Below are 144,179 nucleotides of genomic sequence, written 5' to 3'. Positions count from 1 at the left end.
GTTAAAAGGGAACTAGAAAATACATAATGATTATGATCTGACGACAGCACATGAAAATGCCACCTTTTTTTTCCCCCACTGTGGCCCCAGATTAGTTAAAAAAAAAAAAAGTATGACAAAAAGTCATTTATACATATGGCACTTAAAAAGTGTAAAAACTGCCCACTTCTCAATTTGTAATCCTTAAATACTGTATCATTTATTTCTACATTTTTAAGTCTGAAGATCAAACGGATTCCAAAGAAACTAAATGAGATGGAGCTTTGTGTACATCTGCCTGATCACACACCTCAGCATCCACCCTATCAGATGGGATCTATGAAAAACATGTATACAGTGACTCAGTATTGAAGATAAAAGATATGTCATGCACGTTTTGCAGTACAGAGCGAAATTCATAATCAAAAAGGAGAACAACAGGGGACTTTTTTTGGGCACTTGTAGTGGGGGCCGTCTTCTACTTGCCCTGCGTGACCTGGTTTTACTACTGCACATTAACACTACTGGGCCTATAATACAATGTATAACCCAACACATTAATACCATCATTAGATTTTCTGAGTTAATTCATCTTAAATCAATGCCTTAGCTTAATGAATGTAAGATACAAAGGCTTTGTACATGTTTATACGCATCTTGAGGAAGAAAATAAGAAAAGTCTGGAGCTTCTGGAAAGGGACAGTAAGCAGATGCATCTAATCACGCGTCCATGACTTCTGCCCTGAACTTTGACCCTTCCAGTTCATTGCTATTTCAGTCACTTCCCCGTTTGCGGAAAGCAGGAAAACTCGTGATTTTAATTAAATGTAAGCCTATTATTATTCTATTCAATGACTTGTTGTATCATTAAGTTTAAAAAAAAAAAGAAAAAAAAAGAAACTGCTTACCTGTACCAGTCCAGTCCCTTCTCGTAGAAGCGGTCAAAAAAGTGCGGCTCGGAGCCGACGGCTCTCACGTCCGGATGGATGCGCAGGAACTCCAGCAGAGCCCGGGTGCCACCTTTCTTCACCCCGATGATGATGGCCTGAGGGAACTTTTTGCTGCCGAAATTATTCGCTATAGAGATGTTGTTAGATGGAGCGTCGCTGTTCGACAGGTCCGACAGTTGTTCCCGGACAACCTGAGACGCGTTATACGCGCCGAGCTGCTGCTGCTGCGGCGGCGACGACGCTTCGTGTCCATCGTTTAAGAGGATTTTGTTTTGAAAATGACTTTGTTGGTCATATACTGGCCTGGGCAATGAGTCACAGTATCCGTTGAGGCAGTAAAAGAGGTAAGTGAAGAGAAGGATCATGGTAAAGAAGACGGACAGCTTGGACTGCACCCTCAGGTGTCCAAAGTTGAACGCAGCTCTCCATTTACTACATCCCATGAGTCGCAATCCTGAGCACGGGGACACAACGCAGGAAACATGCCACATCAAAGGACTGCATACTTTAAAAGTCACTCAAAACTGAGAAGGCTTTTTAAATAATCACCGCGCTCGTGCCACAACAGCAAGTGGCGCAAAACTTGGCCCCCGCGCGTCAAAAAGCTCCACATGTTCCTCGGCTTATCGCACTCGCCCTTTGGCTCTCTCTCTCTCTCTCTCTCTCTCTCTCTCTCTCTCTCTCTCTCTCTCTCTCTCGTCAACTCCTCATCAACACACAACTTGTAGATGTTTAAATAACTTGAGCCAAGTCCCAGCGATGTTTTAGTTGAAAGGTGTCTGTGAATAACTACAGTAACGTCCCGCAGCGCTCCGTGCCTTCTGTGCGCTCCCGTGCGGCTCCCTGGCAGCAGCAGCAGCAGCAGCAGCAGCAGCAGCGGCTCTATAGGAAACCCTCAACAACCCTTTCCCGTCTCACTGCCAAATCCACGCCCTGTTTATCAAACACACGCCCCTTTCATCCTCAGCCCGGGCCACACTAAAATAACACCGACGAATAATTGACAATGCACCCTCTCCAAGCTGTCAGAGAGGGAGAAACCCTCATGTCAAATTGTTGTTATTTTAGAGAAATACAGTCATTAGTTTAATTGTATTCAATGCATTGGAAGAGGAGGGGAACGTGATGAAGAGGGGATATTAGTTTCTGATTGCAGACCGAGGATGCAATTTCCCCTCATTTCCCCCTTTAAATCACCACTTCTGCTGCCTTACTAGTCTGCATGAGCTCCAGGTTGTGACTGTCTTTGCCCAAATTGTTTGGCTGTAGATGGGGCTGGTAGTGGCCACCTGCTGTCTGCTAGCCCTCCTGACCACACACCCCAATGGAGCCAGCTATAACACACACACATTTAACCTTTACACTCCTGCTCAACATGGACAGACAGGTGTCATTAGCTTTCTCTAATTCCTTTCTCCCTCTCTGTGTGTGTGTGTGTGTGTGTGTGTGTGTGTGTGTGTGTGTGTGTGTGTGTGTGTGTGTGTGTGTGTGTGAGACCACAGTTCTAACAACCCCGGCTCCATGGTTATAAACATGCAGTAATCCAGACCACCCTCATTTTCTCTCATCACTTTTTTTGTTATATATATATATATTGTTCAATCATTAAGACAAAAAAAGAAATAAATAATAATAAATTTTTTTAAAACAAACATTCATAACCGATTAAAACCGTTTTAGCTGTCATTTGAGGCTTTTGCTGATATGCAGATTTTGGAACAAAATCTTTGTATATGGCATTGAAATCTATCCATTTGTTCCTGAATCTTGCCAAGAAAGCCTAAAGGACACAGATAATATTTTCAGCAATGACACAGACTGATAAAAATGTCCCAATCGCTCCCTGGAGGTGTAGCCTACTGCTGCACTGATCATCCTCACAGTTTACAGCTGTTTTATTTGATTGTGAACCCATATGATCGTAATAGTCCCCCCTAAAATCCCCCCTTCGAGTGGCTTAAAAGCTGTAGTAACACAAGTAGGCCTACAAGATACCATGCTGTATGGCTGCACTGTTACATCCATTAGAAACACTTCTTTGGAATCATTTTGTGCACATATTTTTGTCTTTGTTCTGTTGGTTTATTGAAAGTTACCAATTCAAATCACTTTAAATGTTGCCATATCATCTGTTGCTCCCCCCAATTGGGAGATACAATATGAAGTCATAATTGAGATTTGTGTTCCCAAGGGATTCTTGGCACTTACAGACATATGTATCCGGAGTAGTGGTCACATTACGCACTCCCTGCTGCAGCAAAACAACCAATAGACAGCTAAAGCAACAGAGTTGACTGTATGTCAAGTGTTGAGACTGCCCTCACCCAAAAAACTCCAACATAAGTCTTTTGTTTAAGCAGCAATTACAAATCATATTTAAGTTTGTAGTGGCTATAGTAATTATGACGGGAGAAAGCAATAAGTATGGTGACAAGGTATAAGAGCACCTAGTCTCGCTTTGACCAGACCCTCCTCCAAAACTGCAACTGGAATCTGGTTTGTTGTTAGTGGAGTGCAAATCTCTGTTGTCACATAGATTTTCAGTGTCGTTCTCTCTACCGCACATAGAGAACCATCTTTGGGTCCCTTGTACTGTCTAGGGAGATGACATTATGTCTGATGTACTGTGGAATTCCAGGTAAGTTTCATTGTACCATAGTGGAGTAATCCTAAACTGACCAAACCCATAATGAGCCTTCAGTGTCGGTGTCAGACTGTTCTGAAATGGATGCTTCTGGATACTAAACCCATTTTCCCAATATAAATGTGTTACAGTATAAATCACAATTTATTGGCACTTTCATCCTATACGTATGTTGAAATATGTATAGGATGTTGAAAGAGGTGCTACATGGCAACACATCTATATGGATAAATCTGAAGGGGATGACAATATCTATCGACCCAGGCCTCCTCCAACCTGGCAGTACGTCAATTTCCCCCAAGTCTCTAAACAGAGAAGGCATCATTTACCCTTCTGTACTCTCCGAGCACTCCTCCATATTGATCCGCTGGGATGTTGAAAAACAAATCGGAGACGTGCCACTCTGTAGTCAACGTGATCAATAATGTGGGCTTGCGTTGTTTTGTTTAATGTGTGCCATTACATTGCTGTGCTCTCTTTACTATAGGTGGTGGTTCAAAGGATTTAGGTGTTTGAAGGCAGTTTTACACTCATATGTGTTTGTTTGTCTGCAAGATCATTTTAATAAGGGCACCCTGTAATCTATATGGGATGCAAGCCGAAAATGAAAATCAAAAGTGTTTTATCACGTTTGTTCTCCATTTTCTTTATTTTGATTGTATTTTGATTTTGTATCACACTGGTCATATTTGATTTTTCATCCTGAGTTGAAAATGTTTGTCTATTTGCTTGATTTTTGTTTGATTAATTAATACTGAGTCATTTTAGTCAAACTAAATTTGTATATCAACATGTGCAAAGGGAAAACAAACACACTTGCTGGTTTATTGTTATACTATATTGTAGCTGCTGCGGACAAAACGAAGCCGTCATATCTGCAATGTGTGTTGTATATTTAGGCCAAATCAGCCATCATGTACAATATTTGTCTAATTCTGAATGGCAGTCTAATCTCTAATGTATGGGAACTTTGCTCTTTGTGGCAGTTTACACACACGCACACACACACACACACACACACACACACACACACACACACACAGGTCTGAGTGACATCCTCGGTGCGGAATACCTGTGTTAGGTCTGTGGCTGTGGGAAGGCAGACAGCTGTACAAAGCTCAGCAGTGACAACAACAAGCAGGTGTTACAAATATACTCAACTCAAAATTCCAACTATAACTGACTTTTTTTTAAAACAAAAACAATTTAAACCGAGAGCTGCAGATGTTGTACTGTCCAACAAAACCCTGTAGGCCAGGCAAGGCAGCTTTATTTGTACAGCACATGTCAGCAAGGCAATTCATAGTGCTTTACATAAAACGTTGTTTTATGTAAAGCACTATGAGTTCCTAAATTTCAAACAAAACAGAGCAAGCTCGCCCCTCCCCCTCCATGTTTCCGTAACTGTCATGACTAACCCCCACCCCCCTCCCCCAACCATGTTGTCGATGATTGGCTGGAGTGGTTTGTTGTGTTTTGGTGCCTATCCTGTGCCCCCAGTGCTTGTTTGATGTTTACGACCCCTGTGTTGTCTCCCGAGACCGGGCTTTTTCACAGTGTGTTCAGGGGGCAGGCAGCTAGCGGATCAAGGAGAGATGCCTACGATTTGAGACAAAAATGAAATCGTGCTGAAACCATGTAGGAACTCATAGTGCACCTTTAAAGAGCAGTTAAGAGCAGTTACAGATATAAAAACAGCTTGACTTTACCCCCAGACAAACTAGTGTGGCTGCAACAAATATTATATTTCTACCTCTGAAACTATTATTATATCATTTATCAATGCTACTTTTTTTTAAAGTTACGGTCTCACTTTAAATTTCCGTCGCATAACAGTTAGCGTTGGGATAGCAGAGATTTTCCTCAGAGGTTGAGAAATGTAATGCATTTTAAACCAATGCATGCATTTCCACTGGTATTTTGCTCTGTCTCTTTTAAAGTTTATTTTTTTTGACAGGACAGCTGAAGACATGAAAGGGGAAGAGAGGGGGGGGGGGAATGACATGCAGCAAAGGGCCGAAGGTCGGAGTCGAACCCGGGCCCGCTGTGTCGAGGAGTAAACCTCTATATATGGGCGCCCACTCTACCAACTGAGCTACCCGGGCTCCCCTTTGTGTCTCTTTTAAAAGGCTTTCCGTTTTGTGTTCCCTACAATAGCTAATCCCCTCACCGTTTCAGGTCAAAGTGAGTACACCAGGCTTCTCAAGTTGTCCACAAGGGCGTTGCAGTCATTGTCCCGCAGGAGAATACAGAGCATTGTCCCAGCAATGCACTGGATCTCTGAGGATACAATACATGTGACTATCTACTGAAGAGCTGCTCTTCAAATGGCCTGCACGCACGCACGCACGCACGCACGCACGCACGCACGCACGCACGCGCGCACGCACGCACGCCTCTCTGGTCGTCTGGGACACGTCTGCTTTCTGTCCCCAGAGTCGGAACTAAACACGGGGAAGCAGCGTTTAGTTTTTATGCTCCACATATCTGGAACAAACTCCCAGAAAACTGCAGGTCCGCCGCAACTCTCAGTTCTTTTCAATCACGGCTGAAGACTTTTCTTTTTGATGCTGCCTTTCTTGAAATACTTGTTTATGTCTTATACTGCACTGTAACTGTTATTCTCATATTGTATCTGTTTTTATCTGCTGTTTATTGTTTTATGTTAAGCACTTAAGACAGGTTCCATGGAAGCTGCTGCTGTCACCTTTTCCCTCTGTAATGACTCAGCTTTAAACTAATAAACAGGTTTTATTTTTTTATTCACTGAATTGATTGTATTAGTGATAATTATGGGTTTCATATGGTGTTGGCTTTTCAACAATTTTAACACCAGTTTGTTGACACTACTTCTTTTCACCAAGAGGGAGACAAGCTGTCAAAAATTCCTGATATCGCTGACGTAAATGATTATTCCCTCTTTGGAAGAAGAAACTTTACTATTTGTACAATCGTACAGTACAATGAAGTGAAATTCAATATCTGCATCTAACCCATCCTGAGGATTAGGTGTGGCAGTGGACAGCTATACATACAGGTCCGGGGGCACAACTTGGGGATGAGTGTCTTGCTCCAAGACACTTTGACCGGAGGAGTCTGGGATCGAACCGCCAATCTTGTGTAAGTGCCATAAATAGGCTAAAGCCATGCTAGCGGCTCAGACTGACATTGCTGTTCCCAGAGCCATGCTGGTAGTATGGATAAAAATAACACAAATTAACAATATAAATACAAAATAACAATATAAAAGACTAATTATTGACGTTGTTTGCTTTTCGAGGTCCACCCTGTCTTTAGAATTCTGATCTTTTTTGTCTAAACATTTTTTTAAAAGTTTTTTTCTTTTAAAAAAAAGTGTTTTTTTTAAGTCCAATTTTTTATTTTTTATTCTCAGAATTCAGACTTTTAACTCAGAACTCCATACATTTTTTCACATGTGGCCCTAATCCTCATCCGTATGAACGTGACTCGCGAGCACGGCTTAACTTTCTCACTAAGGTATGCTGTGTTCAAGTCGAGTTAAGCTAAATTACAAAAATTGTCAGACTGATGGATTTCTAGGAACACCCCCTTCCACGCATCATAGCTACGTCAGCTTGCTTAAACCCCCCCCAAAACTCTTTGATTGATAGCTACTCTAGTTCAGCAGAAAACACGCAGGGATTTGTGCTTGGCACCAAAGATGTCAACATGAAAACAAAGCTCCGGCAGACTGCCATTTTAAAACTCTACACACAAACACAGCGCAGGCACCAGCCAATGAGAGAGCCCATACAGTCCTATAGCATCTGTGCACTGTTAGCCTGTGTGTTGTGTGAAAGCCAGTGGCAGGGCCATATACTCAGCCTTAACTGCAGGGCAGAGCTCTGCGGCGAGCTGGGTAAGTATAGGGCACGGCAGCACTGTGCATTATCACATGGGTGTGGCTACGAGCTCGCTGCTCGAAAAATGTTTTCAATTGAGGAGTAAAGAAAGAAAGAAGGCATGTAAAGTGCCAGGCATGCCTGCACAGGATTCATCGCCTCACTGTGTGTGACATGGGGAAATTTGAGGTTAATTATAAAAACTGTTTATCAGTTTAAAGCTGAGTCATTACAGAGGGAAAAGGTGAGAGCAGCTGCTTCCATGGAACCTGTCTTATCATATTTCCACATTTACTGCAGGTCGTTGTGGTTAACCAGTGGCCATTGTCTCTAAATTTTCTGCGCTGGTTGTTTACAGGGAGCAATAGCAGCTTGTTGTTTATGTCTTGTCTGATTGTGTAATCTGTGAAGGAAAAAAAGCACCTTGGATGAGAGAAAAACTGGAGGGGAACAAATGAGCTTCAGATGGTTCCTCCTTAGTGGAAACATTCTGGTTTTCCACTAAAACAAATATTTTGACTCTCATTTAGAGCTGCAAAGATGACTCGATTAGTCTACTATTAAATGAATCGCCAACTATTTTGATAATCGATTAATCGGTTAAGTCATTCAAGAAAAAGTAACAATTCTTATTCCAGCTTCTTAAATGTGAACATGTTCTAGTTTCTTCACTCCTATATGACAATATAGGAATTAATATATCTGAAATATCTTTGAGTTGTGGACAAAACAAGACATTTGAGGATGTCATGTTGGGCTTTGGAAAACACGGATCGTCATTTGTCACCATTGTCTGACATTTTAGAGACCAAACAACTAATTGATTCATTGAAAAAATAATCGTTAGTTGCTGCCCTACTGTCATTCAGTCATTTTAAATGAAATCCATAATGACCAGGGGTTTAATTTATAAAACGTAGGATTTAGCGTAGGATCCTTACTAAAAGTGTACATATACGCCCAAAAGCCAAAAATGGCGTACGCCTAAAAACTAAATTCTGATTTGTAAAACCGTGCGTACGCACATCTGTAAGCAATGTTCCCTTTATAAATCACAGATTACCCACAAGTGTGCGTACGTGAATCAGCCTCTTATCCTGCCCTGTACACGCCCATTTTTAACCATAAATAGTAGGGGTGTGCAAAAAAATCGATTCATATTCCAATCATGATTCAAGCTCTACCGATTCAAAATCGACTCATAGAATTAAAAAAAATCGATTCATATTTAAAAAAAAAAGTAACTACATTTACATACTGTGAATCGTTTTTGAATAGAAAAAAAATCGATTTTGAATCTAATGGTGACATTTTCTGAATTGTGCACCCCTAGTAAATAGTCAACGCAAAGCACCTGATGAATGCTGATCAGTGCGTTAATGACCCTGGCAGTTGTTATTTCGTTACGCCGAATCATGGAAAAGCAAGTTTTTTTTTGTTTTTTTTTATAAATAACAACCTTTGCGTGGGAAGTGGCGTAAGCACATTTTCAGCCCCGCTTTGTGCGTACGCCACCGTATAAATCAGACCCCTGTTGATCTGTGTTGACAGCATGCTGACCAATCAAATGCTTCCAGCTTTTTGGGCCCAAGTCCCAACCTTGTGGAGAAACAACGCAGGACGAAATAGGGCTTCAGGCGTGTCATGCAGTGTTGCGAGGCAGACAAAACAACATGGAGAGAAATCAGCTCATCTCCTGACATCTGACATCTCTGTTGCTACAAGATCGAGAGAACGGGTGAAACTAAATGTTACATTCAGTGAGATGACGGGTCGTTTGGGAAAGGGTATACATGTGTTTCGCTAACATGACAAGGTTCAAAAGTTATATTTTCTTCTCTTTTCTTTTCAAATAAAGATTCAAAAGACGTCTGTTTACATGTGGTCAAAGGCTTTCAAAATGTCCACTTTTCAGGAACTGTGTGCATGTTTGAGGCTGTTGAGTTTGAAAAGGTTGCGTGCGCCCAAAGCTTTTAAAAGTCCTTCAATTAATAAAAACATAACTATTTCTAAAATGGGAATGGCAAAGGCCTTTATCTGACTGCATTACCAGGAACTGATCCCTATCTGCAGGAGCAGGTGTTACATTTTTCAAGTAGTTCAGTGTTTCAAATCTCATTCTCTATTCTTGAAACGAATCCAGGGAAGACGGGTAAAAAAAAAAAAAAAAAAGATTGTTTTGCTACGTGTGGACGTGGCCTCAATCAAACAGGTAGTTGCCTCTGTCTGGAGGCAACCCATAACCACTGAACAGTGTTTTTATCTGAACAGATTGAGCAGACAAGATACAGGGTGCAAGGGTGTCAAACTGCCCCTTTAAATATGCTTAGTTACTTTCCAGCTGAGTGAACTGTGTCCTGGCTTTAGCTTAATATTTAACCGACAAAAATGAGACCGTATCGATCTTCTCATCCGAGTCTCAGCAAGAAAGCTAATAAATGTATTTCGTAAACTAGTCCTTGACCTGAAAACCCTTCTCTTAAAGTTGGACAAAAACAAGTTAGGTCATCAAACAGCCAAGATCTAAACACAGGAGTGGAGTTACAGCACAAGTGACTTCAGGCTCTTTTAATGACAGCAGAGCTATCAGCTGATCTGTGCTGCACTTCACAGCAGTAAGCAATCAGCTGCCTTGATAGCTTATCTGACAGCTGTAACTCACGGTAATAAGGCCACCATGTAAAATGTGCTGATCAGCACCCCACTATACTCCCAGGTTATGTGAGTACAGTACACGTGTGTGTGTGTGTGTGTGTGTGTGTGTGTGTTCTTGCATGCAGGCATCCCCTCATTGACCTTCCATTTTCCTCTGCATCAAATTCAAACATTTAGCCAAGAATCTTGGATTGCACGCTACAGCTCCTGTGCGATTTACTGCACTGTGTATAGAGGATTTCCAAAACCATACGATTCCATGATCTACAGTCATGATGTCATTCATGCAACAAAAACTGGCCTATAATCATTCTGGTCCCTTCTTCTCTCTGCTATGAAACTCCACAGAGGAGGATGATATATCAGATACTGGACGCGGCTGTAAATATAGACGCACACACAGACACACAGCGCCGGTAGGCCGTCTGACAGGTACTTGCAGAACCCAAGGACAGAATAACAAATGACTAATGCCAGCGTCGGCCTCTGATACGGCGAGCGGTGTGGATGCCGAGCTTTTGAGAGTTATAACTTCGTCAACATGTCGTAGAATCCTCCATTTGATTTTATTTATTTTTTGACAATTTAAGCTATGGACTGTGGAGCACGAGGGGCTTCGGGAAAACTTTGAAGACTAGTAAGATCTTCAGCAGTCTCACCACAGGATTATACCTCTATGAGCCGGAGCCTGACCCACTGAAAGACACACACACACACACACACACACACACACACACACACACACACACACACACACACACACACACACACACACACACACACACACACACACACACACACACACACACACACACACGCTTTCAGAGCGTATCACAGTTCCTAGGTCTGCAGCAGAGGCCAAGAGAAAAGCTCCTGATTAAATAGTTTGGGAGCGTGCGTCGCTCAGCAGCTTTGAAGCCAGTCTCTGTGTTCGGCTGTTATCTGCTCTCGGGACTGAAGATAACGCAGTTAGACAGAGCTCAGAGACGGTGTTTACAAACAGTCCGCAAGGCTGTCAGGAGGTATCCACGGTGATGCAGAAATGTGGCTGAGCAGAAGGAAAACCAGACGGTGATGGCTGGGCAGATGTAGCTTTAAACCTGGATGTGCTTCTACCTGCTGCCAGACACGCCATAAAGCACTTTGTGTAAACTTTGAATCGGCTCGTAGCTGTCCCTGTTTTGCATTTGATGTCTGTTAACGCAAGTTACGTACAGACCTATTTTCTCACTATATTTCACAGATTTTACGACGTCTCTGAAATTTCTTCTTTACCCCAATGGAGGTGAATAGAACTTCATTTTTGTGGATCAAAGTATTAAAAAATGACATTTACAAACTCAAACAGTGGGTGGCCTCGGCGTTAGGCTGCATGCACACCAAATCTGGCGATTAATGCAGGGTTGTGCGGTGGTGTGGGAGTGTCACTTGGCCTTTTAGTGTCACCATTTTGTTCCCCACTTCATTGCGTTTTGCCTGATCATAGGCTACGTCATTGGCCACCGCAGCCTGACGTCGGGTTTTGTTTCTCCAAAAGTGGATTCTGTTTCTACTTTCAGAATCCCCTGCGATCCCCACCACCATGGCCTAAACGCATACCCACATTCAAATGAATAGGAAGACTGGGATTTGTGCAGCAACGCCTGATTTGGTGTGAATGAAGCCTTACAGCTGGAACACACCGCACGCGGAAGTGTCGCGTAGCGTAGATACGTGCCTTCTATTTCTCTCTCTCTCTCTCTCTCTCTCTCTCTGAGACAAAAAAACTGAAACTGTGGTAATTGTAGCCTATATGCGTTTGTGTGTGTGTGTGTGTGTGTGTGTGTGTGTGTGTGTGTCTCTCTCTCTCTCTGTCCATCCGTTGGTCTCTCTCCCCTTCTGTGCTTGATTGTGTGTTTCGCTGCCAAAATTACCATAAACCTGGCTGTTTTATTTTGAAATGTGTTTATTTTGGTAAAATATCCGGCTGCACTGAGTTCTTCATGTATCTGATTACCAGCCTGGCTTGACACATATGGTCGTGTATCGCGCAAGAAAGAGAGTAGACGCCGAAACTATCACTGAAGCGCGCGGGCCTACGTGGACGCTATGCGCTGGGACAGATTGAATAACCTGGGCGCGAAATAAAAATAGCTGCACTGTGCTACGCTGCTATACGCGACGCTACGCTGCTATACGCGACGCTGCTATACGCGACGCTGCTATACGCGACGCTGCTATACGCGACGCTGCTATACGCGACGCTGCTATACGCGACGCTGCTATACGCGACGCTGCGCTGCTATACGCGACGCTGCTATACGCGACGCTTAAACGTGGGGTGTACTTACCGCAGCCAGGCTGTCGAGCGCCAGTGTGACGTCATGGGAGCGCCGTAACTATTTATACTGTGCTGGTGGTCGTGACACTAGTTGCAGTCTTCTCCTGAACAGAGGTGGCGCTAATGAGGAAAGGCTACTGACTTTGCTCTTTCTACGGACTAGAAGAAGAAGAAAAAGGTAAAACAATGGCAGAACTGGCAGCAGCATTGACGTCAATGCTTCGATTTGATTTAATGACCTACTTCGTCGGATCAAGCCTTTCATTCACCATAAAAGAACTCATCTTAACCCAGTAAGTTTACAAGAGAGACTTGCAGTCACTCTGAGAGTCCTGGCATCCGGTTACCCTCAAGCTCGTTCATGCTTTCTGTTTCCGCGCGCCGCTGAAAAAAATAAGAGTGGCGCCAATGTGACGTCAAAATAACGTAGATCTTGCTGGCGCGCCAGGATTTTGAGTGCGCGACCAGAGGGCGCACACCACTCTATTTTTTTCAGCGGCGTGCAAGCTCGGCTACGCCGACTGTAAAACGGCCTTTACACGTGCGGTGTGTTCCAGCTGTTAAGGTGTCAACCATAAACCCCACTCTGGTAACTACACTATTGTTTTTGTAACTCTTGAGTACGGTCATTTGGTTTTATGCTAATAGACATGGCTGGATGACACTTCGTACTAACTACTTTGTGTCAAGCACACCTGGATATACAGTAGTGTGTTGGCATAGAGCATTGTAGCCTATAAAGACACATGTATAACATTTAAGACCAACACTGTTTACACAAGCAGAGTCATTGTGAGAAATAAAGGCAATAAGTCAGTAAGTCCCTTGTTGCTTTCTAACTCAAATCCCATCTATAGCTAAAAGGTGTCGATACCTCGGTGTCCGTGACGCCCGTTAACTGGCTTATTGAGCGGCAGCTCAATGCTCTGGATCTCCGAGTATGATGCATGGCGATGCGTGCGTGGGGCCCGCAGGGACCCGAGAGATGCCGCTGACACTGGGGACACACAGCAGACCTGGCAAGCTAGGTGCTGCAGTCTACAGGCGCCACATGTCAGGACAACAAGATGGATGGTCGATATTTGCGTCGATATTTGCGTCAGTGTCCAGAGGACAGAGCATAATTTAGCCCAGATGTTAAATGACTCTTGTCCCACTGATGGACTGGTTACTTGTCTGCGGGATGATGGTGGTTGCAGACCACACAATCCTCACACACCAGAAAAGGATGACGAATTAACAATTAAATTAGTTTTTGTTTAAAAAAAAAAATAAAAAATATATTGTACTAAAGTCAAGGCTAGCACTGCCTGAACACTATAAAGAAACAGCTACTGGTGAGTGATCTTGCAAGTAGGGGCTATTTTTTCTCTTAAATTGCCAATAACATCAACAGTTCAAGTGTCTGAATCTTTGGAGATTTTACACATGTAGGTCAGTTTACTCATCATTTGGAATACTACTACTAACCCTAACCCCAAACACATGGAGAGAAAAAGAACATACAACAAAGGCCCCAGGCTGGAATCAAACCAAGGACGTTGTGGCTGTGCGAAGTGGAAGGAGCTATTTTGGGTGCCCCTGGTTCCCGGAAGTAAAAGTCCAATTCTTTTTTTTTTTTCCATAGACAGTTTTATGGGACTCACATGTGGAGCTCTTCTACAGCATGAAAGTCTCCCAGTATATATATATATATATATATATATATATATATATATATATATATATATATATATATATGTCAAATATATATGCAATATTAACAACTGGTTATCTGGTTCTATGATTAAAAAGTCAAAGGTACAAGCTTGAGCAAAGTTGGGAAGTTAATTCTGACTCCCAAAGTGCAAGAAACATCCAATCACAGAGCTTAAATTTCTGTCACATGCAGGGACGTGCACAGTGGAAAAGTGCTATATAAATCTGTGAAAAGTGCTATATAAATAAACTTTACTTACTTACTTAAGTATTTTATTCAATCCCCAGTTTCTCAAATGCTCTGTGAACTGGAACTTTTGGGGTTCACCCCATACATAAAATAACTAATTCACAATGCTATGGACAGCCCAGACACAATATACTGTGCATTTATTATTGAATGAAACATTTGTTTTTAATGAGTTATTAGTCTACTCTAACTTAAAGAAAATGCTTCTGATAAAATAGGCCTACTTCACATTAAATGTATAATGTAGGATGGTTGCTTCACCTGCTGGCCTGCTGACAGTTTTAATCCAGCTCTGCAAAGCTGCTACCTTAAGCTTTCTCTCACTTCTTCAGTCGCCTTTGTTGTGAAGGCATACTTAAGCACACACAACTAACATTAGGCTATACATTTATTTAAAAAAATGCAAAGCTTATTACAGTAACCAATTGGAACATTAATGTATCATCTCATAACAAAATAAGCGACATCTATCTGCTTTCACTAACGTTACAGCTGCTTGTTGGTTGAAAATTCTCGTAAAATATTGACTGTAAACAATGTTTAATCTAGCATGATTCAATAAGCCCAATCCATCCCTGAGCCTCTCTTCCCTACGAGCGCACACTAATGTAAATTAATGGACGTAACGTGGCTACGCTAGCCTGCTGCTGCTATTGTCATTAGCTTTAGTTGATAACGTAGCATTATACGTTAATATGGCAATGCTACACGACGTGATGCAAACGTTACAAGCTGAAGCTGCACATTATTCGATGTTCAAATGGATTTATTTTTTTTACTTAGGACATTAGTCATTATCTCCAGAACTTCCAAAACTTACGTGAAGGCTGAAGAGGTATGTTGCGTGGGTTCCATAATAACGCCTCTCTTTCACATGCGGTGCTCCCATGGATATATCATCAAGAGAACGGGTGCTCCGTGTTTGAGAATATAAACAAAGTCACGTGACTGGGGGCAGAGGGCATCGCTGAGGGCAAAATAAATTAACACAAGAATGATATATGGCAATTTAATTTGATTTAACTTTACTAATGATGGGGTTATCGTATTGATGCAGCCACAACAGGAGAAAGAAAGAAAGAAAGAAACGTTTATTTAGGCTCTTTCTCCAGCTGAGCCAATCAGGGCATAGGGCTGTTGCCCGGGCAACAAGCCCGTACCTGTGGTAGATCCGAAATCGGATCTGTTAGAATGGTCGACGTAGTGCACGGAAGGTGGAAGCTAATATAAAGACTATGCTGTTTAGTAAACTGATTTTACAATCTGCAGCTTAAATAAATTAAAAAGTTTTTACTTTTGGGGTCAACTTTGGTTAAATTCAGCTTTCAGCAACTATCTGGACAAAAAGTCAGTAAATCTCAGCTGCATTCATTATGGCTAATCCTTTTTAAATGAATTCCTCTAACTTTATGTAAGTGCAATACTTAAACCGCTTTTAACTTCAAACTTCAAACACCCATTGCAAAGTAAGGACTGCTAAACAAATGAACAAACAAATAAAAAAGACCACATGGAAACATCTCTTCACTGCCCTGCACCAGTGCTTTCATACTGTCCCATATTGCACTTTTAAGGTGAACTTGCATCCATGAAATATAAAATATAATTTTGCACCAATGTAACCCTATGTTACCCTAACAAGCATACATGGGGAAATTCATCAAAGTATAAGAGCTACATTGCTGACTGCAAAATCCCTCCGGTCGGAAAGCGGATTAGCTGCTTTCCGACTGGAGGTATTTTTGCAGTTCCTAGAACATAAAATTCCTAGAACCCTTTTTTTCTTGTGTTCCGACTGGACCAATTTGGGGATTTCTAAGTCCCTCTGGCCACAGTTCCTGTAACTCTTTCAGCTCCTACTTCAGGGCAGGGTCTTTTCTCTTTTCCCTTTTCAGCATATGAACCTAGGTCAACGAGGGTCGGGTTTCCGGTACAGACAGACCAACAACAGGACAATTTTATATTTGATATTTGATATTTAAACAAACGAACCATCAACGGCGAAATAAAAACCTCTTATTTACGAGAGCGGTCTGAGAGACCTCCAGCTTACAGCGAGGTGTCTGAGCATGACTGGCCGAGCGACGAGCTAGAAGCCGGGGCAGGCGCCTGCTGTCTGTCGCCTGCTGTCTGTCGCCTCACTTGATGGAGCTTCTCAACTCCGAAAACTTTGAAGCAAATTGTCAATTCGGCATCAATTTTCGCAAGTGCCTAGATTCGAAATCTAAACAGTTAATTTCTCGCCTAAAACGTTGTCAGAAGTGAAATTAGTGATGAATAAGATGATGAAAATTGTTAAAATTGTCCCGTTGTTGGTCTGTCTGTACCGGAAACCCGACCCTCGTTGACCTAGGTTCATATGCTGAAAAGGGAAAAGAGAAAAGACCCTGCCCTGAAGTAGGAGCTGAAAGAGTTACAGGAACTGTGGCCAGAGGGTCTTAAAAATCCCCAAATTGGTCCAGTCGGAACACAAGAAAAAAAGGGTTCTAGGAATTTTATGTTGTAGGAACTGCAAAAATCCCTCCGGTCGGAAAGCGGCTGACATATCTACCGAAATAAGACTGTCTTCCTGTTATGACATTCAAAGGCCCATTAACCGTTGCTGAGGGTTAGTGAGGGAGTGGTGGCCATTTCATAATAACACTAATAACCTGCTTAACCAGGTTAGATTCTGTATCACACTTCTGAAAAAGGAGATTAGACTAGTCTTCCTGTCGGACAGGATAGCACTAACATGCCCTGATGCTGGTGTGGTAAAGCTTTCAGTGTGTAGCAGTTGCCCCTATGAGTAGGCATATACATTAATGTTTAATGGTTTAATCTTAATCTAGATCTAGAGAATAGTGCTCCACTGTCCCATAACAAAACCATTGTCTGTGTGTGTGTGTTTGTGTGTGTTTTGGCACGACATCCTGCTCTAATATGCCTTAATAACCATGATGTCACCCACCTGTTTTTTGGCTCCGGGGCCGTGAATGACTGATGGGACAATTTTGAATAATCATCTTATCTGATCAGGAGCTCATGAGCTGAAACCCAAATAAATTACAAACCATAAATGTGAAAAGTCGTCTGTATTCCGAAATAGCCCGGGGGTTTATCCACTTTGGGGATAATGGTACACCAGAGGGTTTTTCACTCAGTTTCTCTAAAATAATGTTTATCAAGTCTGAAAAAGTGTTTGTTTTGTAGACCAAAGCATTTACTTTCGTAGAGTACACTAATTTGGTTTCATTTACCCTTTCAATCATTTTGTGTAAAGGGGGATTTCCACCTGAACTGTTCACTTTTAATGGAAGATTCACCTGTACAACTGAGGAAAGGAAAGGTGTGGGTCCTTGAATGCAACAGTGCAATGAAAATGACCTTTAAGAAGATGCAGCTGTCCTCTGATTACCCTTTCTTTTTATAACATTGTGTATATAGCTCTTTCCTGCCTATACGCAAACATTTCCCCCCATTGAATCAAACATTAACCCCGCGTTTAAAACGTCTCAGGGCAGCTGGGTTAATGCAGTGCCCATGTGACCCGGCAGCGTACTGTCTGCCCTCTGCGGAGATTTCCCATTAACCTCAATTTCAGTGGTACAAAAAAAAGGTGTCTTGAATTTACACTGCATTGACAAAAAAGACCTCTCTTCTGTAGATTTTTTTCATTCCATCAAGGGAAAACACATTGTGAAACCCAAAATGCTGCTGAAGATAAATATGAGTCATGCAGTAGGTAACGTCAGTGACGAGAAAATAAATTGTCGCTGATGTATTTGTTTCGTAGTTCAGCATAAAATGCACGGAGGAAGCATTTTATGAACCGCACCTCCGTGCAAATCAGTTGGTAGTCAACATATTTGTGGTCCTGACACATGCCACTTTCTTATTGCCAAAACAGTGGTTTTCTGGGAAATAGAATGATAAAGCACTGACAGTAAGGTGACTATAATTTACCTACATCAACCTGAAAGGAAAAACAATTAAGCACAGTCTCAAGGTGTGTTTTCTTTACCCCGAGGATAACATTATTTCATAAAAAATATAGCCAGGTGTCAAGTCAGGCAAAGAAAGAAAGAAAAGGAAAACCATTAGAAGGAAGGTTCAGTCTCAGAGTACAGCAACAGGTTTTAACCATAGTGGCATGAATGAATCTTCACAAAAGTACAGAGCTGAGAGGAAATAACTGAAAGAACAATAACATGCACAAGAACACACACACACACGCACACGCGCACACACACACACACACACACACACACACACACACACACACACACACACACAGTCATGTTGCTAGCTAGCTTACAGCTAACATCGGTACAGTTGGAAAGCTGATGTGGGAAGCACGGTTGAAGTAACCTAGCATAAATGACGAGTGCTATTCCCTAGCTCAGTATCGTTTTAAAATGATACATTAAGGAGACCTTTTAAAGGGTTTTATGTTCTCAGTAATGTTTTTTTTTCTCAAATTTGCGGCGCAAGACATTTTTCTTGACTTAAGATATCAATATTTCCACAGTGGCTGAATGTATTGTAAAGAACTGTGTTTAACTCTTCCCTGCTTATTGTTTAACTGTTCCCTGCTTATTGAGGGACGTTACCGTATTTTCACCATTCAAACTACATTTAAAAAGACCATCTCCCTTTGTTCTTTTGCAATTTAAATTGTAAAGATAGCCCTTACCAATCTCACAATGTTAGGTTATATCAAGTACAGGCCCTAGGAAAATAGGACCCTAGGAACATAGGACCCTAGGAACATGGGGACGACCCCATAAAGGACATGTTAAAATCAAAAACATCAAAATGACCACCGGAATGCAGCAAACCTCACACAGACCGATGTAATAACAGTGCAAGATGATCCAAGGGTTGTTTCTTTTATTTAATTGGCGTTCACCTCACTTATCAGACGTAGCAATCACATTCTCATCTCCCTGTATTTGTTTTATGCTTATCAGACATAGACACTCTTACACAGTTTTTGACGGGCAGAGGACAACACAACCACTGCCAAGGCTGTGGGTTAGATTACTAGCGGGACCACCTAGCTCAAACTGCACTCCCAGTAGCCTACAGTAAGGCAGCTTGGGTAAAAACATCCACCAAATGTTAAAAGAATAAACTGCTGAGCGTTTGCCTGCCAAGACAACATAAGAGGAAATTTACTCAGCCATAACAAGCTCAATGCAAGGTCAGGCTTCTCCACCACACTGAGGGCTGAAATTCATTTTGAGTACCTTTGGCAGCGCGTGCAGAAGCGCAGTTGGATGGATGTGGAGTGGTGCTCCAGAATATTGAAATTGTTGATGATGAGAGTTCAACGACATCTACGACTGTTATGATAACCTCTCGTAATTGCACACTACAAGAAGTGATGTTTTGAAAGAAAATAAGCTTCAAACTTTACTTGTCTGTGGTGAGACCATGAGACCAATAAAATAGAGGACAGTGTGTGTCTTTTTGTTTGTGTTTCGGCGTGTGTGAATGCTGTATGCAAAGGTAGTGTGTAAGACATCAACGCATGTCATAAGATAAGGTGAAAACAGACTTGTGATATGTGTGTGACATTCAAGAGCAATGTGTTGATTGCCACACACGTCTGTATGTGTGTGTGTGTTGTGCGTGTGTGTGCTTCCTTTGTAATGACAGCCCTCATTCTCTCACCAGGCAGCCAGCCTACTTTTCTGAACCTCATGGTCTTTGCCAACCCCTGAGGCCAGGGAATATGGCCTGCAGCTGGGCCACAGAGAGAGCCTAAGCCCCTGTTATAGGCCTGCACAATTCGGGGAAAAATATGAATCACGATTTTTTAGCTTAGAATTGATATCACAATTAATGTAATGTTTATTGCACACATGAACCATGACAAAACAAAACAAATTAGCAGTACCAAACATAGATTTCTTTTGGCACCTATAGCACATTGCACATCACCACAAGCCTGTAAACATAGAGGCTTCAATAAATAAAGAAAATAAAGAAAATACTGGCCATTAGTAGAGTAGGCTACCAAAAATAGTGACATATAACACATTGAACTAAATATGGTTCTGATACAGGCTGTATCTGAACTCCTTGAACATGTCTTTATATAATTAAAACATGTTAATATCAATGTCAAAGGCTTTCAATAAATTAATTGAAGAAGAAAAATAAAATAAAATAAATAAAAAAATAAATAAAAAAATAAATAAATCGAAGTCATTTAAAAATTAAATCGTGAACAGGGGTGAATCGAGATTGCAATTTTATAACAATTTATCATGCAGGCCTACCCTGTTAGCTACTGAAACAACCAACATTCATAATTAATGCAAGACAACAAACATATAAATACATACAGCTTGTGTTCATATCAAGCAAGCTTTTACACGTGCAGGTAGTAGGCTACACCACAGATAGTATCACTAACTGTATATGGTTAACATCAGACTAACTGGAGAGGAGTGAATGGGATCCAGCAGGATGACAGCTCCATCTACAGGTCCGTCTGGGGAACAAGAAAAATGGCCCCTTATATTTTGGTATTAGGTTATTATTACTGTTAGAGTAGCATTTTACTGTTATAGTAGGCCCTGACATTAATAATTAATCATACTGTTGGTAACAAAGACTTGTTTAATCTACAACAACGCATCATGCTTTAAATGTTCATATATGTTTGGAATGTAAAACATATCATATTTCCCTCTGAATTGGATTGAATTAGAAGTTTAAAACAGCATAAAATAGAAGTACTCAAGTATTTTACAAGGTTAAGTAGACTTGAGGTTACCCCGCCGCAAATAAAAAACAAAAGACAAGAGAAAATCTATCAAACTATAATTTATTGTTTGTTCTTTCATGTGAGCATCAATATCCTGTATGGAGCATACATGTGCAAAATGTGCGTTTGTCCACGAAACTCTTGACTCTAATGTGAGCTTTTCAAAATAAAATGCAAATGTACAAAAGTTCTGAGACATTGACTACTTTTGCATTTTCGTATCTGTTCATGTACACTGGCTTAGAGTAAACAAAAAAGGAGGGAAAATGCTGATTAAAACAGTTAGCTATTAGTTTCTTTGCTGTTGCATCATCTTAAAATAAACATACAAAACAGATCATCAGAAGAGCAGACTGACTAAAAAATTTGAAATTCTTCAGTGCATAGATAATATGGTTACATTTGCCCTTGGGAAGTAAATGGGAGTAAAGGATAACAGCAATATAATGTAAAAATCAAACAGAAACAAAAACCTAATTCCTTGCTAAAATTATGTGAATCTACTGATATAAGATATAAGATCAAGAAAATCATAATCACAGAGTTAAGATGTTTTAAAATATGAGGTATTCCAGGAATGTAACATTTGTTTTTACGTAAAGGAATATTTGCAGAGGTGTGGTCCTGTTACAGTGTCACAGGCTGGTCAAAGATTCCTCAGTGGACAGGATGTCCCTGTCAGGCCTTTGCCCCGTCCACGTCACGCACTGACCCGACCTGTTCACTGGTCCTGGACTGAGCAGCAGATACTGCAGCTGGAGTCAAAACTCATATACCTCGCTCTTTACTGCGTGTCCTTGCCTGGGAGAGAGACAAATGAGAAGCACACTTATGTGAAGCCAGAAAAATGTTGATTCCCAATTACACAAAAACTTGCTATCAGTCAAGTTGTACAAAAATAGATGAATGTGTAGTGTTAGCAGAACGTTGCATTCATGGTGAGTGGACAAATTGGAAAAGAGAGACACAGTTAAAGGAGAATTCCGGCCAATTTTTACGTTAATCTTGATCGCCCTAAATATGCGAGTACTTTCGATTGAAAAACCCCCAACCTGAATCGGTCCTAGCAAACTGGAGTTGCTGCAGCTCCCTCTATGAGCTTCCACTTAGCTAAAACGGCAGTTGTCGGGGCAGGTTTTAGAGTGCCTTTGTGCCTCTTAACATACACAAAATGCAATTAAAATGTCTGTGCAACATGAATAGGGCCCTTACGTGACAACAAGATGTGTTTTCAACTCAGACATTGTTTAAATTCACCTACCCTGTCTCTATCCTGCCAGTAGCTAGTTCGCCATGCTAGCTGCTAGCTGTTAGCTGTTAGCTGCTAGCTGCCGTCCGTGATAAGTGTTGTGTCTGTTAAGAGGCACAAAGGTACGGTGGCCCTGAAGTGCACTCGCAACAGCAAATAGAAAAACGCAACAGCAAATCATAAAACACAACGGCAAATAGGAAAACAGAACGGCAAATATGAAAACACGACTGCAAATAGGAAAACACTTCAACAAATCATAAAACACAACAGCAAATAGGAAAACACGACAGCAAATAGGAAAACACTTCAACAAATCATAAAACACAACAGCAAATAGGAAAACACGACAGCAAATAGGAAAACACTTCAACAAATCATAAAACACAACGGCAAATAGGAAAACACGACAGCAAATAGGAAAACACGACAGCAAATATGAAAACACGACAGCAAAATTGAAAACACGACAGCAAAATTGAAAACACGACAGCAAATAGGAAAACACGACAGCAAATAGGAAAACACGACAGCAAATAGGAAAACAAAACGGCATTAACTCCTACCGGAAAAGGTAGGGCCTATCTAGCAGAGGACGGAGCCTCCTGAAAGGACAGACGGACTGTCTCTCTGTTAAAAGTAGGCGCTTTTCCGTGTTTTTCACCTCTCCTTCCTGTTAAAAGACTTTTCCTATTTGCCATCGTGTTTTCCTATTTGCCGTTGTGTTTTATGATTTGTTGAAGTGTTTTCATATTTGCTGTCGTGTTTTCCTATTTGCTGTCGTGTTTTCCTATTTGGCGTTGTGTTTTCCTATTTGCCGTTGTGTTTTATGATTTGTTGAAGTGTTTTCATATTTGCTGTCGTGTTTTCCTATTTGCTGTCGTGTTTTCCTATTTGGCGTTGTGTTTTCCTATTTGCCGTTGTGTTTTATGATTTGTTGAAGTGTTTTCATATTTGCTGTCGTGTTTTCCTGTTTTGCTGTCCCGTTGTGTTTTCCTATTTGCTGTTGTGTTTTATGATTTGCTGTTGCGTTTTTCTATTTGCTGGTGTGGTTTGCACTTCAGGGCCACCGTACATTGGCACTCTAACACGTGCCCCGACAACTGCCGTTTTAGCTAAGTGTCAGCTCGTAGACGTAGCTGCAGCTACTCGGTGTTGACCGCACCAATTCGGCTCGTTTTTTTTTCCTCTATCGTCTGTACTCGCATATTTATAGCGATCAAGATTAACGTAAAATTGGCCGGAATTCTCCTTAATAATAAATAATGGTAAGTTTCTGAACATGTTTACTTAAGCTTACTTTAAATATTCTGCTGATTATTATTATTATTATTATTATTATTATTATTATTATTATTAATAGGATTTCATAGAAAAACATTTGATCTGCTTCTAAAATATCATGTAGTAGTCAGTGACAAAAAACATCTCCCTCTATTCAAGTCATTTTACTCTGGAAGAAGTGTACTTTCTTATAAAAAGGTAAACACATCTGCCAATATAGGAGAAATAGTTGTACAACCTGTTTTCAATGCAAATACACTTTTATCAAGAATCAAAATAACCTTTTTTTTTTTCTTCCTTTTATTCTTCTGGTGCAATTATCCACCTTGTAATAATACTGATAATCATCCTATAATATACTACAGTATATACCACTATGAAAGTGGCCATTCCGCATAATCAGTACTTTTACCTTTGTTACTTTAAGTACATTATGCTGTTAATACTGTATTTTTACTTCAGTACGCTGTTGAATGAAGGACTTTTTTTTACTTGTAATGGAATATTTTTACACAGATGTATTCATACTTTTACTGAATACTCCATCCACACCTGCTAAAATGTCAGTGAACTTATATCTTTATAATCTATCTTTTTAATAAACTATCTGTACACTTACAAAGTTCTGAATGCTTCAGTTTACATGTAGGGACCCTCATTATGCTACCGTGGAAGTGTGGTGATATTTTGAGCCTTGTTAGTGGTATAGAAATAGCGATTTCTTTTTACTTTACCCTCTGCCCGAAGGCTAGCGTTATAAGCTAATCACCGGTTTACGCTAGCTTGTTTCAAACTAGAGACACGTTCGATTAGCATTAAAACATATCCCAGAGAACGGTCGACTCGGTACACACGTTATTAACCTCTAGGTTTATTTTGCGCCGGAATTGTCCATTAAATCACACAAAAACACTTTTTCACTTGCTCCGTCATATTTAGCCATGTATTTTGATATTTGGTTTTAAGGCCTCTGCCCCAGAGAAATGGAGGTGAATGGAATTCCATTTATGCTTTCTGCACACAAAAAAACACACCCTCAAAATAGAATAGAATCCCTTTATTGTCATTGCACAAGAAAATTATGTAGCAATGCTGACGGTGCATTTACACATTTCGAAAAAATAATTAAAAACAGAGAAAAATCAAAATATATATAAAAAAAAAAAAAATATTTATTTGCTGTGATCTATAAAAACAGTATAATAGCTGGGAAATTGCACTTCTGTATATTGCACATTTGCTGAATTGTAGTGTAATGGTACCCTGGAAATCCAGAGTTCTCGCAAGAGCACAATTTGAATTTGCTCAGCGAGTCACTCTGGCATTGAGCTCATTAACTATGCCCTTGTAGCCGAGCTGCACCAATCACATCGGTGTATCTGATATAGGCGGGCCAGAGGCGAGCTAAACAGATGACGACAGTTTAATCTACCAGTTAGCTCCGCTGGTAGCTAAGCGTATGGGGCTCTGGATACGTCACCCCGTGTATTGTTGTGATTGGTCGTAGTGTTATCCAATTGCGTGCAGTGAGATTTTCAAATGCATGCTTGGTGCCGCCCCTCGAGTTGGGCCATTTTCATTACTCAATGCCAGACCCTTAATCTTTCGGATTTGGGTCTGGATTTCCAGGCTAGTGTAATGTATCAATCACTCATGTCTGTGTTCATCTTACCTTTGTTGGGGACAAACTTGAGCGAGTGACTGAATATTCAAAAGCGTGAGACTCCTTCCTCTGGGCCGTCATTTACAAACTCATGGCCTAGCCCGCTCCCACACTTCCCACAAAGAACCTGCGTACGTGAAACACAACCACATCAACCTCCTGGGTCACGTGATGATGGAACATAAAAAGCAATAGAGTGAAATGTTTGATCCGTGTGCATGATGCAGCAGCAGCAGCAGCAAATCAAAGAGGGCCCAGAAGACTCTGACCTTGTAGGCAGTGAGAGACTCCATCATCCTGGTGACGCTGTCGTCTGTGATGGTGTCAGTGAAAGCCGGCCAGGGAGACGAGTGGGCGAACTTGGACCGACTGGAGAACAGTGGATGGTTACACTTGGAGCACACGTACATACCTGCAGGGGACAGTGACTTATGATGAAGTCATCGCATTGTTTCATTTCCAAGCTGAGAAACAAACTTAAAAAAATAAAAATAAAAAATGTAATAGTGCAATGAAACCAAAAGGTAAAACTGAGGAGGCCAGCCACAGCCATTATTAAAGGGATAACACAAAAACAACCTAATGAATTCATTGTTTTCTTATTTTTCTGTCATTTTGCTTCCCTTTCTTTGAAATGTTCAATACATGTATATCAACTGAATAATCTGAGACTGAAAAATCACACTTTGGTTCAACAGCTGAAAACGTGTGTCAACACAAAGGCTATAATATGTGATGAGGGGGTCCTGAATTGCTTTATTTTAAGCAGTCACAAGCCAAAAAAAAAAGGTTGGAAGCACTGTAATAAGGTCATTTTACTTAATTATAGTACAAGTTGATTTCAGTATGAAACAAAAACACTGCTGTGTTTTACCACAGTCATTAACAGCAGCTTTATTATGATTATGATTACTACTATTTCGATTATAAACTCCCCTTAAATCTTACAAATCTGAAATATCATGGGATAATAAAAAGTATGGCCAATAATGCCAAACCACGTGCCCTTCCTCTCTACCCATCACTGTGATATTACACAATAGTTGAATAATAATAATTGTCCATTGAAAGTGGTTCATCTGAAGGCAAACCTAGGCCGAACATAAAAAGGGAATGTTAATTGTGTCCTGTGTAATCCAGACTAAAAGGGAGGCAGGTTACATCACAGCACTGCTCTGAACAGTTACCGCGTGCTTACCTGGTTTGAAATGATCCTTGTAGACCTCCCCGCCGGAGAAGTGACAGAAAGACATGCTGTTGTGTTTGAACAGATCAGCTGAAAGCCAAAATGACTCTCAATCGGATACCGTGTTTGTGCAGTGCAGTGCCAGATGATGTGACGCTCTTCTGTTTTTCTTCCTCTCGTGTGAAGAGATTTAACGGGAGCACCGCCCACTGCAGTTACCTGCATCCACACTAGATGGCAGTGTCGGAACACAGGAGTGCTCTATGGAGGCATTTTACTGACCACAGCAGTAGTTCAGTCAAACACTGAATGGAAAGTTGACCCTAAAACAGATTTACTACATGGCATCATCACCACAGTCTGTCACATTTGACATATCATGGGCGATTTTAGACCCTTTTTTTTTAAAAAAGGATTATTTTTTTTCTAGAAATTTTTGTGCTTCAAGTTAGAGCTTGCGAACTTGTCTGTTAGTGACAGAGGACAAACAATTACAGGTTCAAAGGGCTTGAAACAGGTTTAAAGCCCATGTTGCAGCGTTTATTTTCTAATGAATTTGCTTGTTGGTAACAACATCAAATACAATGGATATCACAAAACGGAATAAAATACGAAAAAGTAGCGGTTTGCAATGATTCTCTTTTCCCCCACAATGCATTGCATTACGTCACGTTGGGGAGACGACAGACGAAAGCCCCGTCTCTGTTCACTGTTTATAGTCTCGGTCTGTGCCACTGGTGTTGCAAAATATAGCTTTTGGTCTCGACCGAGTCCATGTGTCTTTATTATGTGTATAATAATATTGGAGGGAAAGTGAAACACAGCTTGGACGGGGATGCTGTTCGGCTTTTCACAAGTTTAGACAGCTAGCTACGCTGACGTTTGCTAACGTTAGCGCAACAGCGTTAGCCTAGACTGCTAGTTAGGTAAATATTACGACTGCCTTCGGAGTTTTCTATATCTGCATCCACGTTGTCAACATAAGACATGTTGCACGCTAACGTTAGCAAAACATCGGCGTAGCGTTAGCTAGCTGTCTAAACTTGTGAAAAGCCGAACAGCACCCCCCATCTAAGTAATAAATAAACACTAGGCAAATAGGTTGTTACTGGAGCTAGTAGGCTACCATCAAAATGTGAGATATCTAATCGAAAATGTGTTTACAACGTCGGGGGATTTCACAGGTGGGACTGACTGGCAAGTTAGCCCATAGCTAGCATGATGCCTTCAATTTCTAGATCTAGCTAGATTACCAGTACTTATCTGAACTAACGACATGATCACTGTCACTAGATATAAAGAAAACCTTGACTTTCACTCGGTGCTATTCACTGACAGTAAAAACACCTCTTCCTCATCCCAGTCAGTCACCATAGTTCTAGTACAAAAACTGGCCTTTAACACTATTTGGAGACATTTTTAACAATGATATACATATGTTGAGTGCTTTATGTACCCATTAATCAACAGTGGTGGTTAACCTGCAACATGAGCTTTAATATCCTGTGTGTCTGTAGCCGATGCCATGCACCTGTAACCTAGTCAAGGAAAGGGTTAACGGAAATGTAGTTTGGGCCTATGGGAGGTGGTTGTGCCAGACTTTCACCTTTGGCTGAGTCTCTATGTAATCTGTCAGAGGGAGAGCAGGAGATGGTTGTGAAGTTTAACGTTGGTAGTTCCCGGAGAAGAAGTTGGTCATTTCACGGCGCAGATTAGAACCCAAATTGAAACGTAAGCAACTAAAGGCCAGCCACTGTATCTGTGTCACATTCTCATTAGGGGCTGAGCCCCCCTAAAGGTCTGATCCTAGAATCGTCCCTGGATATAGTCTCTAGCCTATACATTATACTTTGCACATTCGTGCATACAACTGTACAGCTCTTTATTTTTAAAACAGACATATAGTACATATTTTTTTTGTACAATGTTTTTCATTTTTTTTTATTGTTAAAAGGTACACTGTGTAGTGTTTTAAGTATTTTATTAGCTAAAATCAATGTCTTCATTCATAAATATGTCCTCATTGGTGTAAAATTACCTCTGCCAATGATCTGACTTATCCTCGTAAGCGAAGAGTTTCTTATCTGTATTTACATTGGACGGGCATGTCCAAGGAGGCTTCCATGTCGTTCCACCATTTTGAAAAACTATAATCGCTGAGAGGGACATAAAGCACTAGCCTACCTGTCTAGCTAATCCACAACGCGTTTTCGTTCAGAGCCAGCGTCACGTGACTGAAACCAGCTGAAACGGAGAAGGAGATCAGTGAGAGGCGCTTGTCACTGCCCCGGCAAATTTGAAAGCCTGCACTGCACTTCAGTTCATAATGGAGGATCATACTTATGCCGAGCCACAGGAGAAGAGAATCCTCGTCGCCCAAAAAGCGAAAAAGGGAATTAAAAAGGCAACGTGACATATAACGGCTACCGTAGTTGCAATACGCATTTGAAAGTATTTGCTTTTCTCTTTAGTTTTCCCTTACTGTGTTTACTGAAACACCAATACATATTCCTTGTATGTGAAAACCTACTTGGTGAAAAAACCTGATTCTGAGTTAGGCGGAAGAGAATACATGTTCAAATGGAAATATGAAAAGTATCAAAAGATCTCAAAGAAATAAGATACTGACAGTCAAGCCAGTCTGTTTTTCCTCTTAAGTCACCGTTTCATCTCACATTCTAACAACCAGGACTTTGCTTCGTTCACACACTATTTTGTAAAAACCCAAACTCAGGAGACATCCCAAAAAAAATGTAAATTTGGATTCTGTCGTGTTGAGGTTTTCTGATTTTTCAACTCCTGAGAAAATGTGATCCCGGTAGACACATAAGACTACAGTTATGCGTGATCTGAGGTGAAGCCATGCCTATTGCTACAACTTGGATGATTTACTTGTTAAATTATACAGATCGTTTAAAATACACAATACACACAGTAGACATGGCTCACTTTTTTTGTAAAATAAAGTAAATATATCTTTTCATTATCATCATCTAACTTACAAGTAACTTGAACACAACGGAGAGACAACCTATGAAATAGTGTGAATTTATTTTAGTTAGCAGTTGCCATTTCAGAGAAACGATTCCAGCGTTGTCAAGTATCTGGCAGGTATCAAGAGCATAACTGTCAAAACACTTTTAGCTTTGTTTTATAAATGAAACACAGACTTCCATCATACAAATAAATGTCCTTTTCATAGTAGAAACTGGGAGAATTTTCTTTATTATTATTATTATTATTATTTTACCTTCACTAACTTCACTTTCAGGTTCATTGAGAGAAAGTCTCTCTTTTGCAGGATCGCCCTGATCACATTCACAAAGTTACACATTCATACCTGGAAGCTTCCCAGTACAACCACAGTCTGAGCAGCTCCACTGGAGCGGTTGGGGTTAGGGGCCTTGCTCGGACACAAGCTCGCTTCTCTAACCTTTAGGCCACCACTGAAGTTTCTGTCCACTGCAGGTCTGTATCCTTTATTCATACTTGCAGTAGTGCTTCAATGCCTCTGGCAGCTCCAGCCAGTCAATGGCCATCCTGTGGACAATGTGCTTCTGGATGGCCTTCCTACACAACGTCTGCAAGGATGAGACTGAAGCAACAGAGAAAGGAGACAAAAAAAACAAAAAAAACACAAAAGACTGGATTAGCAGAATAAAAGTACTGAAGAGAAATTAAGAAGAAATTATGAAGAAATATGCATAAAAAAAAAGCATGGATGGATGGACAGGTCCATTGGCCAGAATAAATTAAAGATAAAAAAGTTAATATTTCTTGTTGGAAAGTCAATCAAACGGCCACAAAACAATGCAAAATGACCACAAAGTGAGGTACAGCGACCACAAAGAGTCTCAAAACTATTACAAAGAGACACAAAGTGACTACAAAAGACTCAAAACAAATACAAAGAGATGCAAAACGAATACAAAGAGATGCAAAACAACTTTAAAGCTATAGTGCGTAGTTTCTGTCTCCCCCATGAAAAATTCTAAGTAATGACGACAAAACTGTCGCCGCATCCACATGATACAAAAAACATGATGGACTCTGGCGTGGGAAAGTCACTGGACGACACTATCTTCTGAACATAGCCATACTGAGAGATACAGAGAGAGTTGTGTGGAGCTGATAGTCTTAATTAGCTTTGTATCAACTCATTTGGCAACGGCTTCAATGTAACGGACGTTCATTAATATCAAAAAGTTACACACTAAAGCTTTAAAGAGACTCAAGCTGATTACAAAGAGGCCCAAAATGACTACAGGCACTCTAAGTCGTTTTTTTGCCACGAGTGGATCACCTGCAAAATGTTACACAGTTACATGCCTGTGCCTGGACGCCCTTTGTTTTACAATCCACCCATGGTTAAAAGTATCACTGTGACACTTACATCCATACTCCACCTGGACGATTCGGACACACTTAGTAGCAGCAAAGACGTCGACCACAGCATGGAGAGGCTGGGTGGAGGGGATCCCCTTTGCAGAAGCTCCCATGTCCTCACCGTTGATGACCATGTGCATATCAGCCAGGTCTTGCCCTTTAGGCACATACAGTACTCCTATCCGGCTGCGTCTGGCGGTGGGAGGCAGGCAGTTGGTCTTATACAAGTCATCCAAAATGTGGCTGTAGCGTCCGGGCCTGCTCCTACCCACCAGCTTGTCTCTGGGGATCCGAATATTTTCAATGTGCAAGTGAGAGTCAGTGAAGAAAGTCTTTGGTTTGTTGTTGTTGCCGCCGCCTCCTCTATCTCCCTCGGCTACAGCTCCATCTTCAACCTCCCCTCGCCCGAGCCTCCGGCCCCCAGCCAGTCCTCCGTCTCCAGCCTCTTGACCCCCTGCTCCAGAATCCTCTATGATCTTGTTGTGGTTGCGAGTGATGGCAAAAATCCAGCTGTCCCCTGAGTCTGTCAGGTCTGGTATGGAGTATTCAGGTACCTCCTCTAAGCTCCTGGGGTCCTTGGCAGTCAGGCCGACTCGGAGGTGGCCGCACCAGCCCAGCTCCTTATCCTCGATCTCTATGAGAAAAATCTCCCCGGGCTTCAGAGGCCGTTTGCTGAAACACACACCATTTGCGAAGCTCTCCACCCGGGTGGCCTGGGTTCCTGAGTGGTCCAGTCTGACATTTGTACCATGGATCGGGTGGAATTCCATGAACTGATCAGGAAAGGGCTCCATTTTCAGTTGGATAGCTGTCAAAAAAAAACAAAAAAACAGAACAAACACAGAGACAGGCTTACTGAAACTTACTGAAGCCAATCAAATAGTCTTGCAGTAGTGTTGAAGTATTGCCGGCCAACACGTGGTCATCGTAGAGACACATCAACTTGCAATGCCACATGGAAATAATCCTGCTCTGCTTATCTGTGGGCTACTCAGGGAAGCTTCTGGTAGAAGGCTATTTTTAAAAGTTGCACATGTCAACAGATGGCAAGGTATGTGTTTGTGAGTGTCTGTGTGAGTGTGTGTGTTGGGGGGGGTGCACATGCACATGCCCACAGTCACTCACTCACACCAGACATGCACAGAGATTGAAGTGGGGTTAAAGGGAGCGACAAAACCCCCCGGGCCCCGGCGCCCATTCAATTTCACAAACCCATGTGCTGAAGTAATAGCTGCGTAATTATCATAATACCATATGCCAGGGAGATATATTAAACAGCAGGCTTTTCATAGCTGCACTCTAAATATAGTCACGCAACGCAATATACAGTCTGGATTTCATTCTTATGTAAAGCAGCAATCAAAGTCATATACCAGGATAGAGAGGGCTGTGGAGATTTATTATGATAATGTCATTATAGCATAAGAATATGAAGAGGACTTATATTTAAACCCTCAGCAGATTCTTTTTTATATTCATTATGTATGAGTGACAATAAAGGTTCCTGCACCCCGTGTCACTTTGTGCTGATTCACATTAGTTCATATCATTTCAGTCCAAAAGGTATCAGTCATTTTAATCGGCTCATATTAATTATCCAGTATGTTAATTAGGAGCTATGGTATGGACCTCATTAGTTACATAACACGTCTAATTAGAAATAATTCTATGCAGGATGTGGGACAGAGATCACTGATGAAGATTGGGGCTTTAAAATGAGACTACACACCGGTAATAAAAAAAAAAAAAAAAATAGGCTCAGCCTCGTCAGAGTCCGTTATCACTATGCAGGTGTCAGGATTGGAGATCTGAGGGAGGCTGCGAGTAAAAAAATGGATGCTGCAAAACCTCCAAGGGTTTGATGCGCTGGTCTGCATTCAGTTGCAGCATCTTCTCGACCAGATCTAGGAATATAGATGCTGGGCCACAGTCCATCTTCATCACCTGCACAAGTTCACCAAGACGCTTGAGCTGGAGGCATTTTGTCTCTTGAGCTCATAATGAAACTGCTCTCATTTTTTTTTAAACTGCTGTCTGTTCCTTTTCCATGGTCCAGCACATAGTCTGCTGGCTGGCCCTGAGTCTCTACGGTAAAGCTCAGCACGTCATAATCCATCTCCCCGGGATAGAGCGGGCAGCCAGTAGCCAGCTCTGCAGCTACTATGCCCAGAGACCACATGTTGATGGCCTCATTAAATGGAATATGCAGTGTGAGCTATGGTGCTCTGTGCCAGGTGGTCTGCGCACAGACACCAGACTGAACAGCAGACACAGGACGCACCAGGGCAAAGTCAATACGTTTGACTTTCAGTGGCTGCTATTGTCCGGTCTGAGGTCAGCATGTACAGGGTCGCAGCTGTGCCGTGGGAAAACCCTGGTTGTTTCTGTGATCCATACAGGCTTTGATCCATGGACCTTGAAGTTGAGGCAGATATGATCTTTGTTGAAGAAAAAGCCATTCCTCCTCACGATGCTGCAAGTGCCGACAGTCAGTGTGAAATCTCTGCATATTTCAGTCCTCTTTTCTTAACATACTGGAGTGACTGAAAGATTGTGTGACGCTCCCACTGTGAGGATGTCAAAGATTTCAAAACATAAACACTAGCACATGTCAAATTTCCAGTAATTCCAATAATTTCCACTCCAGGCTTTTTGAGGGTCTTCTCCATGTTGGGGCCCTGGGTACTTGGTTTCCCTATCCCCTTGCTTAGACACAAATAAATGAATCTATTGATGATGGATATATCTATTCAATGCCCGACGATCCAATATGATCGATACATACATACAAATTTAAGATGCGCCTTTATTTTGAAATTCACACTTTGTCACACTTTACTGCTTCTTCTATTATCTTTATATTCTACCTTTTACAAAAAAACAGTAATACTTTGTTTTTTTTATTTAAATGTCTGGAAGAGCTCAGTAATACAATTGTTAACTCATATTTCTGTTGCTTTTTGGGAGGTGATATAAATGGAACTGATTGTAGGGTAAATGGGCTTACACGGTATGATATCATCTAGTATCAATTGCAAGCCACTGCATTGAATCAAATAGAAATCGTATAGTGGTCCAAAGAATCAATATAATATTGTGCCGTATAATTTGCAATTTACACCCCTAGGCAGCAGATAATAAAATAGGTATAATAGAGGGTGTTCTGTAAATATACAGTAGGCCTACTTTACATTCCAATATCTGGTCCTGGGCAATATTGTCAGTCATGCAGCCACGGTGTTCAGGAACTCCTCCTCCAGTCAGTGATGGATGGGGGTTATTGTCTCTCACCCCAGCTGCAGCCTGCACACCACAACCCTGTTCTTTATTTTGTCATTTCTAGGGCTTCCAGTATGTTTTATGTAGGCCAAGATGGAGGGAGGGAGGGAAGAAGAGAGAGAGATGTGGGGTCAATTATTATATCCTCTTCTTTATCTTTTTATTGTCACCAGAATATTTCAATTTATTTACCATGGGGCACAGTAATGAAGACCATAATTAAACAGTAATAATTTGGATACTGCTGAACTTGATTATAAATTGAGCATAGTTTTTGTGTGCTCACCAGAAGAGAAAATAACACTAACACTATTCGCTGTCGCCATGTTGTGTGTTTGTACAATTAGACAACACTCTGGATGCACAGTTGTGTGGATGAGTTCCATGCTTCTGTTGGGGCTGCAGGACTCTTAATCTGGATTATCATGCTTTTCATAATCAGTTTGGCGAGCTGTGATTCTCGGCAGCGCATGACACATCTGGATGTAACAGGCAGTCGGTGAAGGGGAGCTGTGTGCGTGTGGGACTGCGAGAGAGAGAGAGAGAGAGAGAGAGAGAGAGAGAGAGAGAGAGAGAGAGAGAGAGAGAGAGAGAGAGAGAGAGAGAAATAGAGCGTGTTGAGACTCCTCACTCCGCGGTCCTTGCGCACACAAATGGAGAGGGAACCAGCAGAAGACATCCCTGACCGGCGGGTTTAGTCACATTTCCATGCACAGCATTATTTTTCATGTAAGTAATATATTCCTCATCTCCATTCATGTTGCCAGTCTTTTTTTTCTTCTCTTTTTTTGTTGATGCAAAACATCATCAGTGCTGCACACATTTGCTGTTCCATTCATTTCTATTGGCCCGTAGCGTTTTGCAACACTTTCTTACTCACTTTAACTTCTGCTGTCATGTCTGCATGTCACACTTGTCTTGTGCATGTCCAGAATATAGAAAGAGTGCAGCTCTGGAGGTAAAGGTGGAGGTGTTACACTACATTCTGTGACCTGCATTTTGCTGTAAATAGTCACTGCACAAGTTGAGGGGCCACTCTATTTGATTTTGGATCGGGTCACATATTTTGGCAGTTGTAACGGCATACATTTTGTTTTGAGTAGCTTAGAGATCTGTCTGTCTGCCCATACTTTAACCCTTCTGGTGTAACTAGCCACAAATTGTAATTATTTTCATTATGTATTTATCTGTTGATTATTGTATCTAATTATGTTGTCTATAAATAATATAGAGAAAAAAAGATCATTATATCTTAGCAGAGCCCATGTGTCACATTTAGTTGCATGTTTTATTTGACTTTATTGGTCCAAAACTCAGTTGACTCAGTTTTCTCTCATATATGACAAAAAAAAGCAGTACATTTAACATTTAAAAAAAGGAACCAGCAAAGATTTGCTTGAAAAATGACTGATTGAACTAATGTTTCACAGTAGTTGCAGATTAATTTTTCTCTTTCTCTCTCTGTTCACCTGATCTGAGCTCAGCTTTTACATACAATGATATGCAGTGCTTAAGAAATTGTTCAAGATGGAATATATAAATAGTATAGGCAATTCTGATTTAACAGTTAATGTGCTGATGGGGAACTTTCTATACAATATGATATAATGACTTTCACTGTATACACACTCAAAATAATAATAACTTTTATTTTTAAAGCGCCTTTCATGAAACCTAAGGACACTTTACCGAATTACTGGGGCTAAGAAAAGTTAAGGGAGGCTGTAGGCTGTGGTGAACAGGTAGTGTATGAAGAGTTTTTTAAAACATGTCCGGGGGATGTATGTATGCATTGTGGATATGTACAGGGAGGGTGTTCCAGAGGGACGGGGCTGCAACACTACAGGCTCTGTCTCCGAAGGTACAGAGTCTGGGAAGGGGAATACTTCTCATGGTCCTTCAATAATAATAATGTATTATCTGTTTGATAGTAATATGTTCCCAAAACACTATTGAAATATATTTTCAAACTCATCAAACCATTCACTGACAACTCCCCCCCCTCCCCCCGCATCCTGTACAGAAGCATCTGCATCAGACCTTAAGCATAAAGGAATAGCACTGATAGCAAGGGACTCTGGATTGTGATGTTACTAATAACTACGATCAACACTGGGTCACAGAGATGAGCTAGCTTGGAAACACACCCCACCAAATGTTGGCTTAGCCCATAATCCGGCTGTGTGTGATTTGTCAGATTTCACAGTAAAACCCAGCATTAAATTAATCTGAGATTGTTAGTCTTCGTGTCTGATCAGAAGGTGGCAAACACACACACACACACACACACACACACACACACACACACACTCTTTCACTGATTGAGAATGTAAGATCAAATACGTTGCAGTGCACTTAGAGCAGATGTGTGCTGTGTTTCGTGCTACAGTCCTCACACATCACTATGTACTTCACATGCAGCCATATGGCACAGTTAACAGCTCTCTTATAGGCTATTACAGTTTATCATTAAGCATCACATGCTGCTTGACCCGAAATGACTCCCCACAAATAGAAGCTCAACCAGGCGACAGAGCTCCAAAATTCGAGCAGATATTACTAAAATAAACTGATAAAAAAATGCAGATTTGGCTGAATGCTTTCAACAACACAGTTAAACCAAAAACCCAAAGGACAGTTGGGGGAGTCAGCCCCGATAACACACACACTTTGCAACATATTAGGAGTTTTTGGGTGGATATCTTTAAGAAAGAATTCTGCTAATAAAAGATTTTAAAAAATGACTGGTATTCTATGCATAATATACATTGACTGGCAGCCAATCAAGTGACTCATTCACTTACCGTAACAACCTTATTTGGATTATATTTTTAGCTATGCTAGCAGCTATGCTAGCAGTAGCCTATGGCTCTATGGATCAATACATTTTGTACACATATTCGCGGTCTCCAGAGGGTTATTCCTACTGACTTGAGGTTTGTGGTTCTGAGTGAAATGTCTCAACAACTATTGGATGGATTTCCATGAAATTTGGCACACACATTCATGTCTCCACAGGATGAATTATAATATTAGTGATCCCGCAGTTTTTTCTAATCAAGCTGCACCATCTTGTCGAAACTTTGTCCTCTACTATTGCTTATTATCAAAAACTAATACCATTCCCTCAGTTTTACCATGTGTTAGTTAAAACAGTTAGCTAAAATTAGCTAAAATACTTAGCTAAAATACTAAAGTTATTTTAGCATGCTAGCACGCTAAACTAAAATGGTGGTCATGGTAAATGTTGCTAAACATTAGCATGTTTACATTGTCCTTTTGAGTAGTATGTTAGCAAACTGATTTTAGCATTTAGCTCAAAGCACTGCTGTACATAAGTCTCACAGAGCTGCTAGCATGGCTGTAGACCCTTAAGGGCCTTGCAGACCAAAGGCTGGAACCCATTGTTTCAGTGGCTTGCATCGGGCCACGACGGTGTTTCGCTGCCTCGAGCAAAGCGTCGGCGCAGGTTCGCTACAGGTCTGTTGAGCTCTGTACCCAGCGCGCTGTAGATGTGTGGTGAACCCAGTGGCATACACAGCGCAAACCGCGTTTGGCCTAAAAGGCCTATTTAATGGGTAGCTAAACCAACATGTTAAGTTTAAAATTCTCCACAGTGGATATTATTCCACTCAATGCCAAAAGATGCAAATCCAGTTGCAATGAGGTTATGCAAAAAAAAGCAGCAGTTATTTGATATATGACCATTTGGATTAGTGAAAAGAATACAGCAGCATCTGGAGTCCAAACAAAGTCCTTCACAGCAGCTTCCAAACTGGCTTGATAATATGACAACATGTCCTCTTGTGTTCTAAAATTAGCTTGGACAAAACATTGTTAGCTTAACAGTGGTTTAGCCTGATGGCGTGTGAGTGCATTTGTATGTTTTCGGACACTTGTTTTCTTCTCACCCTGTGAAAAGCTGTAAGGAAGGTCTAATGTCACCTGGCTGCATGTGTGTCTGTGAGGTTTATCTCCCCACCATCCATTTTGGGCGAGAGCAGATTAGTCAGAACCCACCAGCTGCTGTGGAATTGCTTGAAATTGTGCCACACAGCACTGTAATACAGTTACATAAATGGGACCAGTCAGAGGTGGGCTTTAACTTGCATAAAGAGCAGGGCACTTGACCCAGAGAGACAGCAAATAAAAGAGTCCCTACTGGGCCTTTGTGCTGTTTCCCAGCTTGTGTCCAGTGAAGCAGAGCTGCTCTTTTCTCCCACAAAACGAGAGTGGATAACACACCTCACCTCTCTGTTCTATGTTGGCATCATTTTGACAAGCCAGTAGGTGGTGGCTGTATAATGTGTTAATGCTACTGACACTCAAAAGCCACATGGGGGGAGAGGGCATCTTTGAACTCTCCTCACTATTTCTTTCAGGATTGAATAAGTAACTCTTTAAACAGCTCGAGAAGACACCAGAGGGAGTGTTGTGGCTCGTCTGACAGTTACCTCTGTAGAGGCTGAGACTGGAAGACACTGTAGTTGTTTCCTTGGGGAGATGGCGTGCTGAATGCCACTTCAGGGAGTGAGTGTGGTAATGCCTTTTTCCTTTGTTCGGAGATAACAATTTTGACAAAGACAAAAATAAACTCTTTGTTTAATACTGAAAGGCATCTTTACTCAAACTTTGCCTTTTTCATTTCGTATTCATGTTCACAGAGGGCACAGCAAATTGAATGAATTCTATATACAATAGACATCCAATCAGCCCCAAAAGACATTAGATCCAAGCTGCCCTAGTTTGTGCAACATTTGGGGGAGACTATCTTGTCTATTTTTGCATGCCTCTAAAGCCCATTCACTATGTGGAGCGGCAGCTATGGGAGAGGTGCTTATTTGGATTGGAGTCATTCACTAGGCTTCGGATTAATGTAGATTTCAACAACTCTTCAGAGCCAAACTACGTGACATTCACACAATAATACTGAGTTGGCACTGGTAAGCAGTTTCTGTAATAAATGAGGCACAATTGTAGAAAAGATGCCCGTCCTCTCTTTCTCTCTCTATGGCTCATTCCCTCAAAGCTTTTATTTGTTCCGCCTTAATAATGTAGCTGACCGTGTTCTTTATTTATTCTCTTTCACTGACTCTTAGGTGCCTTGGCGCACAGCCGATGTAAAGTCAAGAAATGGCAGAGCTTGGAACAAATGGGGAAAGAAGAAGTGAGGATAAAGGAAGAGGAGGTGGCGTACCTCTCCAGGAGCCCCACGGCCCGGAGGTTGGCCTCTCCCCAGTGGGTGGGACCAAGAGGCATCGAGGGATTGTGATCCAGCTGACCAGGACAGAGGGAGAGTGGAACAGTCTGGATGACAGTGAGCTCATCTTCTCCATCGACCACGATGACGACTACCCCTCCATATCTCTCTCCAAGGAGAGGCAGCTTTCTGTTGAAGATGACAGAAAGTTGCAGTCCCAAGCTTTCCACGTCCCGCTTTCCCCCTCATCCCCTGGCTCGTTGGGCAACTGCTCCGCCAGTGGCCCCAGCTTCCTCTCCCCGGGCACTTCTTCACCCACCCACCGACCCCTCGCTAGCCTGGTCAAGTCTCTCTCCACAGAGCTGGAGCTTAAAGAAGGCTCCACCCTCAGACCTAGGCCCCTTCTCAACCTCGTAAAGTCCATCTCCACGGAGATCTCCCGCTCAGAACCCGAGGTGTCGCAGTCTAAATCAGACTCCCGCCTCAACCTCCACCTGTGGAAGCAGCTCACGCAAACAAAAAATCGCAGCACTGGGGACTCCCGCACCGCGCCCCCTTCTCCGAGCTCACACTCCCCTAGTGGAGAGAGTCTGAAAGGGAGCTTCTTCAAAATGGAGTTAGAGGACACCAAGAGGAAGCTCTCGGAGGCCGTGCACGAGCCTCTGAGCAGCATGTTCAGTAAGATCATGAGAGAGGAGAACGCAGGCAGCCCCAAACACCAGTGTAAGAGCCATGGGGCTCATCATGTCAGCTCCAGAGCTTTGGGGCGTGAATGTAGCACCGACACGGTTCTCTCTGAGTCTCCTGTGAGGAACACGAGAAAAGCAGACGCGGATGTTTTGCCTGTGTTTGACTGGCCTTCTGTCAGACATCCAGGGAGCAGCCACTGCGGTCCGTGCCCTGTGCATCACAACAGGCAACATCACAGGGATGAAGAACTGGAAATATGTACAGACGGTGACGTGATGCAAGTGTTAGCCATGGAGAGATCACCTACCCTTGCAGCGCCCCTGGTTAGGACTTCCCCCCTTTCTCAACCTCCTCATCCTCTGCCACGCATGACTTTATTCTGCGTGGCAGTGCTGTCCTATGGCTATTTCATCCTACCTCTCAGTCCATATTTCTCTGGCCTGGCTCTGGGATTAGCACTGGGCTTCTTGTTAGGACTGTTGCTCATTAGGATGGGTTCCCACAGGACTCGCCGCTCAGCTCCTCCATACAGATCAGCACAGACTCTGTTGGGTGAAGGCATTCTGACAGGTGGCACTGTCAGCACTGAGCCTGACACCCTCAAGGTAAATCTGAAGAAAAACACACTAACACATTTCTCAACATGTCTTCCAGAAATAACACCTGAGAAAGAACGCTTATGCAGAATCATCAGACTTTGAATTTAATGTTTTTGTTGCACCCAACCCTTATCTGTTAAAGCAATAGTTGGCATTTTAGTAGCAATAGTTGCCGAGAATTAGACGAGAAAAATGTATACCACTCTCATGTCTGTCCGTTACAGACAGTTAGCTAGTTTAGCAGCACAACGTCTGAGAACAGGGGAGAAACAGCTAGAAACTTGGTAAAGGTAACTCACTTCTAAATGAACTTAAGCATGTTTACTCCAAATACAGTAACAAGGCCGTGCTAATTTGTTGTTCTAAAAGAACAGTGTCAAGTTAACGAGTGACTTAAGCACCTCTGCTGACTGTTTCCCTCGCAGAGTAAACCTTCTCAAAGTGGCACGCAACTACATAAGATGCCCAGAATGCAATTAAAATCTTCAATAATAAGCTGCCTGAGCTGCAGTGGTAATTACTGTTCTCCTACTGGCTACAGAGCTCGACAAGGGGCAACCGGAGAGGATGGCTACCACCCAGACACTGTCAGTTCCAGAGGCAATTAGTGGGGAGACAGGCAGGAGGAAGCTGTAATTTGTCAGGGCGTGAGGCAGGGTAGGGGGAGTGAAGAGTGGTGATGATGGTTGGAAATGGGGGTTGTACTGTCTCAATGTTTTGTCATTAGCAGGTTTGGTTTCAGTCTCATGGCTGTTGACATGTGAAAGTCAGAGCCGCAAGGTTTGTGAGAGAACAGTCATGGTGTTTTTAATTGCGGCCACAATTCTGAAGGGTGTTAGCAGAGGCTGACACCGCTGTATGAATAAAGTACAAATACAATTTCAGTTTAAATAATAGATTGTTTATTAGTTAATTGGAGCATTAGGAGGGACCATCAAGCTCTCAAAGGGGACCATGCAGTAGGACACCATTCAGCACACATGCAACAGTCCTAAGAGGGCCGGAGTGGGACTCACTTTCAACCCTGGAGTTTCATGCCTTAGACCGGCCCACTTTACGTCACGACTGACTATATTAAAATAATGTAATTAAAACTTTAGTATATAAGCAATGTTCTCTTCAGCCTTGTAATTCAGTGTATTTTTTGTAAAATATAATTTCCAATTCAGTGCAAATACAGTAAGTGTTGCTTCACAATGTAGATTTATTAGAAAAGTTAACGGTATTATTCTTTACAACACAATGTAATGTTTAACAATATCAGAATCTATTTTCTAATAATAATAATTTCAAATAAGAGTTCACAAATATCCAAACCTTAAAATAAAATAATGAAGTAAAATATAAAATAAAAAGAAATAAAGAATTTAAATTATATTAATGAATATATTTAATATTTCATTTAACATTCTACTGTATTCCCTTGTAGTCGTGGGCTTTGTATATTTGCTATCCTTATTCCAATGATAAAAGGCATAATGGATCAATACACACACACACACACACACACACACACACACACACACACACACACTCTTTCACTGAATGAGAATGTAAAAGATTGATCGAACACGTTGTAATGCCGAATAATCTGGCATCATTGATTATCTCAGGGCATGTTATGGTATAGAGCAAGTCTACACCATACTCTTCATTAATATTAATTGTAGTTATTATAATATTCACTCAATAAGCACTGCTACCTGCCTACTCTGGACTTCTGGGCTCATGGCCGGTGCTTAGTAATGACTCTTCATTGTCATCACAGCAAACTGGACTAGTGGCTGCAGCTGCGGAGCTACAACAAAAAGTTTGATTCATAAACACAAACATGTTGTATTATGTTTTGTACAAATGCTAGCATCTTGCACTGCTCCTGACTAGCTTAGCTTACCAGTCTCATCGTCTTCATTTGGCATTTCACTCTCGCTGGTTTTAATGAAAAAGTTGCTCAGTTTAGCACATCTGGCCACGTTATTTTCTAGAGCTTTCCCTTTTTGCGCTATTATCCGTTTTTATAGTTTCTTTTAGCTCGCGGTCGCATCCTCTGACGAGCACCGCTGACTGAAGGTGACAATTTGTTTTTGTTATTTAGCTGGCAAGGTGCCGTAAATACCAGGCTGCACTCTGCGAGTGGGCGAAACGTGATGTACTCAAATCTAGGTAAAATTAAGGGCCTATTTTATAAAAATAATGCGCACCAGGAATGTTTTTAGGGGTAATTTAAGGTAAATTTGAGTACATCACATTTCGTAGTGTTTATTACAATACTCTGAAGTTTAGCCATTCAACAGTTTGCTAATCTCCATCAACACTAGCAGAGCTCTACTTGAACTTTTTTTTAGTAACTTAGCTAGTGCTATGGAGGTCGATAATTTTGTAGCACAATCCACAAAATATCTAGCCTTAGTATGTAGTTACAAACCCCACATCTGTAGGCTACACCCTAGAAAACATTTTAATTACGGTGTTAAGCTGCTAAATTATCCATAACACCGACTAATTTTTTGAAGCACATGCTACGTAGCACTGTACAGCCCTCACTTAGCTAGCTAACATTAACTTAGCTAGCTAGCTAGTCCGTGAACATGGTTAAAATGAAATTAGCTATTAAGTTAAAAGCACCAAACTTACTTACTTTAAATATAGACACTAGGCGATCTTGATTCAACTCTGTGCTGGATATTGACAAGCGTTTCACCTCTCGGTGAATGCTGAATGTTTTTGGATATTCGACTTCCAACACGTCGTCCGTTCTCATATGGTCGTCTTTAGGTCTGGGTGGCTGCTCGCTGCTGTGCTCGAGTGGGGGGCGGGGCAGGGCGTAGCTAGGAGGAACGAGGGAGAGAATATCATTGCAGTATTGAATAATTGGAGCCCAGACGCAATTTTGTAATTTTCTAAATTTCTGATCCTCTGAATAAAAACAGAAAACTGGAAAAACAGTCTAAAGATCCAATTTTTTAATTTGTCAAAGCGGAAAAAAATGAAAAATTGGATATTTGAACCCATTTTTCTGTTTTTTCCAAATATCCGTTTGTGCTTAGAAAATTGAACTGATAAGCGTTACACGGACCTGCAAGGAACAATACATAAATAAAAAGAGTGGGCTGTGAGTTCAGGCAGCCTAGGGACATCATCCATGATTTTCAACTTTGATTTCAAACCAGTGCCTGCCATGACTGAACACCGGTCCTCGCCCAAAAAAACAGACCGGCCTGAGTCCTAATGAACACTTCAGCATATACTGAAAAGGCATAAAGTTTTATGTTTTAATGCTTCCTCATTTTTTAATTTCACAGGATTTTAAAGCCAGCAAATTTACACTAATTATGCTTTTATGTTTATCTGATTATAGAGTTGTGTTTAGGGCTGCAGCTATCGATTATTTTAGTAATCGAGTATTCTACCGATTATTCCATCGATTAATCGAGTAATCGGATAAGAAATACTTAGTAAGAAATACTTAGTAAACAGCTATAGTAAATATTTATTATTGCTGTTTACTAAAAAAAAAGGAAACCTGTCTTTTGTATATATACTTTTGTATATCCTTTTTTAGAAAAAGCAACATTTTTTATTGCCAAATTCCAAGACCCTTAAAAAAATGTTAATATTTTTCACCCCCTTCCCCTTCTTGCCTCTGGCTTTTTGCACTGGATATGCAAAAGAGCTGTTCACTAACCAGAGGGTAAATGTGACGGTACAAAGCTTACAGCAGGGCTATTCAACTACACTGTTCTGGGGGACACATTTTAAGAAGGCTAATACTGAGTGAGGAGAAAGAATAAAGAATGCAGACATCACCGGCATGATGACGTCATTCACGTGCATATTAAGTAGCCATGCTGGGGGGAGGAGCCGGTTTGTCTCCAGCAGCTAAGTTAGCAGCTAAGCTAAGTTAGACTACAAACCAATGCTTTCGTTTTAGCTTGTTGGTAAAACATCGCTATTTGCAGAGTAGCATCCTGTAGGCTAGTTGTGTAAAACAGCGCGGTGGACGAGAGCAGCAGTTAGCTACCTTGTGTCGGGTTCGCTCCGTGGAATGGATGAGTAGACTGGATGTTTTCTACAAAGATGATGTAGTAGCATGTTTGCAGCTTAAAATGATCCCAAACTTTCTGTCGTTTTCTCTCGCCTGTCTCTTGTCTTAGACCCTATTTTCGTCTTCCTTCATTTATAATCTGGGCCGTCAGTCTTGTGTCCACAGAAGCGTCAACGTGTTGTGCGCTAGTAATAATCCTCCGTGCGGAAACACAGTGAGCCGTACAACCTTAATTACGTTGATTTAATGAAGCTTAGAGGCAAAGAATTTTGCTTCGAGGATTTTTTGTAATCGAATTATTCGAGTTATTCAAGGAATCGTTTCAGCCCTAGTTGTGTTCAAGCATACGTTGACCCGATGTAACTCCAGATATTAAGTAATAGTTTTGGAAAATGTACTTTCTTGCTAAGATTTAGATAAGAAGACTGATATCTCTCACAGTTTTGCACACTTAATTATTAATGGTAGAGCCAGGAAAGGCCTAGCATAGCATAGCGAAATGATTAGCTTGGCTCGGTTCGAACTTCCAGCACATCTAAATGCTCACTAATCAACACATTAAATATTGTTTGTTTAATTCATACATACACAAAAATGTTAAAAACACTGATTTGTGGTTTTCCAGGTTACTGTGCCATTCCTCAATACATATAAGCTGTAGTTTGCTCAATACTTTACAGACAACTTAGTCGATTAAGCTAGCTTTGTCAAGCAAGAACTAGAATCTCTTAATCATTGCAGTGACATTGAATGTATGACGCTGAGGGGTGGATTTGCTCTGATTTAATTTTATTAGGATCAGTTTACCGACTAACCGAAGACCTGCATCTAATTCAACCTTTACCATCTGTAACCTGAAGTCTGTGATTAGTGGAGGTTGTTGACAGCAGCATGAAGCCAGAAAAGGCGCGTTACTTTGAAGGCCAAATCCAGGAAACAATGTCCTTTTAAACTAAAAGCTATTTCTTTGTTATATTCCAGAATGTTCTCGATTACTAACATTATTATGGATGACTAATCCTCTTACCCCTCAGCTTGCAGACTCGCCTGCTGTACTGCTTTGGTTTCATAACTAATTCAGCCATATCAAAACATAATTTATGTTGAAATCCACGAGAGGGGAATTTACTTAATTTATTTTATTTAAGTATGATAGTTTGGACAAAAAGACACACTTACAATCACATTTACTTTTAGCTGTTTACTGCATTGTTAGGCTGATTACAATCATCATAGCATTATTTTCAAGACTGGAACAATTCCAGATCTCGTGTTTATAACTCACTTGAAACTGTGCATGGTGTTGATTGAAATTAACACTCACTTTCTGCCTTTCCAGGGCTGGATGAATGAGATACATGATTACGACCCAGAAACCTACCATCCAGCTCTGACTCACTCTGTGTTTGCTGCCCTGGAGGGCTCTTGTCTCCGTCTGGACTCCCCGCGTAACAACATCAGCCGCAGGGCCACGTATGATGAGAGAGTTCAGGAGACCACCTTCGTCAAGTCACGCTCCTTTCAGCTCGCAAAGAGCAAAGTATGATGACTAAGTAACTGTGTTATGGGAACATTTGTTCTGTATTTGAGGCTGTTTTAAAAAAAATTGGGATCTACAAAAGAAAGTGAAGGTCTGATATATTTTGATGTTCTGGGGAAGTTCTGATGGTGTACGTAGGGCAGCGCTGCAGTAAACTTAGTCTAACTTTATGTATCATTCACTGTCTTACTAATGAATGAATAGGATTTACTACAGGGCCTGAAATTGCTAGTAGTACCTGAGAGACAATAAACAAATATAGCGAAAAGCATATTTGAAATCAAGTTTAATGGCAAGAAACAGTTAAATCAATTTCTAATGTTGGTTCAGCTCTTTAGAATTCATTTCATGAATCTGACTGCATTGCTCATTTAACGGTTGCCTTTCGCTTTGACACAAAACAAAAACTCCGCCACTGTTCCCCAAAGGTATTCCTGCTGCCATCTGTGTTGGCTCGGAAGCGGATGTGGAACCCAAAGTATCCCATCTGCATCCAACTGGCTGGGACAGAGAACTGTCAGGAGGATGAGGGAGGAAGGTCGGAGGAGAGTCGGGGCAAGGAGCCGGGCGCTGAACTGGCAAGTCCACAACAAAGTTCCTCCAAACACGTCCATGACCTTCCCACCACTCTTTACCTCTTCGGCCGCACAGGAAGAGAGAAAGAAGAGTGGTTTCGTCACTTCCTGTTTGCATCTGTGGAGACAGAGAGGGAAAAGGAGAGGGACAGACAGAAGCCTGGCAGATGTGTGTCCAGATTGGGTACGAGAAATGTTAATAATACATTAGAGAAGAGAGGGCTTCCAGATAAGGCATCTATACAAATGCTATATATGTGTGGATTATGGATTACATGCTCCAATTCTTTGCATTTCAAAGCCAATCCCTTTCAAAAGAACATGCAGATCTCATAGTTGTTTCATGACATGACAGGGCTAAGGCATCAGAAAAAAACAGCTTTGTTTTTACTGTATTTTGTAGAAAATTACTAACATATATATATATATATATATATAACCCCCTTGTGATTTTTAATTTCTAATGCAAATCTGACATTTGATCTGGCATCTGTCACACCTCCTTATGACGTCGCCACACTCTTGTTTATGGCATTGGTTAGAAGTAGTACTATATTAAAAAAAAAATAAAGTTGCTGCGTCACATTCTTGGGAATTGCTGGTGATTGATAAAAGTGGTTTAGTGATTTTAAGGATTTTAGTTTGACATATTACCTATATTTGTTTCCTTTTTTTTGCAGAGTTAGAGGAGAGGATTGATACCATAATGTCATGTGGATTAAGTATTAAGTAGGAAGAGCGGGTTAGCTTAGCTTAGCATAAAGACTGTAAATAGGGGGAATCAGATGGCCAGAAGTAACAAGCTCACATAGTACATTTTGTATAATTTCCACAGCATTAATTCACCATACCAACATCAGAGACATTTTATACTTACCACTCTGCTGCGCTTAGCTTCTCTTTTTTAACAGAAATATTTTCATTTGAAACTTAACACGTTCCTCACATTAAAAGTGTACCTATGAAAAGAATGCTGCAAGACTTTTAATGTGAAAATTAAAGCTTCATTCATAGTAGCCTAACATTGTTCAGGTGAAACCAAAGTGGAACGCCATGACTCTTGCTGTGCTGATGGAATGAACTTATTTTCTGTGAATGGTCATTATAACCATAACCAACAATGCTGCCTGTGTTCTCCCAGGTGACCCAGCATTGGCACAGAGCGTTAATGCCCAAGGTAATGTCCCAAGCAGCAGAGGCTCCAGCGGAGTGGACAGCTGTGAGGACGACGCACCCTTCACACCTCCAGTCCCCTGCATCCATGCAGCTCCTGTCAGTCAGACTTCCAGTAGCACCGGAGGCCTTTCCCTGCTAGACTACCCCGGATACATGGCTCGCCTCCTGGCCACAGAGGAGTTCACCCCCCTCTCCAGATCTGGAGCCAGCAGCACAGCAACAAGCCCCACCTTTAAGGGAAATGTATGTCATGCTTGCAGATACAATTAAGTGAATCAAATGTGAGACTGTAGGGACATTCCAGAGCTGTACAGTTTACATGTTATCTTAACAGAGTAAAGTGACACAGCACAGTGGTATAAAATGGCATACTTATTCCACTGTTCTTCCTCTGTTTTTAGCTCTAAATTGGACTAAACCAGCACTTTTCTTGTCCTTGCTCAGCTTTCACTCAGGTGTCCTTTTTTTCTCCTTTTTCTCCAGTGTACCTGTGATCTAGCAGAGCACCCTGGAATGAGCCAGACTGCGTGGGCTAACGCTCTAATTGGTCGAATCTTCTGGGACTTCCTGCGAGAGAAGCACTGGGCCGATGTGGTTTCCCACAAGATCCAGAAGAAGCTGAGCAAAATCAGAGTGCGAGGAGCTTTATTTAAAGTTACAGTCAATTTGACCATAAGTGTGATGCATTTTATATCATTTAAAAACTATGCTATATTCTTTACAGCTGCCTTACTTTATGAATGAGCTGACTCTGACTGAGTTGGACATGGGCTGCTCTATGCCACAAATCACCACTACCTCCAGACCAGAGGTCAACCACAGAGGTTTGTACAAAATGGAAATGAAACACGGAGAGATAAAGAAAACCATACACATACCCAATATGCAAACGCACACATATGCAAGAGATGAGTAAGGAGATGGCCTGCTCATGTGATTACAGCTGAGTACTGCAGCGCATCAGATCAGAAGTTGTTATCCTGTTGTAATCTCACAAAGCAGGAGAGCCATTACGCCACGGCCTTTGGAATTTGGAGCATATTGGCTTGTGTGTGTGTGTGTGTGTGTGTGTGTGTGTGCGTGTGTGTGTGAGTGTGTTTGTGTGAGTGTGTTTGTGTGCGTTTAAAAATCAGAGAATCTGGCAGACAACACTCCTAATGACGAGCGAAATGAAAGTGTGTCAGCATGCGTCTGCGTGTGCGACCTCATGGTTTTTTCTGTTTCTCCGCCCAATTCGCTGTTACACAACCGCCCGTCAACAAATTATCCTGTTTTCAGCTCCTAAAGGGGATTTATAATCCCTCGTAATTTGTTAGAAATTTAATTTCAAGGCTTGATAATCACTGTAAAAGCTGTTTAATCTGCCCACTAAGCAGTGGGTGTCCAGATTGAGCTGTGTGTTAGTGAGTTTTGTCTTGATTTCGCTGGTCTGATGTTGAACTTTTCCCACCACCCCCCTGCAGGCCTGTGGGTGCAGATGCAGCTGGTCTACACTGGCGCCCTGCAGATGACCCTGCAGACAAAGTTCAACCTGTCCAAGCTGGGTAAGGAGGGCGGTCAGGATGCAGACTGTACGGCTGAAACCGGTAGCCCACGGTCAGTAACACACACACACACACACACACACACACACACACACACACACACACACACACACACACACACACACACACACACACACACACACACACACACACAATGCAAACATGAACAAAATAACCGTTTGGGAATGTCTGTTTTCAACTAATCCAGTGAATGAAATACCTGCAAATAAAGATTCCCTGAGAGATATTACAGGGGTTTTTCCAGTGATTTAGTATTGCAAAAATAATCTTTAAAAAAAAACCCACCGAAGCCTCCAATCCCCATCATGCAACTCAATAACGCCTATTGTTGGACCTTCTCCGCCTGATGTCATCATCTGGGGTATTTTCTCAGACTTTTGAGAGCTCCCTCCAAAAAACTAAGGAACACATCATACAGCTGTTTTTACAGGCTGAGTAGTACTCTTCATGATGAGTGAGCTGCCCTTTATGTGTAAAATCTGTGGAGTGCCCCTTTAAAAAGAAATCATTTGAAGGTGTATTTCATCATATTGCCCAGGCCAAGTAGCAGGAGTGATAGCCCACATAACACAAAAACCTGTATTTTCATTCTCATCATAGCATGAATATAACCACCTACACAGCCCTCTTTCTATCCCTTTATCCCTCTGGTCTCTCGGCTCCACATTACACTGATAAGCGTAGACCTGCCTGTCATAGACCTGCAGCGGTGGGGATTACAGTCCAGGCAAAGCTTTACATTAGCTGTCTGTCGTGCATCTGAAGCTTTACACAGGGAGAGAAAACTTGTGTTTGTTCATCTTTTCACTTTTACAGAAATTGCAATATTTGTTCTTAAACAGAAGTCAATCTGATGGTTAAATGTCACTTTTTTTTAATGCAAACATTATTTTTTTTTTTATGCTTCCATGCATATTATACATTTTGTCATCCACTCGCCTGTTCCTAACTTGTCTGCCCGCGCATCCTGCCAGCTGCAAGCCCATCTTCAGCGTGTTGGCGGACAGTGATGAGGAGTCCTCCAGCGCTGGTTCATCTGATGAGGAAGAGCTGCTTCTTTCTGAGCCTCAGGGTCCAGTGGGGGAGAAGGGATCCACGCCAGCTACTGATGGGTAAAGTAGTTTAGTAAAAAACTAAATTGTGGCCATGTGTTTCCTTAGTACAAAAAAGGCTGTTTATTACAATGCTAAGTACTTATTTGACTCTTTTCAAAAGATGTTCAGAGTAGGTTTTGTTAATTAAAGATTACAAATGTACCACCAACTGCTTTTGTATGATATGCAATTAAAAATACTTTTACACAAACAGCTACTGAAAAAGGCAGAACGTGTAACCTTTAGTAAGCAACACCTTCAAGTGTTACTTCTACCCTTCTGTGTTGTGAATGCTCATTTTTCCAAAGCAGAAAAGACCTGCGCTGACATCACACTTCAGATGGCTGCCGCTTTCCTTTTAATTTCCATTTCAGACTCTCAGCTCCCCTCAAATTTAGACTTAGCATCTAAATACTAAATCTCCTCTCCTCTCCTCTTCTCTTCTCTTCTCTCCTCTCCTACAGCACAGGGGGCGGAAAGACGGGACGGAAGATTTTGAGATTTGTGGACAAAATCGCTAAATCCAAGTATTTCCAGAGGGCGACAGAGAATGAGTTCATTAAGAAGAAGTTTGAGGAGATGTCCAACACGCCTCTGCTGCTCACTGTGGAGGTTCAAGAGCTGTCAGGGGCTCTGGTGGTCAACATCCCACCGCCCCCTACAGACAGGATATGGTAAATACCGAGGCATTAGAGCAGTTTCTGTCCAGACAATGTAATGGTGACACTGTAAACTACCTCAAACCCAGTGTGGCATTTCTGTTATGCAATTTCTTGCTGCCATAAGCTCGAAGCAAAGCTTGATCTAGCTCTCTGGATATAGACACTGATATCACCTTCCACATTTCAGACTAAATTGTGAACATTCATTTCACTCGGTACCAATTAATGCACGTCATAAACGCACCGCAACTTCAGAAACAGAGATTTTCTAAATCAAATCAAATCACAATGTTCAGCAACATGTTGTGTTTGTCACCGTTTGCGTGTGGCTCATTTTTCACACCTCATCTCCTGCCAGTTTAATTATTCTACCAATCCATTTTGAGTTGAAGCCCATTTCAAGCACTGAGGCAACAAACAAGACTAAAACGTGACTGAAAACAGCAATTCAATAAAGATGTGATAGATTTGATTCTGTTATGATGTCCTCTGTAGGTACAGCTTCTGCGTGCCCCCCAAGCTGGATCTGCACGTCCGTCCCAAACTAGGGGAGCGGGAGGTGACTTTTTGTCATGTAACCGAGTGGATTGAAAAGAAACTACAGGATGAGTTCCAGGTAAAAACAAAAAAAAAAGGGATAACAACATCTACTATCTACAATGCTGTCATTCTCTTAGCTCTCCTTACAATCATGTTACTTCTTCTCCAGAAAGTGTTTGTACTGCCGAACATGGACGACATCTACATACCCCTGATGCATTCCGGGGTGGACAACCCTCAAGCCTCCCAGCCCCTGTCCTCTCAGTCCCAACGGTCCCAAAACTCCTCCACGGAGTCCATAGAGAGGACCCCACCTGAGGTCCCTGGGGCAGAGCCGCAGTGTTGATGATCAATGGAGCGCTGACCCTGCAAAATGGATTCAGTACGTCATATATTCACAGTGAGAAAAGGGGCACAAGCAGACGAAAGAGAACATAGTTACATTAGCCCCTATAGACTTCAGTAGCAGACTCACTAACCCTTGTGTTTATGTCTGAACCAGGAGTTCCTGAAGCTCTGACGTTTAGCGCTGCAGGCCGTGTTGCAGTCGAGTCCCCAACTGTCGAGTCCGAGTCAAGTCGCAAGTCCCCAGCGTTCAAGTCCGAGTCCAACTCACCAAAGAAGATTCTGAGTCGAGTCTGAGTCGAGTCTCGAAACCAGAGAACAGTGACTGGAGTACAAGTCCAGGACTCGAGTACTCCATCACTGCCTATTACACGTAAAAGTAGTCAGAAACTTCATCCAACTTCCTAGTCCTATTTCATGAATGCTCAAGTCCGATTTCATAAATCCTCAAGTCCGAGTCCAAGTCATGGTGCGTGAGTCTAAGTTAAGACACTAGTTCTGAGAATAGTGACTCGAGTCGCAGTCCAGGACTCTAGTACTCCATCACTGGCTGCAGGTGTTCGGGTGACTGATGCAGAGAGATGGAGGTTTCTTTACTGTACAACCAACTACAACGAATACCTTTTTGCAAATGTTTACATGTGAATGATCCCTATGAGAGCAAATATATATATATATTCATATTCATTCGCTGCTTTGATGTTTACAGCTCAATGTCACTTTGGATATAAGATGATAGACATTAAATAGAAAAACACTTGCCAGTTTTATTCTCCTTGCGCACAGAGTTATTGTGAACTTTCATGAGACAGTGTTCTCTATAAATCTTTTATTTCCCTATGAACTCTTTTATAAAAAAAACAGCAAAAATGAATCTTTGAAAGAGACCTTGTTTCAGTTCCTTCACGTACTTGAATTAATACATGTGCAGAACGTTCATAGATCGCTCTGTCTAAAAATCAATTAAACATAACATTGCTATATTCAAAGGCCCCATTGGTGTAGGCCTTATTCATTTGTTGCTTATGATTTGCCATCCTACACTGTCCTCATACAAACATACTGTTCACAATGTTCATTTTACAATGAATGCCAAAGGCCAAAAACCTGTGTGACAACTTCTGGACTGATGCCGGCTCCTTTGTTTGTTAATATCTAGAGTATGCATCTGCAAAACACCTAACAATTTAACCCTATTAAATAACCAAGGCATTACAATAATCAAAAGAGAGGGGGGATACAGCATGTAATCAGACTCTTGAAAATACAGCAGAAAGTAATTAATTTTATTATACATTTTCCAAATGCGATATTAAGGCTGCATTAAGTTTATTTTTTTTGCAGGGTTATTAAGTAAAGAAAAGCAAAAGGAGGTACGATGTTAGCACTCATTGGAAGGGAAAAGCTTTCATCTTCCATGCAAAAAAATTTTAAGTTAATTTTGCGCAATATAATCTACTGTATGATCGTTGTGGATTTATTGTACAAATGCTCCGAAAAGACACTGACGTTCCAGTTGGATTTAGAAGCTTCTGGAAGGCCTACAATTGCAAGAGACACCTCGTTGAAATGCCGCAGATCTCAGCGCCCGGATTGTCTTAATTTAGGATTTTCCCATATAAACTGGAGAAAAAGACATGTAAATATACTAAATATGATGAACATGAAGTTGTTTTTCTGTGTTGTTTAGGATGAGTAAAAGAAGATCATGGCTCTGGATCACCTGATCTAAATAATATTAATATTGTTAGTATGAATTGACGAAGTTTGGGGTAGAGATCAAATGACAGTCCTCCATCATCCCATAGGCCCAGCCTCATTTAACAGGAGAGAATATATAAAGAGGTCTGGCTGGCTGGGATTGGTTCTAGCATCGGATATTGCAAATACATTATAGTACTGTTAATAATGGTAACCAATGCTCATCGATTAAAGAACAAAAAAAGTAAATCAATGACACAGATGTCAAGATGGAAAGCAAAGATTCAGATTAACACTTCGACAAAACGACAGCAGAACATGAAGGGAAAACAGCCTGTACAAAATGCATGGGAAGGAAGTGCGATAGCGTGTGGGAGTGTGTGTGTGTGTGTGTGTGTGTGTGTGTGTGTGTGTGTGTGTGTGTGTGTGTGTGTGTGTGTGTCGCACGTCGCTCTGTGGGACACTGTCGAGTTATTTGCGGTATGCATCATTAGACAGGCCCTAGGTTTGTGTCTGACGCTCTTATGAGATGCTAATTCGTTGCTGCAGTGCCTGTTATTATTCCACAGTGGAAATATAAAGTCATTTATTGTAACGAGTTAATAACCGTATTTGCTGGTATAGTATGGCCCTCTGAACATGATACAAAACGAACTGCACCATAACCATGCTATTATTTATTTGTATGTCTGATTACATCCAAGATTGTATTTGATGAACACTGAGACATGAACATATAGTTAAAGCAGCATAATGCTGTTTGGATAAAGAAGAAGTTTATGAAACAGGCAAATCTGTGCAGGCCTTCTCCTTCAGGCTGTATGGTGTGTGTTGTCAAAATACATTACAGTAAACTGTTGAACATGTGTACTGATCATACATCATGTAGATTCTCCAGGGAAACATTAGAGGGCAGCACCTGTTCATCATTAACCAGGGACTTCTACGGCTCTGCTGTACCTGCCAACAGCATACAGTATGACTACCATCTCACTCTCATCCTTAAAGCATTTCCAAGGTAAGTCATGGGGGAGCAAAAGTGCCAATTTCAAACTTAAAAAGACGGTAACTTTGGAAGATATGAAGTAGATGTTGTCTAACTAAGACTTCTGAAGTGTCAAATTATCTTTACAATACGACACGCGGTACGACTCTATTATCAGTTTACACTGAAATTCATCTTGCGTTCCCGAGCAGCTCCACTCAAATGAAAAAAGGTACACACAGAGTTAGACAACAATTACACATATAGTACAAAAGATGAAAGCGCATCACCAGCCATGACAAAGTGACAAAAACATGTTTCATGATATCCAGATCTTAGTAATTGGCAGAAGACTGATTTTGGTTTAGCATCAGGATAGACTGATGTATTAAACAGTTATTGGGCCTGTTGTGTCAAAACGAAGGGACTCCAAATCGCTTGTTAGAAGGCACAAGTTGGTATTTATAGTTTTAAAACATGCATGGAGTCAGAAGAGATGCTGTTAGCAAGCCTGAGCATGCTTTTCTTGTGGGTTGTTGTAGAATGTGTTGTTTGAAAGGAGTGTGCAACAAGTTGACCAATGATCCAAGCACAAACTTTGAGTTCATTATATAATGAATTGTGCAGATAGGCTGCTGAGCCAGGCTGCGCTGCAGTACAACGTGACACTCTGAATCACTGAATAAAATAAATAAATGCATTTTTCACAGAACAAGGACTGTAGATTTTGGCATTGTGTAATAACAGATGTACAAACCAACTGAGAAAAACTGTGATGCATGCCTTGTTAAGGAAAACAACATGTAGTTCAAGTGAAGAAACCAAATCACAAACATAATTATGTTTGTAATTAAGCTGCAGAAAGATCATTATTTTTGCAAGGATATTAGAACTAATAATCATGCTAATCTTTGAAAAGGCTGCCATTAAGATCTATGAGTGTATGCTAAGTACCTCTTAGAGAGCAGATCACATAAAAATTGCCGTAGAGTTAGTTGAATCTGCTTGGTTTCTCAAATGCAAAAATGATTCTTAAGACAACAGAGATGAAGATAAGTTCTGCAATAAATCTTCCCGATCTAAGGGACTATGAAAATTATGAGTGGGGGTTTAGAACATTCAGAGGGTTATGTCCTTTTCTTTTTGCTGATCGGAGTGGCGGTAGTAATTATGACGGAAGCAAAGCAAAGTACAAAGAAAATAGTGATGACACTGGTAAGGGCCTTGCTTTAAAAAAGATCTAAACATAAGGTTTAACACCCGTCCCTACTCTAATCATTTTTGTACAGCCCCCTAAATAACCCATTTGTAGGATTTAAAAAAAATTAGGGAATGAGCAGACTGTACTGCTGTACACACTTGATGCTTGACTAAACTGGGGAAATTCCATCAGAGAGAGCTCCGAGGTCATTAGTCAGCCCACTCATTTCACTCCCTCTTCCTACCCTGAAAAAACTTGCTAATGAGACGTGCTGCATAACCAGTGAACTTAAAAGAACATTGCATATATTCACGGTGTAATCATCAGGAGATGAAGCACATTACTGTAAGTACTTTTTTTTTTACATACCTTCTTGACTCTGTAGCTTTGACGCTGTCGTTTTTTGCTGGATCCTGTGCTTTTATTTCACTAAACATTCAGACTAATCAGTGCTGACAGGCGTGTATGGGGTGTGTCGTGCGTTTCATAATGTTGTTCCATCATTGTGAATTACCATCAGAAATATTTTTGGAGCTTATCCTTGTGGCAAATAAAGAGGCAGTGAGTGAGACTTGATGTAACTGAGATAATAGTAACGTTTGACTGCAGGGGTTGATTGTGTTGCTGAGAGAGAGAGAGAGAGAGAGAGAGAGAGAGAGAGATAGAGAGAGAGGGAGAGCGTATTTCCATATCTGCTTCCCATCAAATATAGTATATAGTATATACTTTATGTGAGTTTTGTTTTATGAGTGAAGTTTTTGCTCTTGTTTAGTTTTTTTCCCACCTTTTGTCCTGATTTCTTCCCATGCTATAGCACTGTGACTCAGGGCCAGAGTGGGACTCGTTTCCCAGCCCTGGAGTTTCATGCCTTAGACTACTTCACGACTGACTATTAAAATAATGTAATTAAAAACTTTGTATAGTAAGTCTGCAATAGCGCACTGTTCTCTACAGCCTTGTAATTCATATAACATTCTATTACCTTAGTCGTGGGCTTTGTGCTGGTTAGCAGGCAACGTTGTAGCCTATTATGTTTTGTACAAAAGCTAGCATCTTGCACTGCCCCTGACTAGCTTAGCTTACCACTATCGTCTTCATTTGGCATTTCACTCTTGCTGGTTTTAATGAAAAAGTTGCTCAGTTTAGCACATCTGGCCACGTTACTTTCTAGAGCTTTCCTTATTTTAATTGTCGCCATTTCCCCGCAGTTTTTTGCGCTTTGTATTATCCAGTTTTATAGCTTCTTTTTGCTCGCGTTCACATCCTCCAACAAGCACAGCTGACTGAAGTGTACAGGTTGTAAATACGTCATCATTAACCAGGGACTTCTCTCTGAAGTCTCTGCTGTACCTGCCAACAGCATACAGTATGACTACCATCTCACTCTCATCCTTAAAGCATAACCAGGCTGCACTCTGCGAGTGGGCTGCATGAATGTAGAGAACGGTGGGCCACCATGAAGTTGACATTCGGCAGGGAGGTAGCCTGGTTGACACCAGACCCTTCTCAGTTGTAACTGAGAGTGGGTCTGGGCAAGCTTCATTTGCAGCGCGTTTCCAAAGGGGCGTCACCAACGGATATCGCTCAAATGCCTCTGGGCGTAATTGGATAGTCCTTCAACCAATCAGACTAACGATCTGGGTGACGTAGAAGCGACAGCGGCATCAACAAGCGGTGGCCGTCATGTTGAAAAAAGCTGCTTGCCATCGCTGCGCTATTGTCATTGTGTAAAACCCTCCTCAACGGTTGTGATTGGTGCCTCGATTTGGAAAAATTGGAAATGGGCTTGAATGGGCTCTTGGCCAGACTGACTTGCAGAGCAAATCTCAAATTTGCCGGAAGTTCGTCAGGGTTTTCCCAGGCAAGCAGGGAGGAGATTTTCGGCACGAACACCGGTAATGCTAACGGAGGTGTAACGTTACGAATGGCCGCTGTTCTGACTCAGGTGCCTGGGTCTGTTCCCCGACGGTTCAGTAAACTGCCGTTAGGGACCGTTTGGTATTTATGGTATGGACCACCGGAGGAAAATAGGGGAGGTTCATGTCTTTTTATTCTTTGTTGAGGGGAGGGTCACCCAATGATTTTTAGTCCAGGGGGAGGGTCACCCAACTTTTTTATTCATGAAAACAGCAACATTTCAAAGTGGCTTGTTTGGTGCATATTTTTCCATGTAGCTCTCAGTCTCGGCCCCCCAGCCAACACCGGGCTCTTATGCAGGATTATCAAGGCGGGCCCCCCTACTACAGCATGTGATGACAGCGCAATGTCCACGAGTAGGCTACCATGAATAGGACAGGATAGGATCATAGAGACACAGCATATAAGAGATGAGTTGACTGACAAAATCAGCCTATGCGCACCACAACAACAAAAAAACACTGGTGAATGCGCACCATAACACATGAAAAATTGCCCCGGCTGTCAATCAATATCTTCCAGTCACGCGGGCCCCTAAGCAACCGCGTACCCTGCTTACCAATAGTTATGCGTCTTCGGCCCTCCATCGCTAGCAGATGGGTCTGACCTTGTTTCACTCCAGACCGTCGGGTGAGGAAACGTAAACTTCCAGCCTGAGCCTTTTTTGAAAAGATAAGGAGAACATATGAGTTTGTGACTGAAGGAGGCTCCACTGTGTGCTTGCTGACGCATGGCACAGGTGCGTACCCGCCAAGCAAAACACGTTTGTCTTTTTGAGACTCTGCAGTCCTCCTGAGTGAAGCCGTGATGGCTTCACTTGAAAAACTTGCAATGCTTGCTGATGAGACCAACCGTGTGAGCTGAGACCTCTCCCCTGGTCTGAGCAGCGACAGCCCAGCAGGCAGCCCGTTATCCTGCCGTCGCGTGGACACCCCGTCTCTGCATGCCGCACAACTTCAAGGAATAATACACAAACCGGGTGTCCTAAATCTCCCGCATCCAGGGCTCGCTTCAATTCCCGGCATGTATCATGCCCCTATGTACCCATTATCCACGTTGGGTGGACATACACCGGTTTCACACAACTAACACAGACCTACCCAGAGCACCTAAAGGCATCTGCCTTGGCGGGATCCACGCCGGTATCAACATGATGCCACGACTTCCAGATTACAGCAGTATGCCTATATGATGAAATAAAATGATTTTATAGGCTGAAAATATCCAGACTTTAAAACACAAGAGAATTAGTACATACATATTGTTTATCCTGACCAGATTTAATTTTCCAAACACAGGAAACCGATTTCCGTTTTCAGTTTTTACAGTTTTGTAAACTCATTGAACACACTGACTGTCAGAGTTGTTAAAGAGGATCTATGCAGTTTTTTTTAGCTTAATTTACCTTAACTGAACAGCTTCGGAGTCATTGGAATGGTTATATAAGTATCGCGTGATATCAGGTCTCGCGATGCAACGAATTGCTTCACGGCACTGCACACATACGCCCATTCAGGAACCGGCTAACAAGGTAGCGATGGAGTTTTTCACGCTATCGTCATGGCTCAGCCCCCCCAACAAAAAATAAATAAATAAAAAGATAAAATAAAAAGAATTGAGGTTTGCATCGAATCGTGGGTTTGGTGTTACAGCCCTACTATAAATAGATTATTGGAACGTGCGAGACATGCTTCCTTCAGGGAATCACATTCTTGTTTGAACAGGAAAAAAGGCTCCTTTTTGTATCAATAGTCTAATTATAGCTGTAATGACAATACTGTGACAAAGCTGCGGTCTGGGAATGTAATTGTGATGGGAAATAAGGTGTTGTTCGATTGGAAAAAAATCCATTTTCACGTGAAGGTTTAAAATTCAGATGGGTGTTGTGATGCAAAAGACAATTTAAAAGTTTGAGCTTTTGTTCAGTAAATGCCTGAAATTAATGTAAATGGATCCAACACTTTATGACCAAATACCAGCAAAGCTAAGAACAGTCCCATCAGCCTAACTAATTAGCAAATGTTAGCATGCTGAACTCAGAATGATTAAACATTATATCTGCTTAACATCAGCATGTTAGCATTGTCAAAGCTTAAAGCACCACTGTGCAGCCTCAGGTATCTGCAAGCATGGCTGTAGACTCTCATTCTAGAGTCTTGTTTTGTATAAAGTGGAGAAATATATAAATATATATATGATATATACTGTACACATGAACATTTAAGAGTTTCTTCAACCTTCCAGCCTTTCAGGATTTAGTCTTTTAGTCATGCAGGTTTGCAAAACCATTCCTCAAATGCAGAACTCACCAAAATAGTTGGGTGGAAACACGATGACGTCAGAGGAATTGGGTTTCAAAGTCAAACAAAGAATCTCAGCTGACTGGTGAGCCGTATCCAATCCTTTTACTGTAAACCTGTGCAATGATTGAAAGATTGAGCCACAATGAGCCATGTAAGCATTACCTAATGCCCCTTTAAAACCCAGTCACGGTCAAAAAGCAAACACAGTAAATGGTGTTAGATAACATTTGACAAAGGGATGATATTGAAACGTGTGATTCAGCTTTAGTTTGTTTAGTTTGTTTCAATCAATCAATCACATAAATACACAACATCACTTACATAACATAAATGGTAAAAAAAAAAAAAAAACACCAACCAAAAACAAAGTGTCACCTTAGTTCGTTTATAATCAATACTGATCGAAAAGGTGTAGGTTGAAGCATTTGCTTATTACACCTACCCTTTTTACATTCTATTTTATTCTTCTTTTGTTCTTAGGTACCTCAGGATATTATCAATTTATATAAAATGTATTATCATTCATTTCTGTATGTTTTATACATATTATCACACATATGTGCAGAAGTAAAAAAAATAAACAAAACAAAATGCATTCCCATTCATATACACATTCCCATTCATGCCTCGCTTTTATATTTGTTAATCATCCTACTTTTTAGTATTTTTTTTTTATCTTTGTAGCGTGTAACAAATTTTTATTTCCTCATCTAAAAGATTCCACGTTTACTCCCTTTGCTGATATACATCTTTGTTTTATATTTGTTCTAATCTTTATCTTATCTTAAATGCACATTCCCCTCAGTTCATATTCTCTCTCTCTCCAATCTGAAACTGCTTCTGGATAGACTCTGGAACCATCCTATTTTTTCATTATTTGCATTGTTTTGGCTTCCACCAAGTCTCTAAATTGAAATGTGTGAGTAAATAATCTGTTGGTTCATGCTTCAGGTCAGACACAGTGTTTTGGGTTTCCCCCACTTTCTTCAGTGATCTGTAGTGAGCTAATCCACCGGCCCCCAAATAAAAGGGATTGTTTTAGTGCTTATCTGCTAAAGGCAAGAACGTCCAGGTCAAAAACGTCTCTGAGGAACAGATGTAGTGTATGTAGTGCCTGTTGTTCCTGTATCGCACACAGTATTACTGTAAATCAGTTTTACATTTATACATGCATAAAGATTTAGTCAGACTAGCGTATGCATACATCATTATATCATGTTCTGTTGGTTCAATAAAATGTGGCAGCATTTAAATATTTTTTTTTGCATAAACAGTGTAAAGATATTTCCAACATACATCTCATTATTCATATTTCAGATCCTTCACACTAGGACACAACAGACAAGAAATGCCATAAACATAAACAAACATACAACAATAAAACAAACTAAATAAAGACACAAAACTACAAAATCTACAAATCAAACAACATAATAAATGCACTCAGATAACACTTTTGTCGTAATCCCTGACATTAATGTAAAAATGTATAAAATCTAATTCTTTATGAGACTGCCATATCTTCAAAAAGTCAGAGGTTCTGTCTTTACTCTTATAATAAATTCTGTCCAAAAAAAAGTAGCTTGAGAGTTCATTCCACCAGTGGACTATTGCTGGGGGGGGGTTTGGAAGCATTCCATTTTAAAGCTATGCATTTCCTAGCTGCCATCAAAGCAACATCTATGTACATACTTTCATATTTATTTCACTTGTCAGACATATTAATTCCCAAAAGACATAAACGTGGTGAAAGGGGAACAGATACATTTAAACACTGAGATATCAGCTTGGTAACAAATTTCCAAAATAACGAAATGACCAAAGCATATGAAAAAAAAAAAACTTTATATTTCTTACAACGCCAGAAGAAGAATGATAGCTCACTGTTCATTGTATTTAATTCCTCTGGACTATAATAAACCCTGTGCATTATCTTAAATAGTGCTAATTTATGCCTTAAATTATAAGAGCATTTATGTACTTCCCTGCAAATAAAAGACCAATCTTTTTACTGTATTTCCATATGAAGATCTTGTTCCCACTTTTGTCTTAAATAGTCTGTATTTACCCTTGAGCTTGTAATAAGAACACTATAAATCTTTGAGATAAGTTTATCTTTATTTTTCTCCGTATTGTTGATTATAAAATCTATTTTTGATGGTAGGTGCTCTAAGTTGACTACATGCCTTATTTGCAAATATCTACACAAATGGAAAGAAGGAACTCCATATTTCTGCTGAATAAATGACAGAAAAACCCCCTTTCAAACAAATGTTTCTCTTATACCTTTATCATACCAAAGTTTAAAAGTATCATCCCCACAACAAGAAATACCTGGATTTCTCCAAATTGGGTAATGTGGCAGCATTTTTTTAAATATGACACTAGATATGACTTTTATTACAGTAATATTAATTTGTCACGCAGTAAAAGGAAATACATCTGGGGTTTTTCTTTTTAACAAGAATCTCAGGAAGAAAGAAAGGGTTTGTTGTGTTTACAGAGAAAGACAAGGAAGCCTGAGGTGAATAAAAGTCAGATACGAGCTGCTGATGGGAAAAGATAAAATCCCCAAAGAAGTTGTATGGATTAATGACTGTGTGTGTGTGTGTGTGTGTGTGTGTGTGTGTGTGTGTGTGTGTGTGTGTGTGTATGTGTGTGTGTGTGTGTGTGTGTGTGTGTGTGTGTGTGTGTGTGCGTCTGGCGTGCGTGTGTGTGTGTGTGTGTGGCTCAGACCAGAAACCATGAGGAAGTGCTACAAGATACTGATATACAGTGTATTAGACTCTCTACACACAGATCACACTGCCATCACTATTATGTAAAATTCACTTTAATAACATTGACAATGTCTGAGAGAAGGTCCAGCACATGACGTCCATAACTAGAAATGGTCCGATACCATTTTTTGCTTCCCGATACCGATTCTGATACCTGAACTTGCGTATCTGCCGATACTGAGTACCAATCCGATACCAGTGTGTCATATATTTTATTATGTTTTAACAGCTGTATACTACTATCCCTGTATGGATGTGATATAATTTCTGTTTTTGTTGTCGGTCTGGCTCAGGTTAAACTCTTTGTTAAACATGAACAAACACAAACAATGAATGCCACAGATAATTCTTTTATTATCCAGTTAAACAGTAACATAAACTTACTACAAACTATAAATAAACTACTTTAACGCAGATTTTTTTTAGGGCTTTATTATGTGGTATCGGATCGGTGCATAAACTCCAGTACTTCCCGATACCGATACCAGCGGTTTAGGCAGTATCGGAGGTGATACCAATACTGCTATTGGTATCGGTATCGGAACATCTCTAATTCCTTCATTCTGTACAGAATAGGTATTCAAGAGCTGACCTGTAAGATGTCTGCAGGTGCAGTCAATCATGTAGTCCATGATCTTATTAATAGATTATTGTTCAAACGTGGACATAACATTAACACAAACTTGGTGGGGAGCTATCACAACAAATCTGAAACGCCTCCCTCCTCTTCTCTGACTAAAGGCTGTTCTATGGTTCGCCGTAGCCTACGTAAGTGGCCTGATGTTTATACTTGTGCGCTGGTGTGTGCGTCAAGCTGGCATGTGTGTGTGTGTGTGTGTGTGTGTGAGGGGAGTGTGTGGTAGAGTGAGGGAGAAGTGGGAGAGTGACAGCAATTAGCTTCTGAGCGAGTACCGACTCTAGAGTCATAGTGAGAGAAACAAAGTGTCTCCCCTGTGCTTTCTGGCCAAGTTGGGAAATCTTTAGCAGGAAAAGTGAACCCTCTCCATGATTTCATGTTGTTTATGGAGAAGGAGAACCAGGAAATGAGTAGGAGGAAATGCAACGCTACCAAGCCATGGCCGAGCGATGTGCATCGCCGCGACGTGTAGTTACATTTTTCGAGAGGTGCACGTCAGGCTACGGCATAGGGTCCGGCGTAGGTTTGTGTCTTCACGTACCTACGTACGTAGCAATGGCGTAGATTTTACGCAGAAGTATAAATCAGTCTTTAGTCTGCCAGTCAGTCACTCTCTCTGAACTCCACAGCAACCCCTCGAGCCATACAGAGCAAATAGATCCACTGATGATCTCCACAGCCCTCCACACTGCTCTCAGCCACCTGGAACATCCATCGTAAGAATGCTCTACGTCGACTACAGTTCGGCCTTTAATACCATCATACCGACATCCTAGTGGACAAGCTGGCTACCCTGGATTTCCCCCCTGCCACCCGTGCCTGGATTAAAGACTTTCTTACAAACTGCCCGCAGACCGTCAAACTCGGAGCCCACAGCTTCTCCACACTCACACTCAGATCCGGCTCCCCACAGGGTTGTGTGCTGGGCCCACTCCTGTATGCCATCTAAACCCATGACTGCACACCCACCCACCCCACCAACACAATAATCAAATTTGCAGACGACATGACCTTGGTGGGGCTCATAACTGGAGGAGACGAGGGACGAGGTGCAGCGACTGGCAGAGTGGTCTACTAGAAACCACCTGACTCTCAACAAAAAACAAACAAGGAGGTGGTCATAGATTTCAGGAGGGACAAGGATGACCCTGTCCCTCCCCGTATCAAATGCAAAAACCTGCGTGTCACCTTCACTGGGCCCTTTGTTAGTTTATATTTATTCATTTGGCATATCCCAAATATTCTTCATCCTAACCCTTAAATTAAACCCCCATAAGCACCAACTGAACACCTTTCCTATAAGCTAGGCAGCATCTGCTAGTCTTTGTTGTCAGGGTTTTCTTGTGATCAGTGTTTTTTGAGCTTTTTAATAAACCCCTACGTGGTAAGATTCTGCTGCTCCAGGTGAGGCTTGAACTCACAACCTCAGCATTACTCTGCCAGGTTACTGTCTTATAAGTACCATGCACAGACCAATTGCACCACTGGAGCCTATGATTCACGAAGTTCAGTTGCTGGAAAATGACTGAATGGGTGGAGCTATGCCGGGAGTTTGCTGAGGTCACCTAAAGCAACAAAGATAAAGATGGAATAATATTTCACTACCGAAATAAGGAGAGGCCATTTAGGCTGTATACCAGGAATGCATGCACATACTCCACTATTACCACACACACACACACACACACACACACACACACACACACACACACACACACACACACACACACACATACACACACATACACACACACACACACGAAAGTTGTTCGCCAACCGACTGACATTGCTGTCCCTACAGTCATGATGCTATAGCATAGGGAAAAAATCTGAACAAAAGTTGGAAAAAAACTAACAAAGAGAAAACTTAACTCATAAAACATATAAACACAAAATTCACATCAAGCTAAAATATTTGGTGGGGAGCAGAAATGAAAATATTCTCTGTATTATTTAAATGTTACGACCCTATACATCAGAGATTAACCATTGATGTAAAAAATAACTGAAGGAATTATACAATTATACGCTTATTAACAAAATGATCAGTACAATTTATTAACAAAACAAGCAGAAATGTGCAACGCTGCTCCACGGCAGCTGAGGTCAACAACAAACAAAGGCGAGCTTGCCACGGTCAGGCAAAGGCCGATCTACAATGAAACAGAGCAACAGCGTTAATAAATGACAAAACCAAAACCTAAACTACTAACAAAGGAAAACGGAGTAAAAGCTACTCACACATGCTCTGGACAGCACTAAGAACCGCACAGAGCCACAGTGCCGCTGCAAAATAGCCTCAGGAAGGAACTTGTTTTGGTGGAACATGTGTATGTTCAAAAGTTGTTTTAGTCATGCATCAGAAAATTCAGTTTGGACAGATAGTCTAGCTGTCTGGATTTACCCTGCAGAGATCTGAGGAGCAGTTAACCATAGTCCTCAGAAATCCACCAGAGTTTAGAATGCCAACACAAAGAAAGCGGAAGGTAATGGGTAATGGGTTTCCGGAAACACCGGAGCAATCGATGATGATAGACTATAAATACACTGACTGGTTGGGATCAGCAACGCAGTCAACCCCTGCAGATATACTCAACTATCATCTCAGTTACACCAAGTCTCACTCACTGCCTCTTTATTTGCCACAAGGATGCGTTGCCCAAAACCCTCCAAAAATGTTTCTGATGGTAATTCACAATGATGGAACAACATTATGAACGCACAAAACACCCCATACACGCCTGTCAGCACTGATTAGTCTGAATGTTTAGTGAAATAAAAACACAGCACGACACAAACATAAAACTACAGCCTCCCAGCTACAGAGTCAAGAAGGGATTCAAATTGGTTTCATTTCCTGATAATTACACCGCGAATGCAGCGTTGTTTTAAGGTCAAGTCAAAGTTATTCATGTAGTCATCAGTCTATGAGCTGAGCGGACTACAAATACCTCTAGTCTATAGTCTATAGTCTAGTATTAGTCAAACCCGCAGCTGTTACCAGGGAAACAGAGTTTTGGCTTGACAGTTTTTAAAAGTTTTTAGATTTTGATGGCAAAACGCATGAAACTTATTTTTATTTTTATTTTTTATTTTTAGGGACAGATCATGGTTTAGGTCCAAATATGCGCTCGGTTAATATAAGGGGACCATCGTCGTCATGGTTACAATGATGAACACGTTACTAAGGTAAGCGATCGTGTTCATGCTTAAAAATCCCTAAGTTGCCTGTTGGTTGGAAAGGAAAAATGAACAGCTGTTTCGTGTTTCCGGCCTCCAACCTATGCAGACTTTTGTCGCTCTATGATGATGTCACCTGATTTCATCCTTTGCTCCCGTCATAATTACTATGGCCATTCTGATCAGCAGAAAGAAAAGAACATAACCCTTTAAAATGTTCTGAACCCCTTCCCCCACTACTAATTGTCATACAGTCCCTTAGATGGTGAAGATTTAACGCAGAAATGATCTCCATCTCTTTTGTTTTAAGAATATTTTCTTTTGTACATGAAAAACCAAGTACATTGAACCAACTACTGCACTTGGTCCAGTCTTATTTGATCTGCTCTTTAAGTGTATTGGACTTGACCCTTTAAAGGTTTGTAATCGCCTGTCACAAACTTGATCTGTTAACAATCAGATGGCTGAGGACTACTACAACTCAGTACAATGATTCAACCAGACTGTATGAGCAGAAAGAGACAAAGAAACCGCTGTGACAAGAATAGAATAAACCAGCAGTCGTTGGTAAAAAAAAACTACTAGTGTTAACTACCCCACAGTAGCTAACGGTCTGGCGGTGTGTGGCTGAATGACCGGGATAGATAGACTGAACTTAGTCTATATCCACGACGTTCCACTTCCGGGATTGGAATTCTGCCGGAAATTCAAGCGGATGTTTCTCTTTTCGGATGTCCGTTTTCGGATGTCCGTTACCTTCTGCTTTCTTTGTGTTGTAATTTTAATCTCCAGTGGATTTCTGAGGACTATGGTTAACTGCTCCTCAGATCTCTGCAGGGTAAATCCAGACAGCTAGCTAGACTATCTGTCCAATCTGAGTTTTCTGTTGCACGACTAAAACAACATTTTAAGGTACACACATACCACCAAAACCAGTTCATTTCCGAGGCTATTTGGCAGCGGCACCGTGGCTCCACTCTGCGCTTAGCACCGCCGCTTAGCTTTTAAAGAAATGCCAATAAACCAGAGGACATTTTTCTGGTATGCTGTGTGGACTAGCCAGACCCTCCTCCGCAGCGCAGTGGAGGAATGTCTGGCAATGCGAGACTAGACTGAACTTGATACCAGGAATGCAGAGGAGCACCACATGTACCACACGTACAGACACACACAGAGACAGACATAAATCACAAGGGAGGGGGAAAACCTAGAGAAACAAAGAAGAACTCCAGGGTCATGGACGTGACTGTGACATAACAAGCGTGTTGCTTTAGCAAAGCCATTACGGGCGGCTGGATAGCTCAGTTGGTAGAGCGGGCGCCCACACGTAGAGGTTTACTCCTCGACACAGCAGGCAGGGGTTTGACTCTGACCTATGACCCTCTGCTGCATGTCATTCCCCCTCTCTCTCCCCTTTCATGTATTCTGCTGTCCTGTCAAAATAAAGGCTGAAAATGCCCAAAAACATAATCTTAAAAAAAAAGCAAAGCCATTACAGTTTCTTTTAATCGTTGGTACCATTATTGCAACTATGTGGTACAATTTAAAACTCTTGGCACAAAACTCCAAACTCATCGTCTTTCATTCAAAACTTGCCATTGTGCATTTATTTGGATTGTAAACATTTCTCACCACACAACCATTGATTCAAAGTATTTTACACACATGTTTTTTTGTGAAATGTCATGAGAACATGTGGTTTAATCACCAAAACGCTACATAATGATATCTTTTCAGTTTAGTCGTTTTAACTACCAGTGAATCCAGTAACAAAACAATGCAAGATACACATTTCAAATCGCCGTGAGAAGTGCTGGAAGTATTATGCTATGGTAGTGGAAAAGACAGATTACAGTTTTCACATTACGGATTAAATCTTTGCAATAGAAATAGAAGGTTAGTCTAGGGTTAGCTCTGTTGGTATCTGATTAGGGAATATCAGATGAACATATGAACTGACAATTCCCAGTTTAAAAACTATTTCATCTAACCACAGAGCAGACTGCAGTGGCCCCAAATCGAAAAGTTTTTTGGGGAAAAAACTGTGACAACAGTATTCTGCCCTGTAATGCAACACTGTGAGGCCATTTACTAAATGGAAGTTATACCCATTTCATTCTTCTACGTTTGGGGCCCAAACTATTTAGTGTCAGAAATTATACAGATTTATCTCTGTTAAAAGCATTGCCATTATTGAAGGAAAGGAGAAAAAACATCAATATAGGTGATTCCAAACTTTTCAACGGTAATAGTGGATCTTACATAATGACAGCCTTCAAATATGTGCATGATTATGAACTATAACTCCCTGCGGCAGTTTCTTCAGCTGAAGTACGTGTTGTTTTCCTTGACAACGGGACGTGCGTCAGACTTTTTGTATATACTATGTTATTAAAACACAATGCCAGCTCGGTAATTATCACTTGTTTCCATATATGCTTCTCTCTGTACTTTATCTCCTTCATTACAGTTATTGCAGCTGCTTACTTGCATGATAAATTCACACAGGCAGAATATTTGTGTGTGTGTGTGTGTGTGTGTGTGTGTGTGTGTGTGTGTGTGTGTGTGTGTGTGTGGGTGTGTGTGTGTGTGGGGGGGGTCATACAGTGTTATTCCTTATAATGTACTGATACAATAATAAAATATATTAAAAAATATATATATATATATAATAAAACTGCTGACTATACTGTAGGTCATATGGGAAAAATGTCAGATATTTTCAACTGATCTCATGCAATTATTAACAAACACAACACATGCATTGCAAAAAGTGGATTAAAGTGTGAGTTGTGTGAATAATTGCCTGTTGTCATACAACTGAATCCAACAATTAATTGCTTGCATAAGATGATTTTTGTCCTTTTTTTAAGGGAACCGTGCCAGTCACTTGCCAGGTTTTACATAAGATCCAGTTACACCTGTCTTACATGCATGTTTGGCATGCATGCTTCCTTTTTGTAGCCCTCAGGTGTTTTTTTACTCTGACTCCGTATGAGAAGCCTATATCTACAGCAGCAGACTCTGTGATCTGGCAGAGCAGCAGTAGCAGTTCAGCAGGAGACCGAAGGTCAATAAAGCAGCTATTCATCCTGAGAGCTGAGACACAAACAAGAGCACAATGGCCGGTGAACTACGCTTTGTAATCAGTGCCCGCATTATAGGAGCCGTCCACAGGGACACACCAAAACTCAGGGTGAGTTAAAACCTTAAGATGTTATGAGTTATGTTAATTTGTTAATCTCTTTGATGTATTTGTGTTTGTGTGAAAGCTTCTGGTCTCTCATCCTTCTATTTTGTTCTGTTCCTCCACAGATGTTCATGATTTCTGTGTTATGGTCTGATGAGACTGAAGTGATTACCTACAGGTCCTTCCAGGATTTTAAGGATTTTCATGTAAGTTAAAATAAAAATAAAAATCCCACTCAGTATACTCAGTGTGCTGTTTAATAAATACTAAAGGTTATTTTGTTGTTTTTTTCCAAACAGCGGCAGCTGAAAAAGAGGTTCCCTCTCATGAACCCTTTCAGGAGAAACGACAGAGTGATCCCCAAATTTAGAAGTAAGATTATCTTTGTTGAAAGAAATAAGCACGTGAGCATTTAGAAAAGCCCATAGAAACGACATTTAGCTACTTATAAGAAAAATGCTTAATAAATAAAGCTGTTATGCTCATCTTCTTCTCAGCTAATGTATTAATCCTGAAAGCTTTTTCCTCTCCTCTCTCCAGGGGGGTCCAGGAGAAGCAGCCTCCAGCAGAAAGGATCCAAGCGATCCGTCCAACGAATGAAGTTCCTGGAGAGCTACTGTAGCAAACTGCTGAAGTGCGAGCCAACTGTGACTCAGAGCTCAGAGGTGGCACAGTTCTTCATGCCCAAAGTCCATGACCTGCAGCCAGACTTCACCAAGAACAGGTTGGTTGTCATGTCAGTTCAAATTATGAGGAGTTCTTGATTATTAAATGTCTGACTTCTCTCTCACACAGCATCATGATCCTGCTGTGTGAGGATCTGCCCGATGGTGAAGGAGGCGGTGATGTGACTCGCCAGCAGGCAGGAAACATCACTCACCCGTTTGTCACCCAGACTTACCGCTGCGTGGCTGCGTACGAGACAAAGGACACCAAGAACCGTCCGTTTAAAGTCGCTGTGGATGAAAAGCTGGATGTGCTGATCAAAGACCCTGCAGGTCAGTGCTTTAGCTTTCATGCAGCTGCTTACTGAAAATCAGCAAAAAATAAAAAAAAAACACAAGCTTCCCCCACACCCATTTCTCTTATGCTGAAAGTATGTCTGATTTCCTCTCCAGGTTGGTGGCTGGTGGAGAACGAGGATAAGCTTTTGGCTTGGTTCCCTGCTCCCTACCTGGAGTTATGGGATGGAGAGGACGATAATAATGCTGGATTCCAGCTTGCAGGTGTGTGTCACTTGTCACAGTTGAATGTTAAGATAAAAAAACAAACTCAAATTCATTTATTAATCCCACGATGGTAAAATTCACAAGTTATTGTGCAAGAATGCATGTGTGTATAGAGAATGCACTTGTCACACAGAAATAACTCATCTCAAGCTCGATTACACAACTGTACTTTTGTAAGTCTGACATTGGCGTGAGCTGTAAAATCCATTGTGCCATACTTCATCATATAATGAAGCCTATTGTTACAGTACAAACAACCAACACCAGGGCATGGTCCTAACTGTTTTTATAAAGACAATCTGTGTATTTGTCCTTATTTTACCACAAGAAGAATTTAGCTGTACAGCAGTTCTTAAACTAGTTTTCTTCTTTGCGACCCTTAGGTGCCCTGTACTATGCCGTGAGGAGTTACTCGACTAAGAAGGATGACGAGGTGTCTGTGCCCATTGGCTCTGTGGTGGAGGTGCTGAGGAAGTCTGACAACGGCTGGTGGCTCATCAGGTACCCCAATCCTATCTGTCTGCACTGCAAACAACAGAGAATAGGATTAAAGAGCACATTAAAAGAGGCCGTGGTGAAGCATTCATGAATGTCTCTTCATTGTCTTTTTCATGCAAACACATCACAAACGTACTCATTGTCTATGTAGAGAGTTAGAAAGGTGCTTTTAAATGTCAAATATTTCTGCCACATGGCTAAATGTCATGAAGTCTAAACTTAATTTAGAGTGTTACCATAGTTTGCAATTGTTGAACAAAGTTGAAATAAATTCCATTTTCTTTCAGATTCAATGGCAAGGCAGGTTACATCCCCTCCATGAACCTGCAGCCTTACAACAACCCACGGGCAGGCCTCTACAGCCTGCAGAGAAAGCTGCACAGCTCCACTCTGAACCTGGCAACCAGCAGGGAGCCTCAGGCTTCTCGTGCACCCAGCGTCAGCGAGGAAATCAGCCCACGGCGGGGTTCTGCAGGTCAGTCCAGAGGAGAGCCCAGTGTGCTCTGGCGTCTCCACAAGGCCCGGTCCCTGGACGTCCTCTCTGAGACCCGCTCGCAAACACAGATGGAGAGGGACGTCTCGACCTCAGACCGCCATGCACGCAGCACGAGCAACACAAGCAACACAAGCACCGAGTCCAGCTTCTCCAGCTTCTCCTCCAGCAGCGACTCATCCTCAAGTTTAAAAAAGGAAGCGCAGCATGAGAGCTGCACAGGCAGTCCTGCAGCCTTACCCCACCCCAGTGTCAGCGACAGTGGGAGCAGCTTCCCTGATCTCAGCCTCTCGGACCGCCGCAGCTCCAACACTAGCTCTGAGAGCTCTGGATCTGTCAGCCCCAAAGGCAGTGAGACGGCCTCAAACGCTCCCAGGGTGCCACCCAGACCCAAAACTGAGGAGATCCTGACCCGCTGCACCACCATGACCCGCAAGGCAGCCCTAGCCACCAAGACCCGGCTTCAGATTCAGCCAGAGTCCATCCACAGCCGCTAGGGAATCACAAGCCTCTAATTTATAATGTATTCATGTAACATACTTAATCTGTTTGACCCCACGGGGTCTGTCAGTCAAATGAGTTTTGTGCAGCATTGTTCATATCTCTATATCAAATTCTTGTCATACCAAAGATGGGAGAGAAAGCAACCTTGGCAAGATAAATGTATGCTGAATACTGTAAGATGACGTTTAAATATGTCCCATTTGATCAAATAGAACATGGTATATTGGGTTTGAATATTTCACTCAGTGCAAGAATAATAATAATATTAATAATAATAATGTAGCTTCAGTGAAGCGTTAGTAGAAGCAGGTACAAGAAAATGTATGTGAAATTGCCATACAGTAGTAAACAGATATTTTATATTATATATTTTATTTTGTATTTGATGTATCTCTCTTTACTGTTTGATAATAGAAAACTCACTAAAATATTATGCACCTTTTATTTGTTTTATCTTTCCCAGCAGTGATGTTTACTTTTTACTATGTTATATTTGACAGTTTCTCCTAATATAAATAAATGTATAGCCTCTAGCAGGCCACCCTTTTGTAAACAGCAGCATAGAACCCGTCAAAGGATAGACTGAATGTGAATGAGTGAAGGCTGAAAGATGAAATATGATGGCCGTGGTTAACAAGCTGTCAGCTGACAGAAAGGAATTCCAGTTTACAGTCAGAACATGTTCTCATTTCATTATTGCCTTCTATTGTCTGTTGCTTATTTAAATTGTCTATTGTTCTCCCCTTCATGTTCAGTATATGTACAATATGTATTATAATGTGGATAACATTATTAGTAAAATCTAACTTTCACCACCAAAGTCACCAGATGTCATTTGCATGTTTGTTTAATGAATGATTCATCGTTTAATGAATAGTGGCAGAAATGACACTTAGAAATGTCATTGGTAAAAGAAGCTGGACATTCAAGCTGGACGTTAATAATCTACTTCTCTTACTTTTGGGGCCAAAACTTGGTGTCTGAATCATAGACTTTTGTCTCTGGTAAAATAATGGGGGTGGCTGTAGCTCGATCCGTAGGGACTTGGGAACCAGAGGGTCAAGTTTAAAGCGTAACTCTCGCCAAAATGCAACCTAGGGTCTTTTTGTGAATGTACCCGAGTCAAACTTTCGTTTAAAAGCATATTTAGGACGGAAGCGCCACTTTTAAGATGTACCGTATTTTCGTTTTTCGGTCAAATGGCCTTTTGAATGGGAGTAATAGGGGCACTTTTATGCTAGCCTCAAAATAGCTATTTTTAAAACACTAAGAAGGCTCGACACAACATGAAACTTTGCTCGAAGTATCACCAGGGGATCTACACATGAACTACACCGGTGCACACGGGATATACTAAATCTGTGGCTACTTGTTTTGATATCGACTCGTTTTGACTGCCGAGGTGGTAGCGGCCGGAAACAACAAGAGCTACGGGGAGTTGTTCAAAACCTTTCTTTTTTGTAAACTCTGGGTACACAAACAATGTTGTCAATGCTTTCGTTAAGGTGTAGAGACCCTGGTGATACTTCGAGCAAAGTTTCATGTTGTGTCGAGTGTGCCTTCTTAAAAGGCTAAAAATAGCTATTTTGAGGCTAGCATAAAAGTGCCCCTATTACTCCCATTCAAAAGGCCATTTGGACAAAAAACGAAAATACGGTACATCTTAAAAGTGGCGCTTCTGTCCTAAATATGCTTTAAAACGAAAGTTTGACTAGGGTACATTCACAAAAAGACCCTAGGTTGCATTTTGGCGAGAGTTACGCTTTAAGGTTCAAGTCCCAAGTACGTAGTGTGGACTGGTAGCTGGAGAGGTGTCAGTTCACCTCCTGGGCACTGCCAAGGTTCCCTCGAGCAAGGCACCAAAGTACTCTGGGCGCCCCCTCACTCTGACATCTCTCTCCATTAGTGCATATAGGTCCTGGGCATGCATGTGTATTCTGGGCCTGTGTGTTAACTAACAACAGAATGAAAAAGAATAATTTCTGTTTCTGTTATGTTATTATGCTTCTCTCTGTACTTTTTCTCTACTTCATTGCATTGGTGCAGATGCTAGATTCCATGACACATTCACATGCATCATATTTTCTCTGTGTGTGTGTGCGTGTGCGTGTGCGTGTGCGTGTGCGTGTGTGTGTGGCATATGTATCTTACATTTACTGGAATGACAAGTCAAGAATTTTGGCAGGTCAGTAATGTTGAAGAATGTACTAGAGTGTAATAGACAGTGGGTGTGGGCATCTGTTTGGCATGAGTGAGCATGTGGGTGAGTGCATAACATGTAACAAGAATATGTGTGTATATATATATATATATATGTATATATATATATATATATATATATATATATATATATATATATATATATATATATATATAGTCTTGTTCCTGCTTGTCACTCTTCTTGGTTCAGAAGGACACCAAATTGTTCTTTTCACACACAATTACACACATATTTCCAAAAATGCTTCCCACACAGAAATTGCTTTTAAAACAACATTCTGCCATAACAATACATGCACACCTCCTGACATAAACAATCAGTGTTTCCTCTTTAAGACAATAAACCTCATGTATACAGAAGAAAACATATAGTTATATTTATATTTACATTATTGTGAGTTACACTAATACAGTAAATTCAGCTTTAGCTCCCCCACCCCATTCACCTCCGGTCTCCATCACAACCAGTCTTTCCAGTTTTATTGTCCAGTTTTAGCTTATCAGAACTCCTGCTCCACATCTCATCAAGCAGCTCTTCATCCCTTCATCCCCTCCTTCATCCCAGCTCATGGCATCATTAACCCTCAAAATATGATGTCACAATGGGGTGTCGTTGCCAAAAAAAAATGTCTTCAACGTTACTATTTTGCTATGTCGATACATTTTATAATTTAATCATCACACGCACGCACGCACGCACGCACGCACACACACACACACACACACACACACACACACACACACTCAAAAACACACACATTCTCTCCTGATTGAACTATACATGTGGATGTGCTTTTTGACTCAGATATGACTTTTAGCAGACAAGTAAAAGGGATTGTAAAATCCAGCTTTGTCCAGTTTAGTAATATTTCAAAAATAAAATAATTTCCTTTTCAAGGATGCCTTGACCCTATTACCGTAAATGACATAATTTTGTCTCCTTTGAATTATTGCAACACATTATACTTGTGTCTTCCAAAAAATAGCAGGCAAAATATAAAACTCGGGCAAAATGAATCTCCAGAGCTTTAAACCAGATCTAAGAAAAATATGGATTTAAAGCTGTAGTGCATAGTTTCTGTTGCCCACATGAGGAATTCTAAAGGCCGTTACAGACCAACCAGACGGCCGACCATTGGCAGAAAAGGCAGTTGGACTGATCAGTCTCCCCGAGTTGGTCAAAAAATTGCCTCGGAACACACCAAAGCGACGAGACCGGCAGCTGATTGGACGTTTTAAGCGAGAAATAGGCCATGCAGTTGCTGAATCTGTCTTCATTTCAGATCGACAAAGGTCAGTTTAAAAGATTTTCGTCAGATTTTGAGAGGCTTAGTAACGCTCATCCCGCTTGCCATTTCCGGGTGAGTCCCGACTGCCCTGTCTCCGACTGAGCATGTCAGGTCGGCTAAAATGAAGGCAGACAGCTCCTCTAACGGACGACGGTACCGAACACACCGAACAGACTCGAGTCACTGACCTCGCCAGACTGTCCAACGGCCGATTATCGGCCCGGTGTGTAGCTGCCTTTAGTAATGACAACAAAACTGTTGGCGCGTCCACATGATACAAGCCTTAAGTGATCGCAAATTTACAAATTCATTCATGGTCCTGCTCCTGCTTACATTAGTGACCGCTTACATAACCCAGAGCTCATCGGGGCCACCAGGCTTTGGAATAGCTCACCAAGTTAGCTAGCTCTGTATTTGCTTTGACCTACTTTTTTTTAAAACTTTTACAGGGTGATTATTTATTTTATTTTATGTGTTTAGTGTATTTTTCACTCAACTTATGTATTCTTATGGTGTGATTTATTATTGTTGTTATCTGAAGTTTGACTCAGACCTCATGATGCTAGTACTTTTGTTTTAACTGTTTGTTGCTTTCATTTATGTAACACCTTAAAACCTTGTTAAAGACACACAATATAAATAAAGTTTATTATTAATTACTTTTGGGCAGTCATACCCATAGGAATAAAGTCATCACCAAATAGCAAACTGTGGCTAGAGATGTATAAAGCATCACCTGTAGCTGTGGTGCAGCACAGTGCATTCAGATATTTGTTATACATATTTTTAAGTTAGAAATACCAGAAAAGTTATGGTTACCAAAATACATACCCACTGTTATATGCTCTCTGTCTATATTCAGGGACAACTTGTTACTTTGGTCGTGTAAATAAGATTTTATTGACATGTTTATGTTAAAGTTACATAATGAAGCTGCATTGTGAACAGGTTATAATGCAGCACATACCGCGGACAATATACGCAATATACATATTCATACAATAAGCAACAAAAAAGAAATGTAATCATTGATTAAGAACATGTTCTGACAGGATAATTTCTTCCCTACACAGATTTCAATGTCCTAACTTGGAAGTCGATCAAAAAGCTTCACACTGGCATTCAGTCTATTCATCGAGGTGTTCTTAGCTGCTGTTTAGCCTACTTCAACTTCAACAATGCACGTAAATTTACCATTAAGTGGCTTCAAAGTAAGAGAAAAAAAAATTTCATGACAATGTCACATACATTTTCTTGTACCTGCTCCTTCTAACGCTTCACTGAAGCTACATTATTATTAATATTATTATTTTTCTTACACAGTGAAATATTCAACCCTAAGGTGCCATGCTCCATTTGATCAAATAGGACATATTTAAACATCATCTTACAGTATTCAGCATACATTTATCTTGTCACCCATTTGACTGACAGACCCCGTGGGGTCAAACAGATTAAGTATGTTACATGAATACATTATAAATTAGAGGCTTGTGATTCCCTAGCGGCTGTGGATGGACTCTGGCTGAATCTGAAGCCGGGTCTTGGTGGCTAGGGCTGCCTTGCGGGTCATGGTGGTGCAGCGGGTCAGGATCTCCTCAGTTTTGGGTCTGGGTGGCACCCTGGGAGCGTTTGAGGCCGTCTCACTGCCTTTGGGGCTGACAGATCCAGAGCTCTCAGAGCTAGTGTTGGAGCTGCGGCGGTCCGAGAGGCTGAGATCAGGGAAGCTGCTCCCACTGTCGCTGACACTGGGGTGGGGTGAGGCTGCAGGACTGCCTGTGCAGTCCTGCAGCCTCACCCCACCTGCAGCCTCACCTCATGCTGCGCTTCCTTTTTTAAACTTGAGGATGAGTCGCTGCTGGAGAAGCTGGACTCGGTGCTTGTGTTGCTTGTGTTGCTCGTGCTGCGTGCACGGCGGTCTGAGGTCGAGACGTCCCTCTCCATCTGTGTTTGCGAGCGGGTCTCAGAGAGGACGTCCAGGGACCGGGCCTTGTGGAGACGCCAGAGCACACTGGGCTCTCCTCTGGACTGACCTGCAGAACCCCGCCGTGGGCTGATTTCCTCGCTGACGCTGGGTGCACGAGAAGCCTGAGGCTCCCTGCTGGTTGCCAGGTTCAGAGTGGAGCTGTGCAGCTTTCTCTGCAGGCTGTAGAGGCCTGCCCGTGGGTTGTTGTAAGGCTGCAGGTTCATGGAGGGGATGTAACCTGCCTTGCCATTGAATCTGAAAGAAAATGGAATTTATTTCAACTTTGTTCAACAATTGCAAACTATGGTAACACTCTAAATTAAGTTTAGACTTCATGACATTTAGCCATGTTGCAGAAATATTTGACATTTAAAAGCACCTTTCTAACTCTCTACATAGACAATGGTACGTTTGTGATGTGTTTGCATGAAAAGACAATGAAGAGACATTCATGAATGCTTCACCACGGCCTCTTTTAATGTGCTCTTTAATCCTATTCTCTGTTGTTTGCAGTGCAGACAGATAGGATTGGGGTACCTGATGAGCCACCAGCCGTTGTCAGACTTCCTCAGCACCTCCACCACAGAGCCAATGGGCACAGACACCTCGTCATCCTTCTTAGTCGAGTAACTCCTCACGGCACAGTACAGGGCACCTAAGGGTCGCAAAGAAGAAAACTAGTTTAAGAACTGCTGTACAGCTAAATTCTTCTTGTGGTAAAATAAGGACAAATACACAGATTGTCTTTATAAAAACAGTTAGGACCATGCCCTGGTGTTGGTTGTTTGTACTGTAACAATAGGCTTCATTATATGATGAAGTATGGCACAATGGATTTTACAGCTCACGCCAATGTCAGTCTTACAAAAGTACAGTTGTGTAATCGAGCTTGAGATGAGTTAATTCTGTGTGACAAGTGCATTCTCTATACACACATGCATTCTTGCACAATAACTTGTGAATTTTACCATCGTGGGATTAATAAATTAATTTGAGTTTGTTTTTTTATCTTAACATTCAACTGTGACAAGTGACACACACCTGCAAGCTGGAATCCAGCATTATTATCGTCCTCTCCATCCCATAACTCCAGGTAGGGAGCAGGGAACCAAGCCAAAAGCTTATCCTCGTTCTCCACCAGCCACCAACCTGGAGAGGAAATCAGACATACTTTCAGCATAAGAGAAATGGGTGTGGGGGAAGCTTGTGTTTTGTTTTTTTTTTTGCTGATTTTCAGTAAGCAGCTGCATGAAAGCTAAAGCACTGACCTGCAGGGTCTTTGATCAGCACATCCAGCTTTTCATCCACAGCGACTTTAAACGGACGGTTCTTGGTGTCCTTTGTCTCGTACGCAGCCACGCAGCGGTAAGTCTGGGTGACAAACGGGTGAGTGATGTTTCCTGCCTGCTGGCGAGTCACATCACCGCCTCCTTCACCATCGGGCAGATCCTCACACAGCAGGATCATGATGCTGTGTGAGAGAGAAGTCAGACATTTAATAATCAAGAACTCCTATTTTCCTCATAATTTGAACTGACACACTGACATGACAACCAACCTGTTCTTGGTGAAGTCTGGCTGCAGGTCATGGTCTTTGGACATGAAGAACTGTGCCACCTCTGAGCTCTGAGTCACAGTTGGCTCGCACTTCAGCAGTTTGCTACAGTAGCTCTCCAGGAACTTCATTCGTTGGACAGATCGCTTGGATCCTTTCTGCTGGAGGCTGCTTCTCCTGGACCCCCCTGGAGAGAGGAGAGGAAAAAGCTTTCAGGATTAATACATTAGCTGAGAAGAAGACGAGCATAAGAAATTTATTTATTTTGTATTTATTACTATTTTTTTCTGATAAAAAGTTAAATGTCATTTCCATTGGCTTTTCTAAATGCTCACACGTTTAAAACAAAGAAACATATACTGTAAGACATCCACAACACTAATGCAGAGTGAAAGGATGCTCTAAGGATTCAACATTGTACCTCAGAGGACAAGCAAGCTAAATAATCCATGTTTGTAAAAATATTAAACTGTTTCACTTGGTTATTCCTCTAATTACTGGTTGAAAATACACAGTTTCTTAAATGGGACCATTTAAATACACCTTGTCACACAGTTGAAATAATCTTACCTCTAAATTTGGGGATCACTCTGTCGTTTCTCCTGAAAGGGTTTATGAGAGGGAACCTCTTTTTCAGCTGCCGCTGTTTGGAAAAAACGACATTTTTATTAATTATTATTCCTACAACATAAACAGCACACTGAGTAGACAAAGTGGGATTTTTGTTTTGCTTTTTTGTGACTTACATGAAAATCCTTAAAATCCTGGAAGGACCTGTAGGTAATCACTTCAGTCTCATCAGACCATAACACAGAAATCATGAACATCTGTGGAGGAAGAGAACAAAATAGAAGGATGAGAGACCAGAAGCTTTCACACAAACACAAATACAGCAATGATAATTAACTATTAAAATATCTTCTCATAACTCATAACATCTTAAGGTCTTAACTCACCCTGAGTTTTGGTGTGTCCCTGTGGACGGCTCCTATAATGCGGGCACTGATTACAAAGCGTTGTTCACCGGCCATTGTGCTCTTGTTTGTGTCTCAGCTCTCAGGATGAATAGCTGCTTTATTGACCTTCGGTCTCCTGCTGAACTGCTACTGCTGCTCTGCCAGATCACAGAGTCTGCTGCTGTAGATATAGGCTTCACATAACGGAGGCGGAGTCAGAGTGAAAAACACCTGATGGGCTGAAAAAGGATGCACCCATCCACTCATGCAGAGGCTGAGTCAGAGAGGTTTAGCTGGATGTTTTGACCCATGAACATCACAGAGATCAGGAAGAAGAATGTAATAGAGGTCTCTAGAAAAGAATAATTACTGGCAGGTGTCCTTGGACAAAAACCGGCACCATGAGACACCGCCTACCAAGAGCCTGGTTCTGGTTTAGGTTTCTTCCTAAAAGGGAGTTTTTCCTCACCACTGTCACACTATGCTTGCTCTTGGGGGAATTACTAGAATTGTTGGGTCTTTGTAAATTATAGAGTGTGGTCTAGACCTACTCTATCTGTAAAGTGTCTCGAGATAACTCTTGTTATGATTTGATACCATAAATAAAATTGAATTGAAATTGAATTGAAAATGCATTGCTGGATTCAGTTCTACATTAACAGGCGATTGTTTACACGAAGGACTCACTTTTAATCCACTGATTGCAGTGGATGACTAATGATGTTGCCTAGGAAGTAAGATTATTTTGTATTAATTTGCTAATAATTTTATTATTCATCTTCAGTTGAAAATATGCTACATGTTTCCAATATCTGCCCCAAGGTCACCAATTACCTGTCATAATTCTATGTTATAAAATATTTAAAACATAGGCTATTTTGTGACAAATTGCCAAAGTATCAGCAAAGTGTGGTCAATGCTATGGTACCCATGGAACGAGTCACAGAACGAATCTGGCAAACAGTGCGCAAGTGTCAACACTTAAGTTAGCAGCTAGCTAGCTAGCCATGAAGGGCTAGGGTTGGGTTAAAAAACAGGGTTTGGTTACATTGTGTTATTTATAAAGTGAGTCACATCTTCATGTACAATGACTTATTAAGTGGGCAAGATTATTGCTGCATTTGGCCTCATCATTTTTCACTACAACGTAGCGTTGTTGCAGGGTTCAAATAACCGTCTGTGTGTTGTTGACCATGGTTTATGGGGTTAGCCCAATGGTCCCACAGCCCAATGGTCCCACAGCCCAATGGTCCCACAGCCCAATGGTCCCACATTTCTAAGAATTTTCTTTCACTGAAAAGTAGGTCCTGTGTTCCCACAGCCCTATGTGCCCACATTTCTAAGATTTTTCTTAAAATTAGGCCCTATGTTCCCACATTTCTAGGACATTTTCAAAATTAGGTCTTGTGTTCCTACATTTCCCTTCAATTTAAGCCCTATCCTCCCACAACTTTTTGGGGGTTAGGGTTAGGGAGATAAAATCTGATACAAATTTATGAAAAAGAAAATGTGGGAACATAGAGCCTAATTTTGAAAAAAATCTTAGAAATGTGGGAACATAGGCACGCTCCCGGATTTATAACAAAACCTGATACAGTGTTCATGGCGGAGCGCTGTTAATACTTTGAGAGTTGCTCAGTGCAAGACAGAATATAACCATAGTTCCCAAAATGTTGACAATTCCTTTTATATCATCTGTTTTACGGTAGGGGTATTTTTCTCCACAATGCAAACACATTTAATAACTTTTCATTTTGATGCACCAGGTACAGTAAAAACAAAATCTATCGCCTTGAAGCAAGAAAACATGTTATTACTTTCTCAAGAATTTATTACATCAGCTGCTGTCGTCCTTAATCGCTTCCCACCATCTCTGCATCCTCAACTTCCATAATGAAAACTTGTCACCTGGCAGCAATATCCCTTATCAGGAACTAGTGCAGATAGCTGTGTGTGTGTGTGTGTGTGTGTGTGTGTGTGTGTGTGTGTGTGTGTGTGTGTGTGTGTGTGTGTGTGTGTGTGTGTGTGTGTGTGTGTTGAAACTGACTAAATAGGCAAGGGCATGCATCTGTGTGTGAGCGTGTATTTTTGTGTGGGGGAGCAGGTGTTTCTTCAAAGTGAGGATTGCATGAGAGGGCCAGAGTCAGAGGGGGTTATCCCAACCACTCATCAGATGGACGCGGGTGTGGACTCCTTGTCTGAAGTGATGCCAGGATTTTATCGCACACACACACACACACACACACACACACACACACACACACACACACACACACACACACACACACACACGCACATACCCAGCGTTTTGGTGTAAAAGGTCAGGATTGTCCAGCTTTGTGTACGACCTGCGGAGATGTATGTCAACACCTGTGTGTAAAGCCACATGGGGTTTCCCACTCTGAACAAGAGGACCATGACTCTGAATTCCGTGGGCATCTTTTGATGACACAATACATAATGTGTATTGGGCACAGAACACATTAATACACACGTAATACGTAGGACACAATCACTCAACTAGCTCACACATTCTCACAAAGCATATTGTGATAGCACATTAAAAAAAAGTATCAAATAAATAACTAGATGGGCACTCGAAGCGCCGAGCTCTGCCAAGGTCATGGCCAACATGGCCAACATAATCTGTGTATCCATAACGTGGTTATTCTGTGATCCATGCTACACCCCTCCCACCAAGTTCAATGGAAATCAGGCCAGTAGTTTTCCATAATCCTGCAGATAAACAGACAACCAAACAAAAAGCTTCCTTGATGGTGGTAAAATGTGGGTGGAGATGTACGTCCTCTACCGCATGAGCATTCATGGCATGACTAAAATCTTTGTCCTGATGTCCTGATGTCTCAATGTCTCGATGTCCCGATGTCTCGATGTCTAGCAGGCAATTTTGTCACAGAATTCAGCATTTTGTAAATGAACTGCTGCACAGGGATGTTGGATAGGTTGTTTCAAACCAGCAGTACACAGTCAGATATACAGTACATTATTTGACGTTGGGGGCTTAAAACACCGATAAACAGATGCTTTACCAGTTCCAAGCAATTCTATACACAAAATTTATGGACATATGAAATCTAAATCAGATTAGATATGTGGGAATTACACCATACTGTGTCAATAAACCAGTATCTAGATTTCAAAAGTATTTATATGTGCATAGAAATGACCACTAATGAATCAGTCGTGATTAACTTCAATCAGGAACGATAATAAGTATAGTTAAAAAAACAAAACAAAAACAAAACGTGTATTTTATCACTTATGGTCTCATTTTTTGGGACTAAAGACTTCATAAATGTCTTGTGTGTAATGTGTTGCAATTCATTCTATATTCATTCATTCATTCTGCCAAAATAAGGCTTGTTCGAACACATACAACACTGAGACACTAAAGAAATGAGACACTAAACGAGACTTGTTCGTGTGCATGAAAGTTATTTTAAATTAGGCTGATAATAACAAGAGTCTTTGTGAGAATCAGTTCAGAGTTAAGCCGTGCAGTGGATATCTGTGTGCCAACAATTTCATAACTGGGATTGCTAGCTCTGTCTGTCATGAAGACCTTCCTTCTTGTCTTAAACAAAAAACAAATAGCACATAGCACCACAGAGCATCATTTTGTTGGATTTTGCTTCACAATCACTCCTTTGTTTGGCTTGCCTTGTAACTGACAATGGAAATGTCAGAGAAATTGCCCAGGTGCATGGCTCATCGCTTTCATTTCCTTCTATCTCTATGAGACATTTACAGAAATGTTACCAACTTGCAAAATTTCATTAGCTGAAAACAAAAATGTATTATTACCCTGACAGATTCCTTTGCATCTTGAGCGTGAAAAGATGTCAAATATTACAGATTAGGTGTCCTAACATTATCCATTTTATTTGAAACGTGATTATGATTACAAACAAGGAGAATGAAGCATAAATTTCTTTCTGTTTTTTGTAACGAGGAAAGAAGTAACTTGTGTTGGTTTGTTTATTGGACATGTAAAACTGTACTGTCTAACTCAACTCACTTAACCGCAAACCGGTGAGGACGTGACCAGAAGCACACTTTATGGTTCTCAGACACAGCCCTTGTCAAACATTGTCAAATCTTTCAGGATGTAAAAGCACTGCTAGACCTAGAATGTGGATCTTTTCGGGAAATAAGGGACTTCATATTTGTTTTCAATTACTCTGAGATTAACCACTTTTCGGTGTTTACTTTTGGAGAATCATAGAAAATAAAATTTAAAAAAAACAAACAAACATTGATGGTCTTGCACATACTGGAGAGAAGAGAGTAGTAGTATTCTAGACTTCATATCATTATTCTAATCTGTGATAGTATAGCTCTAAATACTGAAACAGTGTGATGCTAGCCAAGAAAATACTGATTAGATCACAATGTTATTGAGCCATAAAAGATAACACCCAAAGTAAAAAAATTAAAACCTTTATTACAAGGAAATTGCAGGCGTGAACTTGACACTAAATTCGCAACATAGCGGGAAAGCTGTAAATTAATGCCATTACGGTGATAGAAAAAAGTATTTGATGAATCGATGAGCCGTGGCTGAAGTTTGTCCAGTAGTCTGCACAGAAGAAGGTGGAGTCGGTCAGAAAAAGGGTGTATAGTTTCTGAGAAATGTTATCATAGAAGGAAGTTGTGCAGCTTTGAAAGAAACCCTGTAATGTAACTGTAAGTGCCAGGAAATCAAGTCCACAGATACTGTATATAAACACACGTGCACAGCAACAAGTTGAAATGTATCTGTGTTTGTTGTGCCTGAAACACCCTCTGGGGAACATGAGTCACCCATAATGTAATAGGCAACATTGAAATTACTCATGCTGTTCCCAGTTACTGTAAATGATTGATCAATATATATATATATATTAACTATATAAATGAATAATATATATACAACTTTTTTAACTTATTAACTTAATTTTGGCACATTTCTATCTTCTGGTATGTAAGATCTTTAATTAATAAAAGCACATTTTTTTGTGTTGTAAAACATCTTACACATGGTCTTTCTTTTGTGTGCGACACTGCGAACAATTCAAATTATAAACTCACTGTAATAACTACACCTTACTCATTCATCACTGACAACACCTTAATCTGGTTTGACAATCCACAGATGAAAGCCAACCAGAAGTAGCTCTAACCTGTTTGCATGTTTTCCAGGTGTTATTTTGCCTTCGTATATATATATATATATATATATATATATATATATATATATATATATATATATATATATTTTTTCTTCTCCAACTTTTTAGGCGTTTAGTTTGGTTTGGCTCTTATTTGTTGATTCCTACGAGCCGTTACCTAGGTCTAACACTTGTCCTTAATGAACAACCTAACACATTTTCACTCTATGATGGTGCCAATGCAAATTCCATTAATCCTGAGGAGAATAAGACTGTGTGCGTGGCGATCCATACAATAGTTGTCCAAACATTTCACTCAGAACCACAAATGAGAACCTCAAAAGTTACAATCAGGGCACCATGAATGCCTGTACAAACCTCTATACTCTGTATATTATAGCAATCTATTCAATAGTTGTTAAGATATTTTAGCTTGGACCAAAGTGGTGAATGACCGACCAACAGATGGACAGTGCCATGCTCCATAGTGCCATGCAGCAGCTAGCATGGCTAAAAACTCACAGGACACATTCAGTGTTAAGGGTGTTCAATATATATTATAAAATGTGTAAAATATTTAAATTTGCAATCGATTTCTTGAACTTTGTGACCTACAAAACCCAAATACGAGACTCCAAGCTGTTTTTCAATAGTTGTCAGTGACTATGAGAGTCAGTGGTGGAAGAAGTACTCCAATCGTTTACCAGTACGTAGAAGTAGCAATACAACATTGTAGAAATACTATACAATAATATAGTAAAAGTACTGGATGTTTAACTGGTACTTAGTAGAAGTACAAAAGTATTATCATCAAAATATACTTAAAGCACACAAAGTAATATGCAGCATGGCCCATTTCAGAGTAATGTATAAGTATTATTGAATTCTAATTATTTATGCATTAATAAGTTACATGACTTCAATGTTGCAGCAGGTATGTAAAGGTGGAGCTTATTTTTACTATACTGCCGGGTAGCTTCTGACTTTCACCAAGGCATCAATGAAGTCATATCTTATCTGATTATGCAAAGTACAGTAACTAAAGTCATCGAATAAATCAGTAGCAGAAAATAGAAATACTACTAGTAAAGTAACTCAAAATTGAACTAAAGTACAGTACTTGTGTAAGTTAAATGTGCATGTACAATAGACATTGAATTCTTTTTTTTTGGCAGTGTATTTGCTATTCATAAGGAAAACTGCCAGCCAGCATTTTGGAAATACTTTACTAATCACAAGAGGTTGCTTTCACTTCTATTGTTAGTGACACTCCTTGCAAGAAAGTGGCTGTCTCCATGCCATAAGTATTGATTTGGTCTGGTGAATATAGACTACACACACTGCAACCACACACAGATTGGCACATGTTCAAAAGGCCAGTGGCAGTTATGGTTATGTAAGCAGAAAGGTTTCAGTTTCCATTTTACAGAAACCAGAATTTGGTCTCATTTCCTGAAGGTTTTGGCTAATGCACCTCCTGTTCTTTCACACTTGATCTTAGCTCTTTAAGCATTTAGCTGACACACGCGCACACACACACACACACACACACACACACACACACACACACACACACACACACACACACACACACACACACACATACAATTACACACAGGTTGTCAAACTCAACATTTCAGTTGCTGCCATGAGATGTGACCCTCCTCCATCCCGTTCACCTCCAGTTCTCATCATTCCCAGCACCCATCAGAAGCCCCGCTTCGCATCACATCCATCCAGATCTTCAGGCTTCCTCTATCCCTTCATCACCTCAAAAACTCTAACATGTCAACCTATTATGCACCATGTTCATAAAACTTATTTCAGTCTTTTGCATTTTAGCCTTTAATAGACAGGGCAGCTGTAGACAGGAAAGGGGGGAGAGAGGGGGAAGACATGCAGCAAATGGCCGCAGGTCAGACTCAAACCCTGAGTCGCTGCGTTGAGGACTGAGCTTCTGCATATGGGCACCCACTCTACCAGGTGAGCTGATTGAAATATATATATATATATATATACATATATATATATCTATATATATATATATATATATATATATATATATATATATACATATACATATATACATATACATATATACACACACACACACACACACACACACACACACACACACACACACACACACACACACACACACATAAAGTGACAGTTAAAAGGTCAAGTGACAAGTGAAGCTGTCCCTGAGCCTCAGGCTGGTAGTGCAGTCTGTGTCTGAATGGCAGCAGGCAGAGCAGTTTGTGGCTGGGGTGATTAGCATCTTTGATAATCCTGTTCTCAGATGCACCTGCTTTTTGCCACCACAGTAGCACCAAGCATTTGAAAGTTAAGCAAAGTCCTGTAAACTCTCCCATTCCCCAGAAGACAATGGAACCGTCATTGCAGTAAGATATGTAATTATAATTGACCCACATTCCCATCTGGTTATGTTTCAGCACATTAGGCCTGCAGGTCACACACTTCCTTTCAGCAACCAAGCCTAAAGAGCCAGTAGCCTGCTGTTTGATTTTTTCTTACTTTGATTTTTTTCTTGATCTTTCTTTATAGCACTTTGGTAAAACAGACATGTACTTAAGTATTGTGCATCTAATTTGTTTGGCACTGTCTCAAGCTGTATGTGTTTGTGTGCAGTTTTGACTGAAATGCCGGCACAAGACCAAGGATAGACTCTGCAGCGTGGTGGAAATGCTTGCATACGGTGCTTTGATTGTGAACTTACAGAGAGGAAAAAAATGTGAGGGAAATGGGCCTGTGGAAAATTCTAAAGGAGAGAGCTAAATAGAAACTTTAGATGTGTTTTTAGCAATGCCAGCAGCAAGACTTAAAGCTATAGTGCGTAGTTTCTGTCGCACCCATGAGGAATTCTAAGTAATGACAACACCACCGTTGTTGCGTCCACATTATACAAGCCTTCCGTCATCGCGCACCCGCCCCCCGTCCCTCCTCAACGCAGTTGCTTGTAACCAAGGAGGACAAAACATGATGGACTCTTCAGAAGAGGTAATTATCTTCACTCAAGCTTTTGCGCACAAAAGTCGTCGGACGACATCATATTCTAAACATAGCCATACTGAGAAATACAGAGAGCGTTTGGTGAAGTTGATAGTCTTAATTAGCTTTGTATCAACTCATTTGGCAATGGCTTGAATGTAACGGACGTTCATTAATATATAAAAAGTTACGCACTAAAGCTTTAAGGGATAGCATCGTCGGTAGCCGGTCAGTTGCTCCACCAATGGGTCCAGACAGATATCCATGGTGACTTTGCTGATCCCTGATTTTTCCTCTGGCGCCACCAGGAGGCAAACCTTTAACTTATCCTGTTTACAGTTTTTCTGAATTGCTAAAACACTCCCACCCCACACCCTCTTCACTGAACCAAATGCTCAGTGGCCTAAACCCATTTGTCGAATCAGTCACTCCTTTGGCAAAACTCTAAACACAGTCTCACTCGCTAAAACACATTTAACACAGTTGTCATCGTTTACACACTACAACTCAAAATTGTACACACACGTTTCTAATGAGGTGATCCTTTAGCCAGACCCAGCATCACGTCTGTGTGCTGGGTCTGGCTAAAGGATCACCTCATGCATCCGGTGATGACAGAATACATAAAAAAAAAAAAAAAAGTATATATATTTCTTGAAGCTGCACTTTCATATGGCTCTTTGTAGTTTTGCTTATTTAAAGCTAATGCACTTGCACTTACTACTTGTTGTCTGGAGTTTGCACATTCAGGGTTGAAAGCACTTAATTGGAAGTCGCTTTGGATAAAAGCGTCAGCTAAATGACATGTAATACAGTTTTTCCTCAATTGCTAAAACACTAAAACCCATTGGCTGAACAAAGTTCTCAGTTGCCTGAACTCATTTAGCTAATTGTGCAGTCTGTTGTCAATACCTTAAACCATTTCACATGGTCAAACCCAATTTGCAGATCTCACTTAGACTTTTCAGCAAAACTCTAAACACATTCTCATTCTCAAAACACATTCCGCACTCTAATGCACATGTCATCCATACTGGTAAACACGAGTGGCAACAATCAAATACAAATAGAGAACACATGTCATTGACTGAACACAACCACTCAAAATTGATTTCACTTGTTTCAAATGATGTGACACAACCAATATAAGCCAGTTCAGAGAGCAAACAGGTTGTTGAAGGTGGGAAGGAGAAAGTCTGAGAATGGATAGAAGAAACAACGTGAGAGGACGAGTGCGTATGCGAGGTGTCAGGGCTGGATACGGCACACAAGAGGCTTCTTCCCCCGTTGCCTCAGGAGGGACAATATTGCTTGTGATGTCGGCGACCCAGCCCAAAGACAAGAAGAAGCACAATGATCACATGTTTACTCCATTAAACATTTTTTTCTGTAACTTTTGCATTTGAGGTAATGTCTAATGAATGCTCTGTAGTGTTAAGTTATTGACTGGCTGTGTTTAGGATCTGAAAGCATTGTTTGATTTGGCCAGCAGTCAGGTGTTTTGTGAATATAGTTTGAGAATTTGGTTTTGTGTTTACAGTTTTGAGAAAATGGGTGAGGGTTTCAAGAAATGCGTCTTAGCAATTGAGAAAAACGGTGTTAAAGGAATTATGATTCTTTGAGTTTTGTTAATCATTTGAACATTTTTATGTATGCATCATGTTCAGAAATGCTCACACTGAGCTGTGATATGGAAATGTAGTCAGAGGCCCATATGTCGTTTTATTACCTCCGGTGACCGGAATTAGTCATTTCGTAGACCGGACGGAAACGCCATGTATGTGGACTGAATGTGAACTGATGTATATGTCAAGGTCACCAGTGGGGTGGAAAATGCTGTTTTCTTATAGGACACAGAGGATTGTTGCGTGAGGACTTCTGTCCAATGATAATAGGATGAGAGTATTGTAGAGAGACTATTTCCCATAGGATAAGGAGAGATTTGTTTTTGGCTGCATTTTAATCAGAAAGGATTTCTTTTGTTCTGTGACAGTATAAAATCGATGTGCACAAACTTCTCTGGGGGAGTTATTGGGGAAAACCCCAAGACCTTGACACTTTTCCTCTGTAACTTCCCTGTAATTAATTACATAAACTTTTGCTATATATCACTTTAACCATCTCTGTGTTCTCTGTGCTTCTATATTGAGTCCTAAAGCGCATCACTGGAGAGGTCAGAGGTCAGCCACCATGTGGTTTTGGGTAAAACTATTGTATGCATTGCCGTGAAATCTGCTACAAACTGTACATGCATGCCCCCCTCAGGACGAATTGTATGAACTAAACCGTTGACTTTTCACCTAGCGTCAAGATTTCAATTTGTGCAACACTTTGCTATATGACTAAATACCTGAAAAACACACCTTCCCATCAGCCTCATCTGCACTTTGTGTGTATTGCTAATTAGAAAATGTTAACATGCCAACACGCTAAACATTATACCTGCTTACCATAAGCATGTTAAGCGCTGCCATTGTGTCATATTTTTGTTCTATCGACTCCTAATGTTAAAACACCAGAAGACTGTATGAAATGTTTCAACGCAGCAGAGGGCAGTGTAGGGTAAAAAGTGCCTGCCAGTGTTGTTGTTGCTATTCAAATGTTCAGTCAGGAGCAGCACCGTGGCCCTCCTTTTTTTGCATTCCAGTACACTATCAAGTTTATTATATGAGGAAATAGATTTGTTGCCAACGGTGCTGTCCAATTTTTTGTATTTTAACTGTATATGATGCGGTTTGTTCTATTAAATGAGTAAATAACTTGATAATTGATGAGAGATGTGGCATGAAAACATCACTTCAAGGTCCAGTGTGTAACGTGTTTAGTTGTTCATTATCAAAATCTGTGTTGCCCGTTCACAAACTTTTTCTTTTTTTTTACCAATTCCAAGTATTCCTTTTGGCTTGAAATTTTACATTTGCATGAACTGGGGTAGACGCTCCATATTCATGCGCCATCTTGAAATACGTTAGCCAGTAAGGGACATACCGCTCCGCCTTTCGTGTTTACGCTGTCACATGATAAACTCACAGGAGCTGCTAATGCTGCTAATGGGTATCGTCGCTTCCCGGCGCCCGGCTAGTTTGAAGAAGTAAACATGGAGCACCACACATACAGTGGGGCAAAAAAGTATTTAGTCAGCCACCAATTGTGCAAGTTCTCCCACTTAACAAGATGAGAGAGGCCTGTAATTTTCATCACAGGTACACTTCAACTATGAGAGACAAAATGAGAAAAAAAATCCAGAAAATCACATTGTAGGATTTTTAATGAATTTATTTGCAAATTCCTCGGGAAAATAAGTATTTGGTCATTTACAAACAAGCAAGATTTCTGGCTCTCACAGACCTGTAACTTCTTCTTTAAGAGGCTCCTCTGTCCTCCACTTGTTACCTGTATTAATGGCACCTGTTTGAACTTGTTATCAGCATAAAAGACACCTGTCCACAACCTCAAACAGTCACACTCCAAACTCCACTATGGCCAAGACCAAAGAGCTGTCAAAGGACACCAGAAACAAAATTGTAGACCTGCACCAGGCTGGGAAGACTGAATCTGCAATAGGTAAGCAGCTTGGTGTGAAGAAATCAACTGTGGGAGCAATTATAAGAAAATGGAAGACATACAAGACCACTAATAATCTCCCTCGATCCGGGGCTCCACGCAAGATCTCACCCCGTGGGGTCAAAATGATCACAAGAACGGTGAGCAAAAATCCCAGAACCACACGGGGGGACCTAGTGAATGACCTGCAGAGAGCTGGGACCAAAGTAACAAAGGCTACCATCAGTAACACACTACGCCGCCAGGGACTCAAATCCTGCAGTGCCAGACGTGTCCCCCTGCTTAAGCCAGTACATGTCCAGGCCCGTCTGGAGTTTGCTAGAGAGCATTTGGATGATCCAGAAGAGGATTGGTAGAATGTCATGTGGTCAGATGAAACCAAAATAGAACTTTTTGGTAAAAACTCAACTCGTGTTTGGAGGGGAAAGAATGCTGAGTTGCATCCAAAGAACACCATACCTACTGTGAAGCATGGGGGTGGAAACATCATGCTTTGGGGCTGTTTTTCTGCAAAAGGACCAGGACGACTGATCCGTGTAAAGGAAAGAATGAATGGGGCCATGTATTGTGAGATTTTGAGTGAAAACCTCCTTCCATCAGCAAGGGCATTGAAGATGAAATGTGGCTGGGTCTTTCAGCATGACAATGATCCCAAACACACCGCCCGGGCAACGAAGGAGTGGCTTCGTAAGAAGCATTTCAAGGTCCTGGAGTGGCCTAGCCAGTCTCCAGATCTCAACCCCATAGAAAATCTTTGGAGGGAGTTGAAAGTCCGTGTTGCCCAGCGACAGCCCCAAAACATCACTGCTCTAGAGGAGATCTGCATGGAGGAATGGGCCAAAATACCAGCAAGTGTGTGAAAACCTTGTGAAGACATACAGAGAGTTTGACCTCTGTCATTGCCAACAAAGGGTATATAACAAAGTATTGAGATGAACTTTTGTTATTGACCAAATACTTATTTTCCACCATAATTTGCAAATAAATTCATTAAAAATCCTACAATGTGATTTTCTGGATTTTTTTTCTCATTTTGTCTCTCATAGTTGAAATGTACCTATGATGAAAATTACAGGCCTCTCTCATCTTTTTAAGTGGGAGAACTTGCACAATTGGTGGCTGACTAAATACTTTTTTGCCTCACTGTATTCAAAATCCAAATTTCAGGAACAGGAGTCTTCTTCTTCGCCCAGAAAAAGAAAAAGGATATTAAAAAGAGCAAGAGACTGGCTTTTTGAAGCGTGGAGGCTACCGTAGCTGTAATACGTACTTTGAACAGCGTGGCACGAGAGAGTTGATTGTGATATATGATCTCAACGCTAGATGGGAGAAATTCCTACACATTGGACCTTTAAAAACATGATGTATTGGTCAAAAAAGGCAACACACAGTGAAAGATATCAATATGATTCTTTTTTTTTTTTAAATCCATTATCCATTCTTTACAATCACACCATCAATCAAATCCAGGCTTATTCTCAAACAAACAAACAAACAAACAAACAGTTAGAATACAACTCTGATGAGCTTTAGAAAGATGGCACCATCACGTGGAAGGGGAACATGATCAGGGAGTGTTTTCACAGGCAATTTATTAAAAATATTTCCTTTTATGAAGATAGATTTTTTTTTTTTTATATATATATATATATATATATACTATAAGGATAGAAGGTTTTATGTTTGAAGAGTGCTATGTTGAAAGTGTTGCATAGTTGAGGGGAAGAAATGTAGGGATAGTGGGGGATCTTAATTTAAAATGACACATAGGGAAGTAAAAAGCTCTTTGTTAAATGCAGAGTGCAGGGTAAAAATACTCTCTTTTTTTAATACTTTTCTTTGATTGTTTTGGCTCTGAACTCCCCACGCCGTCAAACCTTTAAAAACTAGTCAAAAAGCTTGACCTGTCACGTTGTGTACTGGGCATGTGGGTGTAAAATCCTGACCACAAACATTAGTAACAGTATAGTCCATCTTTGTGCAAATGTAACTCAATTGAACAAGATCCACAGCAATCACATGTGATAATAATCTCCCAAGCAGTTGTATGAACACAGGGTGTGTGCGTGTCACTCACATTTGCAGCCTTTAAAAAAAAGTGCCACTCTGCATCCATCATTTAGTAAAATAACAAAATATCTTCTTGGCAGGCAGATGAAGTTTAACAAAAAAAAAAAATATATACTGTCAATCTAGCTTATGGGCTGATTAAAGCTCCAATCATTGATAAACCCAAACTTGTCTTCCACACAGACTTGGCAATTTACTTCTTTAGAGATGGTGTTAATGAGAGCAGACTCCTCAGAGGAGTCCTTGTCCGGTAGCCAAATGTGTGTTTACGTTGTTCCCTCGGCATCGGCTGGATGAAAGCTGGAGACAAAAAACAAGAAGGGGGAATTCCCAACTCAGCTTATAAAATGTCTCGAGATGCTGCGCCAAGCGTTGTTAAAACGAATGAAAAAAAAAAAAAAAAAGGGGTACACTATATGAGCCACACCCAGTCTCTGCTGCTGGTTCTAACTTTACAAGCTCCAGCCAGGAAGAACTGCACTTTTCTTCCTTCCTTTCTTCTCATCTAATCCATACATTCATTTGTCCGATATCCCGTCCCCTGGTCAATCAGCTGTCCGTCCACCTATCGGGAACATGTAAGAGTTTGCACTTCTCCGAAGCCCAACTTCTTATCCCTAGTCGTCGTTCTCCTTCTCCTCCTCAGCAGCATCTGCAGACCTCTGCTTTCGCCTTAAGTCTCTGTCCGTCAAAAAAAAAAAGATCCACCATGCCGGCCGGGGTCACCGGAACTCATAGATGGCTGCACTGTGCTCGGGAACGTGGGTGAGGTTTAGAGACTGGTACCTGCAGCGTAACAACACAGTACATGTTAGGATGTGTATACGTGTAAGAAGTACATGGCATAAACCGCTTTACAGCTTTGTGATAATGCCTTTCTCAGATAATCCAAAATGATTTTTTCAGTGGTTTATTTAGTTTAAAGCCAGAATTAATGAAATCAAACCCCTTTTTGATACTAAGGTCAGAATTTCTTTTTTCTGCAAAAGCCATTCAGCAATTACCTCCTTATACAGTATATATTAGTTATCAGTGTTAGTGGTAGAGTCCGTCATTCCCACACTGGATTCAAACTGCCTTCACGTGCACGACGTGCATGTACTCCAGTGTAATGTCATCTCATTGATGTCAGCCTCGCTGTTTACTGTTCCATTCCCTTTACACAATATTAGAGCATTAAAAGCATTCATCTGGCGAAAACACAGCGTCACTTAAAATGAAGAAGCCAAGAAAACACAATATCCAGTATTTGTCACTGAGATTAATGCTGACCACGGGTGGTTCAGCATTTCTTGATTCTAACAGCTGATCAGTTGTAATCTTTGCGGACGGTAACGAGAAGAAAACAAGAGGGAGCAGCCACAGCTGCACACCTCCAACTCCTCAGCTAGGTAACAAACTTTTACCGTGCCCTGCTGTTGTGTGGAAAAATGACTGTGCAGCATGAAATCAGATCTCGGTTGCTCACAGCATGATGGGAAAAAGGCAGACGACTGACTGACAGAGTGTGTCTGGCTGTTGTGTTTCTGTAGCTGGAGGAGTGTTTTCTGTAGTGTTCAACAGCACATGCTGCTAATCAACCAGGACTGAAATCTTAAGGATTATAACTAAAAGAAGTAGACATTTTTTTTTATCTGAAAAACCAACCAAACCTATAAACCTAACCTATAAAAAAATCAACTAAATCAGAGATACATGGTTTTCACCGAATAGAGACTTAGGGTCCTATTTTAACGATCTAAGCGCACGTGTGAAGTGCCTGGCGCAGGTGCGTTTAGGGTGTGTATGAATCCACTTTTGCTAGTTTGACAAAAAAGGGTCCGTGCGCATGTTTCAAAAGGGTTGTACTTAGTGTCTTCATTAATTCATAGGTGTGTTTTAGGCGTAACATGCAATAAACCAATCAGTGTCCTCTCCCATTCCCTTTAAAAGCCAGGCGCGTTTGGACCTTGGCACAAACGCACTATTATGATGGAGGATTTGCACCGTAATACAGTCAGGTCCATAAATATTGGGACATCGACACAATTCTAATCTTTTTGGCTCTATACACCACCACAATGGAGTTGAAATGAAATGAACAAGATGTGCTTTAACTGCAGACTTTCAGCTTTAATTTGAGGGTATTTACATCCAAATCAGGTGAACGGTGTAGGAATTACAACAGTTTGTATATGTGCCTCCCACTTTCTAAGTAATGGGACAATTGGCTGCTCAGCTGTTCCATGGCCAGGTGTGTGTTATTCCCTCATTATCCCATTTACAAGCAGCAGATAAAAGGTCCAGAGTTCATTTCAAGTGTGCTATTTGCATTTGGAATCTGTTGCTGTCAACTCTCAATATGAGATCCAAAGAGCGGTCACTATCAGTGAAGCAAGCCATCATTAGGCTGAAAAATCTAAACAAACCCATCAGAGAGATAGCAAAAACATTAGGTGTGGCCAAATCAAGACTGATTTTGAAAACATTCTTAAAAAGAAAGAACGCACCGGTGAGCTCAGCAACACCAAAAGACCCGGAAGACCACGGGAAACAACTGTGGTGGATGACCGAAGAATACTTTCCCTGGTGAAGAAAACACCCTTCACAACAGTTGGCCAGATCAAGAACACTCTCCAGGAGGTAGGTGTATGTGTGTCAAAGTCAACAATCAAGAGAAGACTTCACCAGAGTGAATACAGAGGGTTCACTACAAGATGTAAACCATTGGTGAGCCTCAAAAACAGGAAGGCCAGATTAGAGTTTGCCAAACAACATCTAAAAAAAGCCTTCACATTTCTGGAACAACATCCTATGGACAGATGAGACAAAGATCAACTTGTACCAGAGTGATGGGAAGAGAAGAGTATGGAGAAGGAAAGGAACTGCTCATGATCCAAAGCATACCACCTCATCAGTGAAGTATGGTGGTGGTAGTGTCATGGCGTGGGCATGTATGGCTGCCAATGGAACTGGTTCTCTTGTATTTATTGATGATGTGACTGCAGACAAAAGCAGCAGGATGAATTCTGAAGTGTTTCGGGCAATATTATCTGCTCATATTCAGCCAAATGCTTCAGAACTCATTGGACGGCGCTTCACAGTGCAGATGGACAATGACCCGAAGCATACTGCGAAAGCAACCAAAGAGTTTTTTAAGGGAAAGAAGTGGAATGTTATGCAATGGCCAAGTCAATCACCTGACCTGAATCCGATTGAGCATGCATTTCACTTGCTGAAGACAAAACTGAAGGGAAAATGCCCCAAGAACAAGCAGGAACTGAAGACAGTTGCAGTAGAGGCCTGGCAGAGCATCACCAGGGATGAAACCCAGCGTCTGGTGATGTCTATGCCTTCCAGACTTCAGGCTGTAATTGATTGCAAAGGATTTGCAACCAAGTATTAAAAAGTGAAAGTTTGATTTATGATTGTTAATCTGTCCCATTACTTTTGGTCCCTTAAAAAGTGGGAGGCACATATACAAACTGTTGTAATGTTTGTGTGTAACAAGCATGGTGTGCGCACGCTGTGCATAAGCCTAGGAGCATTTTAGTAATTCGCTGTTAAAATAACAATGAAATGCTGCGCTATTGACTTTAGACTAGGTTTTTGTTGGTCAATGGTGCGATCACTTCCCGCTGCCTCAAGATAGCAATACGCCAAGAATGCACCTGAAAACACACTCCCTGTAAGACCAGCACGCCCATGGGCGCAGGTGCATTTGCTATTTAAACGACATGGCCTCTGGACGGGAAACTGACAACCGTGTCGGTCTGAAACTAGCAAAGACACTTGCGTCGGGCTTTGCGCCACGCTGCGCCGGGTGCAGGATAGGGCCCAATAAGTCATCATCCTCTATATATTTTTTCAGGGAAAAATGAAATTTGTCAATCATTTTTGAAGTTTAGTAAAAGTGAAGCATCTATTCCTTCAAGTTGGTTTCACAGTCATATTCAGCCTCCCCCCGTGTGGTTTGCAGGCTTCACACCAGAGGTGGTAAAAGGCAGCAACGAGCACAGAGTTGATCCTATATCAGTCAATACAGTTTTCAGTCCAGGCAATACTGTTAAATTAAATGCAAACATCATAGCATAAGTATGAAACAAGCGCTGGCTGTTAGTCAGTTTTCCACTTTTGAAAACAACATGAAATAGAGGCATTTTGCGATCAGAGAGGGGAAACAAAACTGCTTCCAAGTATTTGGTCAGAGAAGGGAATAAAAAAAAAAAAAAAAAAAGGAATGGAATGAAATCAGAGGACTTTTGTAACAATAGCCAAACCAATAAGTGCAGAGGGAGTTAAAAGAAAAGCCAAAGAATGTCAAATAAAAATGAAAACACTAAAAGATAGAGACCAAGCAGGTCTAAGTTTGCTTGTAACCAGACAGTACGACCATATAAATCAATTGCAACAAACGGAGGGTGTTATTTGTTCTGCTTCATCCATATAAGGTTACACACAGTCTAACTTGAAGCGGTTCAGAGCAACATTCATCCTCGACTAATCATCTGAGCAAGGGGACATTTAGAATTGAGGGCACCTCGACAGAAGCTGCAGAAAGCTGGAAATGTCTGTTAAGGACTTTCCCCCACCCAGATTTTCCATCTAGTCTGGGCTTTGATTCCACAACCTTTCAGTAAAAAGTCTGCTAATTTGTTAATAATTACTCGACTTCACCTCACAGTAACTAGTGTTGTGTTACCATTCAGAGCTCCTGTGGTAGTAGTAGCCCTCGATCGTTGCTGTGGATTTCTGGAAGCATATGTAGTAGAATCCGGCAAAGGAAGCTCCGCTGATGTCTTTTATTGTGTGGTCAGGGACCAGAAACTGCTCCTGCAGGGGCAGGGTGAGAAATAGCAGCAGCTGAAGGTTTCAGAGGTGACTTACTACGACATATGGTCAGGCTCAATTTAGGCAGTACCTTACCTTCCACCTCATGAAAATAAAGTCAGAGTTCTTCAGATCCTCGTAGTCAAAATCATCCGAGTTAAATGTCTTTGCATACTGGTAGAAGGCCTGGAACTTGCCCTTGACACAAAAAGTAAAAAAGGATTCATGTCACGGTAAACCATCCTGCTGTAGAGCACTTGTGCCGATTACGAATGAGCTTTCACCTTACCCAGTGTTTACGATCCACATCTTCATCTGCATCCCATTTCCGGGTGAGAAACGGCCGCTTCCTGCTGATGATCTCTCCAGCGAAGAACGTGGTCAGAGTTGGGTATTCCTGTGAGAGAGAGAGAACACGACAGAAAACAGTGGTGTTTTTGTTTGCTCTGGTGCAGCCAATCTGACACATGCCGTTTTGTCTTTTCTTCTCTTTGTACGTGAAAGAATGTCACACCCAATGCTTATGGTTGGTCTGTCAGTGCAATGTTTTCATTCAGAAACTAATCATAGAGAGGGTTTTCACAGCGCGTCATCAGACCCGAAGTCGCCATGTTGGAGGTACTCCGCAACACAACAAAGCACAGGCACTGAAGTAGATCCCGAACGGCGTTAAGGAAAATGGTTAACTATTGCCGTGTTTTAGGTTGTACCAATAGGTCAGACCGAGAAAAACATTTGGAATATTATCGACTTCCAAAAGTTATTAAAAACCAGGGAGAGGAATGCCAGATGTTATCAGAGGAAACTCTTTCCTGGAAAGGAGGCGCTTGTGGTTGGCAAAGCTCAACCAGGATCTACGAGGGAAAACTCTGTCTTGTTCGGTCTTTGAAATGAAAAAAACAAACTATTGAGAGTCACTTGGCTACACCTTGAGTATCACAATGATATCATACAGTTAAGGTTAGGTTGATTAAAGACGTTATTGCATTACTTACTTTGGCCTTCACAACACAACGGTCGTTAATGACTTGGTACTGCGTCTCCCTCACCCATCCAAACACCATCTGGTTATAAGCCTCCAAACTTTTGTAGGATTTAAGGTCTTCCGCTGTGTATGGGCTCGGCGAGAAAACCATGTAGTTGACTATATCAGGATATGCAACTGAAGGAAGAATCACCGGGTCGCCATGGATCCAAGAAGAGGGAGCCAACTTGTAGGGATCTGCACTGCCAGTAAACTGAATAAACTGAAACTGAAAATATCGTGCCTTTTTTTGTGGTGCAAGTCCTTCCATGCCTTTGCATCTTGGACGCGTTTTGATGAGCTTTTCTGTTGTTTAGACATAAAGCATTAAAGTATCCAAAGTGCACAATACTCCATTACTCCATTCAGTTGTTTACACCGAGTGCCTCCAATATGGCCGCGCATCCAGGTTACCGCCCAGAACGTGACGTCGGTGAAAACCCTCTATATCCTGATATTCATTCACTGTAGTCATATTATGTGATTTATGACAGTGTAAACTATGAGTTACCGTTGTGTACAGTAGGACAATATGTAGTCGTTTGACATGACACCCTCTATAATTTAAAGAAATAAAAGGAGCTTGACTTTACCAGTCTCTTGAAAAGGACACAAACACAATGAGTAGAGGCCAGACTCAGCTTAAACTATTTATGTTTGTGGCTTGATAAAGGGAATAACACCTCTCACCTCAGTCAGTCCTTTTATTTTCAGGTAGCCACACAAGTAGGAATCCTCCATGGTGACATGCTTAATAAAAAAGACAATAAACAACAGAGAATCATTTTAGTTTCGTCTACATTCAAATGACAGTAAGTGGTTGATAAGTAAGTTGATAGGATTCTATGACATTTATAATATCCTCTCACACAAAACAGCCATGAGTAGGTTTGTAAGCCTCTTTCTACAAATGCAGAAGCCACATGATTAAACCTCTATTCATTTGTATTTTTGATGATACCATTATATAAAATGTCTCCTTATAGTTGAAAAGGGTTGCTAGTAAACAGTCGCTAGCACTGCTACATCTACTGCTAGCTAGGCGAGTTACTCAACCACAGGCCAGGGCTCATTGATTTTCCAGCTGTCAATCATCACACCGCCCGTTTGACAGATCACCAAATGCCCCTGACAGCTGGCCTGAATAGTAAAATATCCGCCTAACAGTCTTACCTGCAAAACAACCTCCACGTCGTAAGAGTTCCCTTTGCTCTTTTGGTGGCCCCTGAACTTAGAGCCGCTGTACAGCAGCGAGGTGACAACGCCGGGCTGCTGGGTGTTTATCGGTGGCGGTGGGATAAGAGAGGCCGAGGATGCGAAGGCCGCAGCAGGGGAGTCGCTGGGGTATCCAGCGGGGACGGGCATGGCTCCCGCTTCGCTGGCTGGTCTCCGACCGCGGTCAATTGCCGTCTGAGCGATGGACTCTGTCAGTCTTTTCGAAGAGGTGGGAACGGACTGAAGCGGTCCACCAACATTCGAACCCCCACCGATTCCTCCACAGTTTAGTTTACTAGGCGCCAAGCTTCCAGAAAAGTAAGTGGACTTCGCTGTAGGCACCAGAATCCGCCCTTCTCATTGGGCAACTGAGTTTACCTTGCTAACATCTGCAACGCTCATTGGTTCAACTTGCGGAAGGCTTATGGCAATATTCGGGTGTAGTTTGTTCCTGTCGTTTTACAGTAAGTAGAAGCACTTTTAAAACTACATTTCCCACCTATAAACAGTATTTGCGACGCACAGAGGTCACACGCGTGCTTTTGAACCATAGGACAGGACCTGCTGTGTGAAAGCTGAGGGAGAAATGTGCGGTAGTAAATAGCAACTTTACACAGTTAGCCAGTACGGTATAAACAAGAATTGATGCTAATACGAAAAACATTCACTCATATACAAATGTTGCGTTTAATAAATTAACGAACTGCGATCAGAAACAGGCAGCCTAGCCTGTCAGCTAACGTTAGCTTATCTTACAAACAGATCTTCACATAACTGTCGCTATGTTTAGGAGCATTGCTAGACTTCGGAGTCAGTTTGGAAATATCCTTTCTCCCAACAAAGTGTGCCCAAGAAGTCCGCACTTTCGGTTTGCTTTGAAATACTCCACAGCCATAACAGGTAAGATACATCTATTTTTCTGCTGCAGTACGTTAACCTTGTTGTGCGAGTACTGACTGATGTGATGTGTTCTGCTGTTTCTAGAAAGAAAAAGATTTTATCAAGATGTCAGTATATCCCAAGGTGAAGGTAAGTGTCAAATGTCAATGGGTCGAGTATGGGAATTCTGTGATTGGGGCAAAGTTAATTTGTTGGTAATGAAAGCAAGTTTTTGATAGTAAGATAACCGCCTAAGTAGTTGTTCATTCTCTGTGTCATTTTCTGCTTTAATATTTTCATAATATTTTTTATTTAGGTGGTTTATATGAGATAAACCTAGACAGAAAGAAATTGAAAACTCCTGGTGGGAAGCTGTTCACAGTGCCAAATGAAGTCCTGGCCATCGCCGTGGCAACAGAGTGGGATGCTCAAAGAGACACACTCAAGTTCTACACTATGCACCTGGTATGATCCTTAACCGGGAACTGGAGAGGCTTTAGTTTCTTATCTTTGTTGTCGGAACCAATTTAGGGTTGCTTGAAATGTTTTAAAACAGCTATATGAATATGTTTGTAATGTGTTTTCAATTACAAACAATACATTTGAACACGATACATTTGAAGCTCCCTCCATGCTATTGAAAAACGTGCCATAGGCCAATTGACATGTCCTAACAACTTGACAGTTCTTCTTGTGTGAAGGTGGTGAGAGTTCGGGACCAGAAAACTAGGTCACGGTTTCCAAAAAGTATGAAAAGCCCTGACTTGTTACTTGTATACTATGAGCTGCTGCAACCCAGATTACGATACGATACAATACGATACAACTTTATTGTCAGCCAAGGCTGAATTTCTTTGTGCATCCCTGGGTAGCTCGTATAGAAAAATGAGGACATACACATACATACAAACATACATGAGATTAATAACAACAAACAGACATACAAGAAACATTACCTCAAATGACATAAACTTCCAAGTAGGAAAAACTAAGAAAACATATATAACAACAGAAAATGACATAAACATACACACAGACAATGTCTTGGAGACGTATATCCCTGAATAAGTATTGCACTGGATTTAATGTAGCTGGTTTAACAATAGGATAGATTGATGTATGAAAGAGTTTTTAAGTCTGATGCGATTAAAAGAATGAACTCTAAAGCGTCTGTTTGAAGGCAGAAGCTGATATTCACTGTGCAAGACATGTGAAGAGTCATTTGAAATATTTCTGGCCAGTCTAAGCATACTATTATTATGAGCCTCCTGAAAGGAGTGTGCTTACAGGTAGTCCTATAATCTTTGAGCACATTTTAATCTGATTGAATAGCTTTGTTTTATTTTTAACTGATAGGCTACTTAGCCAAGCAGTACTACAGTCGAGCGTGATACTCTGAATTACTGATGTGACACAGAGATTGCCACGCGGAGGTTTACTCCAGAACTAGTGTGGAGTTAGGTCTGGTTCAGAGGTGTGGACTCGAGTCACATGACTTGGACTCGAGTCACCATTTTGAGCTGCATCTCATAACTTTTATTTGATAGCTCCTCGGTCCTCGGCTGAACCGGATGTTGTTCTGGACCTCCTCGGTGAAGACCGTCTCAAAGCTCTTATTTCTGTCCCGAGGAGCGAGCATCGAAGAGGGATCGGAGGAGCCATGAGCTAGGATACGAAAGCAGCCTCCCCGGAAGCCGTACAGCTGAAGGAGTTGCTAACTCCACCCAAACAGCTGACGAATTCATGTGACGTTGCCTCTCTCCTCCCATGATTTCTTTGCGTCTCTCCCATGCCTCCTCAGTGGAAGGGAGGCAAGTGGAGGAGTCGAGGAGGCAATTTAAGGTTTAGGAGATGCACCTATGGACTCGAGTCAGACTCAAGTCGCAAATTTGATAACTACTAGGCTGTACTCGAGAAAATCAGACTTGCAGCTCGACTTGGACTTTAACACCAATGACTTGTGACTTCACTTGGACTTGAGCCTTTTGACTTGATACCTTTCCCCTTTATTTAAAACGTATCTTACAAATTAATTAATGAAAAAAATTACTTATATGATGGTCAACAAAAAACAGATGGCACTATGCAAAACATGAGGGTCGAAAAATTACAGATAGAGATGCAACAACTTCTTTTGACGTTTGAAGCTGCTGTTAACCTGAAACGAGATGACAAATCAGCTTTGAAAGTAAACGGCTATGAGCTGCAATTTGCTAATGTTACAGCAGAGATATCGTGGGTTAACTCTAAGTTACAGAAAAAAGCACAACCTTGTGGGTGAATAAAACTGTTTATGCCTTCCTTGATGTTGTTTTATGCAAATTGTTATGTTCTCTCACACATGCACGTACAGATTATTCATCCATAAAGTGAGTAACTTTAATCTAGAACTCTAGGACCTATTTGTGGCAGACTGCCACACTATAGTTGTTTTTTTTTCTTCTATTGCATCTATCTTTTTGTTTCATTTAGACATAAAACATGAAAGTGCAGTGTCAGTGTAAGTTCAGTAGCAGTTGATAAAACTTGTTCATGATATTCATGATTTGTTGCCTGTCTTGACTTGGGACTTCAGTGCAAAGACTTGAGACTTATTTGTGACTTGCAAAACAGTGACTTGGTCCCACCTCTGGCTCAGCACACATACTGTACATTCCAGCATAGGAGGAAAAAAAGCTCTGGGTTGTTGCATTGCATTTCTTTAAATCGATCGTCTTGGGCGCTAAGAAGTTCTGGACGCAGCAACGGTGGCTCTGCAAAATGGTCTCGGGAAGGAACTTGTTTAGGTGGCACATTTGCACCCCGCAAAAGCAAACGCCACATATAATATTAAATGAAGTTAACAATACAGTAGCGTGAGCTATTTAAACTAGCTGGATACATGGTTAAACGTCATTTGCTCTTACAATTGTATCGCCGTGTGTACCTCGTCCATAGCAATCCTCTCCAAATCGGGCCCAAAACGTCCCAGTTCAGACTGATCTCATGAAATGGCGTATGTATGACACGCCAATCCGTATGCCATTATTGGCGTGTTATCAACGCCGCTTGGCCTCCATTGACTTACATTACCTTGCGATTGCGTGTGAATTTACGCCGTAGCGAGTAGTATGAAAGGGCAAAAATCCGCATAGGGAGGTTGGTGGATGGGTAACAACACAGGACTTTCACCCAGGAGACCGGGGATCGTGTCCCGCGTGTCACGTTTACTTTGTGTCCCGTGTGTCACGTTTCCTCTTTACTAAACCCAACCGGTTCTTCTTTTCCTAAACCCAACTCGCGTCACGTGTCCTAAACTCAACCGTCGCTTTCTTCTCGCGATAACGCGCCAAGTGGCGATAACATGCCAAGTGGCGTGTATGTTTACGTCCGCTGTATACAGCATAGACATACACGCGGATAGCTCAAAATGCGTACAGATAACACGCCACTTGGCGTAAGAAAGTGGGCGTGTATGTTTACGCGAAGTCATGATGTCATGTTGCCCAGTTAGATAGTAAATGCCGTAAACATATTCTTTTGTAAATCTTTACAATCATTTCCCGAAAGAACGAAGCAGTCCTGCCTTGTTGCACAATCCAAATTTTCTTCAAAACTTTCCATTTTCAGAGTATAGCTTGCCAGCTCAAAGTTTGTTGTTGTTGTTTCCCAAAGCCAATGGAGTTTGAAAACGGCAACACACAGAGAACGGAAGGAGAGGGATATGGATGTCAGGCAATTATCCTGGAAATGTTCTTCTGTTGATCCAGACTAACTCTGATTCTCAGAAGAAAAACATTGCTAGCTATAGTTTTTGCCATGAAGCTCTTTTCATGCTTTTTATTTATTTTTTTCCTGGCACTAGTAAAGGATGTTTAACTAAAAATGTAACTGACCGAAAGAGTAATGTTGGTACACTCTTCCTGCAGACTACGCTGTGCAACACAGCTCTGGACAATCCCACCCAACGTAACAAGGAGCAAATGATCAATGCTGCCCTGAAGTTCCTGGAGACTGATACTGTCTGGTATACTCATTATTTTCTTATTGACTTAAACTTTTTATGAAATTATTAATTCTTTTTAGAACGGGGACTTTGTAGTTTCTTTGGATAAGAAGTATAACTCATTCGGTGTTCTGTACATCCATATTGCCGGAGCTAAATTCTAACAATACTCCCTTAATAGGGATGTAAGGTCATTATAATCATTGTTTAATGCATACAGCAAAAAAAGAGAGAGATTAATACAATGACAACATAGATATTAAATGTCCATGTCACATTATTTGGAACTTGATTGCGGCAGAAAAGATACTGTCCTGCATTTGGACAAGCTTGTTGAATTTACATGTTGGTTATTTGCCGAGATATTTAGTTTTTTTTTTTTATTATTATTATTTTTTACATTGTTTAAGGTGAGTTGCTTGCAGTTGTGGCTTTACATGTTAGTGGTGTTTCTGTCATGTTTAGTTACAGAGTAGATGAGCCCCACGGATTGGTTGAGCTGCAGAAGAATGAGTGGGACCCGGTGCTGCACTGGATTGAAAACAGGTAACAGCAGCATTATCTTTAGTCACAGTCGAGGCACGTCGACTGATATCAAAGCCCCTAAAATGGCGATATAGCCCCTGTTAATGTAGCTACCATATTAAGCTCTCTCCTAAGTCTGTCTTTATCTCCCCCAACTCAATTGCAGATATGATGTCACTATTGGCTCCTCGTCCAGTATTTTGGGTCCTGAGATCCCAGAGGCAACCAAGGACACGTTTCGGCAACACCTGAATTCTTACAACTTCTGGTCCCTGACAGGTAAAACATCTCCAAACTGATACAAGATAAGCACAACTCTTTCGAAACAGGCCTTGGTTTAGATGATTTACCTGTAGTGCTAAATAGTATCATACGTGCTCTGATGACAAGATTACATGTGTAGAATATTTTGGTTGTGCGGTAACTGTAATAGTTGGGGTATTTAATCATTTTGCCTGGGTAGACGGTGTTATAATAAGCTTTAATAGTAGCAGGACAGAGCTATACAGTAATACGGTTTCTCCTATGCAGGGCTTGAGTTTGTGATCACCCAGCTGAAGTCTGTCGTGCTGTCGATGGGGATGATTGACAGACATCTGAGTGTGGAACAGGCTGTGTTGCTCTCTAGACTGGAGGAGGAATACCAGGTAGGAGAGTAGCAGAATGGTGTTTCCATCAACTTCTTTTAGTTGGTATCATTGGCCATATTTCTTTCCTGTGATGACCATAAACAAAGCCCTTGGTCAAGATGCTTGGTGGCCTCTATCTTGTGACACTGTTATTGTTATAGTGTTTTTTATAACAACATTTCCCAGAAATCTCAGAACTCCTCTTGCAAAGAGAATATTTGCTTCTTCAGTCTTTTATTGGCTTTATTGCAGAGCAGAATATTTTTTTTCTTCCGGTTATTCTGCCAGCCCATCTGAAATTGCAAGAAACTCAAAAGGATGGCTTCATTTACTCTGGAAAAACGGTGCCCTCTTCTGTTTTTTATCATATTCCCCATAAAACCTGAGCCGTTAGCACACAATTAGTCCATAACGACGACGTTACATTTACGGGATTGTTCCGGTGCCGCCAGAGGTTCCGCCGGAGGTCCCTCATTTTCGGCCGGATGTCCCTCACCTTCCGCTTTCTTTGTGTTGGTTTTCTAACTCTGGTCGATTTGGGAAACGCCCTCCGAGCTAGAACCGACAATCAAATTTTATATATATATAAAATATATATATATAATTTTTTTTGGAGTAAAATTCTCATCGCACACAATTGTGATTGGTTTAAGGAAATGCCAATAAACCACAGCATGTTTTTCTCCTATCCAGGAATGTTGTGTGGACTAGCCGGAGGTCTGGCAATGCGAGACTAGCACACAATGTACAACGCAGTGTAGAAGCTGACTTTGTTCTCCTGAGTCTCGGTTAAACTTATTTACAGAAGTTCTTCAAATTACTTTGCTAATACAGTCATGCTTTTTTTTCTATCCCGCACTGCTGCATGTAGTGCCTTCAGTATAACAATTAAGAAACACAAAGTTTAACATGCTGCTCATCCTGCAGGCAGTATTCTCTGTTTTTATTCTCTAACATGTTTTTCTCCTGCACAGATTCAACACTGGGGAAACGTGGAGTGGGCCCATGACTACGACATGTATGAGCTGAGGGCACGAACCGCTGCTGGAGCTCTTTTTGTTCACCTCTCGTCTGAGAATTCAACTGTCAAGCGCAAACTTCTGCAAGACCGAGATGGATAAGCTCAAACATAAAACTCTTAGTAAGCGCACATCAAATGTGCCCCTCAAACCTCGGGTTTATCCATGCTTCCACATCCACGCAGACAAACGCAACACATCCTGTTTGTTCTATTTAGCAGTGACAGCTGCTTTGTCGTCTCACTCCAGTAAAAAAACAAACAAAACATTGGCTGTCTTTTTGCAGTGTTTATACGTGGCAGCTGCCAAGTGTGCCACCCCTCACCGAGTTTCCAGCCGGTTCTCAGTCATCCGTGTTATTTTGGACACTGTGCATGGTTTCAAGAGAATAGTGACCACTGTCGTTTTCTGTTTGGTAGTGGAATGTTAATTCCATGCCTGCTTTCTCTGTGTGCCAGATTTGAATAGTGCAAAGGGCATATGCTATCCAAATGGCACACTATCAATGCAAACTGTGCTGTGTGTAGTATTGCAATAGGTGAAACATACTGCATTTAAATTATTTTTTGTAATTAAGGTGTCATTATCCATGTTATATGTACTTTGGCATAGTGTGGTAAGGATGTGAAAGAGTGAATGCTATTCATCAGTATCACCTCCACTGCACTGTTCTGTTTCTTCAAAAAGTATAATTTTAGTGGTAAAGTAGACTGCATCCTCATCCAGTAGTACTTTTCATACATTTTTTTTCATAAATAGTTTAATAAATTTAAATGACTCTGTGCCCTTTCCACCTACTGTAAGCAAAATGTCATTTTATTGTTAAATTAAAATCCAAACAAGTCAAAACATTTTTACAGCAGTCTGTCATGTTTAATTACCATATGTGCATACGCCTGATATGATATGCTATGTCTGCAATGCATCATCTCTTATCAGAAGAGTGCTTTAGTCATAAAATAGCCATTTATACTTTATTGATGCAACCTTTGCTACCTTTTATTTACAATCGCCTGACTCTTGTGAAGGATATTCTAGCTGTCCAATCAAAGGTCAGGATTTCTTGGCCAATTACGTTGCTCTGTGGGCGGAACTTTATGGACGTTTCCTCATGTGTAATCACCATCATCCCATGGACTGAGTTGTTTGTTGTCGAGCAAGATGGAGTTCCTTTTGGGAAATCCTTACAGTACCCCTGTGGGGCATTGCATTGGTATGTAACCAGATGTTTAGGAAGTGACACTGCGTTAAAATAAATGTAAATCCTGGGGATGTATCTATGTTGTGCGATAGTCATTTACGGGCTTGCTACCTTTAGCATGCTAAAGTCCCTGAATGAGTTCTCTGGACCGTTAGCCGCCTAGCTAACTAGTAGTTACGGTAACATCTGTTATCGTTGTGCTAGCAATATCGTTAACAAACTTAATGTCTGTTTTGTGTCGTTGGCAATTATTAGGTCAGTGCTAAAACATTAACGAGTACAATTACTTATATCTTAAACGATGACTAATAGCTAAGTTAGCTATCAGTGAGCTAGCCATTAGTCCCCGTCTTATAATTGTTTTACTGAGACGTCTTTATATGTCAATTTCTTAACTAATGACTTGTGTCCTTTCAGAGAGAGCCACCGATGGCTCTCTGCAAAATGAAGACTGGACCCTTAACATGGAAATATGTGACATCATCAATGAAACAGAGGATGGGTAAGTACTAATGAATTTCCATGTCCGTTATTGATTAACTCTCACATATGCACTAGCTTAATTCTGTCTTCCTAGTTCCTGTGCTATTTACATACTGCATTGCTGCAGCAAGATAAACTAAAGTCAGCCCTTTTCTCTATTTATCTGTGCCATACTAAGAGAAGAAGCCTAGCTCTGCCTGTCCAAGGTGTATTTATGCCAGGCCTTATTGCTTATCTCATTCCTCCATTTACCTTGGACTGTGTGTTTTAAGCTCGTGTGTGTGGTGTCCAGGTCTGGTTTGATTAGTGGGTTGTAAACTGCCTTTGGTGAGACCAGCTTAGTGCAGCGTACTGTACATCTGCGGCCTTTAAAAAGAGATCTGCCTTTTTTTTTCTTCTCTCTGGGGAATGTAAGTGGATGTTATATGCAAACTGCTGTGAGGCTACCTTAGAGTTAAACAACCACGTTGTCAATGTAATGATTGTGAAAAGTCAAAGAATCATTTGCATGCGCTTGTTCCTGGTATTAAGCTTCAGTTGTGTCCATCATCCTGTCAGTTCCATTTATAAAATGTCCCTTAAAAGCCCTCGGCCATTAAGTTATTGGTAATTGTGCTTGTTCTGCTTGGAATGATTTACCAATCAATTTAAAAGCTTGTGTGTGTGTGTGTGTGTGTGTGTGTGTGTGTGTGTGTGTGTGTGTAGGCCAAAGGATGCCATTAGAGCAGTGAAGAAGAGGCTGAATGGCAACAGGAACTATAGGGAGGTGATGTTGACTTTAACGGTGAGTTAAAAATGGGCAAGAGGAGGGCAGCTGCACATTATTTACACAGTATTTATTCACACTCAAAGTATTAACATTATTCATGTCATAATCGGAGGAATAAGTCACTAGTGAAATAGTCTTACTGTGACCCTTCTCTCGCATAATGTAAAATTACAGTATGTAGAATTTGCAATCACAGAGGATTTGCAATCCAAAGTATCATGTACATTCTATGTCTGAGTTGCCAAACTCTTAACATGCCTATAACAGAATTTGATTCACACAGCAATTTCTTCTCTGCATCCATCAGGTCTTGGAGACGGGTGTGAAGAACTGCGGCCATCGTTTTCACGCTTTGGTCACTAGCAGGGACTTTGTTGATGGTGTGCTAGTTAAAATCATCTCCCCTAAAAACAACCCGCCCACAATCGTTCAAGATAAAGTACTCGCCCTGATTCAGGTAAGATGACAAGAAAATAGCTTTCGCCCGGTGATGGTTCATTGCCTTGTGTTGTGTATCACATTAGCATAGTCGGTGCATGACATAAAGCTTAAAAGGTTATTCCCATGACCGGTATTGAGTCTTCACATTTTTTTAATGCTGTACATCAATGTGAGTGAAAGCTGGTGTTTGTGATTGAGTCAGTTAGTGAGAGCTGAAGTTGGGGGTTTGCAGTGTAGGCGTTAAGCAAAGTATGTGTGGGTGTGTAACCGTCCAAAAGGTCCTTTCATCCCCAGGCAGAGCCTCAGGCAAAGTACAGTGTCTGCAGGGCCTGCAGCAAGGAGCAGCTCTAGTTACCTGTCACAGCTCGGGTAATGCTGCTCTAGGCTCATGTGGGCTGCTCTTGTTTCCGTCAGGGAAAACAATGAGACTACAGCTTACAGCATGGATCCAGGAGAGGGGGGGGGGGGAGGGGGGACTAGCCGTGAGGGAGAGGGGCCGAATCTAATTGGTTCTTGTTTGTCTCATCATTAGGAGGGTCAGCTGGGGAAATGTATCGAACAGCACTGGGTTATGCAGCTCCCTAACCAGTCTCATCTCTCAGGAGTTAATGTTTGCATGTGTGCACAGTTTTTAGTCCTTATACCATTTCAGTTTAAAGTAAGTAAGTCTAAGTTTATATATTCCAGGCAAACTCTTAACAGCCTCAGTCAGAGTATTGGTTTTGCAATCGGATTTATGTCATTTTTAGACATACTTGAGCCAAAGTCTAACTTGTCTAAGTCTTTGTGGACTTGTTTTTGTTTTTACAAGTGTGTCATGTGTTTGAGCTGTTGTAATGGCCCAGTTTAGCTTTTAACCTTCCCACTTGTGAGAGTGAAAAGTCAAATGCTTTGTGGTTTGCTGACAATGTATTCAAGGCAGACAAACCGAAATGATCAGAGAACCGGCCTCTTTTACTATTCTGACATCACTTGCTTTGTTTGCTGTGTCAGCCCTCCTTTTACCCATGTTTTGTTATGTCCGTTCAGTCTCTCCTTCCCTTTCCTATTTAATTCTTTTCTTGCTCTGTCTTCCCCAGGCATGGGCTGATGCGTTCAGGAGCAGTCCAGACCTTACAGGTGTGGTCCAAGTCTACGAGGAGCTAAAGAGGAAAGGCATTGAGTTCCCCACATCAGACCTGGAGACCCTGTCACCTATAAACACACCTCAGCGGGTAGGAGGCATCATATGAAGCAGCTTAAATGTGTACACAAGTTTCTGTACAAAGACCAAGCAGAGTGTGATTATCTTGCCAGATATTTTTTCCACATACTGTTGTGTATATTCTCTTTATCTGTTGCTTTTAGTTGCCGTCAGCTCCAGAGGGCGACTCCGCCCTACATAAGTTGAGCACCATTCCTCAGCCTGCACCACATGTTGTCCCACCAGCCTATATCGCCCCTCAGGTCCCCAACACCCTCGCCTCTGGAGCCATCAATCCTACACCTGAACAGGTATAATGTTACTCCCATAAACACACTGAAACTGAACCGTTGGTTCAGATATGTATTGTACAAACCCCGTAGCACCCAGCAGTTCCCTCACAAGAGCACAGGCGTATTTACATCTGCATCTGTCCAAACAGACCAAAGAAAATGATTAACACTTCAGAGTATGAATACACTGCTGCAAACATTCTTGGTGTGACAATCCCCTAAGCCAATGTTTTCCTAATCCATATCTTTTTTGTCAGTGTTAAAGTGCTCATATTAAGCTCCAGCCTTTACTTCCGTGACGAACGTGCGTCACTTTGTAACGCACGTTATAATGCTGGCCTAGCTGCTAGCGTGGCACGCCCTCATACTCTGCTTCTGACTGGCTAGTAGTCCTTACCTATCTATGGCGCATGTGCGACTCCCAACAAAGATGGAATAGAAGTGAAATGCCTCACTCTGTAGCTAAAACAGAGAGCTCAACACACAGGGTGAAAAGAGGAGCTGCAGCAATGTGCAGCACAACAAAAGTATCGTGTTTTTTTTGAAAATTAAACTGTGTAAACCTTTTCTGGTACAACCTCTAAATACAATTATGAACCTTAAAATGAGGATAATATGAGCACTTTAGTTTTTGGTGTTTTGGTAAGTTATTACCACTAATGCCATTAGTGGAGTGGCAGAAACTGGACGTTCCAACAGCTGTTTATTCATTATTTTAGCTAACTATTCTAACTGTTTATACACTACTTTTAGTTGACTGAACTACATACAACTGAACTGTTAGACATTATTTTAGCTAACAATTTCAACTGTTTATGTATTACTTTTTGCTGACTATTTTCGCTGTTTATCCATTGTAATGGCTAACTATTCAAACTGTTTATACATTACTTTTAGCTGAATATTCTTAATTAATAACTGTTTATTCATGATGCATGGTGGTGTTGTGTGTATGTATTAACTGACTCAGGTTGATGGGTAACTTATGTGTTATTACCAAAGGTTTGTAATCCCTTTTGGCTTTTATTGTCCTTTTAATCAAATCACAATTTTTATTTTTAGTTGAGTAGAAATTCTTGAGTTGAGCTTTCCATGTACCCCTGGTTAGGATTCACTGCCCTAAGCAATACTGTCGGTTGCAAGTATATTTTTTACTGATTAGTTTGTATAATAATAGACTAACTGTGGATGAATTTACCTCTGTGACAACCAGATTAGCCGGCTGCGCAGTGAGTTGGACGTAGTTCGTGGAAACACCAAGGTGATGTCAGAGATGTTGACTGAGATGGTCCCGGGACAGGAGGATGCTTCAGACTTTGAGTTACTACAGGCAAGAAGAGAGTTTGTGTTGCCAAAATATTTTAATTCTTTGACAACGAGGCCAATTACAATAATTTGTGGCTCAACAGTACTGCTAGCTTTCTTTTGCGCGTCTGCATGTGTGTTTAGGAGCTGAACAGGACTTGTAGAGCCATGCAGCAGAGGATAATGGAGCTCATCTCCTGTGTTTCCAACGAGGCAGTGACTGAGGAGCTGCTGCATGTCAACGATGACCTCAATAACATTTTCCTACGCTACGAAAGGTTAGAACACACAGAGAAATGCAGGCACAAGCTTTCTTTTAGTGTGTTATATAGTTTTTTGTGTATGTAATATATGTATAAAGGTACAAAAAAAAAAACACATTTCACTGCAAGTAGAGCTTTCTCTACCACAGACAGCACTTTTTCCTCAACTGCTTGAAACGCCTCACCCACGTTCCTGTTTGAAATTCCTCAATTTGTGATGTCATTGATTGAGAAAGCCACCCAGGTTTTTTATATGCGCTGCCTGTAGGTGCTGCCTGAGCAAGCACAGCCCGCCCAGTGGCTTGTTCGATTTTGGTTGACTAATGACAACAGGGTGGGCCAGCTGACCAATCAGAGCAGACTGGGCTTTTCGGGAAGGTGGGCTAAGAGCTCAGACCGAGCGTTTCAGGCAAAGAAGCTGCAGCAATAGGCAGTATGAGAAACATAATGTGTTTTGAACATCAAAGCATGTAAACCTATTCTAGTAGACCCCAAGAGTACAGATATGAGGCTGAAAAGGAGTGTAATAGGGGCTCTTTAAATTAACTTTGAGAGAGTTTCTTTGTCATTTCTTTTACGTTGTCCTTTCGTTGCCTCAGGTATGAGAGGTTTAGGTCCGGGAGATCCTCAGCTCAGAGTGTCAACAATGGGGTGAGTCAGCAGTTAGTAACTCAGGTGGTTGAACATCCAATGTTTGCATCACACTCCTGGATTACCTGTCTGAATCTTCTGAGCTAGTTCTGCCATGTCATGGTGTTTATTTTCTGCTCATGTTGTCTCACCCTCTGATCTGGTCGGCACCTTTCAGTGTCAGTAATGTGGACTGGCATGTTACGTTGCCAGACAGGCTTTACTGTACAATGTCTTTCACGACTTGACATGACTTACCAGATGTACATGCCTAATTAAATGGAAACCACACAAAGACTTTTACTTTCGTTATAAAATGCAAAGCAAATGTCATTTATTTACATTTTTATTATTCATTTTTAATATTCTGTCTTCCATTGGTTTTCTACAATGCAGTCAGAGCAGGCCTGGTGCATTTAAGTCCTGTCCAGTAGAGGGAAACATTGACTGTGTGTGAATACAGCAGTCAAAGCAAAATCATTGCATTTTGGGTTAGTACTGGAATCGAGCCGATTTGAATTTAAAGATCCACTTGTGTTGGCCGTGCCAGAATGAAATAGAACCAACAGTCCAGTCACAGCTTTGGAGCAGTCGTGTATGCCAAAAGGGTTCTTTAGGATTCATCAGCCAAAAGACCTGACTGCATGGTTAAAAAAAAAAGAAAAATAATAATAGTTTCAGCATCATGTAGAAGTCTGTTTTATCCTACTTCTGTATGCCTGTTTTTATCTTTTATCGAACATATGAGCCTCACCGTTTACTGATTAACTTCCATCCGTCGTGCTTCGTCAAAGCTGTACATTCCTGCTTTTCAGTGTTTCAAACCTATCTGCCAAAAAACAAAGAGCTAAACATGTCTAAATCTAGATAGAGGGCTCATTCTATGAAGCAACACATTAGTTTACTGTGGTTCCCGCTACAGGTCCATGTACTCTACATCACACGCCTGCAGCTGCTTACAGTAGAGGTCTTTGTTGCTTCATGCCTTTTGTCAGTTTCCTGTTGTTTCCATCTCATGATTCATATTTCCTTTATGTTATACACCAAAATCTACATGGACCAAAAACATTGCCAGGAATCTGATGAATCTGCTGGAACATACTTACCTCTCCATAGGGTTTCCAGTTAATCAGGCATGCTATATCTTCCGTAGTTGTCATACCATTACATTGTGTCCCTGCACAGCCATGTTAATGGTATTCACTGTCTCTTCCTTTCTGTTCTTTTCTGTTTTCCTGTTTCTGTGGCTAGCTGAGACAGGCAAGTATGAAAATATTGTCAACCTCCCTCGATGACCAGCGTCACCCCACAGCAACTGTTGAAACATGGCTAAATAATATGGGCCCTGCCTCCACCAGTGTCTGTCACCCCCATATGGCATGTTTTGACTATGCAGCCCCCCATAAATACAGCCAATGATATGCTGAACCAAGGTAGACTGACAGTGACACTTTAGCTTTAAGATTGCAACAATGAAAATGTGTCCCTAGAATCACTGTCACGTTGTGTTTGCACTGTCTCAAACAGACAGGGTTTGGGTTTTGCAAAATGGTCTTGGTATATTAACTCCTCCCAGAGCCCAAAGATTCAATCTTCCCTCTTCATTTCTACCTTCTTAAGGGGATAGTTTTGTCCTTGGATACCAGCACTTCTATAGTTAATAACAACATTATCACGAATTGGTAGACACCACTTAGACTTATACATGTCTCTAATGTAGAGCAATATTCTTCGGACCCCCTTAAACAGTTTTTTAGAAAAGTTACTTAATTTCCTTCTACATTTTTATGCTCTCTTGAAGCTAACCAACATGTTTTCCAAGATTGTACTTATTTGTATCATGCACCCCGCCCTTTGTTTTTTTTACCACAATTATTTTTGTTTTTGTCTTTCATTTTTTTTTCCAGACACAGTCAAGGAACTACTGTATATCCCTGCCTTTCTTTAGCTTTCCACTAAAGGATTTGTTTTCCCTGCTCATGAGCCAGAAACCCTAAATCTCAGCTCAGCTTCTACATTAAACAAGAGCAGTAGTGTGTGTGTGTGTGTGTGTGTGTGTGTATGTGTATGTGTGTGTGTGTGTGTGTGTGTGTGTGTGTGTGTGTCTCACACATCAGTTCTTTTTTCACCAGGTCCTGAGTGAGGCTACAGAGGACAACCTCATAGACCTGGGCCCAGGCTCCCCAGCCGTGGTCAGCAACATGCCGAACGCACCCCCGACCAGCTTGCCTCCGACCATCACGGCCCCAGCAGGAAGACCCTCCTCCCCGGCCACCTTGGCCTCCCGCCTGGCTGGCCTTGGTACGCACACCCTACCTCCAACACTAGCCAAGCGCTCGCTCTGAGATAACCACAATGCTGTTCTTCTTCTGATACACAGAAGAACATATTGCAACTGTCAACAATTATTATTGGCTAAAAGTACTTAAATTACATGTATATGTTGTATTGCCAAAAGCTGTGAAGAGCTGGTTATGTTTCTGAACATATGCAAGACACCAACATGAGGAGCTTTTGCTTAATTCGCCTGCTGGCTAGTTAGCTATGTATTAATACAACCAAACTGAGTCTCCTTATGCTAGATGTGTTTTGGAACAACGCATGCAGCTAAAAACAAGACAGTTTAGAGGACAATCACTTATGTGACTGGAAGTACAGCGTATCACCTTTTGTACTGTGAGTTGGAATGTGAAGATTGATACCGCTCTCATGACTGTGTTAACTATGGAGCTAAACCTCAGAGGTCCCGCCCATACACCTGATCGACCAATCGCGTGTCAATCACAGCTGTCAATCATAATGTTACATTCTGTTTTCATAGCATGAGGTAACTAAACAAACTTAACAGAAAAAAGCAAATGAACAAACATCAGTGGAATTCTGCTTTTATGCTGTAGACAATCAAGTGTATTTCTTCCCTCCAGACATGGGCGCTGACAGTGTGAGCAGCACCTTGAGCTCTCTGTCCAGCTGTAAGCCTTCATCTGGTCAGGATGACTTCGATGTGTTTGCTCAGACCAGGACTGGAACTCTGCCTGAACCAAGCAAGATGTAAGGACACAGTGATTTTACTCAACATTCTTATTTCACGCATCTGAATTTACAGTTTGGTCTGTTTTTACATGCAGAGTGTAAATTGAGTTTGTTTGTATTAGATCCCCGCAGTCATTTTGAGAATGTAAATAATTGATTATCAAAATTATTGCAGATAAATTTTCTGTCAACCATTGAATGGACTGATTGTATTCAGCTCTAGTCAGTATTTTCCATTACGAAAAAATGCTGCAAAACAGGATTCTAAAAGCCCATCTTTACCTCTTTGTCTCAGCACTACAGCAGCAGACAGCAACGCCTCTGACAACCTTCCTCCCACTCTGGATGTCCAACAGCCGACTGCAGGAGCGGTGAGTCTCCGAGACAACCTTAATGTCCAGTGTGGGCTATGATTTTCAGTCTGTGTTTTCGTAACCACTCAAAGAACATTTGGAGTGTGTGTTTGTATGTGCGCCATGCAGCTGTACCAGACATTTTCGCATTATGCTTTAACGTGCGCTGCTGGATGCTACTGATCGCTAATTGCTCAGTTAGTTATCATATTGAGAAAACAAGCTTGAAACTTGTCTTGGAGATTTTAGGTTTTGTCCATTTGTGTTTCTAACCGAACCTGCAGTTTTAACAGCAATATCTTTAATATTCAGGCTACCTTTTCAGCTGTGTTATTTGTCTGTGTGGCTCTCAGCTAGCTTCCAGTGCATTTCAATTTTTAAGTCCTACCCCCTCTCAGCTGTTGTTTTCCATGCATTACTAACAAGACTGCCATAGGTTTTGTCTTGTCAGTTGTAAGTGTGTGCAGCTTTGTCTATTCCCTGCTAACGCGACTGAACTGTCGAGCAGTAAAGGGAATAAACAGCAGTCAAATGTTGCTAATCAGTAGGAGGGTGGGAATCACCAGAGGCCTCACAACACGATATCATCACGATGCTCATATCACGGTACGATATTATTGCGATTTTAAACACATTGCAATATTCTGTGATACATTGCAATTTATTACCTTAACATTTTTCCCAATTTGAAATGATGTCCCCAAAACATCTGTTTTATCTAAATAGATACATGTCTCTGTTTGTTCGTCTCACTTCAATTTTATTGCTGCAAAATGGGATTGTCAAGCAGACAGACTGACCAACACACATATGATAATAGATCGATTCTTGGTGTCTATCTATCGATACCGTATTGCTACAGAAAATACCGCGATACTATGCTGTATCGATTTTTTTCCCCCCCCACCCCTACTAATCAGTTTGTTTCATGTGCTCTGTGGGTTGCTGACTGTGTAAAATGGTCAAATTGAAATGATAAAGTTTGTATTTACTGGCTGAAGCGACCTGTCGTGCTGTCAGATATGCCGTCGCTCGCTATATTCAACTTCACTAGCTTTACACTGCATCCCCATCTTAACTGGCTTGTATGATGTGCGCTTTCTTTTGTGTGTGTAAGTGTAAAAGTTGATTCTCTCTCTCATATCGACGTGACTCCTTGTCACTATTATCACTGCCACGCCGTTCACAAACACTGATCTTCATTCCATTTCTTTATTTTTTTTTCCTTTAGCAAATAAGTTGCATTTGAGTTAACACTTAACACAAGTTCATTTAAGTCATATTTTCTGTTGTTGGGATTTTTTATTTTTTTTTCTGTTATGGCATTGATGCCCCCGCCCCCCCCTCCCCCTGGTCTTGATGCTGCTCCGTAGGGTGTCGGAGGCCAGTCCTCTGTCATGGATGACATAGAGGAGTGGCTGTGTACTGATGTGGTGAGCCCATCATAATTTTTTTATTTCTGCCTGCAGTCTTCTCTCCCTTTCTCTTTCCTTTTTTCACTTTGTTATATCCCCTTCTCTCATTTTTAAAGTCTTTGTAAAACCAGAAAGTAACACATTTCTCTTACATTACATTTCCTCACTTTTTGACCAATCACACATTAATATCCTAGTTTACTTTCAGTTACTAACGGTGTGTTGTGGGGACAAACTGACTGGACTAAATTGTGTAAAATGAGCACGAGGTTTTGAATGCAGATATGGGTTGCTGCATACATTGTGAGACAAAGCTTTGCCTCCACCAATGGACACACTGTCTAGTGTCTATAATCAGGTTGTAGTCTGGCATTTAAACATTGCAGTGGGCATTCTGAGTTATGAATAAAAAGTATGTATCCGTCTGGCTTCAGCTCTGAAAACCAGCGATAAAGCTTCTTCTATTGCGTTAGATTTTGAGTTGTAGCTGCACATTTGATCAAATTAATTTTGTTGCCTCAACTTAACTTCATCTTTAAAGGCCCTGACACACCAGCCCGACGGCCGACCGTCGGCAGAAAAGGCAGTTGGACTGATCAATCGGTTCCTGTCTCTCAAAAAAGTGCCTCGGAACACACCGAAGCAACGCCGACTTGAGCGTACGTTCTGCGCGTGCGCGAGACGTAATACGTCGCCATAACAGCAGGCGGCGCTAATCTGTATTGTCGCCCAAAAAATGAAAACTGGAAATGACGGAACATCTCTCTAGACCTAGTTAACACAGAGCACGCTGTCGTCAGTCATTGTTTTCATCAGAGAGTGTTGATAGTAGTCAAGAAGGGTCGTCGTTGTCATTACTCGCTGAACGGAAGAAAACACGGTGGCTAGTATAAGAAGATACTGGCGTTGTCAGCTCTCTGGTTTCTTCTTGTGGAAGAAGCACTGATTCGCTAGTCAAGATTTAACAAGTCAAATCGGCCAAAATGAATGCCGGAACACACTGGAGTCACCGACCTCGCCAGACTGTTCGACGGCCGATAATCGGGTTGGTGCGTCAGAGCCTTGAGGGATAGTTTGGATGTTTTTGAAGTAAGGTTGTATGAGGTACTTATCCATTCAGTGTATTACAGTAGAGTGCAATCGGCACGCCCCAGTTTGGAAAAGCAGACAGGAGTCCCAGAAGCTAAGCAATGTACTGCTCTGGACGGGGGCAGCAGCAAAAACATATTTTAGCCACATGAATAAAAAAAAAGAAAAGGAAAAAGAAACACCCTAAAATAATCAGTTAAAGTGTACACTATATTTAGAATATATATAAATCTGCTGTCAGCAGATAGCCCTTTTCCGATAGGAACTGAAGCCGTTATCTATGCTCTTTTCAAAGCCACCAGACTTCTTTGTCATAAACAGTAATTTTACCTTGCAGAACATGGGAGTTGCTTGTCTACTGCTGCCTTGATCAGTTAGTTAGTGTGTGTTATTGTGTGACCTAGGTGTTTTTAAAAGGGTTAGGAACTAGCAAAACAAACAAACTAACCGATCGAGGCAGCAGTAGACCAGCAACTTCTTTGTTTTGCGAGGTAAAATTACTTTTTTTGTCAAAGCAGTCTGGTGGCTTTAAAGAGAGCAATATAACGGCTTCAGTTCCCCGTCGTAAAGGGCTGTTTCAAGGCAAGGTAAATCGATGAAAATATTCTAAATATAGAACACTTAAACTGATTTTCTTTTTCTTAGATGGCTAAAATACGTTGTACAGTCCATTGCTTAGCTTCTGTGCTGGTATTTCTGCCTGTTTCTCTAAACTGGGGCCATCTACTGCAGGTTATAAACTGACTGTGGATAAGTTCTAGGGCTGCACAATTAATCAAATTTTAATCACGATCACGATTTTGGCTTCCCACGATCAAATTCACGTGATCGAGCGATATTTAAAATGCGTCATTCCGTTCATAGAACGCTCAGTATCAATTTTTTTTTGTTTCTTCCCCAAAGCTCTGTAAACCACTGTCTGATCACGTGCCTCCATGAGCCAATCAGTTGTTCACTGCACCGCACAGCTTACTGTAGTTTCTAGATGTAGACAGTCACAGAGGACAGAGTAACGTGAGGAAAATTCCACAACAGAGAGCAGTCGGTCATAAGTCGTCACGAGGTTTACCAGTTTATCAATAAACGCAACATTTTGTCCCGTCTGTGTAGCAGTGACCAGTGCTAGTTTGAGTCTTTTAGCTCATAGCTTTAGCAGCAGACTGTTGTACATCCCGCTGTTGGAATCCTCTACAGTGAAATACAGTCACACTACACCGTTTAGCTGTCAGCATTTTAGCCGTGTTTAATCCAATTACTACTGTAGCTAATGGTAGGCTAACGTTACCTGTTGTGTAACGTGTTATTAGTGTTTACTAGCGTGACATGCAGCGATGTTTCTGTTGCCTCTAACGTCTGTTTTGGAGCATCAGAGCACAACGCAGACATTTAAGTGGCAACGTAATCCACGTTGCTGTTTCGTCCGGTAGATACCGGTATCTTATCTACCAGATATTTTAACATGCGCCATTAACGTGAACAGAAAATTGCATTGCCTTTTCACGGCAAATGCACATGTGTGGAAAGCGGTCGCACAACAGCTGAAATGGCATACTCCTTCATAGTACCCTTCAACAAAGGAGGAATGTATGAATATGGATGTATTGGCAGGAATGTAGCACAATATGGATGTGAAAGCAGTTATAATTAGCCTATGTGACAATAAAATTTGTTTTGGTTAAAATCAACAAATAATCGTGATAATTAATCGTGATCTCAATATTGATCAAAATAATCGTGATTATCATTTTGGCCATAATCGTGCAGCCCTAATAAGTTCCTTATACGACTCCACTTCAAAAGATCCAAACTATCCCTTTAAACAACAAGTGTGTCTCGCCTAAGCTTATCAAACATTTTAATGTGACAAAAGGGAAGAAAAGGCATGTGTAATATTGTGTTTGTCGTCCAGAATGAGTGATGAAGCATTACAAGAGTTCATGCTCATTTTATTCAAATTTATGAGACTAATGTTGCATTATTGAGTGGGAATATCCAGCTGTTTTAGTTACAACTAGTTCTGGTATTTATGGTATTTTCTATAAACAGGTACGTTATAACTATTTTGGGTACGTTATAACTGTTGAAATATAAATGATTTGCACAGTTGTGGGTGAGTGGTAATGACTGACTGGTAAAATGCGATGCGGTTTCATCATGGCAGCTTTTCGATGACGTTCACATCGCGTAATTACGTCACTTCATAACGTTCCCATGGCAACAGGGGAAAATGGCTGCTAAGATATATGTGACTTTTTTTGCAACGAAAATGCGGGGATTATGAAATCATGCAAGCCCCGCATATTTTGCGCGGAAATCGGCAATTTATGCGGCGAAAGTGCAGCGTATTTGAAAAAATGTGGCCCCCGCATAAATATGCAGACTTTGGCTGATTATGCATTGAATTATGAGATCGCATAATCACGTTTTTCTGGAGGGACTGAATAGCGCACTTTTTAAAGCAACACTAGGTAACTTTTCCCGCTTCGGTCCCCCTACAGGGTGGAAGTGGAATTGTCCATTACATTACATTATGCAAGTTTGCCAGATCGGGTAGCAGATCTGTAGTTCGAATGAACTGGACAATGTAATGTAATGGACAATTCCGCTTCCAACCTGTAGGGGAACCAAAGAGTGAAAAGTTACCCAGTGTTGCTTTAGTTAATTAACTTTATCGGTTATCGGGCAAATAAAACGCTGATACAGATAATAAGATCTAATAAACTGCCAAAAAAAGGGATAATCGGCCAGGGCCGATAATCGGTCTATGCCTAGTATATACAGTACAGGGTGTGTGGTGGTTTTGGGCACAAACCAGGATCAGAACTGGGTTTGCGGTGGTTTGCAGTGGATTAGCTTTAGCAGAGTCAACTCCCAGGTGTGACATTGTTGTCTTTCTTTTTTCACCAGATAGGAGATGAAGGTGAAGAAGGCGTGACAAGTGAAGGTAGGACATCATAAATCTCCTCCTCCTTTTTTTTCCATTTTAAACACATCTCCTCAAATTCACTTTCCCCTTCTTTTTGTTTTACTTCCGATGCTCCAAGAGTTCGACAAGTTCCTCGAGGAGAGAGCCAAAGCTGCAGAGATGGTCCCGAACCTACCGTCGCCCCCCAGTGGCGAGCCGGGCGTAACGCAGGGAACCCCCAGCCGCAAGAAGCCAGCCAGGCCGGAGGACGCTTTGTTCGCCGTGTAGACCTTCCACCTTTCGACCGCCGATCCCCAGCCTAAGACCAGACCAGCCGAGCAGCATCACCCAAGAAAAGACTGACCTGACACTAAAACACATCCACCTCCACTCTGATTCAACACTATTCAGTTATACTACAGAGATATGTACATGCTCTCCTTATAAGAAGGGAATTATTCATGCTCTCCGTTCATTTCTCTCAAGAAAGGGAACACCAAACGAATGGCTTTATTTCTTGATAAGCCACCAGACGATGGTGTCAGAGACTATGAGGCAGCCTGCTCCCCCCGTTCTTTCTGTGTGGGTAAAGAATCTCCCTCCGCCTGTTGTGGACAGCAGAGCGTCATGTTGCAGCTAATCCTTAAAAAAAAAGCGAGTTTTATAAAAGAGAGTTCTGCTGTGCTTGTCAGCAAGGACAAAACAATTTCTTACCCAATGCCCTTAAATCATACATTAACACCACCAGACCTGATCATTTAAGTCTTAAAGTGCTCGTATTATGCTTTTTGGCTTTGTTCCTTTCCTTTATTGTGTTATATATCTTTTTTGTGCACGTTATAGGTTTACAAAGTGAAAAATCCCAAAGTCCACCCCAAAGGGATTTACCATCTTCCAGAGAAAACACTGTTCACAAACTGCTCCAAACAGCTCTATATCGCCTAGAGTCTTTAAACGCTTCAGATGTAAAGTTATTCGCTGTCAAAGTGACGTCAAAATGAATGTCATTCAATGGAATGCTAACGGCGGGCGAGTGCTTGTTAGCATCAAAATGGCGCTAGAGGAGCTACAGGCTGTTGACAGACGCTTACCCCCTTGGTTATAATGCTGGCCTAGCTGCTAGCGTGGCACGCCCTCATACTCTGCTTCTGACTGGCTAGTAGTCCTTACCTAGCTACTGCGCATGTGCGACTCCCAACAAAGATGGAATAGTGATGTAAAAGTGTGATGCCTCACTCTGTAGTTAAAACAGAGAGCTCAACACACAGGGTGAAAAGAGGAGCTGCAGCAATGTGCAGTACACAAAAATGTTTTTTTTATTTTTTTTTATTAAACCCTGTAAATCTATTCGGATAGGACCTCTAAATACAATTATGAACCTGAAAATGAGCATAATAGGAGCACTTTAACATTTAAAGAAACCCCAACAGAACCGTTATGTTTTTTTTATTCAGGAAATGCCCATTACAGGCTGCAGCAATGAGCATACCTCCGAGGAAATTGTATTGGTGTTTGTATCGGTCCCTTTTGCAAGTCAGTCCCGAGTTGAATTGTAAATCTGTAAATGACAAATGTCAAGTTTATTAGTCGTGTGTATATTTAAGCTACAGATGTATGAAAGAGATGTTAATTTAATGTAGACTTTTTTTTTTTTTTTTTGAGAAGGGTTTATCTTCCAGCTGCTCCGACGTCAGGGATGTACCTCACTGGGGTCCGATGTCTCACAGGAAAAGGGAATTAGTATACATCTGATAATCTACAAACACTAATTTTAAAAGGAAGAGGAAGAAGGGAATGTAGTTTTTTGTGATAGGCATAGTTGCGCACCACACCAACAAATGTGTCTTTTCACCCTCTAGGTTTCTCTCTTGACAAATTATGCTTTATATGCATTATGCATTTGTTGCAGTTGTTATTGAGATTATTTCGCAGAGATTTTAGTCGCCTGAAGCTGCTGTCTGAATTCATGCAGGTAGTTAACTCCATCTGCTTTCTGATTATTCTGTTCTTTGAATATTCTGTTCTATTAGATCTGATTTCATGTAATCATCTTTTTACTGAACACCGATACTTTGTGTCATGAATTTACACGGGTTGAGTTTGCAATGGTTGAGTGGGAGTGTTATTTTGAACAGAATCCCAGTCAAGAGTTGGTCTTGCTGGTCGCTGAAGAGACACACATGCTGTCATTGGTGAGTTTTTACTCACTGACTGTAGGTCTGAACTCCTTTTTGAGTAGATTGCGCTGTATGATTTCTGTTCTGAGATCAAGTTTCGAGGACCAACATTGTGCAAGGAACAATCTTGGATAATTGGGTCGTCTATACATAATCCGGTCCTGTCTTTGATTTCCATCTTAAAGGGGTAGATGGGATATTTTGAAGTGGGGTTGTATGAGGTACTTATCCATTGTCAGTGTATTTTTCTACAGTAGATGTCGGTGGGCACGCTACCAGATTGGAGAAACAGGCAGGAGGACACGGAAGCACAACGTTTTTTTAGCCACGTTAAAAAAAATAAAAAATCAATATCAGTTTAAGTGTACGCTATATTTAGAACATTTTAACTTCTTTACCTTGCTGTCAGACACCCCTTTCTGACAGGGAGCTGAAGCCGTTATCTATGCTCTCTCTCGGTTAGTGTAGTCAATCTTTGCCAGACCTTCCTCCACAGCGCCGCGAAGGAGGGTCTGGCTAGTCCACACAGCATTCGGGGATGGGAGAAAAACGTGCTCTGGTTTATATGGCATTTCTTTAAACCAATCACAATCGTCTTGGGCGGCGCTAAGCACCGGGAAAAGCCGCGGTGGTGCTGCAAAATAGCCTCGGGAAGGAACTTGTTTTGGTGGAACATTTGTGTACGTTCAAAAGTTGTTTTATTCGTGCAACAGAAAACTCAGACTGAAAGGAGTGAAATCCGGCCGAATTTAGAATGGCAACCCCGGAAGTGGAACGTCATGGATATAGACTAGTTAGTGTGTGTTACTGTGTGACTTTGGTGAAACCAAACTAACCCCTTTTAAAAACACCAAGGTGGCTTAAATACATTGAGCTGCTTCCCCTGTCCACAGCAGTACATTTCTTTGCTTCCGTGCCGATCGCCATCTACTGCAGCTAATACACTGACTTAGCAGCACCCCATACAACCCCACTTCAAATAATCCAAACTCTCCCTTGGATATCCAGGGATGTAATGAGAATTCAATATCGCACTACAAAAGCTGTTTGCACATAATATTTGTGCGTTTTCCTCCTTTTTAATTTTTTTTTCACGCTGACATCTTAAAAGGCCTGACCTTTCAACATGACATTTGTTTTCAGAAAATGAGCTGGCTGCAGACACAGCGCTACAAATGAGACATTTTACTCCTTTGACAATAATAGAACCAACATGTTACACAATCACGACAAGCTCCAAACAAGCGTGTACTTTGACAGGCGCATTACCTTTTTCAACCTGTACTGTAAATCAGCTAACACTTAGCCAGATGTAATTAATGACAACTGTTAGGACATATTTGAGCAGAGGTGTAGAAATAATTTGATTCAGCGCTATTATTTTTTTTGCCTCCAGATCAGTATCTTAAATCATTTTATCGTGCAAAAGAAAAATGGGAAATGTTAAAGGGACAGAATGAGAAATTGTCATAATGGTGTGCGTTTTAGTGTTTTTTGTTAATGGAGTTCAGATTTTTCCGTTTTAATAACATGGCTAATGTATCTTATGTTTCATGGTTATGTCGATATTCTTGTTGGTTGAATGTGTTCATACAGGAAGAAATATGGACATATAGTAATGGCAGCCCATCACTGATTCACAGCTGAAACAGAATCGCACCAGTTCTCTCATTTTATCTAATGAAAGATATATATTTTAACAGTTTCACTCTGACTGACTAGCACATGACAAAACAGACTTAATAACTTTACTTTAGACACTTTTGACAAAGCATCAATATTGTACATTTTGAAAAGGGAAACCTAATTTCTCCTTCCGTTTCCTTGTTTTAGTGTTCTGTGTGTGTGTGTCAGTGTCAGCTGTTCTGTAACGCAGGACCGTTTTATCACAGTTGATATAGGAAGAAAAAAAGAAGAAGCCTCCAAATGTGTGTTTCAAAGAATACATGTTACTATCCTGTTTGATACCACCCAGGATCAACTTGGTTTATATCGGTGTGAGCTCTGTCAGTGATTTGTAACTGAATCTCAGCATACCCACCAGTCATCAGACCAGTTCTGCAGAGGAACAGTACGTTTCTTTGTACGTCTCTGGATGATATGAAAAGAGATGCTGATAAGGGAGGCTGTGTTGTGTGACTGCTACTTTCCTGAGTTGCCTCTCATCTCCCATTTCTCTTTGTGTTGTTTGACTTAAGCATGAACTCTAATAAAACATTAGCAGTGTGTCTTCGTCCTTTGTGGGTTTTTTTGTCTTTATTTTGTGGTCTTATGTTTCTTTCAGTATGTAACTAATTATTTGCTGCACTGCAATTGTGCTGTCCTCTCCTTGGCATACCATGCCTCGTCTGGCTCCCCCTTCAGATGGTAATAGCTAAAACTGACCTGAGGTAAACCCTCTGTGGATGCCCGTGGGCCCCACACCAGGGGCTTCCCCATTGGTCGTCTGGAATCGCCTCATCCCACAACATGGGCCCCTCGCATTCAGCCTCAGTCACTGGAGCGTTTTTCCCGGTCAAAAAGAAAGGGGTGTGTCTGTCGGGACAGTAGACTGCTGCTATACACTAGCGCACAGGATCCCTGTTTGACTCAACGTGCTGCTTTTAAATGAGTAAGTGCCTCATAATCTCTTTAAAATCATATTGCACAGAAGAGCTGCTGGATTTCTCTTCAAGAGGTAAATGGCTTTTATGTTTTCAGGTTTTTTTTCTTTTTAGAAATGTATTCTATTTCTTTAGGATGCACACTTTAAATTGCTAGAGCAAAATATATTCAAGTGTGTGTGTGTGCGCGCGCGCGCGCGCGCGCGCGCGCTAACTGTAACTATTACTATTACTGCTGCTATTACTGTATGTGTTGATTATGAAACCGTAACAAAAGGACAAACTAAATCTAAATGCAACACTGCTGAATTTATTTCACATTATGGCAAGCACATAGACTGTATATACTATATTAATATTAACAGTCTATGGGCAAGCATCACCTTAAACCTAATATCATTACATCTGTTGCAGAGGCCTGAGCGTGTGGAGCTGTTGGACTCGCAAGAATCTGTTCTACAAAGAGCAGAAATATAGAGGATCCACTTTTTCTCATGCTTCTACTCCCGAGATTGAAACCCCACCCTGGTGTTTGTCACTGCGACCCTCCACACGCAGTTAGTTGGCGCACCCTGGTGGTTCGACTACGGAGCCTGATCAGAGGTTACATTGAGTGGAGAAGGATCTGGGATGATTAGAAAATAAACCATCAATGAAACTGACAACAGACAGCAGCATCCGCCATAAAGCAGCCCCCCCCAAAATAAAAAAAAAAGGAATCCCAACAACAATGCCAAATTACAACATCTACCAAACGTACCCAGTGAGAGGGAAATGCTGGCCAGAGCTGTGGTGCATTGTAGTTGCATTGCATGTAATGCTAACACAGTGCAATGGGTCTGCTTTGCAACACAGAACTCGGTCGTATATCAACCATGAGCATCAACAAGCATGATCAAAGCATAATCCATTATTGTACAACTGACATTTATCACTTAACATCAACATTGTAAATACTGTTGTAATGTGAGGGAATACACAAAGTTGCCCATGTATTCTGACTACTTTTAGATTACTATTTATTTACCATATAGAGTATAGGTATAACATTTTGTCAATATAAGTTACTAGAGAATTGTATGGCTTTTATTAGATAGTTGATACATTATATTTGATCTACTTTAAGGGAATTCTGTTTTTTCCCCTAGCCCTATCTACTGCATATCTAGTATCATTTTTCAGTGGTGGAAAATCAATAAATACATTTACTTAAGTACAGTTTAACTGTGACTTTACTTGAGTATTCCCATGTTCTGTTATTTTATACGTCTACTTCACTACAATTCAGACGCAAATATTGTACTTGTCGTGCTCCATTACATTTATTGTCTAACTTAACTTAGTACTTTCTTTTCTTTGCAGGTTCAGATTAATTATATAGAAATATAATTATGATGTATTATTATTACTATGGTAAATCCACAAGCTACCCAGCAGTAAATACAGAATTTAAAAGCTCAGCTTTACCTAATGTACACATTAATGCAATCAACAAATATATATTTGTACATTATTTTGAAATGCACCATTCTGCATGAGTACTTTCACTTTTGTTAAGTTATATTTTGATGCTAATACTTATACTACTACTTGACTACTTGAATGCAGCACCCTTACTTGTCTGTGGTATTGCTACTTTTAAAGTAAAATATCTCAGTACTTCTTCCACCACTGGCATTTCTAAGCTTCAGAGCTTTTTTTAGGACTTTGTCAGATTCAATATGGCAGTGCTTGAGCCTGTTGTATTGATATATGTATTGTAAGGTGTTACTGTTAGTTGTCTAGTATTTGGCTGCAGCTGATATCAGACAGTGGGTCAAGGGTCAAATCGTGGCCCTCTGGTGTGAGAACCAATAGACTGTGTTTAATAAGAACCTTTCCTGAAACTTTACCACAGGTGAAGTGTTCAATAAGAACACAGATATCTGGCAGATTTCTGAGTTATATTTTCATTTGAATGTCAAGCCCTTTCCTTTATTAAAAACCTATTTTCCATTTTCTTTGTGGAGAAACCCCTTGTGGTATTCCTTGCAGGGACATCCCTCTAACAGGCCAAATGTAAACACGTCTCCCAACTGCCATTGATTGACATGCCGTGGTGATTTTTTCTCATTACTGACCAACACTTGAAGCCATTTAAAAAAAGATAATAGCATATTCCAGCCTTAAAGTACATACTGGCTGTATACCTGCAGATGTGTGAATGTCAAAGGCCTCAGGCTGTTTCACTGATCATCATTAGCTGGTAGCTCATACTGTCTTTCCAATGTGGATCATTCATATACTCCTCCAACCACAGAGGAAGAAAACGACACACTAACATTCATCTTCATCGCCATAATCCTCACCAGAGCCTCAGCAAAATCCTAAACAAGCGCTCAAGATTAAATCACCTATTTGTGTTTATAATTTACTTTATATTAACGTTGCAGATCAATGGTTTCTCAATTTCCTCCACCTGCGATGTTGCTGTTTCTCGCCCTGAGCTGCTCATGTTTTATAAATTCTCAAACAAAACACATTTCCACACTCCTATAAACGAGAAATTTCACAGTGAACGTAATTATAAACAAGATGTATGAAGCATTAACTAGGAATGAAACCAAATGGATGAATTTAGAAGCGTTATTTTAATGGAGGCCATTCATTGGGACACTGCGCCAGTAGCTACAGTCTCACATATTCACCGACAACGTAATATGTGCATTGACTTTTCGGGCCTGACTGGTGCTTTGCTTTCTCTTTAGCTGCCTTAAAGGACCCCCGTAGCCTCGGAGCACTTTATGCTAAGTTAATTTACCCAAATATATCCACGGCATTACGGCAGCAGCAGCCCCCGCTATTCAACATCAACAACTTTGTTAATGGAAACTTGCTGATCCATAAACGTTTGTGCCGTTGCAGACGTTTGCTGGGGGGCAGTTCACATATGAATGTTAAAAACCCACAGATCGATGAGGGGCATTTGCAAAGGAGGCAAAAGGTGTGTTTAATTATAATTGCGTCAAAGGGTTTGCGTGTGTTTGTTGGGGGAGGTACTGCTGTTCTAGGCAGGGGCCTCTATATTTAAATAGGGTCACATCTCGGCCTCACCTTGCAAGTGTTATGCTATATTAAATGCCACTCATGTTAAGTGCATTGAAACCCTCCTCTGATGTAGTCAAGACATAATATAAAGGTTAAATTGAAAAATGTCCCTTCGACGGCACAGGAACACGCCATGATTGATCTCCCTTGTACAGGCAAGGAAATGTTAGCCAGACCTCTGTTTCGTTAAGCCTCTTTTAAAGCGTGTGAATATGATTTGTTATAATAAGGAGTGACTGGATTAGAATTTAAGTGTCAGTCAATCAGGATTTTCAAAAGGTCAATGGGAAAATTAGCAAAATGTTTGCAGAAGGTGGGTCTGAAACGACTGAGATCATTTAGAATAACACCATTTTATTTTTTACAGCAGACATGTCATAGTAGCAAAAGCATTGCATTAACATGGCTCTGTTCTATTCAAATGTCCCACTAAGCCATGGCAGTAACAGCTGGGCCCAAATCCATACTCCATACATTCTAAGATTTTGTTTGCTTGTGTGTTCACATTGGAAAACTGACAAATATACTTGAACTAGACAGTATGCATGCTAAATATGATTTTATTTTACTGTTAATGTACACTATTGCAATGCAATGCACAAAGGACATGGAGCAGCTGGAAAAAAATGAATTGTGAGTGCTGGTGTTACACCTGAGAAAAAAACATTGACTTTGTAGCAATTACATGCTACAATCTAATGTATACTATATACTATGTGTTATAGTATGCTGTTTTAATGCAGTCAGCATACTCAATTAATAAATACATTCTCAATTAAACATAGAGTCAAGTTTTTTTGTTTTCTGATGAACTGGGGCGATATCACCATCATCTACATCTAGTTTGAATTTCTTTCTGCTGTGAGCAGCTCGTCCATTTTTGTGTGTGCATTGCATTGTGGGAGAACTACATCAACAGCATACTCATGATCGTGTGTGGGTTTTTTTCAGTGTGCATACTGACCGGCTTAGTGTTAGTATGTAGCATGGAGTCACAGTTTGACTGAATGAATGACAACATTGCACATCTTGTACCATTTCCTTGTAGTACTAAATTGTAAAGTATGGATTTTTTTAGCACATTAACTGCTAAAACTGTATAATTTGATGTAGTATATGCAGTACTGTATAGTATGTAGAGTAAGTATGTTCTATGGAGTTGGGATGAACAGGACCCTGAAACTGAAGCAGCTGAATGGAATTCAGCCATCATTGATTTCATGCTTTTCCTAGTGTGACATGTCAACAAGGTCTGTTGTCAACTTTGTTAGAAAACATTTGCAGAAAAAGAAAAGGCATGCAGGCGTCACGTGAAAACCTCATAAACACATTTTGATGATTGTTGCTCCTACCGCGTGTGGTTTGATAATAAATCTATTACACTTAGAATTTCGGAAAAAACGACAAGGATGTCAAGCTACTTTGTAAAACAAGGCAAATAATTTGCTTTTTTTCTGTTGAAATTGTTTCTAATTTTCAGAAAATGAGAAATGTGATTTTCTTTATTCCTGCTTTACGTGGACGTCTGAGCATCACTGTGCAGAATGGCGTATGTGTGAAGTTTGCCACTGGAAAGTTGTCTTCACTATTGTATTAATCTGCTGGAGGAGGAAAGAGGATGTGAATGTACAAGAATGACTTTGTGACATCATAAGTGGTTCGGAAGCCAATCATGGTCCAGTATGTATTCATATTTCTAATGTGGACAGCAGACATACGAACACTGGTGAATTGACTTTTCGGTGAAATAGGACACAAATATATCAGCACATTCAAAATGGATGGATTTCTCAATGAGTATTTTTAGAATTACATATTTAACGAGGGACTTTTTGTTTTGTTTTGTTTTTATCAGACTGAAATAGTTGTCTCTGTTCAGAAGGGGATCTTTGTGCTGCTGAACTCATTTGTCTTGACATTCACTAAAATAAGGTAGGAGAAATAAAATGACTAAATCTGCCATTCATCAGTCAATAATCTGAGAAATTACATAGATCATATTTAGGTTTAACAGGCGGCCAAAAGAATAACAGGGAAAACCATCTGAATAAATTCTTCTTTTATGAAGAAAAACCATCTCAAGTTCTGATCTGATGATAATCCAGTGACTCTTGTTTTGCCTGATCAGGTTTCGGAAGCATTTTTAAACACGTCATACGTGTGCTCACAGCTCCCGTGTATATACATATAGAGAACCTAGTCTATGTCAGCACTGCACATACAGTATAGTGAGAATATGAACGCTTTACTGTATTCTTCCCATTTTATCTTTTGGATCAGTTCTTAGTCAGCATGATGCTTTCTTTTGACTTTATTCCGTCCTAGACCATCACACAATACTGTACCTCTATACTTTGTTCCTCATTTACATTTTCATTCTTTTCAAGTCAGTAAAATTCCTCTTGCGGAGTTCTTTCTTCTGTCTTTGCGTGTCCTTACAGTACTTCCCAGTTTTGGACACAGACAATAATAAATTAGACTGAATGAATTCAGTCTTTGCTTTCCTCTTTTCTTACAGAGTCCAGAAGTGCAGGTTCAGATGTTGTGGCTCCAGGACATGTATGGGAGGCCCTGTGGGCCCTATGTGAATGGGGCCGTGAGAGGATCTGAACCCAGGCAGGGGTGGATCTGGAGTGGATAGGATGTAGTCAATACTAAACTTGATCTCTGACTCTGGTTTGCCCTGCTGGGTGGGGTTAGGAATGAGGTGGTTTTGCCGGGGGCCCGGCCTCGGCCTGTCAGGGTTCAAAGGGCAGAGGGTGGAGTCGGGTTCCGGGTGCCGAGCTGAGGGTACGTGCTGATTGCTGTGGCTCTCCAAAGGGTGGAAAGGGGTTTCTCCTGAATCACGTAAGCCGATTTTCATGTTCCTCCTGCGCCGGCGACGTCGAAAATTGCCGTTTTCAAAAAGGTCGAGCATGGATTCACAGCCGGTGGCAAAAGTCCAGTAGTTTCCTTTTCCCTTCTCGTTGCCCTCTGTCCGAGGAACCTGTGGGAAACATCAAAAACACTTAATAATGATTAAAAATGTCATAAAAAAAAAAAATAAAAAAAAAGATTTAGCTGTGTCTGGTCTAATCGTTGGACCCTAGGCTCTGTTGTTTTGCTTTGTTGTTCATCTTTTTGCTTCTGTGCTGTGTTCTGCTCCAAGTCTGGGTTCGGGGGGCAGACACCATCACCATATTTAAGAATAAACTGAAAACACTCCTCTTTGATAAAGCTTATAGTTAGGGAGCAAATAAAGTAGAGTAGAGGGAGGCAGGCCAGTACAGTCCAATCCGGTTGGGGAGAGTTCTAGCCTGATCAGGCACCTCTCCTTAACCTGTCTCTCTTAGTTATGCTAGTTATGCTAGTATAGTTCTAGACTACGGGGGAAGTTCCTTCCTTCCTGTGACAAACCGAGCTGCTCTCTCCTCTCTCTTTCCATCTGTTTCCATTTGTGTGCATCCTTGCCCCTGAAATGCTTGTTACTAACCTAGCTCTGAGGAGTTTACTCCCCGGAGTCCTTATGTTTCTTTTCCCGCCCAGAATATTCCCTTGGATTAGGGTGGCACCAGGATCTTGGTTGGAGCTGTCAGTGTGGTCCAACGCTCTGCAATGTCCTGCAGTGTCCGGCGATGCTCTGCAGTGTCTGGCTGCGTCCTGCCAAGTGTCTGCGTCTTGCTACGCCCACCCATGCTGTGCTGTGCCACGCTACATCCTGTAACGCCCTTCAGTGCCCTGTTATGACATGAACTACTACGACTACCATTTTTAGTCACTGTTCCATTATCTTTGTGACTATTATTGCCACTGTTCAGCACACCCCCAACCGGCACCGTCAGACACCGCCTACCAAGAGCCTGGGTCTGTCCGAGGTTTCTTCCTAAAAAGGAGTTTTTCCTCGCCACTGTCGCATTAGCCACTGCTAATGCTTGCTCTTGGGGGAATTACTGGAATTGTTGGGTCTTTGTAAATTATAGAGTGTGGTCTAGACCTACTCTATCTGTAAAGTGTCTTGAGATAACTCCTGTTATGATTTGATACTATAAATAAAATTGAATTGTCTTGAGCCAAGTTCTGCGTTGTGCTTTGTTTTGTTGCTAATTTTTCTGCTTCTGTGCTGTTTTGTGCCAAGTTTAGTTTTGCTTGTGTTGTCTTTCTTTTTGTCTCTTTGTATTTTAAAAAGCCTTTTTTGACATCGAGGGCATGGGACTACAGATGAAAAATAGCCTTTTGGCTAATTCTGGCATTTTTAACCCATGTAAAATCATGCATTTTATTAATTTGCGCTGTCCCCTTTCATAAATAAACTGAATTGAATTTCTTCTTCTTCTTCTTCTTCTTCTTCTTCTTCTTCTTCTTCTTCTTCTTCTTCTTCTTCTTATTATTATTATTATTATTATTATTATTAATAATAAAAAAAGTTATTATTATTAATAATAATAAAAAGAAATAGGGAAAGGAAAAAGAACACTACACTACAACAATCTACTATTTCTCTACTAGATAAAAAGGTAAAAAGATTTTAAAAAAGGGAAATAATTTAAAAAAACATCCTCATGTAAAATTGATTCCTTAAGTCAATTTCCCTCTTACAGGCACAAAACACTTTAATATCTTGTTAAGATGAGATCATTGGTCTCATCATTGCATTGCACTCGCACGCCCAAACGCTCTGACTTAGAACTACCAAGCCACGCTATTGCATTTTATTTTCAGATTCAAAATAGCACTTCACCAACACTTGCTGCACTTCTCCCGACACACAATTTGAGACCAGTACGCCTCACTAGGTCAGTCTCACAGGCATTCATTCCAGTCCCCCCGCCCCATACAAAAACAACTGTGGTCAGAAATCCTTTTTTCATACATACACCAAAATTTGGAATGACATTCGCCATCACATCAGAACACTACCTACCATCCATTACATATTTCAAAAAGACATACAAACTGTTCCTCCTCAACAGTTACACTTGCACACACTGATTGTTCATGTATTGTCCAAGTCTTGTTTGCACTGTCTGTATTGTTGTTTTTAGTTGTCTGTATCTGTCTAGCCCATGCTAATGTCCTGTACAAATGTTTCTGTCCTCATGTGCCGTAACTATGTTCACTGTTCTATGTTTCTGCAGAACAGGAACCTGCTGGAAACCAAACTGAGTCAGGCCCGTTTATATTGTAACTTAATGTTACTTTTAACTTTCCTGTATAATAAATGAAGTGAAATGACATTTCCCAGTGTCCCCTACCTTGATGAAGCAGCTGTTGAGAGACAGGTTGTGTCTGATGGAGTTCTGCCAGGCTCTCTGGTTGGAGCGGTAGTAAGGAAATCTCTTCATGATGAACTCGTAGATGCCCGACAGAGTGACCCGCTGCTCGGGGCTCTGCTGGATGGCCATGGCTATCAGAGCTATGTAGCTGACATACGGACACACACACACACACACACACACACACACACACACACACACACACACTTTCATCAGCCAACACATCAGGCAGGCTCTTGACGTTTGTATTTTGTTGACATTCATGTGTAAAAATGGTAATAATTGCCAATCTACCAATTATTTCCCTTGAATATGTTTTTCTTTTCTTCTTATCAAAGCCCCATATATATAAAAGTGGTATCCCTTCCCTTTTTGCCACAAACTGGACTTAATGTGACTTAAGGTTCTTCTCTTTTATTGGGATTGTTTACTTAGTTTTGTTTTCCTTTGTATGTTCTGTGAAGCACGTTGGATCAACCGTGTTGTGCGTAAAGATATATATAAATAAAGTTGATTTGATTTGAAGGTGACACACTCTAAAAATGAAGAATAACCATACTGCACTGCTATTATAAACACCTACAATGTTCAGTATAAACAAATTGTTATAAGACTCCAATAATAGAAATATAAATGGGCTTGTTTTGGTTTTGTTAGAGGTAGTTCTGCACAAACAGAACAGCAGAACACCAATCACAGATATCGAGCATGTAAAAAATGTTTTAAAGCTGGCAAGTAACGCCCACATTTTAAAACATTTCATCAGTTCATCATTACGAGCAATTCTAAAACAATCTCATTAATTAGTAATGAAATAATGTTAGGTATGTTTTTTTGAAGCTGTTAAATTCAATTCCATTTTATTTACAGTGTCAAATCATTACAGAAGTTATCCCAGGACAAAAGAAACCAAACATAACATCGTGGTTAACTTAGTGAGGATGGAATGGAAGGTTTTGAATATTATCTTTAATTCTATTGGAACAGATGCATGCAGTCACAAGAAACTAGGCTGCTGTATAAAAAACACATTTACATTTATATTGTTGTATAACTCTGACAAAAGTCTATGAAATAATCATGAAAATGAATGAAAAAATTAACTGGATAATAACAGAAAATCCAAAAATAACAGAAGATCTACAGCGCACCACTAAAGGGAAATGATACAATTTACTAGAAATGAAACTACTGTATAAATAAGACTCAACTGTACACTTTCAATCTAATTATGCCTCTCCTCTAAAAGCAAAGTATATGTGTGATAGTTATATTTTAAAAGCTACTTGGTTAAAAAAAAGAAGCTCAAATCAAATGGAAAACACATTTGAAAATAGAAAGAAAAATATAATTACTGTATATCAGATGTTTTAAAACCTACTAAATGTATATGACAAAGTGATGTAACACAGCTTTGTCAAAGTTACACTGACAAATGAAATTACATTCAAAATGAAAATGGTCCATACCTGTAAGCGGGTCTACACATTTTCTTATCTTCGTCTGTGCTGGAGGAAGGGTATCCGTCTCCATCGTAGTTAAAACAGTTGAAGGGGTAGTTGGAGTTATCAAACATAGCTACACTTTGAGGAGTCGGATGTGTGATCCAAAGTGTTTGGCTCCTCGGACTCTCCTTGCCAAAGCCCAGCAGCAACCCCCCTGTCCTGCTGCTCTGCTCAGCATGCAGCTGACACCCATGTCTGAGCTGTGCTGCTGCTGACGGCTGCCTCCAGCCCCCCTGTCCCCTCCCCACCATCAGGACCACCTCTCTGATGCCTTTCACTTCACATTTCACATTTCACGTTCACAAATCTACATTTGTTTTTGATTTGTACCTTTGCCTTCTATTTATTTTGTCACCAGCACTGCACATGTTTTACGATGTCCAAGTCAGGGCCAATTGAAAATCTGAATCTTACATTAATGACCCCTGCATTTAAATGTTTACCTAAATGAAATAAGTGAAATGTACCGTACAAAAAGTAGGAAATCAATCAGGACAAAACGTCTTAGTGTTAAATTATTGCAAAGGACATTTATTCAAATATTTTAGATGCTTTAACTGTGTAGTTTCTGACAATGCTTAATTATCTTATCTTAACAGACAATGTTTTTCTTCTTCTATTGAAAACCTTGTTCCGTAAAGTGACAACCAACACGTACAGCTGTTAGATAAATATAGTAGAAGAAGAAGAAGAAGAAGAAGAAGAAGAAGAAGAAGAAGAAGAAGAAGAAGAAGAAGAAGAAGAAGAAGAAGAAGAAGAAGAAGGAGGATGTTTCCCCTCTGAAGTGTAGATCCAGCAAACAGGAAACAGCCGGTGGGCTTCACTGCATCAAAATTGCCCTGGGCAATGTACATATAGCTGTTGGGCTGGGCAGGCTGAACAGGTTACTTTGTTCCCTTTCATATCTGTATTTTCAGCAGTTCACAACAACTCTGGGCTGTGGGGGCTGTTGGCCCTTGTTGAGCAATGAATTGAGTCTTTGGTCAGTCTCCAGATCCTGATCCAAATCAGACCAACTCTTTAAAAGTGGCTCCACAGATTTAGCATTGCACTTCTAAAACTTTGTCGTACTCACGACGGCTGATGCAGCAGAGTCAGAGATATTGTCTTTTTTATTCCACACATTCCTCTTCCTTGCCAACTTGACATGTACATTACCCACAATGCACTTCAACCAAAAGACAGTTCTGTTAGAGATGCAGGTGTATTATGCTTGTAGCCTTGAGACGCTAGCATCAAGCAGAGATGTGGAGCGGGCTACAGAGACCTGCCAAGCTCACTTCTTTCTAACTCCACACCTTCAGATTTTTTTTCAAACTTGTAGTCTTCAGCCTCAGATTTCAGGCAGCTCCTTCTGAAGCAACTAAAGACTTTATATAATTTTGTTTTCACATATATCTGTACTCCTCAACACCTGTAAACAGACGCTGACGTGAGATCAGACTGGAATAAGCTTGGCCAGGCAGTCTCACAGTAGCAGCCTGGTCGTCATTGTGCTGGACAGATCGCTCCTCTCCCCCACCTCCAGCAGGATTCTGGGTGGTCCGCTGGGCTTCATGTTTTATTTTGCTTCTTTTATAGCCTAATCTCTCTAACTGTACTTAAAACAGCTATCCCCAAACCAACAAACAAGATCCTTTGCATCTTTGTGTTCTTTTTTCTCACTGTTAACTCTTTGGTGTGTGTGTGTGTGTGTGTGTGTGTGTGTGTGTGTGTGTGTGTGTGTGTGTCTGGCAGACATTTAGTCAACAACGGGAAGTTTTGTAGATGCTATCTATAATGCTCTATAATGGCTATAAATTGTTTCCGTGTCTATGAAACAGGGGGATGTGTATTTTGAAGAGATCTAAACGGGGCAATTGGAGGTCTCCCGTGAGGCGACAGAGGCCGGGAAAACAGCCTGAGGTCTGCCAGGCCTCTGTGTGTGGCCCCGCTGGTGCAGGAGGAGCCTACAGGCGCTACATCCGTCTACACAGAAAACATTAAAGCTATTCTCTCTTTATTTCTGACAGACTAATGAAGCAGCTGAAAGGTCAACGCTGTACTACATTTTAGGTGCAGGCCCAGACTTTTTAAGTGGTTTTATAAAAAGATGTAGTGCATCTTGAAGCATTGAAGCAAGGAGTGATATCAGCGGTCTCTGTGTCGTCTTGTGTCCGTCCTAATGATTTTTTTCTTCTTGTCTGACTGTATTTAAGTAAAAATTTGAGGAACTTGAGTAGTAATATTTCACAGCACTTGACACTGCACTACAATTTAGAAAAATATGCAGAGTACCACGTAATTTATTTTTATATATTTATGATAATGAATTATTTGACAGCTACGGTATAACTTACTTTACAAATTAAGATTTTACATAACCAAAATATGGTGACTTTATAAAATATGATGTATTTGTTTGGATTCAAATACAGCACAACAGTAGCCTATAGAGATACTTAAAAGTACAACAGCAAAATGCTGCTTAAACAACACGGATCTAATTTTAAAATAGTGTGAGTGTTTTGAAAGTGTTCATTTTACTTGTACTGAGTACTTTTGATACTTTCAAGCACATTTTGTTAAATATATAAGGTCATAAAAATACAAAGTATAGTATGCAAATGTCGTAGTTTGTCGGACAAAAAGCCATAATAAAGTCATAGTATAGTATTTCTAAGAAAAGTCATAAAAAAGTCATAATATAGTACGTTAAGATTTTAAAAAGTAAAAAATATTAAAAAAGTCATAGTATAGTATGTCGATAAAAGTCATAAAAAGCCATAGTATAGTATGTTGAAAAAAAATAATGAAAAGGGTTTAAATAAAACTTTAATTAGGGTAAAAGCTCTGAAATGAAAGAATGCAGATGATTCAATAAAAAGTCTTAACAAGGCAGTTTTACTGTATAATACGTATGTAATATGCAGGTGACGGTCACATGATCAGTTCCTCTATCACCTGCAGAGTCAGCTGAACAGCCTGCTAAGCACTAAACAGACAACAAATCAAGATATCTAGCTAGCTAAACCACCAGGACTCACGTGTTCTCTGTTACCTCCTCCAAAGATGATGTCGAAATTCACAAGTCCGAATAGAGCTTTTTAGAATCGCAACTTTTTAGTTGTTGGTTTTTAGAGCATTACATCACGTTCACTCTTTACCTGAGGCAGGGTTTGAACCCACTTCTTAACATCCCCAGTCGGTGTCCTTAACCACCAGACCATCTTCCACGCTGGTTTACAGAAGGAACCAGTGACAAAAAATTATCAGACTGGAAAAACTTCACCTTGATCAACCTCTGGACTGACATGTTGAAAAAAATCATAAAAAAGTCACAGTATAGAATGTCAATAAAAGTCATAAAAAGTCATAGTATAATATGTCGAAAAAACTAGTGAACAAGTCAGTATAGTATGTCGAAAAAAATCTTTACAAAGTCATAGTATAGCATGTTCAAAAAAGTCTAAAAAAGTCATAGTATAGTACGTCAAAAAAAAGTCAAAAATGAGTCACAGTATAGTATGTCGAAAAAATCTTAAAAGTCATATTATACTATGTCGGAAAAAGTCATAGTATTGTATGATGAAAAAAGTCATAAAAAAATCATAGTATAGTATGTTTAAAAAACGTATATTCATAGTATAGTATGTCGAAAAAAATCTAAAAGTCATAGTATGCATGTCGAAAAACCAAGAAAAAGTCATAGTATAGTATGTATATGAAAAAATCATAAAAGTCAGACATTTTTCACTTTTTTCGACATATTATACTATGACTTTTTTTATCACCTTTATCGACATATTATACTATGACTTTTTTTGTTTTTTTCGACATACTATACTATGACATTTTTCGATGTTCTATACTATGGCTTTTTTGGACATATTATACTATGACTTTTTTTATCACCTTCATCGACATATTATACTATGACTTTTTTATCACTTTTTTCGATATACTATACTATGACTTTTTTCTCACTTTTTTCGACATACTATACTATGACATTTTTCGATGTTCTATACTATGGCTTTTTTGGACATACTATACTATGACTTTTTTATCACTTTTAACGACATATTATACTATGACTTGTTTAACACTTTTTTTGATATACTATACTATGACTTTTTTAGACATACTATACTATGACATTTTTCGATGTTCTATACTATGACTTTTTTATCACCTTTATCAACATATTATACTATGACTTTTTTCATTTTTTTCGACATACTATACTATGATTTTTTTGGACATACCATACTATGATTTTTTTATCACTTTTTTGGACATACTATACTTTGACTTTTTTATCACTTTTTGGACATACTATACTATGACCTTTTTTTGACATGCTATACTATGACTTTTTATCATTTTTTGCGACATACTATACTATGACTTTTTTTGACATACTATACTATATATAATATACTACATATACTTAACTTTTATTTCAGGTCAGATAGCTTAGGGTAATAAGAGAACGATGGGAAGCTAGAAGGTTGAGTGTTCTAATCCTATATGTTTCAGTAACTTTTGAGGTCTGATACACTAAGTGAAAGAGACAAATTTGCCATAAACGGGTGAAAGGGTGATAAGTGCATGATTGGACAATAGACGATTGCATGATTAGACGACTTTCGATTAGAGCTAATAACATGTTGTCATTGTGCTGCATTTTTCACAAGAAAATGACTTTTGCTAATTAAATCCCTGATTTCCCATTATTGTTGGATGGCATGAACTCCAGTTTCCATGAGCTGAAAAACAAAACAAAATTGGTCCGTTACTTAACTTTGGTATGTTCAACAAAAACAGAAAAATGGCTTTATTTTTCGGTTTGGTTTAAAAAAATAAAAATAATTACTGTTTATTCTTTCACTGGTTCAAAAGAATAAAAAAATAAATAAAAAAAATGGACCCATTTTGTCAATGTTTCCGTGTAAAACGTTTTCCTTAAAAATTCAATAATCCACAAATTTGACTGATTGATCTGATTGTGATTTCTTCAAATGTAAAGCCCCCCTTCACTAAAACATGTGTTTTGTTTATTGTGACTTTATTTGGATGTTTGAGCTTCACTGTGCAGAAAGATGAAGGCTGTAAAGTAAAGGGGGAAAGTTTCTCTGAGTTTAGGGCGTGTACATAGTAGATTATTTAGTGACATCACAACTAGTTTTGAGCCAATCGTGGTCCAGACGATTGCATGATCAAATCCTATAGCTTTCAGTAAGTTTTAAGGTCTACACTAAACAAAACAGACAAATGTGCCAAAAACATAAGCTTTCTGTGAAGCAAGATAGCTTAGATTGGTAAGAGAATGCTTGGAAAACAGAATGTTGCGTCTTCAAAATATGACAAGTATCATGACTTTTTATGACGTGTGCCTAGTATGTTGAAAAAGTCATAGTATAGTATGTTAAAAAAAATCAAAAATGATCAGAGTATAGTAAGTCGAAAAATATCATAAAAAGTCATAGTAAAGTATGTTGAAAAAA

At 40.8% G+C, this 144,179-nt stretch overlaps 9 protein-coding genes and 1 long non-coding RNA gene across 12 annotated transcripts in view; 4 read left to right on the top strand and 6 right to left on the bottom strand.

The window, feature by feature from the left end:
• The window catches only part of LOC144536472 (heparan sulfate glucosamine 3-O-sulfotransferase 6), a 23,528-nt gene extending 21,710 nt beyond the window's left edge, over positions 1-1,818 (bottom strand). Inside the window, exon 1 of the mRNA XM_078279629.1 lies at positions 888-1,818. Within this exon, the coding sequence (XP_078135755.1) occupies positions 888-1,420 (533 nt within the window). The 5' untranslated portion in view covers positions 1,421-1,818. The remainder of the gene's footprint in view (positions 1-887) is intronic.
• Positions 1,819-21,190: 19,372 nt separating this feature from the next.
• Positions 21,191-26,665, bottom strand: msrb1b (methionine sulfoxide reductase B1b). Its single transcript, XM_078279236.1, has 4 exons — positions 26,514-26,665; positions 25,585-25,727; positions 25,325-25,442; positions 21,191-21,920 (listed from the first exon to the last, which is right to left on the bottom strand). The coding sequence occupies exons 1-4, from the start codon at positions 26,566-26,568 to the stop codon at positions 21,904-21,906; spliced, it is 333 nt and encodes a 110-aa protein (XP_078135362.1). The 5' UTR covers positions 26,569-26,665; the 3' UTR covers positions 21,191-21,903.
• A 3,315-nt stretch (positions 26,666-29,980) lies between these two features.
• Positions 29,981-31,681, bottom strand: neurl2 (neuralized E3 ubiquitin protein ligase 2). Its single transcript, XM_078280047.1, has 2 exons — positions 30,895-31,681; positions 29,981-30,096 (listed from the first exon to the last, which is right to left on the bottom strand). Exons 1-2 carry the CDS (start codon positions 31,679-31,681, stop codon positions 29,981-29,983), a joined length of 903 nt encoding a protein of 300 aa, XP_078136173.1.
• Positions 31,682-39,299: 7,618 nt separating this feature from the next.
• tex2l (testis expressed 2, like) lies at positions 39,300-52,198 on the top strand. Its single transcript, XM_078279408.1, has 11 exons — positions 39,300-40,661; positions 46,040-46,240; positions 46,669-46,999; positions 47,957-48,234; positions 48,475-48,624; positions 48,716-48,815; positions 49,455-49,587; positions 50,531-50,668; positions 51,115-51,324; positions 51,808-51,928; positions 52,022-52,198. The coding sequence occupies exons 1-11, from the start codon at positions 39,300-39,302 to the stop codon at positions 52,196-52,198; spliced, it is 3,201 nt and encodes a 1,066-aa protein (XP_078135534.1).
• Positions 50,438-56,690, bottom strand: LOC144536331 (uncharacterized). Its single transcript, XR_013503738.1, has 3 exons — positions 56,454-56,690; positions 52,062-52,218; positions 50,438-50,661 (listed from the first exon to the last, which is right to left on the bottom strand). It is a non-coding gene; the product is annotated as an uncharacterized LOC144536331 (long non-coding RNA).
• noxo1b (NADPH oxidase organizer 1b) lies at positions 56,336-73,630 on the top strand. Of its 2 annotated transcripts, none has more exons than XM_078279410.1 (9): positions 56,336-56,429; positions 69,904-70,097; positions 70,217-70,297; positions 70,391-70,463; positions 70,632-70,815; positions 70,887-71,089; positions 71,210-71,317; positions 71,704-71,821; positions 72,106-73,630. In XM_078279410.1, the coding sequence occupies exons 2-9, from the start codon at positions 70,023-70,025 to the stop codon at positions 72,806-72,808; spliced, it is 1,545 nt and encodes a 514-aa protein (XP_078135536.1). In that variant the 5' UTR covers positions 56,336-56,429; positions 69,904-70,022; the 3' UTR covers positions 72,809-73,630. The 2 variants fall into 2 exon arrangements, with proteins under 2 accessions (XP_078135536.1, XP_078135535.1); XM_078279409.1 differs by lacking the exon at positions 56,336-56,429 and adding an exon at positions 65,408-66,910.
• A 3,570-nt stretch (positions 73,631-77,200) lies between these two features.
• LOC144536716 (uncharacterized) lies at positions 77,201-102,040 on the bottom strand. Its single transcript, XM_078279976.1, has 12 exons — positions 101,625-102,040; positions 101,142-101,201; positions 99,717-99,824; positions 99,524-99,625; positions 99,300-99,430; positions 95,345-95,404; positions 87,944-87,948; positions 79,559-79,690; positions 79,332-79,439; positions 78,828-78,945; positions 78,140-78,545; positions 77,201-78,104 (listed from the first exon to the last, which is right to left on the bottom strand). Exons 1-12 carry the CDS (start codon positions 101,814-101,816, stop codon positions 77,826-77,828), a joined length of 1,701 nt encoding a protein of 566 aa, XP_078136102.1. The 5' UTR covers positions 101,817-102,040; the 3' UTR covers positions 77,201-77,825.
• A 150-nt stretch (positions 102,041-102,190) lies between these two features.
• On the top strand, positions 102,191-109,556 carry atpaf2 (ATP synthase mitochondrial F1 complex assembly factor 2). The gene is made up of 8 exons (XM_078278955.1): positions 102,191-102,566; positions 102,651-102,695; positions 102,862-103,010; positions 106,454-106,551; positions 106,996-107,076; positions 107,222-107,334; positions 107,587-107,702; positions 108,659-109,556. Exons 1-8 carry the CDS (start codon positions 102,449-102,451, stop codon positions 108,803-108,805), a joined length of 867 nt encoding a protein of 288 aa, XP_078135081.1. The 5' UTR covers positions 102,191-102,448; the 3' UTR covers positions 108,806-109,556.
• Positions 109,557-109,806: 250 nt separating this feature from the next.
• Positions 109,807-128,469, top strand: tom1l2b (target of myb1 like 2 membrane trafficking protein b). 2 transcript variants are annotated; one of them, XM_078278952.1, is made up of 15 exons: positions 109,807-109,916; positions 110,322-110,406; positions 111,093-111,171; positions 111,464-111,613; positions 112,677-112,811; positions 112,945-113,091; positions 114,287-114,403; positions 114,523-114,656; positions 115,241-115,292; positions 117,404-117,572; positions 118,196-118,322; positions 118,600-118,675; positions 120,031-120,090; positions 124,069-124,105; positions 124,206-128,469. In XM_078278952.1, the coding sequence occupies exons 1-15, from the start codon at positions 109,865-109,867 to the stop codon at positions 124,352-124,354; spliced, it is 1,569 nt and encodes a 522-aa protein (XP_078135078.1). In that variant the 5' UTR covers positions 109,807-109,864; the 3' UTR covers positions 124,355-128,469. The 2 variants fall into 2 exon arrangements, with proteins under 2 accessions (XP_078135078.1, XP_078135079.1); XM_078278953.1 differs by lacking the exon at positions 120,031-120,090.
• Positions 128,470-131,457: 2,988 nt separating this feature from the next.
• Positions 131,458-138,957, bottom strand: foxl3 (forkhead box L3). The gene is made up of 3 exons (XM_078279160.1): positions 138,655-138,957; positions 137,165-137,333; positions 131,458-134,919 (listed from the first exon to the last, which is right to left on the bottom strand). The coding sequence occupies exons 1-3, from the start codon at positions 138,939-138,941 to the stop codon at positions 134,446-134,448; spliced, it is 930 nt and encodes a 309-aa protein (XP_078135286.1). The 5' UTR covers positions 138,942-138,957; the 3' UTR covers positions 131,458-134,445.
• Positions 138,958-144,179: the final 5,222 nt, after the last annotated feature.

Source organism: Sander vitreus, chromosome 21 (genome assembly GCF_031162955.1).
Source record: "Sander vitreus isolate 19-12246 chromosome 21, sanVit1, whole genome shotgun sequence".
In the NCBI taxonomy this organism is placed as follows: Eukaryota; Metazoa; Chordata; class Actinopteri; order Perciformes; family Percidae; genus Sander; species Sander vitreus.
This window is presented reverse-complemented; position numbering and strand designations above follow the sequence as displayed.

Coding starts and splice junctions, on each gene's coding strand:
- neurl2 (XM_078280047.1), bottom strand. CDS start 31,681: ATGGAGCCCTTTCCTGATCAGTTCATGGAATTCCACCCGATCCATGGT. Junction 30,097..30,894: donor CGTCCAGGTGGAGTATGGAT/GTAAGTGTCACA, acceptor CTGTTGCTTCAG/TCTCATCCTTGCAGACGTTG.
- tex2l (XM_078279408.1), top strand. CDS start 39,300: ATGGCAGAGCTTGGAACAAATGGGGAAAGAAGAAGTGAGGATAAAGGA. Junction 46,241..46,668: donor TTCAGCTCGCAAAGAGCAAA/GTATGATGACTA, acceptor TGTTCCCCAAAG/GTATTCCTGCTGCCATCTGT. Junction 51,929..52,021: donor AACTACAGGATGAGTTCCAG/GTAAAAACAAAA, acceptor CTTCTTCTCCAG/AAAGTGTTTGTACTGCCGAA.
- noxo1b (XM_078279410.1), top strand. CDS start 70,023: ATGGCCGGTGAACTACGCTTTGTAATCAGTGCCCGCATTATAGGAGCC. Junction 71,090..71,209: donor GCTGATCAAAGACCCTGCAG/GTCAGTGCTTTA, acceptor TTTCCTCTCCAG/GTTGGTGGCTGGTGGAGAAC. Junction 71,822..72,105: donor AACGGCTGGTGGCTCATCAG/GTACCCCAATCC, acceptor ATTTTCTTTCAG/ATTCAATGGCAAGGCAGGTT.
- LOC144536716 (XM_078279976.1), bottom strand. CDS start 101,816: ATGCCCGTCCCCGCTGGATACCCCAGCGACTCCCCTGCTGCGGCCTTC. Junction 101,202..101,624: donor ACGTGGAGGTTGTTTTGCAG/GTAAGACTGTTA, acceptor TTTTTTATTAAG/CATGTCACCATGGAGGATTC. Junction 78,105..78,139: donor AAAAGGAAGCGCAGCATGAG/GTGAGGCTGCAG, acceptor CTGCAGGACTGC/ACAGGCAGTCCTGCAGCCTC.
- atpaf2 (XM_078278955.1), top strand. CDS start 102,449: ATGTTTAGGAGCATTGCTAGACTTCGGAGTCAGTTTGGAAATATCCTT. Junction 102,567..102,650: donor ATACTCCACAGCCATAACAG/GTAAGATACATC, acceptor TGCTGTTTCTAG/AAAGAAAAAGATTTTATCAA. Junction 103,011..106,453: donor AGTTCTACACTATGCACCTG/GTATGATCCTTA, acceptor CTCTTCCTGCAG/ACTACGCTGTGCAACACAGC.
- tom1l2b (XM_078278952.1), top strand. CDS start 109,865: ATGGAGTTCCTTTTGGGAAATCCTTACAGTACCCCTGTGGGGCATTGC. Junction 113,092..114,286: donor TCAATCCTACACCTGAACAG/GTATAATGTTAC, acceptor TGTGACAACCAG/ATTAGCCGGCTGCGCAGTGA. Junction 114,404..114,522: donor CAGACTTTGAGTTACTACAG/GCAAGAAGAGAG, acceptor ATGTGTGTTTAG/GAGCTGAACAGGACTTGTAG.
- foxl3 (XM_078279160.1), bottom strand. CDS start 138,941: ATGGTGGGGAGGGGACAGGGGGGCTGGAGGCAGCCGTCAGCAGCAGCA. Junction 137,334..138,654: donor ATGTGTAGACCCGCTTACAG/GTATGGACCATT, acceptor TCCGTATGTCAG/CTACATAGCTCTGATAGCCA. Junction 134,920..137,164: donor TCAACAGCTGCTTCATCAAG/GTAGGGGACACT, acceptor TGTTTCCCACAG/GTTCCTCGGACAGAGGGCAA.